General features: G+C 37.6%; 18 protein-coding genes and 1 long non-coding RNA gene across 29 annotated transcripts in view; 8 read left to right on the top strand and 11 right to left on the bottom strand.

The window, feature by feature from the left end:
• The window catches only part of kmt2bb (lysine (K)-specific methyltransferase 2Bb), a 29,901-nt gene extending 23,398 nt beyond the window's left edge, over positions 1 to 6,503 (bottom strand). The window contains exons 1-4 of one of the 2 annotated variants that reach the window (XM_084726395.1): positions 6,071 to 6,503; positions 4,437 to 4,515; positions 211 to 3,921; positions 1 to 110 (exon numbers count right to left, since the gene is read on the bottom strand). The exon at positions 1 to 110 is cut by the window's left edge and continues 66 nt beyond it. In XM_084726395.1, the coding sequence (XP_084582521.1) occupies positions 1 to 110; positions 211 to 3,921; positions 4,437 to 4,515; positions 6,071 to 6,400 (4,230 nt within the window). In that variant the 5' untranslated portion in view covers positions 6,401 to 6,503. The remainder of the gene's footprint in view (positions 111 to 210; positions 3,922 to 4,436; positions 4,516 to 6,070) is intronic. The other variant, XM_084726396.1, reaches the window with a different exon arrangement.
• Positions 6,504 to 9,517: 3,014 nt separating this feature from the next.
• On the top strand, positions 9,518 to 12,391 carry psenen (presenilin enhancer, gamma-secretase subunit). Of its 2 annotated transcripts, none has more exons than XM_084726442.1 (4): positions 9,518 to 9,674; positions 10,565 to 10,646; positions 10,956 to 11,060; positions 11,918 to 12,391. In XM_084726442.1, the coding sequence occupies exons 2-4, from the start codon at positions 10,586 to 10,588 to the stop codon at positions 12,055 to 12,057; spliced, it is 306 nt and encodes a 101-aa protein (XP_084582568.1). In that variant the 5' UTR covers positions 9,518 to 9,674; positions 10,565 to 10,585; the 3' UTR covers positions 12,058 to 12,391. The 2 variants fall into 2 exon arrangements, with proteins under 2 accessions (XP_084582568.1, XP_084582569.1); XM_084726443.1 differs by having other exon boundaries at positions 9,542 to 9,674; positions 10,568 to 10,646.
• A 2,133-nt stretch (positions 12,392 to 14,524) lies between these two features.
• Positions 14,525 to 16,759, top strand: hspb6 (heat shock protein family B (small) member 6). 2 transcript variants are annotated; one of them, XM_084726441.1, is made up of 4 exons: positions 14,525 to 14,691; positions 14,778 to 14,935; positions 15,946 to 16,068; positions 16,170 to 16,759. In XM_084726441.1, the coding sequence occupies exons 2-4, from the start codon at positions 14,780 to 14,782 to the stop codon at positions 16,323 to 16,325; spliced, it is 435 nt and encodes a 144-aa protein (XP_084582567.1). In that variant the 5' UTR covers positions 14,525 to 14,691; positions 14,778 to 14,779; the 3' UTR covers positions 16,326 to 16,759. The 2 variants fall into 2 exon arrangements, with proteins under 2 accessions (XP_084582567.1, XP_084582565.1); XM_084726439.1 differs by having other exon boundaries at positions 14,531 to 14,691; positions 16,167 to 16,759.
• On the bottom strand, positions 16,688 to 23,080 carry proser3 (proline and serine rich 3). Its single transcript, XM_084726445.1, has 13 exons — positions 22,944 to 23,080; positions 22,761 to 22,869; positions 22,397 to 22,653; positions 21,599 to 21,750; positions 21,386 to 21,480; positions 20,678 to 20,763; positions 20,468 to 20,598; positions 20,050 to 20,285; positions 18,862 to 19,367; positions 18,590 to 18,779; positions 17,393 to 17,564; positions 16,985 to 17,066; positions 16,688 to 16,841 (listed from the first exon to the last, which is right to left on the bottom strand). The coding sequence occupies exons 1-13, from the start codon at positions 22,952 to 22,954 to the stop codon at positions 16,769 to 16,771; spliced, it is 2,100 nt and encodes a 699-aa protein (XP_084582571.1). The 5' UTR covers positions 22,955 to 23,080; the 3' UTR covers positions 16,688 to 16,768.
• Positions 23,081 to 23,095: 15 nt separating this feature from the next.
• Positions 23,096 to 27,726, top strand: lin37 (lin-37 DREAM MuvB core complex component). Of its 2 annotated transcripts, none has more exons than XM_084726434.1 (9): positions 23,096 to 23,234; positions 24,249 to 24,324; positions 24,406 to 24,456; positions 24,624 to 24,653; positions 24,890 to 24,975; positions 25,137 to 25,297; positions 26,420 to 26,551; positions 26,683 to 26,756; positions 27,302 to 27,726. In XM_084726434.1, the coding sequence occupies exons 1-9, from the start codon at positions 23,201 to 23,203 to the stop codon at positions 27,387 to 27,389; spliced, it is 732 nt and encodes a 243-aa protein (XP_084582560.1). In that variant the 5' UTR covers positions 23,096 to 23,200; the 3' UTR covers positions 27,390 to 27,726. The 2 variants fall into 2 exon arrangements, with proteins under 2 accessions (XP_084582560.1, XP_084582559.1); XM_084726433.1 differs by lacking the exon at positions 23,096 to 23,234 and adding an exon at positions 23,527 to 24,011.
• A 2,334-nt stretch (positions 27,727 to 30,060) lies between these two features.
• Positions 30,061 to 32,178, bottom strand: LOC146321332 (chemerin-like receptor 1). Its single transcript, XM_084726423.1, has one exon. It carries the CDS (start codon positions 31,726 to 31,728, stop codon positions 30,604 to 30,606), a length of 1,125 nt encoding a protein of 374 aa, XP_084582549.1. The 5' UTR covers positions 31,729 to 32,178; the 3' UTR covers positions 30,061 to 30,603.
• An 800-nt stretch (positions 32,179 to 32,978) lies between these two features.
• Positions 32,979 to 37,700, bottom strand: LOC146321331 (chymotrypsin-like protease CTRL-1). Its single transcript, XM_084726431.1, has 7 exons — positions 37,576 to 37,700; positions 36,268 to 36,371; positions 36,075 to 36,154; positions 35,893 to 35,974; positions 34,905 to 35,085; positions 34,622 to 34,752; positions 32,979 to 33,317 (listed from the first exon to the last, which is right to left on the bottom strand). The coding sequence occupies exons 1-7, from the start codon at positions 37,655 to 37,657 to the stop codon at positions 33,156 to 33,158; spliced, it is 822 nt and encodes a 273-aa protein (XP_084582557.1). The 5' UTR covers positions 37,658 to 37,700; the 3' UTR covers positions 32,979 to 33,155.
• Positions 37,701 to 38,362: 662 nt separating this feature from the next.
• On the bottom strand, positions 38,363 to 44,239 carry hsc70 (heat shock cognate 70). Its single transcript, XM_084726403.1, has 9 exons — positions 44,086 to 44,239; positions 42,421 to 42,625; positions 41,864 to 42,069; positions 41,407 to 41,559; positions 40,778 to 41,333; positions 40,436 to 40,638; positions 40,123 to 40,321; positions 39,271 to 39,503; positions 38,363 to 38,919 (listed from the first exon to the last, which is right to left on the bottom strand). Exons 2-9 carry the CDS (start codon positions 42,623 to 42,625, stop codon positions 38,725 to 38,727), a joined length of 1,950 nt encoding a protein of 649 aa, XP_084582529.1. The 5' UTR covers positions 44,086 to 44,239; the 3' UTR covers positions 38,363 to 38,724.
• Positions 44,240 to 46,539: 2,300 nt separating this feature from the next.
• Positions 46,540 to 56,694, bottom strand: LOC146321329 (TBC1 domain family member 15). The gene is made up of 10 exons (XM_084726421.1): positions 56,134 to 56,694; positions 53,291 to 53,476; positions 53,041 to 53,159; positions 51,339 to 51,442; positions 49,296 to 49,363; positions 49,020 to 49,166; positions 48,447 to 48,537; positions 48,199 to 48,347; positions 47,180 to 47,321; positions 46,540 to 47,081 (listed from the first exon to the last, which is right to left on the bottom strand). Exons 1-10 carry the CDS (start codon positions 56,339 to 56,341, stop codon positions 46,913 to 46,915), a joined length of 1,383 nt encoding a protein of 460 aa, XP_084582547.1. The 5' UTR covers positions 56,342 to 56,694; the 3' UTR covers positions 46,540 to 46,912.
• A 5,123-nt stretch (positions 56,695 to 61,817) lies between these two features.
• Positions 61,818 to 66,963, top strand: LOC146321328 (uncharacterized). The gene is made up of 8 exons (XM_084726452.1): positions 61,818 to 62,217; positions 62,302 to 62,679; positions 62,785 to 62,805; positions 62,974 to 63,012; positions 63,107 to 63,206; positions 63,850 to 63,924; positions 64,380 to 64,458; positions 66,279 to 66,963. The coding sequence occupies exons 1-8, from the start codon at positions 62,157 to 62,159 to the stop codon at positions 66,354 to 66,356; spliced, it is 831 nt and encodes a 276-aa protein (XP_084582578.1). The 5' UTR covers positions 61,818 to 62,156; the 3' UTR covers positions 66,357 to 66,963.
• A 1,878-nt stretch (positions 66,964 to 68,841) lies between these two features.
• LOC146321327 (sialic acid-binding Ig-like lectin 14) lies at positions 68,842 to 72,526 on the top strand. The gene is made up of 3 exons (XM_084726450.1): positions 68,842 to 70,894; positions 70,983 to 71,360; positions 71,963 to 72,526. Exons 1-3 carry the CDS (start codon positions 70,786 to 70,788, stop codon positions 72,232 to 72,234), a joined length of 759 nt encoding a protein of 252 aa, XP_084582576.1. The 5' UTR covers positions 68,842 to 70,785; the 3' UTR covers positions 72,235 to 72,526.
• Positions 72,527 to 75,687: 3,161 nt separating this feature from the next.
• On the bottom strand, positions 75,688 to 84,543 carry LOC146321326 (sialic acid-binding Ig-like lectin 14). 4 transcript variants are annotated; one of them, XM_084726418.1, is made up of 9 exons: positions 84,031 to 84,543; positions 83,463 to 83,825; positions 80,557 to 80,847; positions 78,768 to 79,022; positions 78,069 to 78,329; positions 77,881 to 77,971; positions 76,421 to 76,495; positions 76,201 to 76,273; positions 75,688 to 75,787 (listed from the first exon to the last, which is right to left on the bottom strand). In XM_084726418.1, exons 1-9 carry the CDS (start codon positions 84,077 to 84,079, stop codon positions 75,752 to 75,754), a joined length of 1,494 nt encoding a protein of 497 aa, XP_084582544.1. In that variant the 5' UTR covers positions 84,080 to 84,543; the 3' UTR covers positions 75,688 to 75,751. The 4 variants fall into 4 exon arrangements, with proteins under 4 accessions (XP_084582544.1, XP_084582542.1, XP_084582541.1 ...); XM_084726416.1 differs by having other exon boundaries at positions 76,403 to 76,492; positions 84,031 to 84,540; XM_084726415.1 differs by having other exon boundaries at positions 76,403 to 76,495; positions 84,031 to 84,527.
• A 1,473-nt stretch (positions 84,544 to 86,016) lies between these two features.
• Positions 86,017 to 87,702, bottom strand: LOC146321325 (uncharacterized). The gene is made up of 2 exons (XR_014771395.1): positions 87,390 to 87,702; positions 86,017 to 86,936 (listed from the first exon to the last, which is right to left on the bottom strand). It is a non-coding gene; the product is annotated as an uncharacterized LOC146321325 (long non-coding RNA).
• Positions 87,703 to 88,616: 914 nt separating this feature from the next.
• On the bottom strand, positions 88,617 to 93,235 carry LOC146321324 (myeloid cell surface antigen CD33-like). Of its 2 annotated transcripts, XM_084726429.1 has the most exons (8): positions 93,163 to 93,235; positions 91,926 to 92,321; positions 91,528 to 91,827; positions 91,020 to 91,119; positions 90,551 to 90,586; positions 90,391 to 90,423; positions 90,022 to 90,036; positions 88,617 to 88,737 (listed from the first exon to the last, which is right to left on the bottom strand). In XM_084726429.1, exons 1-7 carry the CDS (start codon positions 93,206 to 93,208, stop codon positions 90,024 to 90,026), a joined length of 924 nt encoding a protein of 307 aa, XP_084582555.1. In that variant the 5' UTR covers positions 93,209 to 93,235; the 3' UTR covers positions 88,617 to 88,737; positions 90,022 to 90,023. The 2 variants fall into 2 exon arrangements, with proteins under 2 accessions (XP_084582555.1, XP_084582556.1); XM_084726430.1 differs by lacking the exons at positions 88,617 to 88,737; positions 90,022 to 90,036 and having other exon boundaries at positions 90,387 to 90,423.
• Positions 93,236 to 97,753: 4,518 nt separating this feature from the next.
• On the top strand, positions 97,754 to 103,432 carry LOC146321323 (myeloid cell surface antigen CD33). The gene is made up of 13 exons (XM_084726446.1): positions 97,754 to 97,829; positions 100,256 to 100,326; positions 100,455 to 100,850; positions 100,943 to 101,242; positions 101,322 to 101,421; positions 101,558 to 101,593; positions 102,199 to 102,231; positions 102,342 to 102,383; positions 102,556 to 102,582; positions 102,764 to 102,799; positions 102,881 to 102,952; positions 103,076 to 103,103; positions 103,200 to 103,432. The coding sequence occupies exons 2-13, from the start codon at positions 100,281 to 100,283 to the stop codon at positions 103,257 to 103,259; spliced, it is 1,176 nt and encodes a 391-aa protein (XP_084582572.1). The 5' UTR covers positions 97,754 to 97,829; positions 100,256 to 100,280; the 3' UTR covers positions 103,260 to 103,432.
• A 2,147-nt stretch (positions 103,433 to 105,579) lies between these two features.
• On the top strand, positions 105,580 to 115,125 carry LOC146321322 (uncharacterized). 3 transcript variants are annotated; one of them, XR_014771394.1, is made up of 14 exons: positions 105,580 to 105,615; positions 106,993 to 107,056; positions 107,161 to 107,544; positions 108,344 to 108,631; positions 108,715 to 109,011; positions 109,389 to 109,766; positions 109,852 to 110,139; positions 110,840 to 111,130; positions 112,474 to 112,518; positions 112,631 to 112,969; positions 113,070 to 113,366; positions 113,457 to 113,757; positions 114,446 to 114,472; positions 114,627 to 115,125. XR_014771394.1 is itself a non-coding variant. In XM_084726400.1 (10 exons), exons 1-10 carry the CDS (start codon positions 106,930 to 106,932, stop codon positions 113,369 to 113,371), a joined length of 2,739 nt encoding a protein of 912 aa, XP_084582526.1. In that variant the 5' UTR covers positions 106,902 to 106,929. The 3 variants fall into 3 exon arrangements, 1 of the variants encoding a protein (XP_084582526.1); XR_014771393.1 differs by lacking the exon at positions 105,580 to 105,615 and having other exon boundaries at positions 106,902 to 107,056; XM_084726400.1 differs by lacking the exons at positions 105,580 to 105,615; positions 113,457 to 113,757; positions 114,446 to 114,472; positions 114,627 to 115,125 and having other exon boundaries at positions 106,902 to 107,056; positions 113,070 to 113,371.
• LOC146321321 (uncharacterized) lies at positions 113,729 to 116,976 on the top strand. The gene is made up of 8 exons (XM_084725834.1): positions 113,729 to 113,765; positions 114,627 to 114,671; positions 114,814 to 114,898; positions 114,980 to 115,006; positions 115,087 to 115,125; positions 115,230 to 115,289; positions 115,400 to 115,433; positions 116,844 to 116,976. Exons 1-8 carry the CDS (start codon positions 113,729 to 113,731, stop codon positions 116,868 to 116,870), a joined length of 354 nt encoding a protein of 117 aa, XP_084581960.1. The 3' UTR covers positions 116,871 to 116,976.
• A 1,569-nt stretch (positions 116,977 to 118,545) lies between these two features.
• LOC146321320 (uncharacterized) lies at positions 118,546 to 122,450 on the bottom strand. The gene is made up of 5 exons (XM_084726435.1): positions 122,291 to 122,450; positions 121,070 to 121,183; positions 120,827 to 120,973; positions 120,493 to 120,603; positions 118,546 to 119,888 (listed from the first exon to the last, which is right to left on the bottom strand). Exons 1-5 carry the CDS (start codon positions 122,334 to 122,336, stop codon positions 119,686 to 119,688), a joined length of 621 nt encoding a protein of 206 aa, XP_084582561.1. The 5' UTR covers positions 122,337 to 122,450; the 3' UTR covers positions 118,546 to 119,685.
• Positions 122,451 to 125,411: 2,961 nt separating this feature from the next.
• Positions 125,412 to 127,787, bottom strand: LOC146321319 (uncharacterized). The gene is made up of 5 exons (XM_084726437.1): positions 127,552 to 127,787; positions 127,156 to 127,269; positions 126,927 to 127,067; positions 126,116 to 126,226; positions 125,412 to 125,985 (listed from the first exon to the last, which is right to left on the bottom strand). Exons 1-5 carry the CDS (start codon positions 127,595 to 127,597, stop codon positions 125,786 to 125,788), a joined length of 612 nt encoding a protein of 203 aa, XP_084582563.1. The 5' UTR covers positions 127,598 to 127,787; the 3' UTR covers positions 125,412 to 125,785.
• Between the last annotated feature and the right edge of the window lie 9,492 nt (positions 127,788 to 137,279).

Raw genomic sequence — 137,279 nt, 5'->3', positions numbered from 1 at the left:
ATTTAACATTCTTTTATTTGTACCAGAGAGACGTGCTCTTTGTGAAGCTCCCTTCTCCACAGATCCAAGATCTTCACCTGTGCCTGAGATCTGTTCTGACTGCAGCTCTCCTGTGAACATACAGTAACATGTGCCATTTTCTAGTCCAGAAAAAGTAGTAAAGCAAATATATCAAAGCAAATGTGTTGATTTTCTAATCATGTTTCTTACCTGAGTGAGGTTGGGCAGTATCTTTCCCTGCTAAATCCCCCTCTTTACTGTGCTGAAGTGCAATGGACTTGGAGTTCATAGTCCTAACGCACACAGAGACTTTTCTCACCACTCCAGGAGAATCAAGGTCTTCTATCTTGAGCTTGGCTTTGTCCTTCTCTGCGTTAGTATTCCGTTGCCTAAGGCTAATGCTCATGGCCTCATCATCGAGTCCTTCTGCTAAGTCAACAGGAGGCTGAGGAGGTTTACTCATATTGTCCATCTCTGTTGTGTTTTTGCTTTTTGGAAGTCCTGTGTGCACCCTCTTTATTTTTTGATAAATCTTGAGGTGATCTGTTTGTTTGTTGAACTTAGGGGAACTTTTCTTTTTCTGAGAATCCAGTAGGTCAGTAGATAGTTCTGTGGGCTTATCAACTGGTGTAGATAAAAACAGATCCTCACATTTGCTCTCTGGAGTTGTGTCCAGTGTATACAATTCTTCTCTAGGCTCTTCAGGCAAATTCCACTTGAAACTAGAGTTCTTTAGAAGAGACTTCTTCTTCTTCTCAATTTTGCCACTTTTTCTCTCAGAAAATAGGCTGTCAGCTAGATTAATCTCATCATCTACGTCCTGAGCTGAAAACAGATCAACATCCAATTGAGCTTCACTCAATATGTCCTCCTCATCAACTGGCAGAATAGGGGATATTGCTCTGACTGACCCATCATCTCGCCTCTTTGGCGGACGCATTTGCAAACCCAGCTGTAAACCCTTCTTTGGAGAGTTTCTTCGAGGCAATACTGACATTCCAGCATCATCCATGAACCTTTGTGGTGTCTTGATCACTCGTGAGGATCTAGCACTTACAACAGGCATAATGAAGTGCTTGATGTTTTTTACAAACTTTGATTTCCCAGGCTGGACATCTATAACATCTGCTTGCCCCCCATCAACTAATGTGTCTGTTTCTTCCTGCTTCAAACTATCTTTCTCAAGCCCCATTTCTATCAGCTTAGAAATTATTTTAGCTTGTGGTTTTGGTCTTTTGGATCCAAATAATTGAGGCCCCGACTGTTTCTTTTTGTACTTTTTTTGTATACCAATAAGTTTGGGGCTTGGGGCTTGTGTGGTAGATGCCAATGTGGTGGCAAGTGAACTATCCTCCTCAACAATTTTGTCACCATTTTCAGAGGATTTTAGTGGAGCAAACTTTCCATCTCTGCTCCTGTGCCTGTGTTTCTGACGCTGCCCAATCAAACTTTTACGCCTCTTTTTTACTTTTTTCAGAGATTTCTTTTTCAGGCACAGTGTTTTTGGATCACTTGCTTGACTTTCTGACACTAAAGATTGTTGACTTTCTGACACTACAGATTTCTGACTTTCTGACACTGACGAGTGTTGATTTTCTGAGACTAATGATTGTTGACTATCTATCAACTGAATATCAGTTTCCTCTTTTACCGGTGTCTGTATCTGCTCTTCTTGCACTGACATAGAGTCCTGTTTTGCCTCAGGCTGGGTGCAATCCCTTGTTTCTGACTGAGTTACCTCTTTTTCTAAAGGCTGAGTATCTTCCTTTAGCACAGACTCTGCGATAGTAGCTTCAACTGTAGCTTCAACTGTAGCTTCAATAGTTGCTTCAACAGTAGCTTCAATTGTAGCTTCAACAGTAGCTTCAACAGTAGCCAACTCTGTGCTGACGGCAGTTTGAGGGAGAACAGCTTTCTTCCTCTGAACAGACCTCTTTTTCCCTACTTTATTATTTCTACATCTTCTAGGTTTGGAAGGCACAGGCAATGGTTTGGCCTCTTTGATCTGTGGTTCCACTTCAATCTCCACCTTCTTATTCTCCACCTTCTGGGGAGAAACTGTATCTGGCATCTGTGGGGGATCACCAGCGATCTTTGAGGAATCCTTATCAGGAACTTCAGTGGAGTTTACACAGGCTAACTGTGAGGAGTCCTCAGCCAAAACCTGACAGGAGTTGTTAGGAAGACCATGTGAGCTAGAATCTTCAGCTGAAGCCTGAGAAGCATCTTCGACATGCACCTGCGGAGTATCTTCAACCTGCGGACTCGTTCTTAGCCTCCGTTTCGGTGTGGTCACTGGCTTATGACTGACAGACTTTGTCTGCGGTGACTCAATGCTTGATGTCCTCCTCCTTAGTCTCCTAGTGGGTGTGACCTCAGTATCCAAAGATGATGATTTATCCTCATTAGCTTCACTTAGATCTTTCAGAACATCCTCTTTCTTTTCAGGCACCGGACTAACTTGCTGAATTAAAAAGGACGGCTTTGAGCTTTTATGTTTACCAGGAGAGGATACCTTCTTGATCTGAAGAGGTGGCACAACTTTCCCACAATCCATTTTAGTCATTTCCTGTGGAGGTGTTTCATTTACGTTTTCCACTTCAGCTTCTACTGGTAAAGCTGACTTTTCCTCAATTGACAAGACAGCCTTGTTTTGAGAACACTTCTCATTATTGTCCAAGATTTTGCTCTCTTGTAGGACTAAGTTATCTGGTCTAGATTTTTTATCCCTCCCCTTCAAACTCTTGGTGACACTTGTGTCACAAAAAGTGGACTGATCCACTTCATTCACAGTCTGATCTTTTATTTTGACAGTGTTTTCTACACCCTGTTTTGGAGTTCCTACTTTCTCTAACGTTAAAGTCCAAACATATTTTTTCACCTTCTTCTTTCGAGTAGAGTTCTTCCCACTGGCCTGTGCATCATATTTTGGGTTTCTGATCTTTCTCAACTTTAAGCTTGGGACCTTTGCTTCCTCATTTTTCAAAGGTAAACTCTCACTGGATTTTACAGACAAATTCTCAATATCTGTGGATGATGGACCATGGTTTTCTGGCATCATAACATCTTTATTCAGCCTCTTGCTTTGCCTTCGTCCATCACTTTTCGCTGACTGCTTGGCTTCCATGTTTTTAGAAACTTCTGGCTTCTTTGACTCCACCAGAACAACATCACTTTTAGTCAGACTTACTGGTTCAGCTGCACTGTCTAAAGCTCTTTTAGAAAGTGGGTTTGTGACTCTGTTGCTCCTGCGAATCCCCAGTTGATTAACTTCAGAACTTTTCTCTGTCACAATTTCCGTATGCTTTAATTTCTTTGCATTTGTTTTTGGTTCTACAGTCCCACTTTCCTTTACAGTGTCTAATCGATCAGCTGATTTTCTCTCCTTTGATTTTTGGTCATCAACCACAACTTTGGCGCTAGTCTGGCAGACAGGCTCTGTCTTTGAAGCAGATCTTCCACGCCGTCTTGCAGGTACATGCCCCCCTCCTTTATCTTCTGTGCCATCTTTATCCTCATGTGGTTCAGTTTTTAATTTGACATGAGCACTTGAAATCTGGTTGCCCTGAATGTCCTTAGCTTTAGGCTGGGCCTGAATTCCTTTTATCTTCAACTTCTTTGCAGATTTTTTATTAGGCTCCTTTATGTTTTTCACTTTCTTTTTGGCCACCAACTTTATAGTAATCCTTGGTGCTGCTGATGAGGCTCCGCTTTTAGTGGACTGTCGATCCATAGTGTTTTTTCCTTTCGAACCTTTCCTGCAATCCCTTGCAGGTTCTGCTTCAGGAGATATGCTGTGTATTTCCTCCAAAGATTTTACATCTTTTACAGGATCAGGAGCGGTAATAGCTGCCTCCACTGCTGGCGTTTTAAGTGATAGCTTTTCACTTTGTCTTTTAGATTTTGTGTTGACAGCATCACCTGCAAAACAAACATAAAATAGTAAATAATACAAAACACAGTTCCTCCACTCAATACAGAACTAGGATATAAAATAGCCCTCTTTTATATTGGGCTGTATGCTTTAAGAAACACTGTGTAGGATTTAGTGGTATCTGGCAGTGAGCTTGTAGGTTGCAAACACCTTGTCTCACTCTTCCCACCCGAGCATGTTGGAGAAGCCACACTTGCTGCGAAACTCATGTAAAATGCAAAAGGTCATATCTAGAGCCAATGCTTGGTTTATCCATTTTGGGCTTCTGTAAAAAACATGGTGGCTTCCATTTACAAGAACCCCTGCTCTCTGCAAATATAAACAGCTCATTCTAAGTAATGAAAACAGAACAGCTTTTATTTTCACATGACGATACACTAATGAAAACACACTTAAGAATGCAACTTTAACTCTGTAACTCTATACACTGGACCATTAAACTTGTGTGTTGTTCATAAATTACACAAAATGTCATATAGCACAGTAATATATTTGTCTATACCTTTGGAAGCATTTTGTCGCAACCATACAGGTCCTTTAGCGCCTTTTCTGTCAGCTTCAAATCCTCTGAAGTCATCTCCCTTGAAAAAATGAAAACAGTTTATTAACACCCGAAACAACATAACAGCACTCTGCTGGAGGCTGCCAAACCATCAGCAAAAACAATGGATAAAATGTTAAGTTTACAGCATTAATTTTGAATTACAGTGAATGACATTTATTATATCCACTGCACAGACTAAGCAGATGGAGGAACACTGAAAAGTGTCTCTCTAATGTTCATAATGAAGAATGTATTCATGTGCAGCATAATTAATTAATTCATTTTATGCATACAGTCAACACAACAAAGTACGTGTATCTTGGCATATTGGCAAACAGCTATGTCAAATAATAGAAAGAAAAAATAAGTTATTAGGACAATAATATCAATGACAGACAATGGACAAGTGTTTTCATTTCTCCACATTCAAACCAAATATTTCCATTCGTCTCTTCTGAGTTGTAATAAATGTAACATTAACAATACCTGCATTAATAACAACCAAATACGCATTTAGCTGTCGGGGGTAACTATTCCTGAACTTTTCATGGTGCAGTAGATTCTTACCACCTCATGCAAACTCCGACCTCTACAACCTTTGTATGAACTGAATTAGAAGGAACACCTACACTACTACCTACAAAAAGACTGCAAGGATAGGTGGATGTGTAATTACGACTCCCTCCAAGTACAGTACTGTACATCTTCCTCATGCTTGCAGCTGCGACCAAACACCATACAAACGGCTAATTCTCTAGACAGTAACGCCTACATGTGTACTAGTAGTGAGGTTTGAGTTACAACAACACGGGTGCTGGTTTTGGCACACTTCTGCACCACCATTTAAACCTGTCGTGGTTGGTAACATTAGCAGTTAGCCGAAAGCATTTAAGCGTACTTCTGTCTGCAGCAAAGCTGCCTAGCTAAAATGAAAACTTAATTAAATGAGTGTTAACATCGCAGCCACCTTAGGCAGACAAGTAAGACCTTGGAAGATTTGTGTGCTCTGTTTTATTTTCACTAACGTTAGTTAAGCAGACAACTCTGCCCCCGCATCTGGACATAGCTTATGAAAACAGAACAGTTAGCAATTAGCCGCTGTGCAGGATACACAAGCGCTAGCCTTCCCGTTCTTTGTGTTCGCTACTATTAGCTAGCCGCTACTCTGGCCCGATAACGAGCGGGCCATACATGAAATAATTGCGATTCCTGTTTACAAATTGGCATACTCACTCCCTGGCTTTATTTTAAACTATCTTCTACTAATGTTTCGCCCTCTAATATTATAAGCTACACGAGAGCACAGAGGGAACAGTGTTAATGTAACTTAAACTGCTCTGCTGCTCTGCTGAAGTGGTATTTTGTGTTGCGACTGTTCATTAAATGTCATGGAAAGCTGCACTGTGCTAACATTAGCCAGTTAGCATGTAGTGTTAGCTTACCAAGCCTTGAAGCTAAAGTTAACGTTAGCCTAGCGAAAGGATGTTGACATTTCTCCATAGCACTAACCAGACACACTGTTGTGGACAGCACTCACTCTTGCACATTTAACGATCACATAAAATGTGAGAAGATGAAATAAAGATACTAACTCCTGGGTGGGTTTGGGGCCTCACCTCTTCACTCCCACTAGAGCTGTATCCAGCCTGGCCAAGGATCTTGTGGCTCGCCTCTATCCCAAGTAAGCGCAAGTGAGACTGGTCTTCGTTTAACGATAGAACCAGGTTTGCGGGCCTTGGCCCTCCGTTAGTCACATCATCAGCTTCTAAGCCTGATCGTCCAAGTTGCCATCGCTTCTCGGAACGCAAACGACTGCGTGACGACCAAGGCCGACCGGGGAAACGACCTCTGGCCGTAGCCGTACCACCTTGGCCTCCTACGGCAGCCGCGGTTGCTGATCCGCATCCCGCTGCCGCCATCATTGCTTCAACAACAACACACACCGACGGCTAGCAGTTCGAGGAGAGACAAGAGGGAAGGCGCGAGATGGGAGGGGGGAGCCGCAACGCTGCACGGGAAAGTGAGTTTTTTCGGTGAGGCTCCACAGGGGAGGATGGTACGACCTCTGGTGGCGATTGTACGTTAAATCTCCATTCATAAATTTGCACGATCTACAGTTTTAATTCATTTCATTTTACTCGAATACTTTTTTAATCTTTAACTTTATTTGTTTTTAGTGTTTTATCATAAATGTTATGATTATCCGTTTTAACTGTGCTATACACATATAGTTCTTCTTCTTCTTCTTCTTCTTCTTATTATTATTATTATTATTATTATTATTATTATTACTACTACTACTACTACTACTATTGTTGTTGTTGTTGTTAGAGATATTAATCCAGCTTTATTTTCTGCATGAATTCTGCCAAACCTCATTGATCATTTTTGTATATTTCTAGGTCAGAGGCCACATACAGCCCAATTTCATCTGGTGGCTGGACCAGTAAAACCATTGCAACAACCTATAACAACACATCCAAATGTTTACTTTTTTAGCGTAACGAAGAAATAGATTCTGAAATTTTTCACAATTAACAAACCATCCATGCACAAAAGAGATGATGAACACTGCGCTGTTTTAAGAAAAACAAGTGCAGTTTCAACAATGTCAGTTCAACAGTGCAGTTTTTTGTCATTCGGTCAATCTACTGTTATTACATGTGCATTACATCATACATAAAAAAATGTAAATAAAATGTTGGATCAACTTTTAAAAAAATGAAGTAACCAATCCCATGAAATATTTTACATTGGCTCAGTGTAAATAATTCATTCAGTTTAACCTGTATTTTAAATCTTCATGCAAACTATGGTCTGAGGGGCATTATTGTATTAATTTGAATTATATAAATTAATAACTGTAGAATAATTTCATACTGTACAATGAAGACATTTTTTAATCACAAAATTCTAATTTATTTCATCAATTCATTGAATTTTTAAATACTTAAGTAATTTTTTAAAAAACATTTAAAAAAATATAAAAAAAAAAACATTTTCAGTGTTTCCAACTGCAAGAGACACATGTTCTGGATTTGCTGTTTGCATGTCTGAGGAATGCTCTTAAAACCAGAATAATACCAGCATATCCCACATAACTTCACACATCAAAATACGCTCCATTCAGAATAAAGCCTAATTCAAAATATCCAACCAGAATATGCTGTATACATGAACTTTATCAAATTCAGAGTATTGCCCTATTCTGAATGTTAGTGGGAAACTAGTGTGCATGTAAACATTGCCACTGATCATTTAATGCAGTGGTCTTCAACAAGGGGTCTGTGACTGTTAGGGTGTCTTCAGTTACTGCAAGTAGCCTCCATTTTTTTTAGACTTTTTTTTTATTTTTCAGCAATTTAATTTTGGCTTATATACACTGATACCAATATAGACATGTAGTGGAAGTTTAATCTGTATGTTAATCATCCAGCTTTTGTACACATTGACTATAGTTCAAACTATTTAAATATTTAGATTTCCACATTTCTTTTTGTAAATTTTTTACAGATTTATATTTTTATGGCATTCCTATGACTCTTTATATGAACACACTGAGCCAGAGATCAGGAGAGAGAGTGAGAGAGGAGCTCAAACCGTTTACTTTTTTTTTTTAATTGCAGGAAAATTCCCATGACAGTAAACTGGAAAGAAAGGTGGCCCTGAAATTGAATGGCAATTCAATAATAATTAAGTGACATTGCTTATGCTAGGAAGGCTTAATTGTTAATCAAATTAGCCATATTTGAAATCTGGCAGAAGGAACAAAATGAAGCAGATGCAGATTATAAAGAGCAACAGTACAGTGTATTATTTACACCTCGTGTTGATGATCAAGTGCGTTACATCTTTGATTTACTGCCCTGGCTCTACACGTTGCAGTACAGCAGGTGGCAGTATGCATCTTAACGGTCACTTGAAAAAGCTAATGATGAAAAAGAGGAAGAAGCAGTATTTGACAACAACTGAATATTATTCACTTCTAGAGTATAGTGTGCAGAAAATGATGTTCAGCCATAATTTTTCTCCTCATGGATCTACTCTGTGAAATAACAGAGTAATCACAATTGGTAGCAAATCAATATTTAGAAAGGACTGGTATGAAAATGTATATGTTATATTTGTGAAAGATGTATTAGATTGTAATAGAAATCTTTTAAATTTATCAGCCTTTGTAGAGAAATATAATCTAAGGTGTTCCTAAAAGGATTTCAAGAAGGTTTTCAGAGTGATTCATCTATCTTTGGTTCAGTTAAACTCTGATGTGACTGCATTAATACCAGCTTTAAAAGTGAATGACTACAACTTAATGGACGTTAAGTGCAACAACAAGCTGATGATGCCATGAAACAAAAGATTTACCATTATTATAATAGAGCTTTATTTCAGAAACTGCCATATATAGACAATCAATCCATTATGACTAATGCTAATTCAAAATTCATAAAATGGCCTATTCCACCTAAAGTGAAAGAGACTCACTTTAAAATAATTAATAACATATATCCAGTAGCCCAGTTTCTTAAGAGAAGATTTAAGTTTGATGTTGATATGTACTGATAATTGTAATTCTGTAATTCTGATGATGAAACCCTGAAGCATTTGTTCTTTTCATGTCATTATACAATAACTTTTTTGCTTAAATATAAGAAACTGGTTATCTGTTAAACTTAATATTCCACACTGAGGAACTTATTCCTTCAACTGACTAAATTTACCATCAACACTGACTGAACATCCACATGAATAGAGCCGATTTCTCTTTAAGTTTGATTATTAAACTTGGTTAAAGGACTTGACCACCATTATTGCATGGTACAAAAAAGTATCAGTCTAGTGTGAGGTTTACTGTCAGGAAAACACTAATCACATTATTATTTCATCAACATTATTTTTTCAAAATGAGCGTAAGCTATATGAAAAGATAATATCTGTGATAGGAGGAGAGCTATGAATTAAAGATTAAAGATGGGAGGAGCACAACGGAGAAAGCACGACTTTATCGGCATGTCACACCCACTCCGGTACGGCAGGTGGCGGTATGTAGTGCAGATTGGCGTGTGCTCGCCATAACAAACAAAGCAGGGCGACGAAGAAGAACTCGATTTAGAAGAAGAAGGAGGAAGTGTTGTTTGATTTTTTCCCCCCCATTATTTGCGACCATTCCCTGACTTTGGAGCCTAAAAATATCAGGTAAATCATCACCTAAATGTACAGTATTGTAGTCCCATAGAAATGTTATAAAACGACTTTACCCAGAGTCTGCAAACCGATGTAAGTTACTGTTACTGTTACGGATGTTTGTAGTCGGACCAACCTAATGTTACATTGCTAAGCTATCGAAATGCTAACATTAGCCTGAGCTGAATTCAAGTCATCTGACAGTGCAAATCAGGTCAGCCAGCACCAGGAAGTTGTTTTATTGTATGGATTTTATAAAGTTTTATAAGATTACTTTGTTTAAGTAATGTCCAGGCCAGCAGACGGTCGTATTTAAAGTGTAGGCACAACCAGCATCACCTTTGTCTCAGAAGTCAGGGTGGCAACATGTCCTCAAAGAGTTTTCAAATGTCTTTAATGCACATTTATAAGTAAAAGCTCTCAAAGGTATTAAAGTCTTAAGCTGACTGCAAGTGGAAAAGTTTAATTCAGATGCCTCTGTCATCCTGTTAGTCTTTTATGTAATAAACGTAAGTCAACAAATGTTTTTTATTCTTTTAACTTAAACAGCCTGAATTTATATGTATTTACTAAGAGCAGTACTACTGTATTTTCAGAAAATAGTGAAAACTGTCCATTCCAGTTTCTCTAATAGCAAGATTTTCAATGTAATATGATAATAAACTAAGAAAGGTGGAAAGTCTTCATATTTGAGAGCCTCTTCTGTCACTTTGCATGAAAACGATTAATCAAGTATCAAAATTGTTCAATAGTTTTTTTTTTTAGTTGTAATTCTTTTTCATCACTTGCCCGGTCAAGCAAGTCAGTTGCCAGATTTCCTTGCTCAATATGGTATTTTACTTGCCCTGGGCAACCATGCAGTCCTTATTGTTGAGCCTTGGCTGTGTTTGTTTGTTTTGCAGTAGATCCACAAAAAAAACGCCATGAACCTGGAACGACTGCCCAATGAGGAGAAGCTCAGCCTATGTAGGAAATATTATTTAGGTGAGTGAGAGTACTTAAGAATTAGTCATGACAAGAACTGATACAATATTTATTATATTCAGTCTTGCCTCCTTTGGTTTATAAATTCTGGAAAGATGCAAGTAGTGTTAACACAAGCTTCCATAAGTTATACTTTATATTTAAGTTAATATATATATATATATATATATATATATATATATATATATATATATATATATATATATATATATACATATATATATATATATATATATATATATATATATATATATTCAGTAGTCCTGTCATTAATGATGTTTATTTATTTTATACATCTTTTTTTTGTAGGTGGCTTTGCTTTTCTTCCATTCCTGTGGCTTGTCAATGTTGTTTGGTTTTTCCGGGAGGCGTTTGTGAAGCCAGCCTACACAGAGCAGCTGCAGATAAAAACTTGTAAGTGTCAGAACTGTTACTTTAATAACAGAGATAAAGATACAAACCATGGCTGCACTTATTTAATTTTAATGTGTTCAGAAAAAGTATGTCTAGTTTATTTTGTATTTATTTAAATTCAGATGTTCTACATTCTGTAGAAGACATTGAACAGAATATGTGTGCTGTGTATTTTTGTTCTATCGTAGTCAAACTGCTGGGATGAGGATAGGACATCCTGTAATTTCTCATAAATCCTGGAGGAGATAGGATGACATTTTAGACAGTAGTTTTTTAATGTAATTTATTAGAATTTGAAGAGTCAGAACTGTTCTTTTTCTGTGGTAACTGTGATGTCAGTTAGATTTGCTTCATCTTAGCCTTTCTGACCCTCAGGTGTGCAGAAACTACAGGTTATATCAACTTCTTTTTAAAATTAAAAAATATGTTAAATATATTGTCTGTATCCTATTGGCATTAGCCTTGAGAGGCAGGTTATTAGTAATGGCTGAAAAAAAAAATCACATTGTCCATCCCCACAAATTATGCATCATACATTTTGGGCTAGCTGACATCAACATTTATGACATTACCCGAGAGCTTTGTTCAACTCAGCAACTAACAAAGTGAATATCCTTGTGTTTAGTATTTACTGTTTTATTACTTATATTATTTATATTTTCCCGTTAAGCTAAGTTCCCAATATTGATTTCAAACATATGTTATACTGTATGAAGCCCAATTAAGCAGCACATCTAAAATTTTATCGGGTGTTTTTTTTTTGTTTTTTTTAAGAAAGCTTTAGGCAAAGCTAGGGCATGATATGACATATAAATAATTAGATATAAATAATTATCTCTTGTGTGTTTTTCATCTAGATGTAAAGCGCTCAGCACTGGGGTTGCTGCTGTGGGTAGCGGTGCTCACGACGTGGATCACTATCTTTCAACACTTCAGGGCGGAGTGGGGGGAGGTGGGAGATTACCTCTCCTTTACTATTCCACTGGGAATTCCCTGAGATATTTGTGATATCAGGTCTTTTGCAAATAACTGTTGATCTACTATAATGGACCAAAGAATTTTCCTTCTTTAACTACAGTGAAAGACTTTGATGATTTGTCTTGTCTCTGGAGCTAAATTCAATGACTGATCACTTGTGTCTTCAAAGAAGAAATGCTGAAGGAATGCTGATTTGTGTTCTTACGTTTGCTAAGGCATTGCAGAAAATTCTTTGGCTTTAGAGTAGACTGATTAATCTTGTATAGCAGAAAGCGTTGATTGTTTGTGTGTGATGGTACACCCCAAAACTATTTTTACTTGTGTGTGAATGAAAAATAAAAACTAACATAATGCTTCAGAGTTACAATGTTTTTACTCCATGTACTGCTTTTTATATACCAAGTCACAATGTCATAATTATGTTGAAATATCATTAACCCTTTAGGATCTATGAATCATTGTGTACTTTATATATTGTGACTCATCTGTGAGCTATTTTGCTCATCTATACTCCCAGTGTTTTTGCATCACAGAAGTCTCAAAGTCTGGATGATCACTGGCGCCTGTTGTGAAACCCAATAGCTTAATCCCTCCAAATGTCCCCACTTCCCTATCGTCCTGTGTGAGTCATCACATAATCAGGGCCATTTTTAGTCACCCCTGTCAAAGCTTAAGTGACAGCTTCAACATTACTAACAGGGAGAGCATGTGCCCGCCCTGACTTCACTACACTGTGCCAAGAACAAGTGAGGAGTATCTGCACGATCAGAACATCCCACAATCCTCGGAGGGAGTCACTTAATAAAACAGATTTATGGGGAGTAAATTAAAAAGAATCTCTTTACAGACATCGTTTTCCATTTTAGGTTTGTGTGTACTGGATGAAGTGGTGGACAGTAAGTACGTTTAATAAAGTAACATAAATACAATTTAGTGGTACTTCCATTTCAGAGGTTAATAAACTTTTTACTTCTCTACAATTATTTGGCAGCTAGTTACTTTATTGAAAAAGATTTTATCCTCAAAATATTCAACCACATTATAAAAATGGATGCAATATTAAAGGTTAAACTAACCATAACTAAGAATATAAAGTAGTTAAATTGACACTACCTGGGTCAACTAATCAGTGTTTAGGTAATTAGAATATACAATAATACAGCACTCATGGGACCAAATTTCCAGCATTTTTTGATACTTTCAAAAACATTTAGCTGATGAGGGCATATAATACATGTATATTTCATTAGTTTTTAGTTTTATTTCATTTCAATTTAGTTTACTCTCAGTAACAAGAGTGGGTTTGCTCAGATAAGTTTATTTTTATCATTTTGTTTTATTTGAATAAAATTCAAGTTAATCATTTCGGTATTAATTTCAGCTCTTTATAACATGGGGGCTATTTGTCGGGTAGGATTGAAGAGGTCCATATTTGGTATTACAATACAAACAACATTTTGTGAATGCAGTCGACTTTTTTCTAAAGTCTATTTTTATTTTTATTTCAGTTAACTAAAATGCTTTTTCATATGCATCATATTGTTATTATTAATGTTTTTTACATTGACACACAAACTTGTCACCTTATAAAATGAGACTGATCTTATAACAATATAATATTTATCCTGTTATAACGAGATAACTTATTTGTAATGACACGTCTAACAATAGCTGTCAGTAGTTAGGAGTCATTATTATGTTATAACATGATAAATACTACATTGTTGTAACAAGAACAGTTTGCTGTTATCATAGCGTGAAATGTTTTACAACTGTTGTAACATTAAAACATTTTTATAACAATGAGCTTTTCATGTTATAAAGGGATACTGACTGGCTTGTCTTCTTCTGGAGTAGCAGTGATATGCTTCAGTTTTTTCACACTTAGTTTTAGTTAAATATAATTACCATGAATAAGGCTTCCTTAATTTTGCTCAGTGAAGGGAGGACTTGTAGCCAAATGGAGTATTTAAACATTGAGGTAGATGTACTGCTACTTGTACTTTTAACTAAATGATCTGCATACCTTCTCCTCCACAGTGAGAGTGAATGATGGGGGGACAGAGGCTTATTGGCAGCACACCACGTGTTCTGACATGTGTGCGGGACGTCCCTGCTGTCACTGTCTGTCCTCACGAGGGTCAACAACACCGTCTTTTGAACTTATTTTTGGACAGACCTTCCTTGACAACCGACCTTAGGCATATATGCTTCTTTAACAGGTCTGATAACTTGTACCCAGTCTGTTTCCACCAGTGCCACCATCCCTCATAATGAACTTTGGGCTACAATATTGGTAACAATAACTAATAATCATGTTAATTGCCAATAAGGCCGCAACAGCTGCATCACTCCCCAAACAATGCTCACTTATCCTATATGGCTGTGCCTGAACACCCAAGGGTACATTACAGAACATAACAGAAGCAAGGTGCCCCACTATGAATTCCCCTCTCATTATGCAACTCCAGTATAAAACCCACACACCATAACACACAGTCACGTCAGGCAGCCAGGAGGCAGACAGACTGGCGCACCAGTTCATCTCCAGTACTCACTGTACCTCATTTAGAACCAGTGGGAACACAAGCAGTTAAACAGGGGCTGTCCTTTCCCGTCTGCACGCCGATTTGGTCTGGGAATTTAAGAAGAGGTAAGATGTGTCCAGTCCTGTATGCTCTTTAGTTTCACTGTAGAACTGCTGTCAAGTCAACTCTCCTTTTCTATTCATTTTTTCAGAGATGGACTTCATCCTACCACCCACTCTGCCAGCTGGTGGTATCCCATGGGAGAAGGTTTTACCACCTCTTATTCCTCGGCTGAGTGGGACTTATGGACAATATAAGTGGTCCCCGAATTTGCTCATTCCAGAGACTGACAATACCAGCTCTGCAGAGGTAGGTAATTTCAAGTTACTATAACTATGTAATGCAAAAATGTGGAAAAAAGACAAATTTGTCCCAGAACTACATGAAAACATAACACTTAAAGTAATACCAAATAGCCATTTACAACAGCAACAGTGTAAACTAATAAGTTGAGAATCCACTGTCTACTAAATATATATTTCAGAGATGCAGAATATGGATGCTGAAATAATTACTTGCCTGTCTTGGTTAATACCGATAACTGTATTATAACCTGTAGTTTATGCACACCTGAACATAAGACAGGCTGAGATTTAGTGACCAATGTTGGAGGATTTATTACATGACTCTAAAATAACCAAATCTGGCATCACTACACTGTTAAAAAAAAGTTGAGAAAACTCGTTTTTGAGGTTTGAATCAAACTCTTTTTCTCAAAGTTTTGAAATAAACTAAAAAAAATCCAACATATAATGTTTTGAGATGATTTACTATTCTTCAATAAATAAATAAATAAAAATAACTTAACAATTAATACAAGTGAAAGTGACTAATGGTTGATAATTTAATATTTTATATCTCAACAGAAGATATTGGCCAGAAAAACTTGTTTTAGTTTATTTCAGAAGAAAAGAGTTTGCCTGACTTGAGCCACTTAACTTGAAACCCGTTTCCTCAACTTTTTCTAAATAGTGTATAACATTTTAACCCTTTTAATATTGATTTATTTTTTCTCATACATACTTTGACAATCTGATCAGATATTATCAGAATAACAAATAATAGAAATTTTCAGACCTTTGAACTACATCTTACAATCCTCAGTAGATGAAAAAATCTAAGATGCAGTTGAAAGCCAAATCTAGTCAGAAGAGCTTTTTTCTCCCTGCTGTTTCCAAGGTAAAGAATGAACTTTCACACTCAAATACTGTTCAGGATATTAAGTGCCTGGTGAGAAATGGGGATGTTTTTCGCTTGTTGCTTTGCTTAGAGGTATTTTATATCTATATAATAAACACTATATCTATTCATGTTGATAGGTGACCTGTGATGACAGCGGTTTTACAGTTCAAGTTGACGTAAAGGACTTCAACCCAGAGGACCTGATGGTCAAGGTGATTGGAGACTTTGTGGAAGTGCAAGGAAAGCATGAAGAGAAAAAGGTTGGTATTCTAGGAGGGGCATTGCTGTATCTTTGTTTATTTAACAGTTATGATTAGCGTTGTCCTCTAAATTTGTATTCATCTCTGCATCTTGTTAGAAGGATGGTCCAGGGTTTACAACACGACAGTTTAACCGCCGCTACAGAATCCCAAAAGGGGTGCACACCATGGCTTTGGAGTCGGCGGTCTCCCCGGATGGCATCCTCATCATATCTGCACCGATGCTGCAAACCACGAACTCCAGAACCTCTGCCTGATCACATTAATACCAAATACTCAAATCTCCTCCATCCTCACCACATATGAAAACAAATACAACAGAAGCCTTTTTGAACACACAGGCATAAACAGAAATAACTCCTGGCTCCTCCAGTCCACAGCAACACTCAGCATGTGCCAAAACACACATTTGTTCTGTTGTTCCTGGCACGGTTCTAATATTCCCTTCTCCTCGAGGTTTGTATATACTGCCCTGCTATTACTCATCAATCTTACATAATGTTTCAAGGAACCAGTCTTTGTAAATATTCTGTGTTCACAATTTAAACTGCTGCTTTTATTTGTGCAACTTTTGTAAAATGCACTGTATTGTGATTGTGATTAATGATGCACACAGACATATCTTCAGACTCTTTAATGTGGAAATATTTCTTCCAAAAAAATAAACTTTATTTCTGTATAAAATAAAAAAGTGACTACATCATGTGCCTCTTTCCACAGTGCAAGTAACTTGTTGCTCATCCAGGAGTTCATTCAACGTAGAGTCCACTTCACTAAAGGGGAAAATAGAGTAGATCACTGCTCAGGAATTTGGGCTATTATGTTTTGTAAGGTTTTAAGTGTAACATAATAAGAAAACAAAATAATTTTACACAAATGATGACAATCAATGTAGCTAGCTGGGTTATTATTTTACCTGATCTGCTCCTTCACCCAGGTTCTCTGTTTTCGAAGGACTTGTAATAAAGGGTCATCTTCAAACTCTTTTCCATCCGAGTCTGAGACAAAAGAAAAATACCACAATATTGTTGAATGTAATAAGCAGCCAAGGAGAGGCTTGATAAAGGGTTATCAGCATTTACATCAAGGACTGTAAGTCACTGTTTTATCTTCTAAACCCTGAAAGGCAGGATGTAGTTTTCACCACAATGAAATTTAACATGGATGACAAATGTTTGCAGCTCAACGTCCAAACAGCATGCAGGAAGATAAAAAAGATAGAAAGTTCGAGGGGCTTTGGAATGTTGGGAGTGGCAGCTATTCATAGGTCAGAATATATTCTCCACAATTAACTCCAGGGTAAAGGTTGGTGCTCTTTGCTCACCTTCAGCCTCTTGCAGCAGCTGTGAAATGACCTCCATTGAGTTGAGTGCATCGCATAGAGGAACTGAGGACTGTGGAGGTGCAGAGGCGGTGCAAGGAGGAGAAATCGGTAAGACAGGGGTCCTTTGTGCAGGAGGTGATTCTGCCGTAGGGAACAATACCTCTGAAACTACCTGTCAAGACCCAGTGAGAACATGCTGCTGGTTAATACAGCTTTTAAAGGGACAGTTCACCCCAAAATCAATAACTTTTTTTCCCTTCTGGCCTGTAGAGCTCTTTGTCCATCTAGATTGTTCTGGTTTGAGCTGCCAAGTTTCGGAGATATTGGCTGTAGGGATGCTGCCTTCTCTTTAATAGAAGAAGGATCTACTCATAGATAACAGACCTTATGCTTGTGACAGCGCAGAATGTAAATGCCATCCTCCACTGCTGTTTAAAAATAGTTCCTTCGTGAAAGTGCTCAGAACAAGGTCTGTTGATTATCTTGTGTGACCAGGTCGTGCTTTCTGTTAAGAGACATTACTGTTGCATTTTTCAACTGTATTTTTTTGGTGCTTTGAGCACCACAAGCAGAGTGCCAACTAATTCCCTTATACTCAAGAGAAGGCAGATATCACTACTCCAAATCTCCAATACTCAGCAGCTCACACCAAAATAATCTAGATGGATAATTAGCACAAGAGAAAAGAGGAAAAATATGTTGGGGTTTTTTTATTTTGTGGTGAACTGTCCCTTTAATTACCATACTGACATTGCACTTGAACATCAGATGATGGCGACATGACACCTAAAAAATACAAGTGATAGCAACAGCACTCAAGATCTGTGGTAACTGGAGTATTTTGAAATAATCTTTGCCATTCTGCAAAACAAAACCACGTTGCTGCTGCATCTGGGAGCCTGTTGCCAACTTTGGCTGATGCTGGGAAGTATTTACCGGACTGTTAATTAAAATAAGAAAAGCTCATACTATTCATCTGGAATTTTATCATGAAACTAATTGTTACATCTCTAAATCTAAGAATTATAAGTCCTTACAAACCACTGTGTTATGAGCAGCAAACTCTTTTAGTACATCAACATACTGCTAAGTTATTAAGTTATTATGACAGCAGGAAAAGCATACAGACAGGGCTTTATAAGGCACTTGTATTAATAAAACAACATAGAAACCTTTACAGCTCGTACGTTCACTGACCTGTCCTAAAGCACTGTGGATTGGAGAAGGTGGTGGTGCATAATCGCCAGTACATCTCTCACTGGAAAACTTCTGGCTTCCCTTCTGTGGCTGCTGCTCAGCCCACGGCATGACCTTTTTGGGAACTCTTTGTGAAGAACTCCTGTTTGTTGAGTTTGAGAGATCAGCATGTTCCCTATCCAATGTATGCCTGCAAAAAAAACATATGTTAAGCATTCACATTAAGCAGACTTGATTTTTGTACACTGAGTGCATGTTTCAATAATCAATACCTTGATTTCCTTTGCTTTCTGGTGGACACCACTGTTTTCCTCTCTGACTCTTTTGTCTCTTTCTTGTTCCTCTCAGTTCTTTTGTGGTGACTAGGTCCCTCTCCTTCTATGTCTCCAGAGGAAGCAGCTGGTGAGGACGGTATATGTTCACGAATAGGCTCATCAGTGAAGGTATTTACCGAGTGTCCGTGGACTTTGGTCTTTTTATGGACAACTTCAGTGTGAGACTCATGAATACTTTGTGAACTGTTCTGTTGCTTGCTAGCATGAGATGAACGGACGGGACAGGGCAAGACATCGCAGAGTAAATGCATATGGGCAGGAACATGGGCAATAGCCTGGGGTTGAGAAACTGAAGAGCCAGAAACCACAAAGGCAGGGAAGGAAGGAGGACCTGAAGCTGAAGGACATGATGCATGGTCTTCACTGGTTCCTGGCTGGGGAGCAACAATGTGTGGATGTGGAGCTCTTTGTGAGAATTCAGGAGGTTGAGTATTCCCCTGAGGCTATAGATGGTGCAAGAAAAAGGAAACTTAAATTATTCTCTACATCTGGAATAAATATTCAACTCCAAATATGGAGCAAATATCATACACTATGACTGGGTTGCAACAACAAATATTAATTTAATCTAGGATTAGTTCTAATCAAAGTTTAGCTAAAGTGGTTATATAATGAGTTAACAGATTGTTATTATTATTATTTATTACATAAAAACAAACAAAATGTTATATTGCTAGCTTTCTAAAAAGTCAGTTAGCGTAGTTAGCCTACGCCTTCATAATGGATTGGCAGAGAAGCTCTCATTGGCTGAATATATGGAGCTATATGACCAAATAATAGATTGAAAAATGGACAACAACACAGTAAGGAAAAAACAGACTGCCTGGCAGCAACTGGCAGACTGTTTTAACAGACAGGCAGCTATTTTAAAAGGTAAATCTCCTCAAGTGTAAATTTTAAGTTGATATTAAATCAAATTTTAAATTGGAGTTTAATGCTTTGGTGTAAGAGAATTAAATTTAATCTAGGTTTAGAGTAAAGACTAAACTAAGGTTGAAAAAGAGGTTTAATTTTAATCCTTCAAGATAAGATAGTTTTAAGGTTTAGTGCAACATAATTTAAAGTTAAACCATGATTTAATCTGGTTTAAAAATTAATCGTTGTTAGTGTAACTATGACTCCAACCTTGTAAGCCTGTGCACCGGCTGAGGAGTGGTTTAAGCTGGGGCCCTGCCAGCTAAATGTGGGCCCATGAAGACTGGAGTGTTGCAGGGGCTGGGGCCACTCCTGCGCCTGCTCCATCTTTCTCCTTAAACGCCACTGGTACAAGATGTCCTCTTCCAGGCGTGCGGGTGGCAGAAGAGAAGGAATGACAGAAGATTTTTGGGAGGACGCAGCAACTGAATCTGAGGTGACCTTCGCTGTAAATGTTAACAAACATGTGCACAATAACTGACACTGCAGTTTAAAGAACCCAGCATATAAAAGAGGAATCATCCTACATATGTTGCATAAGGAGAATCATATTGAGCAAGTTGAATTTAGCAGAGAACTAGAAAAAATTCATCTCAAAAATGAATATTACTCCACACTCTTGCCTTACCAGTAGTGGATTTTATTATACTGGGAATAAAAGGTCTTTGCAGAGGCTCATCTATGGTGACTGGAGAAGAGAAATCTGAGCATCCCAGGCCCTCTGAGCTGACATGTATAGATCCATCACTCATACATTCTCTGTCAGAAAGACAAAAAGTTACTTAGTGTTGAAGGAATTCATTCATTTATCATTATTGCCACTTGCTGGTCATCATACTCTCTCAGCAGAAGTCTGTTGGCCCTCTCTTGAAGGTGTAATATCTCTGTGTCCTCAAATTCACCGTGTGAGGTGTCTGACATAATCTGAGGAAAAAAAAGAGAACAGAAATAATACTCAATAAGCCACAATTTTGCTTCTAATATTTCCAAATGGAGAAAACACTCTCTATACTGTGCAAGTGAATAAATCCAGATAATTAAATTTGCAGCATTTGAGTAAAAAACTTAATCAGGCACATTATCTGGCCTGATTTTGCTAACAAATATACTGATGTTTATAATATACTGATTTATAAGTTTGTGAGGGGGATACATTTGATAATGCAGGCTGAGGCCATAAATGTATCAAACATGGCTGTAAAAACGATGGCCTCCCAGGCATTTAGTAAGCAGAGAAGTTTCCAAATGGACATGTGGTGTGGTGTTGAAATGTAAATATTTATATGCGCACTTCATTGGAATAAGGTGTCTCTCCTGCTTCCCGGGCATTCAGACAAACCTAGCATGAATTACGGCAGGGCACAGACCCAATATTCCATCATAACAACATGTAACAGGGATTAAAAAAAAAATAATAATAATAACTGTGCATTTGTAGCAAAGTTTATCCTAAAAGCAATACATCTACATACATTTCCATTTAGTGGAGAAAACTACATCAGTTTATATTGTGGCTCATTTCCAGTAAACTCATAAATGCACTCACACTAAGAGATCCTCTGCATGGAGAAAGGGATCTGTCACGTTGACGCTGTGCAGCTTGACTGAAAATGGCATGTCCATGGTCTTGTTTCAGAGGCTCTGTTCAGAGGAAGGGATTTATCACTAAAGCTACTTTCTACACTGAAACTGAAGAGCAGGTAACCCATAATAACCCCTATATTCAAAAACAATAGGTCTGCTATAAGTGACAATGTACCGTTGTCTGTTGCTTTAGTTGGTGTTGAACTGAGGGGTGAAGATGAGGGTGACATCCACCAAAAGGGCAACTGCTTCTCTCCAGTGGCAGATTCATTTTGCTGGCGCTCCTCTCGACTCTGCGGTCGACCATGGCGAAAGCGTTCAATGTACCTGGGAGAGCAAAGGTCACTGCAGGATGTAAGTAATTCATCAGTTACAATGTCATGTTTAGTCATGCCATACACATTACAATTTATCATTGCAAAAACAGGGTTAATTCTGTTTAAGAGGATAACTCAGAGCAGAGGGTTTCAAAGTGGGATGTGGACCACCCCTGGGGGGCTCCAAACAGTTCAGAGGTTCAGTGACTGAAAATGAAAAAATACTACATTAGTTATTAAAAAACAATCAAATAGAATAGCCTAAATGTGCGTCATTTGTTTAAAGAAATCGTTCAGAGATATAATGTTAATAATTTTACTGTTTTCCCCACTTTCCCAGCATCAGAAACTGTTAAATTCCTTCATTTTCATATCATTTGTATACATGTTGTGTAGTCTGAAGTTATGTCAAACAGCAAAATCTGGCTATCCTGGCTCACTTCTTGAGTTTCTGTGGGATCAAGTAACATAATCATGATCCCATACACATAACAGGTCATGAATGGAACTAAGCAAGTCAACTAAGAGGGGGCACATTTTTCCAAGCTTTGTCTGAAGGGAGGCCCACAGCCTCAGACTTTGAAAACACCTGGCTTAGACCATAGGTCCTGCTAGTTGTGTAGGGTACGGTTTGCCTCTATGAGACTAAGACATACTTTGCCAGCACTGAATCCTGATGATCTTCTGGCTCTGCAGGATCTGTGGATTTTCCTGCTCTTAATGACTGCCTGGGCATTTCCATGTCAGATGAGGTTGTAGTGTTGGCAGGTGAGGATCCACAGTCAGTGGATGGCCAGGACTCTGAAAAAAAAGGTTGTCCATCTGGGGCGGCAAAACAGGGGTCAGGTTTCTCTGGGCTCTGAGTGTGTAACTGTGGGCTGGATCTCTGGTTTGAATGAACAGGACTCAAAGTCTGCAAAAGAACAAAAAAGGTGATAATGTTCGCATTGGAATGACTTGGGCAGGGGGAAAAAAAGGGATGTGTCTTGCAGTATCTGTAAAGTTTACTTTGAAACATACTGTTTTTTTGTCTTTCTTTGACAAGGGCTGGTTGCGGGATGGATGGTAGTGTGACCTCCCCACCCTGGATGTTGACTGGAAAGGATTCTGCCTCGTGAACACAGGTCCACTGTAAAAACAACACTCATGACCAACTGTAACCTTTGTTTAGGGTACAGTACATATGTGATCTTTGGATCTTACCTGGATTTCATCACAGCTTTCAGAAGTCACAGGTGATTACTAGCACACAAGATAAGATGCACAGTAAAGGTTGCTCCAGTGTGGGTCTGACCGATGCCTGGACTTGGCTCAGTTCTTCAACAGTAAATTACGGGTGGATCGGCAAGTCTGACTGAATGGGTTACTTACACGTACTGTAATATAACTAGTTCACTTAGAAAGACGAAGAACTTCCGGCCTGAAGAAGTGACTTGGCGTGTCCACAAAATAAAGTTACTATGGAATCAAACACGAGTACAACACAACTTGTCGGTAAGAAAGCACATTAAGCTGCTACAGCTTAATTTTGAAGATATACTCATTCAACAAGCCCATTTTTTTACGTAAACCTAATTGCATTGCTCTTTCGGGAGATATAACATTATCGATGAAACCAGAAGAAAGCGTCACTGTTTAAGCCGATCGTTATTTACTAGAAATCATGCAGCCAATAGGCACCGAGTTTAATATGATTGACATCCAGTCTACCCAATCATGTAGAATTTCTCTGCTGCACAACAGCCAATCAGTAAAGAGGAAACTGGCAGCGCGCGGAAGAGGAAAGTCTGCGAGGGCTATTCGTTGGTCAAAACAAGCTAAGTTAGCAACGGTAATCTAAGCTAGTTCAGGCTACGGTCCGACACTACAACAATAAAACGACCAGTCTACATTATATTTCCAGTGAATATATGTAAACGTCCTGGATTAACAGTTAGTCAGCTAAACTTAGATGAAATCGGGTTTGCCAGCTAGCTTTAACGTTAAACAGTGGTGACTGCTAACGGTGAAGATGCCTAGCTGATTGTAAACGGTCTTAAATTAACCGCAGCTAGCAAGCTAACGTTAACGTTAGCAAGCAAACGCCTCGTAACAGATCTAACGTAACGTTAATATTGTTAAATAACGTAATTTACAAGTAAGCTAGTTGTCAACTTTAAGAAACTGTACATTCGGTTACCGACTGTGGACGCATCTCGTTTTTTCCTCAATTATAATTCATATATAAAAAGTGGAGAATGCATCACGTCAAGATCAAGACAGAAAGGCCAGGTGAGAGGCTGCTTCCGTAAGACGTTGACTAACACATCCTGTAGTATTGATTTTTCTCCCCACACCAAAAATAATTGGATTTCAGTGTCCTCCAGACTCAGCCCATTGCATTTGGCATTAAAGTCACTACGGAAATTCATTAATGAAGAATGATAATGTCACTTACAGTCACAATGAACTACATAATGTGGGTGTAAAACACCCACTGTTTTACAATTTTTGTTATTACTTCTGCAGATTTAGAGGGAACTGGTGCACGCAGCCGATTGGATGCAGTGTTAAAGGGACTGGTAGAGAGGAGTGAGAATGAAAGGCCAGTAAAATTATTATTTTTATTTGAAACTTAATATTGTGACCATTTACCAGTCAAACTAATATAATTGTATTTTGACAGGGAGCAAAATGAGGGTGATACTGGAAAAATATCAGCAGACTCTTTGAGCAAGTATGTGTCATTGCTTTGGATTTCAAATATATATGTAAAATGTTTGGGAATGTATGTTCTACTGTAGCTGGTGATGTGAACTTAGTGAATATTTATTATATTATTCAACAATAAATATTAAATGTAAAAGCTTGTTTTAGATTTCATGTTCCAATTGCTATTTCTAGGGATTTGTCTCCATCGTCTGCTGGAAAAAGGCAAGTGTCTGTTTTTCAATAGTAATTAAAAAACATCTAGTATATTCATCATCATTTGTTTGTGTAAAGTTCTGGCTGGCGTTAAAACATATCACTATGGTCCTGCCCTGTCAGTGATTTTATAATTTCATATTCACAAGTTGCATATCTGCTCACCATAATAGATTTTTAAAAACACTTTTGTAAATTTTCCCTACATGCTATAAGGTCCCTAGCTTTGTTTTGATTTTTCCTAGGCCGTCAGCTCGATTTCCGCAACACCGGAGGAAGAAGCGAAAAGAGATGGATGAAGGCATACCAGAGAGCAATCAGCATAAACAAAGTAAACTTATTGCAAACTAAAATCATTCAGCAAGAAACTGCCTCATAGAAATAGCCCTTTTTGTCCCTCGATTACTGTGTGATCACTTTGTCTTTTAATTCTTTGTACAACTTGTTACCATTTATTTATCTTGCCATTTTCTATCTTTCTCCATTTGGTAGATTCTTACATTATTAAGTTGTTTGATCGAAGTGTGGATCTAGCTCAGTTCAACACCAGCACCCCACTGTATCCTATCTGTCGGGCTTGGATGAGAAACAATCCTTCTGTTCGAGAGCCAGCTGCTTCCCCAAGCCCCTCACACAGCATGGTAGAGGAAGAGGTGAGGCCACACAGCTATATTTGATAACTTCAACATTATTCAAAATAGGCAAACATCACCAGAAAATGCTGAAATAAATCCTGTGCAGTAGATTTTATCACAAATACAAATCGATGAACCATATCATACATAAGCATTGATATTACATACACTTCTAAAGGATTTTTAAATTGTATGACAAAACCTGTCATTGATGGACTGTGGCAAAGTTTTATTGGGCTTTTGGGTTTTATTGAGCCACTAGCATCACTCTGCCTCTGTTCGACCAGCACAAGGGCACTCCCTTGTGGCTAAGCAAAATAAAACTGCCAATGAAGACGAGAATTTTGTTGTGTCCACACTAAATTATGGCAGTCACAGTAATGATAATGGACATTGTTGGCAGTGGTCTCATTATCAGTATGTTTTCACCCCAGTTTAAAGTAAAACTGGTGTACGGTAGTACCCCTTTTGCTGAGTGCAATGACTGTAGTCAAGTTGGCATATGTGCATGACTAAACACCACCAGTTGTAAATGAAAAAAAAAAAGTTTCCAATTTTAATTTGTCGTAACTGACTATTTAAAACACTACACTTAAAAGTATGGTTGTCAGAAATATCCATTACTGATACTTTTTCATCCACATGTTTAAAATGATATAGTATATGTTGATTATAGTATTGATATTGTCCTGCTTGAAATTTGGCTTGTTGCATAGCAAAACCAGGCAGTGTTCATTGACTTTTTCTATAACAGCACTGTGTGCAAGTTGTTAAAAAGAAATCTATTTTGTGTGTCTAGGACACTTTTCTATTTTGTTATTATATCGAAAGAGTTTTTTTTTTGTTTGTTTTGTTTTGTAATAGTAGTGTCGCAACAAAGTTTAAAAATCTGGTATTGTGACAGTATATTGTGTAACTCAACCTTATCTTTGGTATGATCAGTAATATTGCAAAAATTTTCTTTGAAAAAGTGAGCGAACTGTTAAAGTATTTGCAAGAGTATGTGTAGTTCTTACGAAATTAGTCATTTCTTAGCCCTAAAGGTGGCATTATTCAACAGGCTGGCATAATCACGGGAATGATTTTGTGTAAATGATTGTTCCACTGCATTTGCTTTTCTAAATTTGTTTCTTTTGCCAGGTAACAGACATGATCAATGGTAAAGGTCAGAATGTGTACAGACTCCCTCCTCCAACCTCCTGTCCAGTCAGCCCATCGGGTGAACCCATCAATCTCAGGATCCCACAGACTGAAAAACCCACTGTTACCAAGGTTCTGTATAATATGTGCAGAATGTGTTTTACTTGCATAGTGATATTAAATGACATTACATCAGATGCATTCATTATAAAGTTAACTAAGAAATATAACTAACTAATTCTCAACATTTGCTCTTTCCACAGTTAACAGATTCCACTCCTGTATCAAGTTCTCTCATATTTGACCACATGGAACGTTGGAAAAAGATAAGGCAGAAGTATGCTCTTCATGAAAAGAACAGAAACCAACTTTATAGTTCTTGGATGCATTATAGCACCGTCACATAACCATGAATAAACTTTATGTCAGTTAGTATTCCATCCATCAAAGCTAGGCTTGCCGATTGGTACAAATATAACATTTAATATTGCTTGTTTTTCTTCTTTAACTTACGATATGCCGGTATACTGTACTGGGCTCCTTAGAAGTTGCAGAATTTAATTTGATTTCTGCATGCCCAAGAAATAATTAAATTACTGTTGTATCATACATACACAAGATGCATGCTATCAGCTGGGCCTTGTGGAAAATGTAATTTTACTAATTCCTTAGCTTGCATAAAGAGAGAGAGAGCAAAATTCAAAATATTTGTCACACAAAAGAAAACAGTTGTGAAATTGTCACATGTTGTAAGTCTATATTCCACAGACCTGTGAAGCTGGGATAAGTGGTTTCGACATGAGATTTTGGTATAAAAGGATTTACAAAATACTTGTGATTGTGTTTGCTAACCCATATTTTATTTGTGCTTTTTTCTTTCAGATGGAAGGAGTGCTCTAACAAGAACCAGTTAAGATACAGCGAGAGCATCAAGGTCCTTAAGGAGATGAAGGAGCTCTATGATCGCTGACTGGCTTGCTCTCCACCACAGAATGGACTCTATGCAGCTTCAAAGGAGCCATGGCATAGCAGTCAATGTCTGAATACACCTGCAATCTACTCAATCAGACTCATCAGAAAGCATGAAGACAACCTTGAGCCTTAAGTAGACCATGTCCTATGCATTGCAGGAAAAGATTCTGATGTACATTTTAGTTGGTTACATTTTTTTTGGGCTTGATGTGGGACTTTTTATTCATAGAAATTCTTTGTAGACATTTGAATGAATTAAATCACTCTTTAGTAGTCTTTTTCCAGACACACTGTGACTTGTGCATCTTCAACATTAAACAAGACTGATATATGTCCATTGTGGTCTCTTCCACTTTCAGATTTGCTTCCTTGACATCACCACTTAAGTATCAGTAAACATAGCAACTGAGATAAACAAAAATAAGTTTGATTGTAATAGTTGCCTATCAGTGCCATTTGATATTCATCATGGCTCATTCTTTTTATATGCAACTGGTAGCTTGTCGTTCATCAGCTATCCAAGCCAGAGGTGAAGACCAAATAACTGCAGAGTTTACATTGTCAGTTAATGAAAAAATCCTTAAACATGTCTTCTCTGTTACACTGGGAGAATGTTACATGTAGTAAAGTGCTGTACTGAAATGTGGAATATGTAACATTGTAAAAGCACAATTCAAAGTTGTATCGTGCCTTTAAATACAACTTTACTTGTTCTTTACTTGAGTATTTCCATTTCACGCAACTTCATCCTGTACTCAAACACTCATTCTTAACTACTGTTCAGAGGCAAAAATATGCTATTGAAATTTGTCTGACAGCTTTGGTTACTCTTTAGTTATGCATTAGTTCCTCAGGTTAATTTTTTTCACACCCTTCCTGTCAAATGACAACCATGTATCTCCAAATTTGATGATTCTGAATTTGATTTTTTTATTTCGATAAACTGAAGGATTGTTTGTTGATTTATGAGTTAAGAAAATTCTCCTATTTGCTCAGGCTAAACATATTTAAAAATATATATAAAAAAAATAATATAAAATCCCCTTTGAATTGACCTGAAATGCTTTGTCACAAAGCTGGAAACCAAGATTATTGGTTCTCACAGGATAACGATACTACTAATGATGTATTTGATTATCTTAAAGACTATAATGTATTGCTAAAGCAGTGAAAATTAGCACAACCATTAACATCTAAAGCAGTAAAATGCAATTCACCATACACATGAATGCTGCAGTGATATCAAGCCAAAAACAACAGATAGTAAAACATTGGCAGAACATTTTTATGTGTAATGAAGACTTACTTTTGTATCTTTGAGTGGTGTGTATTTTGCTGAAAGCATGCTACTTACATAATCAAATTTTGAATGTAGGACCTGGTGGTTCCACCATTTTGTAATGTTGCTAACTTGATAATAGTTACAGGAAATAAAGTGCAGTGAGCAACTGTTAGAATATGAGAAATTATGCATTGCACCTTTATACTACAAGTGCTGAGTATAGTCTGCTTGATATGACATCTCCACCAGATGGACAGGAGTTGTAGCATGGTTTGGTTAGTGATTAATGTTCCATATTTGTGTATAAAAAACATTTGTTTCTATCCTGCTACATTGTTCTTTATGCATTTAAATTAAATGTTATGGAGCACAGTGATGAAAACCATGTAACTGTCCTAATAACTAGACTCTAGTATGTGCTCTATTTGTTTACAAAAAATCAGGAACGTGAAATTGGAAATTTGCAAAGGGCTGTATTAGGACTTCACTATTTCCTCTCTGCCTTGTATCTCATTCCACGTTTGAAATGCATAAAGGAGGAAATCTGTTGTTGTGTTACCAAGGCCTTTAATGTCGTAAGAAAGAGGAAAGCATGTAAACTTGCTGTCCTAAGTGTAACAACATAGTAAATGAATACCAGGGGAGACCTTGTACAATATAACTTCACACATAAAAAAGGCTGAAGTTAGTGTTTTATGAGCTAGATTAAGAACTTATCTGCTTTGAATAAGAGCTACAAACAAGTTGTATTTTCATTTTCTCATTTTATACACATTCTTTCATCTGCAGTGTGCTTTAATGATCCGAGGGGTTTCACTAACAGGGCCTACGTGTTGCAAACACCACAAGTCAGTCATGAACAATTGTGGTATTCCATAAGATAAAACCCTGTCTGGAGAGTAGTGTGTTCCAGTGTCAGAAAGAAGTAAGATAACAGTTCATTAACAACATGCTTTTATTATTATTCAGTGTATTAACATATCAATTACCACAAGCTGGAGCATCAAAAGTTTATAAACATAAAACTGGTGTCTTTATGAAATGAATTATAAGCAATTCCATATCAGAAATCTTGAAAGTAGCAGTTAGATGGTACAAAATAATTTTGTAATGCTTTACATCAATTGTCACACACACAAAATAATATATATAATATTTACATCTTAAAGCAGCAGCACACCCACACAGGTGTTTTCAGTTATTCTGGCTGCTTGCTACCAAGAAAAAGGTGGAAGTCAAAACAGATGCAAGCAGCATCAGGAGGGATGTCTTTTCAGCCATAAGTGAAAACACCTGTTTGTGAGTCGGCACTTAAACTTAAAAACATGAAAGGACAAATGTGTAATATATTTACTGTACTACAGAGACATGAGAGAGACACAACATGCTGACTTCTCCAACAACACTTCAGCAAGCATAATATTTTTTGAAATTTCCATTCTTGACCAGACAATGTATTTTTGTTTCCCTATTTCATGTGTATTAGATTTAAAAATTAATGCTGAATGTTCGATGAAAGTAAGTGTTTGTTTATGAGTCGTAAGAAATCATTAATAAGGTTTTAGAAGAAGTAGATGTCATAGCAGTTAAACTGAACAGCATGTTAATGGAGTTTGGCAGACAGTAAGTTACTGTCACTGAGCTCAAACTCCAAAGTATGTACTTGTAAAGGCAGTTGGCTTTTGTTTTATGGAAAATTTTCTCAGCTTTACATTACTCATTTTTGAACACGCAACATATTTCTCCTTTAAAATGTCACACACAACAAATATTCTACTCGTTTTTCTTTCTATGTTTAGATGTGCTGTCCAAATCAATTCAGCAAGTCATTTTCAGCTGGTACTGTTATTTGCTCAACAAATCTGGTTTTAAAAAGCATGGATTCATCATATTTACACTGGCTGTCAGATGTGGTGATCTTAATCAGTACTCATTCTCTCTCAGTGAAGACCACCTTGCATTCTGTGAAGTTTAAGGAAGTGGCTGTGCCTTTCCTCTCCGAAGAGTCAGACTTCCGAGAGATCCGGGATAAGTGTGACGACAAGGAGCGAGAGGACATAAATGACATGTGGTCCTCTGCCAGGGCACTCTCCAGGACATGGCATATGGACTGCTTGAACTTCTTCTGGAACTCATCACACATGAAAACGTAGAGAATGGGGTTCAGGCAGCTGTTCAGAAAAGCTAGACACACAGTCAGAGTACCTCCAATTCTCACGATGTTTTTGAGCTCTGAGTTACCCTTTAATTCTATAAACTGCATCACATGGAAGGGCAACCAGCAGATGAAGAAAGCCAGAATGACAGATACAATGATTTTGCAAGGCCTCTGTTTCCTTGTCCTGTGTAGGCGCCCTGCACGAACACCTATAGCCACATAAGAGACACATATTACCAGGAACGGGATGAGGAAGCCAATAACAAAGCGAAAAGTCGTGAGAATCATTCTTCTTTCAGCCGTGTAGAATTCAGAATAATGACAGTACATCTTGTCCATTACCTTAAGTTTACGAACGGTGGCATAGGGGATGCTGCAGACAATAGCAGTCACCCAGATTGCAACACATATGAGCTGAGCTTTGCGGACGGTGCGCTTGTTTTGTGCCCACACCACGACCCAGATTGACAGGCAACGGTCCAAACTTATGGCTGTCAGCAGAAAGATACTGGCAAACATGTTGACAGCAACCACTAAGCTGTTGAGCTTGCACATTAAATGTCCAAAAGGCCATTGATGCTCACGAGAGACAGAAATGATTGTGAAAATCAGGAAGGCCGTAAAGAGGAAGTCAGCCAGAGCCAAGTTGAGAAACCAAACTGAATTCACTGTTCTCTTCATCCTGAAAGTTGTCACGTAGATGACCAGACCGTTTCCCAGGAGCCCAACAATGAATATCACACAGAAGAGGATCAGGGAGGCTAAACGCACTTTACTGACAACCTCTTCCATCTTAGCTGGTTGATCTGCAATGGAGTTGTTATCTAATAAAAAAAAGAAATGTGTCATTTCACATTCTGTAATATCTGAGAAAACAGGGAATCTGATTATTTGCATTATGGAAATGATCAGACTTTAATTAAAATGTTGTAGTTTTTAGCATAGTATGTCACAGGACACAATTTCAAGTTAACATTTCCATCCATTTCACTCAATTTCTGTCAGGATCAGATACCAAATATAAAGTTTATCCATACTTTGCATGCATATTTATGCACATTTTAGACCAGTTTACTAAGAAATTATGGTGCATTAATGCAGGGGCTTTCAGAGTCTGAGACTCTGGGCATCAAAATTTAATGAGAGGATAAACCCCCTGAGATGCACCGTATCATTTTTAAGGGGGTCCTCAGGCACAAAACATGGGAATTAACAAACATTAAACAAATAAATATATAAAAGATAGTAGTAATAAATAATCCAACTGCGCTTAAAAAAGCAACATAGTGACAACCGTATAAGGGCTCTCTCATCATCCCAAACCACACCTACAACATCTGTTACAAATGTAATTTGAACAATATATATAAAAAAAACTGAACAAGAAAAAAAAACAAAATTACCAGACCATATAACATTATGCCCAAACCTGTCTACCTACAAGCTAAAAATGACAGTAAATACAATCAAAAACAAAAACAGGTGGATTTAAGATAAAACAATGTAACTAATGTAATAATAAGTAATGTAACATTTTTTCATTTCCATTTGCTGGACTCCTGGGGAGCTCTGCCTCCCACTTTGAGAATCCCTGCATTAATACAGTTGCAAAGAAATGCAATGGCATGTATAAAAGGTCTTACCAGCGCTCATTTTTCTGGTGTGGTGAGAGTCTAAGCTGATCTCCCTTTGGTTCTGCCTTTTCTATTTCTCTCTCACTGATTACTCCACCTTCTCAGTTCATGCAGCCGCATGCACAGACAAACAGAAAACAGTTATCTGATGCAAATACCATAGTGTTAGCTTGCAAATTTACAGCATCCATCCTTGGAAGGGCTTTTATAAAAACTGTTTAAAAAATAGTATACTGAATTCAGCAGCAATGGAAATCCACTCAGACTTCATAATTGTTTCTCATTTGCATTTTAATTTTTATCTTGAAATGCTTGTGGTATGTGGAACAGTTCACCTCTTACCCGGGACCACACTCCACACACACACTCCACACACACACACACACACACACACACACACACACACACACACACACACACACACACACACACACACACACACACACACTGGATGGGTCGATCTCTGGCCGATCAGGCTGACATGATTGTAAAACATGAAAACCAACACTGGTGTTCTCATAGGTTGTATTTAATGCATGATTTGTCACAAATGCATAAACCCCAGCAGTACATTGAGTGGTTGCTACCATATCACTCAATCACTCATTGTGCACAGCGAGGAGCAGTATGATGAATTTTGGGAAGACATGTAAACACATGCCTATTGCAGATTTAGTGTGTGTTTGCACATTAGTTGGAAGCAACAGTCTGGTCGATCCAGTTGCGCAGGTAGGACACACGGGCATACACAGCAGGGGCGCGCACGTTGCAGTTAGAGGTGCCCCAGGACACAATACCCACGAGGTTCCACACTCCACTCTTCTCACAGACCAGAGGGCCACCAGAGTCACCCTAAAATTAGGCAAATATGTTTTTTTTAATTGACTTTTAAGAGCATGCATGTAGTCATATAAGAGAGTAAAAGCTCTTGGTAATGATGCACTGAAGGGACTTTGTATGCTGTACAGCTTTAACAGGATATGGGCCAACCTGTCATTTGAAAAAACAGGAAAACCACTTTCAGTAACACTTTCACATTGAGGTCAGGTACAGACCATTAGTTAATGATGAGATGATGACATACATTACTAGTTGTCTTTTGTAACATCTATAAAAGGAAAGGACTCTTTTTATATATTCTACAATTATCAATTCTGATTTTATTCGTATATTAATTGGTTCTGTTTGGTTCTGCTTTTTAACTGGTTATGAAACAATCTCAGTTTGTTACTGATGCTCAACATGACCTGTATAACTTAACATGTTTACATCTTCCAAGGCAAAGTTACAGTTAGTAGCATGTTAGATTTTTATTTTAATAATTTTATTTTTGATCATAAATATTGTGGTCATTGCGGTGGAAACTGTACAACTTCTGTCCCAGAGGCCTCCAAAATCAAGAAAATATCAAAGTACATTGTAATAGCTTTTATGATGAAATGATCACAGTCATTACTTGTTTGCAAAATCCTTAAATGCCTACAGCTGCTTTCAGGTATTCTGCAAATATTGAACTATCTATTATGAATTTGGATATTATGTGTATATAATTTAAAAATATTCAAATCTAAACAAGGAACTTTCATTTTGTGTTGATTTTGGAGACCCCGGTAGACAAAAGTGATTGTGCTTCCACCGTTATAACCACAAAATATAACCTCAAAAATAAAGTTATTCAAGGAAAAATCTCCTCCTCCTGGCAATTTTTAACTGGTGTACTACTCACAGTAAATTTCTCTGAAAAAATGTAAACACAGACTTGTTTCATCTGAATTCATGGAGAAACAGACCTGTGGCAGGCATTAAGAATAATTATAGAAATAGCAGATTAATATAGCTTTCCACTGATGGTCTTGTTTGCTTATGCGAGTTTCATAACCAGTTAAAAACTTCTTGTAGAAGCATTAAGTAATTATTCATTTACAGATAAATCATTAACATGCACCTCATTAATATTTAATGATCAATTGTTATATATACACATTCTAATTTACAAACTTTTAATTGATTAGTTAATTATTAATTCTTATATATCAACAAATAATTTGTCATTTCCAAATGTAGAAGAATGAATTATCAGTTCATCATGAAGAACTGGTTCTAACTTACTTATTTTCCCTATGAATCTGTATTTCAGGCTTTGAAATGGTTGTTACCTGACAGGAGGACACTCCAGAAGCACCAGCACAGATCATGGCATCAGTGATTCTGTTATAACCCCAGTACTGCTTGCACTGGTTAGGGCTGAGCAGAGGCAGGGCAGTCTGCTGGAGGTAGCGGGGGCTCGCTGAGTTTGGAGAAAATATGGAGATGAGGCGTGGTTGATATGGTAAATATCTACCAAGCACATTCATATTTTATCTTTGTGAAACTGTTCATACCCATGTGATTTGTAATTTTACCCTGCATGTGAGACTTAGAAAGCAGACGCTTACTCACAGGTTTGGCCGGTCCTGCCCCACCCAGTGGTGACACATTTGGTTCCAGAGGGGACGCTGGTGCTGGAGGAGGCCAGGCACACAGGAGACACACGGGAGGTCATCTGTACTGGGGACGACAGCTTCAGAAGGGTGATGTCATTGTTGAAGTTCTGGGAGTTGTAGTAGGGGTGAGTGATGGCCTGGATGGAGAGGTGAGCATAAATAATAAGCAATATAATCAGTGGTAGAAGTATTTGCATCCTTTACTTAAGTAAAATGCTTTAAAAAATAATCCACTCCCAGTAAAAGTATTGCTTTCAAAATGCTACTTAAGTAGAAGTATGTAAGTATTATCAACAAAATGTACTTAAAGTAAAAGTGCTAACTCTGCATTGATATTAATGTATATTTCTACTGCTTTAGATGTTTGAGGTTGAGCTAATATTCTGCTGAATAATTTAATCCTCAGCTATGCATCGTTTTCTATAAGGTCATCATAGGTTTGTCCTGTCCTGTGAGAACCAGGCATCTCTAAGAAGTCAACTTTTCAAGAGGTCAGGAAAACAGCTTTGTTTTTTGCTTGTGATGATGCATTTTCTAGCTAATCCAATTAGGTTGTTTACCTCTTAAAATTTCTCAACCCATGAAAGAATATTTCATCTTTCAGTTTATCATCAATATTCAAAACCAGTGCAATTCAAGATACATGGTCTTCACTGGACAGCAGGAAATTGTAATCTGAAAAGTAACTGGTAACTAAAACTGTCAGACAAATATAGGTGACTAAAAAAATACAATATCTGGGTGCATAAGAAGTATAAAATAAAAACAGAAATCAATATAATAAATTATAATAAATTGCTTGTGTTGAAGCAACTACATTTTGTAAAGTGTTATCATGTGTATCCGAGTAGTTTTATGAGTACGAGTACATGAGTGCAGTATCAGACTGATAGCCAACACTGGTATCGGTATTGATACAGTCCCAGTGTTTCGGTGTTGCTTACCCTGGAAATGGACTTGACCTGAATTTGCTCACTGTTGTACTGACGATCATGTTCCCCCAGAATAACACGGTGGTTTCTTGGACTGGAGAGAATAAAACAGACAAAGAGTGATTACATGATGATGATGACCGCAGTGTTGTGGTTTTTCTCGTGTAGATATGGGATATGTCAAAATGACTTACGACACACGGCAGTGAGCAGCAGTGACAACCCAGTACGGGCTGATCAGGGATCCTCCACAGAAGTGGAATCCTCTACCATCCTAGGAGTGAGAAGATATAATAGTGTTGTTGTTTTTTTTAATTGTGAATTACACAAGTTGTTGAGATTGTAGCACAACTACAGTGGGTGTGGAGAATGCATTAGTTAGCCTACCTGAAGTGAAACCTGCCAGGGCCAGGAACCAGACAAAGCAGTCTCCCCATTCACAATTTTGTTGTATCCGCTCACTTGTGGCTTGATGGCAGGTGCTCCGCACCCTGAGGCCCAAGTACATAAATTAAGTTGCTTATATGAAGATATGGCATACTGTATATACCAGGGAAAGTAAACAAGAAGGAACACTGTATGCTTTGCTTGACTTTGGTGCCAGTTCTCTTGAAGCTAATGGGAGAAGCACACTAAAACCCTAACACATCTATGTCATATGGCCTTTGATGAAGAAACGCCTTTAACAAATGACAAAGCACACCTCAGAGAATAGTATATTGACTGACTGACAAATGACAAATGGGCACATTTGTTTATTTGCTGTTGGTCCCCAAATAGAATTACTAAGAAAGCTAAAAATAGCTAATATTACTTGAATATCGCATACTCAAATGAAACATTTACAAGCCTCCTATGATTAATAATTGTGCATTGGTGGGCTAGGATCACAAAGTTTTTTGTGCTTTTGTACAAAATGGTTCTTTTCCATTTGTTAAAACTAATGAAGTGAAAAAAATGAAAAGATGCATTTTTTAAAAATACATTTAAACTCCTAACTTTATTGGTCGGACATAGGAAATGTAAATGTCTATCCCCTTGGCACTTTACTGTTTTCGGATCTGGCCATTCTAAAATAAATAGTTGAACAGATTTGTTGTATATTGTATATAACATCAACTATTATTAGCTCTGTCAATCATAGTAACACAACCTCCAGATCATAAGAGAGAAGGAATTATACAGATTTTAACCTTGTTTATTTATCTGAAAGTCAATATTTTCAAAGACTCTTTACTTGCAAGTTAAAAAAATGCCATGGTGAGTGTTTAATTTGACTGGCCACGAGCCCTGCAATCATCTTTGGATACTATTTGAAGACCAACAGCAAGTAAACAAATGCGCACACTGGGAAAAATCGGTCAATATGCTATTCTCGTCTGGAGAGTGTTCTTTCATCTTTTAGAAGCATTTCTTCATCAACTGTCATATAACATAGATATGTTAGGTTTTAATGTGCTTCTCCGTGCATCTCCCACAAGCTTCTATATAACCGACACCAAGGTCTGGCACTGAGCAGAGCGCACCATGTTGGTTTGTGTAATGTGTAAGGACCCTCCTTCTTTTTTAGTTCTCTTCAAGGAAACGACAAAAGAAGGATGATTAAGAATGATACATTCAGATGCTACTACACTGTCAGAGAAAGATTTTCTATAAATAAATGCATGGTCTGCAAGTAAACCACCAGTCACTCACCCAATGCAGAGGCCACAAGAGCAAAACAACTGACAAGCAAGAACATGGCTGTGTCTTGTTCGTGATTCACCTCACTGTGCATAGCTGTGTGCAGTGCAGACTTTTATATGTGTAACCCACAGACTTGACCCTGAATCCCATGTGCCATGGTACTGCAGGTACCCCCCACCACACACACACAGACACACACACAAGCACACCAATGGCTGTGATAGGTGTGGGAAGAGAACATCTGGCGATAAGCACCTAGATTACTTATTATGGAAACAGTCAACCAGTGTTATGCTTGTGTTTGTTCCAGTCTTGTGCCCATAAGTCATGGCTTTTAGCAAACAAATTGTTGCATAATTATTTCATTGGTAAGTAGATCACTGGTCCTTGTTATTATTCTGAAAAAACAAAAACTGCATCGAGCAAACAATATGTTAAGCTGTGCAAGCCCTTGTTGCAAACACTTTTTCACACCTTACACATAAACAGATACAAGAATCAGCAAAAAAATTATTGTAGATGAAAAGATTTCTAACAGATAATCTTTGATACCCCGGCAGCACCCTTTTTTTTTAATATGACGCATTTTCCTGTGCACACGACTAGTGCAGGAAACAGATATAAATCAAAACCTGATCTGCTAACAGGAAATTGTTTTATCTATAAGTTTCAACTGCTGCATGTTTAGTGACCTATTTTCATACTAATGCAAGAATGAATATAATGTATATGACTTATTCAGAAGTATATTGTTATAAAATGGTATTTACAAGAAACACACTGTACATATTACAAATCAGAATCCCATTGGCAATCTTTATTGGTTTAATGCTTAGAAATCACAAATAAAAAGAGATCATCTTTCATCCCTCATGCAAATTATTACTGGAGAGATAAATAATGAAGATAACAAACAGACTTAGATTGTCTTATGTGATAAAATACTGTAACTGTGTAAAAGTGTCAGATTTAGTTGCATGGATTTGTTAAATATTGAAATCTTAAAGTTTATAAGCAATTATAGCACAAATTTAAATAAAAATATATGATTAAATAGAATATGATCTATTTTTTTATTGAGTGTGTATTCTGGCTAAATAAATAGTGTTAAGACAGTAAGTGTATGTTGGGATCTGAGATAAACTGTCAGCAGAGAGTTTAGTCAACCTCCTCGATAGTTGGACCAGAGGAGGAGCTGCCTGCAGCTCCACCAGGGAAGCCACCAGGCATTCCTCCAGGCGTTCCTCCAGGCATCCCTCCTGGCATGCCTCCTTGGTACAGCTTGGAGATAATGGGGTTGCACACCTTCTCCAGTTCCTTCTGCTGGTGATCGTACTCGTCCTTCTCTGCCGTCTGAGTAACAGAAGGAACAAACAAGTAAGGGAAGTAGTACAATTGCTCCACATTGTTTACATGAACCAAACATACAGAGTTAACTCTCGGCTTTCACAATTTAAGCCAAAGAGGAACTTCTGTCTTGTGTCAAGACTCATAGTTCCCTCACGGCCTATTTCCATCAAATTAGCCCCAGTTCTTGAACCGGTTCTGTTCAAGATCTTTGGAACCTTGGTGCTAGCTAGTGAATCAGAAAACCAACTTTGGGTCCAAAACAATTTATGTTTGGTTGAAAGGCTCAGAAAGTCTCAAAGTTAGGTGCCGAAACAAGACTGGTTCCATGTAAAAGGCCTATCAATGGATTTTTACCTGGTTCCTGTCCAGCCAGGCAATGACTTCGTTGCACTTGTCTACGATGGTCTTTTTGTCCTCAGGACTCATCTTGTCTTGGAGCTTCTCATCCTCAACAGTGCTCTTCATGTTGAAGGCCAGAGACTCAAGGGAGTTCTTGGCAGTGACCTTATCTCTCTGGGCCTCGTCCTCAGTCCTGAACTGCTCTGCCTCCTGCACCATTTGCTCAATTTCCTCTTTGCTCAGCCGGCCTGTGAGAGAATGAAATACAAAGCTTTATTTTCATTTATTCTTTCTGTTCATGTACATGAGCAGAAACAATAAGAAGTAATGTTCATTGCTTTTGGAAATTTTGGCACATTTCAGTTGGTTTGGTTCTTTTTTTCGAACAGGAAGCTTTTTATTTTGCATTCTAATAGGCAAAAGCTGCTTGTCCTATGTAAACTGACTTTTTGTCAATATAACATACAGTTATGATAACCCATGAATTGTTTTAGTGAAAATTAATTAAAAAGACAATTTGCAAATGTCTCATGCTCATAACTGTTGTGATCATAATGAGAGCAGGTTGCAAAAACACATATAAATGTTTAAAATTTCCCTTCTAATTCACCTTAAGATGACATTTCATTCTCAAATTAAATTGTTTTAGAGTGTATTTGTGATTGTGGTAGGAATAATGCGGATTCCATCATGAAATTCAATAGAATAATGATTGAGGGACTATCAAATAAATTATCTTTTGCACCTGCTGTATAATATTTGTGTCAACCGGCATCTACTGCAGATAATAAACTGACTATACTCATAAAACCCTACATCAAATAATCTGAACTATCCATTTAAGAAGTATTTAATGTGATCATCTACCTTTGTCATTGGTGATGGTGATCTTGTTCTCCTTTCCGGTGCTTTTGTCCACAGCAGTTACATTGAGAATGCCATTGGCATCAATGTCAAATGTCACCTCAATCTGAGGGACTCCTCTGGGAGCAGGTGGAATACCAGTCAGCTCAAATTTGCCCAGGATGTTATTATCCTTGGTCATGGCTCTCTCACCTTCATAAACCTGAAAACAGTTACTCAAATCAAATTCTGGTGCAAGAGGAGTACATGCAATGCACAGGGAGTGATGGGGTGTGAACTGCTATTTGTCTAGAACTTTGTTTCAAGGTTGGTCTACCTGAATGAGCACACCAGGCTGGTTGTCTGAATAGGTGGTAAAAGTCTGGGTCTGCTTGGTGGGGATGGTGGTGTTCCTCTTGATAAGGACAGTCATTACTCCTCCAGCGGTCTCAATTCCCAGGGACAGGGGTGTGACGTCCAGCAGGAGCAGGTCCTGGACATTCTCAGACTTATCACCAGCCAAGATGGCTGCCTGCACAGCTGTGAAGAGTTTCCAAAGGTTGAAACTAATGCCATAATGACAAGACAGCTCTTCTATAAGCCACTTTATTGTTTTTGAATTGTTTTTGAATGTTTATAGATAGTAATATGACTAGAAAAGTTCTGTAGAGATACACACCTGCACCATAGGCCACAGCCTCATCAGGGTTGATGCTCTTGTTGAGGTCACGGCCATTGAAGAAGTCCTGCAGCAGCTTCTGAATCTTGGGGATACGTGTGGAACCACCGACCAGAACAATGTCATGGATCTGGGACTTGTCCATCTTGGCATCCCTCAGGGCTTTCTCCACAGGCTCAAGGGTTCCACGGAACAGGTCTGCATTGAGCTCTTCAAAACGGGCCCTGGTGATGGAGGTGTAGAAATCAGCTCCCTCGTAGAGTGAGTCAATTTCAATGCTGGCCTGGGTGCTGCTGGAGAGGGTGCGCTTGGCACGCTCACAGGCTGTGCGCAGACGACGCACAGCACGCTTGTTGTTGCTGATTTCCTTTTTGAACTTGCGCTTGAACTCAGCAATGAAGTGGTTAACCATTCGGTTATCAAAGTCTTCACCACCCAAGTGAGTGTCACCGGCTGTGGATTTGACCTCAAAAATACCATCTTCAATTGTCAGGATTGACACATCAAAAGTACCACCTCCAAGGTCAAAGATAAGGACATTACGTTCACCACCAACCTGAAAAAAATGGTAAGAATTACTCCCAGGAACATTAAAATTGGTTAAGGTTTGCATTTTATTAGCTAGTAACCTTTTTGTCTAGGCCATAAGCAATGGCTGCAGCAGTGGGCTCATTGATGATGCGCAGCACATTAAGCCCAGCGATGGTTCCAGCATCTTTGGTGGCTTGACGCTGGGAGTCATTGAAGTAGGCAGGGACTGTGACAACTGCATTGGTCACAGGCTATAAGGACAATGAAACTTTCAGTTAAGAAACAGCATTTGTGTGTTGTAACAAACATGAAAACAAACATGAAAACCTTGTGGTTAGAGGCTGCAGGGTGTTAATCCACATAGAGGGAAGTACGTGCTCTGATTCTGAGGTGTTGCATTTTCGATGAGGTTTTCTGTTTATAGTCTAACAAGTGCAGATACTAGTCACCGTTTCCTGACAATTGCAGCTTGTCACTGCTATTGTTTTATCTGCATAAAACCAGAACTACACGATGTCATTTCGAGCATTGTGTTATACACTTATTGTCATCTACCTTGCCAAGATAAGCCTCAGAGATCTCCTTCATCTTGGTGAGGACCATTGAGGAGATCTCCTCAGCGTAGAAGGTCTTCAGCTCACCCTTGTATTCAACTTCCACCTTGGGTTTGGATGCATCATTCACGACCTTGAATGGCCAGTGCTTCATGTCTGACTGCACTACAGCATCATCAAACTTACGACCAATCAGGCGCTTAGCATCTGGAGGAGATTTAAGAGAAACAGTGCACCCAGTTAAATGAATATTGTTGAATTTTCTTGTTCAAAAATATAGACTAAATACTGTAACGTTTAAAGATACATAATTAAACACGGTGGTCCAATCTATCTGATGCTTCTGATGTGCTTTGCCAGCATCTTTGATAAACACTTAACGCTGCCTGTCAGAATTGAATTAACTGTATTATGTGACATAGGGTTTTTCTACCTGGAAGTTATTGAAACCAGCATTGTGACTGTTATAGTAGTCGGCAACAGAGTGTGGAGAATGAGAATAATAATTTTGGATCACTGTTTTTGACCCTTTTGTCTTTTGGGTGTTGCAGTCCTCACCAAATACGGTGTTGGCTGGGTTCATGGCCACCTGGTTCTTGGCAGCATCTCCAATCAGTCTTTCAGTGTCTGTAAAGGCCACATAGCTGGGGGTGGTCCTGTTTCCTTGGTCATTGGCGATGATCTCCACTTTGCCATGCTGGAAGATGCCCACACAGGAATATGTGGTGCCCAAATCAATGCCTACTGCTGGTCCTTTAGACATCTTAGATGAAAGAAAAATGTAATGTGTTAGTAATTGTTGCCATTCATATTTTGAACAGTAATCCCACATTAGTGCATGCATATGATTTATATTAAATCTTGAGTTTATAATTGGAATAGTTTTGTGCTTGTATACTGTGTATGCACCTGCATATTACGCACACATAGCTGTTCCTACTGTCTGTGTACCTACAAAGGTGTGCCTGTCCCTATTATTTACATAAATCCAGATGCACGGCCATGTGAGCCTCGACTTGTAGTGGAATGGTGTAGTGGCTTAAATCAAACCAAAGGAAACCAAAGGACTGGACTGTACGTATGGCACAGTACTCTTTAGTTAGTCTCTACCCTGCTTCTCTCTCCACTGCTCCCTCGGCAACATACCACTGAAGTGTCTCACTCAGTCAGGCTGATGAAATGTGATGTACTGATCCTGGAGCACTGATCGCTGTGTGTCTATTTTCCGACAGCTGGCTCCAAATAGTTTACAGTTACTATAATAAGTATCAGCGTATCAACATGGCAATGAATGGAAGGTGGCTAAAAATTAACAGATCAGACTAGTCGGCAAGACCTGTCTATTCATATTAAAACAGAGAGCTTAAAAAACAGAAATACACACAGAACGCTACAGTGTTGACGTAACAAACATATTTGATTAGTGAAGAGCAAAAGCCTGTTGTTGCATTGGGCTGTGACCTGACAAAACCAGCAGACTGAGGCAGGAAATGCATTTTTTGAGAGGCAGAGAAAATCACAAACACACAGTTGAATATTACACAAAATGACAGAGTACAGAACTTCTTTGATTAAAGATGCTTAGTTGATGTTTTTTCACCCTCTTTTTTGGTGAACATATGTCACCGAACGGCCTGAGCTACACACTATTGAATTAACAGTTGTTATCCAATTATGTAACACAGAGCAGCAGAGTGGAAAACGCTGACACGGTGCTGTTGCTTCACACACACACACACCCATGTGCATTACCAAAGAAAAACATTAGAACAAAGTGATAGTGACTGATGGTGACACACACGCACATATATATGCATACATACATATATGTATATATATTAAATATTTATATAATTATATATATTTATATAGCAAATTTATATGTTTTATGTATATATATATATATATATATATATATATATATATATATATATATATATATATATATATATATATATATATATATATATCCTATATATATATATATATATGGGCAAGATAACATCATATGAAGCTTTGAGTCATTTTGTTTGCTGGACAGCAGTCACTTAACTGTGTGGTTTTTCATAGGGATTCGGCCTCAGCTTGTCATGCCATTATCTGACTGAAACCATGCAAACCTTTGGGAATATCTCTCACAATTGGCTGTTAGGCTTTTAAAACAGCAAGCAAGACAGACCATGAAGCCAGGCTGAGTGCAATGCTTCTTATAGAAGGGTTTACCTTGCGCCGTCAGATGTTCAAGACTTGAGAGTTTACTGAGTTAAAGAGGTGCTTTCGCCTAGCACACAACACTCCTCTCCAGCACTCCTTCTCCTGGCGGGCAGACTAAGAGGACGAGTGTCTCTGCTCCCCAGTGTATATAGAGCACTATGCAGGGAGAGCCCAGCAGGGTGTCAGGTGACTCCACCAAGGAAAGTTCTAGGGCCACGTGTCTGCTCACTGACTGAATTTACTTGGAAGACAGCTTGCTATTCAAAATGTCAACTGATTAGGTCTTGATTTGGCATCTAAACTGATGTTTTCATTAGTATGTTAGGACATGAACGTGGATAATGTTGTTCACATGGTCCATCTATTAAAATGCAGGCACAAACTGTGTCTGGAAAAAGATTTTAGACTCAGAGTCACTTGTGTTGAGTATTTCAAAGTTTCAAGTGGATTTTATATATTGCTTGTATATGTATGAATATGTTTAGGCTACTTACAAAACAAATCAGAGAAATCTCTAGATATAAGGGGCAAGGCTGAAAACAACATTGATTGCCTGTGACCTTTGACCCCTGAGGCTGCAATGCATGAAAACCTGCATTAAAAACTCACCTAATTCTAAAAAACATACCACATGGGCTAAGGAACAATATCCTTTGCTGATAAACACAGTTTATTACTGCATCTACAAATGCAAGTTAAGAATCTGCAATGGAAAGCAAAAGTCATATTTCAACAACATCCAGAAACACTGTGACTTCTCTGGGTCCTGAGCTCATCTGAGATGGACCGATGTAAAGTGAAGAAGTGTTCTGTGGCCTGAGAGGTCCATGTTTCAGTGTTTCAGAAATGACAGACCTCGTGACCTCCAGGCTAAAGAAGAGAAGGACCATCCAGATTGTTACCAGCGCTAACTTCAAAACCCAGCACCTGCGATGATATAGGGGTGTGTTAGTGTGTCAACATGGCATGGCATGGCTAACTGTCACATCTGATGACCCCAATAATGGTGAAAAGGTGATGTAAACATGTATACATGCAACTATCGCAACTTTTTTGGAACATGTTGCAGACCTCTTATTCAGAATTAGTGTATATTTACAAAAAAAAAAACGGTAATCAGTTTTAGCATTAAATATCTTATCTTTGTACTGTATTCAATTAAATGTAGGTTGAAAAGCTTTTGCAAATCATTGCATTTTGTTTTATGTATGGTTTACACAACAGTAGAAATTTCTAGTAAATTAGTTGGCCTTTATGCTCCTCTAAATAGTTAACAGGTCCCTGTGTGTTCTTATCACAGAGGTCTGGTAGTTCCTGTATTTTCAGTCACATAATAAACCGATTAGAATTAGATTAGATTAGATTTTAATCTAAACCAGGGATCAGAGCTGTGTCATTATAAATGAATCATGACTTGTCCTGCTGGTGCCACACAGCATACAGCTGGTGGCCTTTAAAAATTTTCCACCCCTGCCCCTCAGACAGCCACCACTGGTCAATGTTGACCTTGTGTATTATGTGAGGTACATAAGAAAACTGGAACATGAATATTGCCAACACCGCATAGTAAACAATCTTCAATAGTTTTATTCAGGTTTCATTCTCTTTTTAAGGCACAGCTGTGCAGCAAGTGTTTCTTCCCCTTACTGCATGGTCCCTCTGCCAGCCCTCAAAACACTACACGTCTATTCCTGTTACATAGGCCCCTCTGACACATAGGCCATCTGGCATTAAATATAACTGCACTTCATTTCAGACACCACCTGTTGCGACACACCAGAACTTAGTGTTCACACACGCCTGTCGAGTAGCTGTCTTCCTCTAACCGTTGAATATTGCATAACCCGGAAAAAAACAAGTCTTTAAAGCTTATCTGAGGTATTACGATATTACTATTATAATTTCATATGCATAGAGGTTTAGGAGAGCAACCATAATAACTCACAGTCTATGTTGGTCGACATTCATACAATAAATACTGTAAATTAATAATAAATATCAGTAACTCATCAAACTTTAAGGTATGGTTTGGATTATTTGAAGTGGAGTTAGATACTTATCAATAGTGTATTAGCTACAGTACATGTTGATCAGCACACCCCCAGCAAGGAGAAGCAGATAAGAGTATCAGCATGGAAGTTAAGCAATGTATTGCTGTGGGCAGGGTCATCTAAAAAGTATTTTAGGCAATTACAAAAAGGTCTATCTAAAAAAAAAAATCCTTATCATTTAGGTGTATGCTATATTTAGAATATTTTCACTGCTTTACCTTGCTGTTAGACAGCCATTTCTGATGGGAAATCTTTGTTATATAAGTCAAATATTATTCTCCTAAAACCAACCAAACTCCATAAGCGAGTCAGTCAAAAATTAGTCATTTTACAATGCAGAACATATACTGGACGTTTCCTGTCAGAGAAGGCTGTCTGACAGCAACATAAAGCAGTGAAAATATTCTAAATATAGTATACACTTAAACTGATATTAATTCCTTTTTGGTGGATCATTTGTTAAGTCTCTAAATATCTTTGTTGTTAACTGTCCCTGTGCACAGCTGCTTATCTTCTCTGTTCCTCTCTGCTGCTCCAAGCTGGGGACGTCCCGACCAGCGTCTACTGGGGTTAATATATTGACCATCGATAAGTACCTCATACAACCCCACTTCAAATAATCCGAACTATCACCTCAAGGTAAGCAGCCATCATTACATCAGTGGGTTTCCCTCAAAAATTAAAACTAAGATAAAGAATATGTGCCTTTTAAAACCCCAAATAGAGATTTTATGTCCCAAATAATAGTTTCATTAGTCTTTAAAAAATTATTTAAATAGTAGCTATCACTTTAACACAAGTAAACTACGGAGCTGATATAGAAAGTCCTCTTCTTTGTTCTTGTGTGCTCTGCAGTGTCCATTCATGTAGTCCCACGCACAGCGCTTGCAGTAGTTGTACAAATGGTGCTCTGCTTTCTTCAGTGTGCTGTTCAGGTCCAGTGTTCCCTGAAGGCTGCACCAAAAAGGCAAACATTGAACAAACACATTTATTAAATCATCATACATACACAATCCGTGATGAGATTTTCATGTCTCAGCATACAGACGAACCTGCTCGCAAACTGGATGAGCTGCACATCATCTCGGCACTGCAGCAGAGACTCTCTGTTCTCTAACAGGATGGCCGCACAGATGAAGAGCTCAAAGGTGAAGTCCGTGTTGATGGCCTGCAGCTCTGATTTTGAACTGTCCTCTGCAAACATATGCAAGGCAAAGACATATCACTATATTAAAGGTGCAATACACAACATTCAGCCTCACTAGATTGAGCAAACAACCATTTGTTATGTAAAGACATAGTGAAGTAATAGCGTCCTGAGCAGAAAATGGGAGTCATACTCCCTCTGTGTGTTGTCATCTGAGCTTCTCTGTTTATCTGGCAGCCCCACATGCAGGTGAGCCCCTCTTTGTCTTCTTTGTGTCTGTTAACATGCTCTTCTGGTGAGTAACTTTCTCATATTACATATTACAGCTAAACAGTACACTGAAGTATGCAAACACGTTAGGTGAAAAACAGGCAATACAGAATCTCAATCCATATTTAATCAACACTGCCAGGTTTGACAGTGTGATCTAAGTTTCGAAAAAAATAAACATTGGAAACCAGAGCCAAAATGGCAGCCACCAGATCACAATATATCTTGTAGTACACTGAAATATGTTTCTATAGCTGTAATAACATAACAATATATTGATCCATATTTGATTAACAGTTCGTGTTTCATCTCAGTTTCAGGAGGCTCCATTTCTAAGCACGGCAGAAAATGAAGGCTATCAGGTTACAATATTTCTCTCAGTACAGCTAAAGAGTACACTAAACTATGCTTTTGAAACTACTTTAGGGGAGAAATAGACAATGTAGTAACATAATCTTGATCCACGTTTGATCAGCACTGCCTGCTTTGACAGTTTTATGAGCATAGTGTATATTCAGATGCTGCTTTCTTTTTGATCTGTGATGCAGTAGATGTTGTTTCCAGCACCTTCAAAGTCAGACGTTTAACAGAGGTAACAACTAGCTCTCCACAATCAGTCTGATTTGCTCTTCAGCCTTGAGTTCTGGGTTTTACCTGCGCTGTGTTTCCGTGTCAGCCTCTCCTGATAACGAGCACGGTCTACTTGCTGGGAGATGAGCTCCAGGTGGTCGCAACTCAAGATCTCAAACAAACGTAATGCGTCGCTGTGTTCAAACTCCCTCTGGAAGCCCAGCAGCAGCCACCTTAAAAGGATCCACATCCACACACACAAACAAAATGTGAATGTGGAATATAAACTCATATTCAGACAAAGAATGAAAACACATGTACAAAGGATCTACCTGTGGCAGAATGTGAAGCTCTCCATGCTGTCTGTAACCAAATGAGAATAAAGCTGGGGGTCCAGTTCCCTCAACAGGGCTGCCTCCAACTCTAAAAGACATTAAAAGCAACTCTTTTATATGCTTATACAGCAGAATCTAAACAAATCAACTTTAACTTAATTAACTTTTAAACCTTGTTTTCTTGCAGTGTAATCTGTAGTGGAACAGTTTTATTCCTAATGAGTTCAGGGACTAGTTTTATTTGGGTGATTTTGGTTGAGGATTATCTCATTTTGTTCACATTTTATATGTCTTTTTGTCTGAATGCATGACCTACATCAAACTTAGCATTTCTGAATGAGCTAATCAGTCCAATACATAGCATGAGACTTTAATATAATGTGTAATCTTGCAGTTGATTGAATTATTGTTCTAGAGATACACTTTCAATATCCTTGTTTTTCCACTAGAGGTCGCAAATCTATTCTGTAACCACATACAGGAATACATATAATCTTACAGCATGTAGTATATCTTAGAAACATAACATATATTACACATAAAGTTGCATTTATTTTTTGGTAATCCCACCTATTTTTCTGTGCAGACCGTCTGCTCTGAAGTCCTTGGAGAATTTGTCCATGTAGCAGGAGAAACTCCAGAAAGTGTCGACCTCGGAATCAAGAACCTCCAGGAACCGGCTGCACAGGTCATTCATTCCCTGGGCATAACTGACCTCTGGATCAACAATAAAGACAATTGACGCAAAAAACAAACACTTCTTTAACAGCACAACACAGAGCCTCTAGTGTTGTCTTATCTATTCAGTGTCAATTAACCTGAGGAGGGGTTATTCTTGTTGTTTACCTGGATGAAAAGCAGCATAAGTGATGAGGATGTCTCTCAACACCAACAGATTTCCCGAACCTTCCCCCCTGCAGGCACATAGATAGTATGACAATGGTATGACATTAATTAGCAGAGTTAATAAAACATCTCTGCAGAAACTTGCAATACACTGATATAAAGCCTCTGTAGTTACCCTATAGTTATGAAGGAGCTATAAACGCTTTAGTTACTGCACTCATATTAAAAAAGTATAGGTAAAAATGAAATGTATTTTTTTTCTGTTTGGAAAATAAGCCTAATTCATTTTAACACTAAATTTGTTTAAATAAATGCACTTAAAGCCTAATTCATTTTAACACTAAATTTGTTTAAATAAATGCACTTAAATGTCTTTTATTTTTTAAAATAAACACACAGCAGCATGAATATTTCTGATAGTTGGTGATACAAATTTGCAGATGTTACCCAAGCTTTCAAACAACAATTTCAAATTAATTAATTCCAATTAATTGAAGCAACATGTTGCAACATATATTTAGGAAAGGCAGTCTGGTCGACTGGTTCTGGAGCCCTGAGGGGGACAAGAAAAATCACCTTGGTGGCTCTAAATCAGGTATCAATCGGGTCTGTTTTTCCTTTAATGTTTATCGGAGCACATACTTAAAATTTTGTTTTTCTTGAGCAACTCACAGCTAGACTTTCTGTTAAAGGGATAGTTCAGCCCAAATCAAAAATACACATCCTTCCTCTGACCTGTCGTGCTATTTATCCATCTGTACTGTTTTGGTGCCTCTTACTGACTTTTGGAGATTTCAGCCTTTTCTTGAACATAATGGAACTAGATGGCACTCACCTTGTGTTGCTCAAAGCACCATAAATACATTTGAAATTTGACATTTGAAGCAGTTTCATGTAACAACTATTTTTGTTTCTACTACACCCACCAACTGCATCACCATGCAAAAGTCTACTAATGGCTGAGAGGTTATAACTCAGCTGAGGAGGACGGCGATAATGTTTACATCCTGTGTGGTCACAAACCTCTTGTCCATGAGTAGCTGCATGCTTCCTTCTAAGCAATGATACAATTGCCAGTTGTAGTTTGGCAGACAGAAATTAGTTCCTGCATTATCTTAAAGGGATAGTCCACCCAAAAAATGAAAATTCAGTCATTATCTACTCACCCTCATGCTGATTGAGGGTCAGATTTATTGTGTTAGTTTGCAAGACACTGCTGGAGTTCCACTGGAAAAAAACATAAAATTCCTCCATACTGCTCATCTGGCATAATCCAAGTCTGACAAGCTGACAAGCTGTTTGCACACAGTCACACTACACACACCCAGTTCAGACAGTGTGCATGTGCATATGAATGTAGCTCAATCATGGTGTAAATAACATTTTTTTAGTCAACTTGACATGTCAGGGCTTTAGGAGACTTGGACTATACCAGCGCTTTGAGCACCACAAGCTGAGTGCCATTTAATTTTCATTTTATTTGAGAGAAGGCACACATTTCTACCAAAACTATATCTGCAAAACTTGGCAAGTCGCACCAAAATAATCTAGATTGATGAATAGCACTACAGGTAAGAGGGGAAATGGGTAGTTTTGATTTTGGGATGGACTATCCCAACAAGTAGAAAATTGTTTTAATCGTTTAAAATAGAAATTACAAACTACACAATTTTAAGATTTAAGTTTTACAGCCTAATCTAAGATAAAACAAAGTGTGAACAACCTGTTTAACTACAAAAAGTTCACTCCCCGTGCAACAATATGGCAGAATTTCTTGTTTTTTGTGATTAATAGGTTCATGTGGCCTTAAGACTTGACTGTGTTAGAGGTAATAACAATAAATTAAACCAGACTGTTACCACAGTCCATTTCTTTTGTTTTCCTTTCTAGGTCAACTGAGGTGAGCAGAAAGTCAATGACTCCTTTTAGCTCCTTAAACAAAATATCTAGATCTTTAGTCCCATAAACCCCATGCCAAGGGTCAGCGACTGAATTTTCAAACCCCGTGTGTTGACACATATCTTTTATTTCACAATCACTCACTGGTAATAGCTCAGGTCTCTGTTAGTTCTCGGCACATCCTTGTCAATGATTCTGATGGCCTCCCGCAGCTCCCTTTGGTCAAACGTCATGCGCTCAAACAGTATCTGGTGACAGGAAGGATATGTAGAGAGACAATATATTTGACCGTTATTGATTGTGACATCAGTGTCTGCATACATAAATCTATCAGCTGTTCCACAAACTCAGACTCTCCAGACAGAAGAAGGTAAACACTTCAACTAGTACAAAGAAAATTTGTACTACTAACAGTGTTACTTAACATAATTAGATCCTGTTGGCTACTTTCCCTGAACACACTTCACTCCTCCCAACAGCTGACCTTTTCTCTTCTACCAAGCAAAGCAAAAGATAATATATTTAATAGAACTACAGAAATGTAACGGAAAATAGAAAAGGCAGCAATGAAATATATACATTAGAATTACAGTTTTTCTTAGATGCTTTGTTACATTTCTGGAATCATCCTTAACATTTGCAAAACAGTGAGCTTGTGGAGACAGACCACACAATGGATTAATCCTTATTTTGTCTCTCAAAAGTAAATACTCGTGTCAATAAACATGTCAGAAACAAGATAAAAAAAATGGAAAAAGTCAATATAATAGTGTGCTCTGACAGTGTTTTCTGACGTCAAAGGCACAAAGTTACATGTTACTGAATGTGGGAGATTGATTGCAAGAGACTGGACAGGATTCACATTTACACCTTATCTGTTTGTCCTGTGATTTGTTGACAGACCATGTCCACGTGATACAGAAAACAAAGAATACAAGGAAGTGTAGAAACACCGCACTGTAATCCCCCATACAGTGCTGCATGTTTGTCTAAGGGGTGTTCCCTATGTTTACATTTCTTTTTTTTTCCTTTATGCAATGCAGTGCTCTTTTGTGTATCACAATGACGTCAGGATGGTCATCCTGACACAGGACAGCAGTGTCATCAGTGTTGATGATAAATATAGTCAAATTAAGCAATAAATTCCTCAGTGTGTGCTATATTGACTACAAAGAGTTTTGCTGCTCACAGAGTCATGCAGCCTACATGCACCAGGATGCATTATGGGCAAGCTATCACCACCCTAGCCCAAAGCCATTACTTTGTTGACCACAGCAGTGTCACTTGACAAAATATTCATGTAGTACACCCCTGGCTACCCAGAGGCAAAAACTAGAAATTCCAGCTGAAAAACCCTATTGTTCTTCCTTACATCCAGTGACATCACTAGTTGCAGGAAGAACAGCAGAAGAACTCTCTCTCTGTAAATAAAGCACAAACATAGCAATTTATTTCTTTAATTGACAACATTTACTATCAACACTGGCTGTATATCTACTTGAAAAGTACAGAATCGTGTCTTTAATGTTACAGCATCATGTGGACCGTGGCTGAAATGAAATGCTGTTAGTGCTCCACCAAATCAGAAATATTCAACACCACAAGCCCCACTCTCAAAGTTCCCTTTCCTCCCCCGAAGCTGGGACTTTTTCCAGGGTAAAATAATATCCACAGAACTTAATTCAGACCCTGGCCCCTGCAGTGGAAACACTGAGTTCACCCAAAGGTTCCTAGTCCCTGGGGAACGTTCCTGTGGTGGAAACGCAGTTTTATACAATGAATTAATGCCTAGATGTTTTGAGGGGTAAGAACCAGTATACAGTCATATATATTCAACTCATTTAACCTGTGCCTGAAGCTCCAAGAAAGCCAGTCTGTCCCCGACATCCTCTGATTGGTCCTGGGTTTGCTGCTGGGCCTGTGCCTGCCTCTGGTCAAAGTACCTGACTGCTGACACCAACTCAGCTGAAACGGAGACAGAATCACATGGTCATAGAGGTTTGAAATAAAAAAAGACAAAGCAGAGCAGTGAAACCCGTGAAATACGACTTCTTTCATTGTGACAGAGGGCTACTGGTGCATGTTTGGGCTTTTACCATCAGTGCCATTGAGGTGCATCTGAACAGCTGATGGAAGAAACTGCTGCCACTTTCTCTTCATGACCCGGTAACGTACGACCAACTGCTCCTGCAGCAGAGAGCGCTCTAAAGCTGTGGAGCTGCATGGGTACATCCCGAACAGGAAACGCCACACCAGGCCTCGCTCAGAAGGACACACGCCACCTGGACAGGGATCGAAAACCCTTTGATCATTTACAGTGGTCAAAATCACTGACTCAACAGTCTTTTCACAGTAAGAGGTTATTTCAACTGTTACTCAAATCAGTCTCCACCAGATCACAAAAAAGAAACTGAATGGGCTGCACACAAGAACATGAGCTTTGCAGGAAGGAAGCAATTACTGATCCAAAACTTGCTGAACTTTACCCCGCTTTCAACAGGATCTGAGATGAGGATCTGAGACGAGGATTTGAGACGTCTTATATAATGTTTTGCTCTGCAGTTTCTTTAATCTTTGGTTTGTGAGAATGGAATGTGCATGAAGGTCAAAGGGCCACAGAAAAGAAGGGTGAGTTTCAACATTCATGTGAAGTTTAACCCCAGTGAGAGCTCCTGTGTAGATTGTCCTGTACTGTCAACCATACACAAAAGCCAATCAGCATGTCAGGATAGTACCTGGAACAGCTGAGTGACGACCTCAGAACTGTGTTTAACGCATCGGAGCTAGCTTCAAAACACTAATCCAGAGGTATTCTTATTACTGAGGTTCACACACTTCAATGAATGTTATTGTCTGACTGCTGAATCTCATGTGATTTTGTTCTGCTTCTTATCAACTTTCTAGATAGTGTGTGTTGTTTTATCACAATAGTCACGCTGGAGTTCTTTGCTTAAGGGTGGTCCATCATGTGCAAGGAAATGATAGATTTTAAAGAATGGTTTGACTGTGGTTCTTGTGCTGAAGCAAAGCATCACTTGACTTCCTCTTGTTCTGTAGGAATGGTCATACATCTCTCTTCAATTATTATAAATGGCAGAAAATGGTGAAGAATGTTGATCACACCCAAGGTGATGTCCTCAAATGAAAAAAAAAACATAACCCAAAACAATTAATCGATAATCAAAATAGTTGACAACTAACCAATTAATTGGTTAAACATCTGCAACCATTTGGGATCCTTTCAGCCTTTTATATTCAGAATAATATTAAACTTCATCAAGACAGTCTTCAGTGTGTAGAATATAAGATGTGCTGCATGGCAGTCATTCCCATGTAGTACTATACTGTATTGCAGTTTTTGCTCATGCACTTTGGCTAGGTTCTTGGATGACTCTTAAAAACCCCCAAAAAACAATAAGTTCAAGTCTATGAACAGTTACAAAGATTTGAATTTCTCATTCAGTCAAGCAAATTCCATGGGTTTTAGCAGATGTCTGCTAAAAAGTAAGTACAACTGTCTACAATTTTCACATTAATAACTTGATTGTAGCTTGCTGATCAAAACGGAGGGGTTGAGTCACGGTGAAATTGTTTTCTTTTTAGCATGGATTTGCATACATACAAATGTGCATACCCCTTTTCTGTGTAGCACAGTATTGACTTTTACCTCTTGTGGGAACATGAATCTAAAAAGCTCAGTGTGATACAAAATAACATTTAGCAAGACAAAACTGACATTCTTGTTTAGTACAGTAAACAATCAAACAAAAACATAGATTTGTTTAGCAGAAACATTTCCAGGGTTAACTGCCATGGTGAAAAAAAACATTCAAACATTTTGATCAGTACAGCTCACACGATGATGAAGCAACGTTTTGTTTTGGTTGCTTTTGCCAGTGTACTGGCACACTGAGGCATGAATGAAATGTTTTGGGTGAGTTATTGACTTTTGCAGACATGCAATAGAGTTGTGATGTCCCATGAAGCCAGTGTGACTACAGTTTAGAGAATGCTGAAGAGACTGTTCCAAAAAATGAGCCAAAGCGGTAGAGAAAAACTTATAATAGCCTACTGAAAGGTACAAATAATCTTTAAAATATGAATTTCACTGGATTAGCAAAGACTTTATATTTGTAAATGGGCATTATGGGATCATTTAAGGTTTGTACTTGGCCTGTTCTGATTACATTAATTTAAAACTGAGCCAATGACACTTATGTTGCATGCTAAACAATTATTGCATATGAATGACAATAGCATCTAGGCTATTTAAATTGTGTGTGTATGTGTATAAGCATGCAAGTGTGCATACACACACACGCTCACATCATGTGTATAACAATGATGGATAATTCTGGACTATTGCCAAGGACATGAACTCACTGCATCATCTTTAATATTTTGTAATTGACAAAAATGCTAAAATGTCTGTAATATGACAGAGTGGAACACAATAGCTTAATAACTCAAGATTTTATGGCACCTTATAGCCTAGAAACATACTTGTTTTACTTCAGAAAAACATCCCATTTTATCTTAATTTTTTGTCTCACTTTACCTGAAGGCATCAGATACTAGAGTCAGAGTGATTATACCAATCAGACAATATTATCGGGCTGATACTGACCTACCACAGCTATACAGGTCTACATATGTGTGTGTGTGTGTGTGTGTGTGTGTGTGCGTGCGTGCGTGCGTGCGTGCGTGTGTGTGTGTGTGTGTAAAAGTATTGGCCAAAAAGTCAAATATAAGTTGAGCCCTATTTGGCACTTACTCAAATTCCTTTCCCATGAAATGTAACGTGTACTTTATTGCTGCTAATATCTTAAGGGCCCAAGATGTTGTCCCATTTCTCCTGATGTCCCAAATTACCCGATTTCACCCTAACAGCCAGTGCGCATTATTATTTAGTTTTAGACAGACAGATAAATAGATGTACCGTTTTTGAAAATATGCATCCTCAGTCTTGACTCGTCCACCCTGCCCTCGGTGTCCATGACTCCAGGTAAGGTGAGGCGTGCGGCGGCCAGAGCAGGAGAGCTGACCGCTGCTACTCTCCTCTGCAGGACATCTGACTGTTGACGGTCCGATGAGCTCGTCTCCTCTCCCGCTGCCTGCCGTGGACTGCTGTTATTCAGATCCTCCATGTCTACATGCAGTCTTGGCGATCACACCAACGCACAGGTGAAGAAGAGTTTGCGTGACGCGCCAGCACAGAGGCTCACCATATAACCAACTGTCATCCTCCCATCATAAACTACTGTTCCCGTCGCTTCCCATCCCCTTGTGCGAGCTGCATGGGACTGAAAGCAGCCATGAGTGAGGACAGACTCCGTCGTTCAAGATCACAAAAGTTTCCTTAAAGCTTTCAGAGAAAACATTTCAAGCCCTGCTGACTCTCTTTCAGCCATCTGGGAGTCATATGACTGCACCTACCGATCCTAGTTTGGCCCACATTCCAGGTGGAGTCCGGAGCTAAGTTCACTCATTGTATTTGTGAGCATGTCTCACTCCACCTAGTGGTTTTTTGTAAAAGCATCAAGAGCTAAAAGTTTCCAAACACGGGTTGAACTCCATCAATGACAGTACTCATATTTCTTCTTAGTAGAATCAAGTACTTAGATGTTTCCTTTCCAGTCTGCCTTCACCTGTCTTATTCAACAGAGACAAAAGCCCCCAAAACAATATAAAAATTCTTTAAATAGGATCCTTAATTATTAATTATTTTTCATAATCTGAGCAGAGAGGGATAGAGCGACTCTTTTTACAGGAATTTAATGGAACTTGGGATCTTAGTGTCATTTTGTATCTGTACAAAACATCGGTTGTGTGCTTTTGGCTCATGACCCAACAGTAAGTTTCAGTTTTGGCTCTTGAAGGGAAAAAGTTTGTCCACCCCTGATTTAGATATTACAAACAGTCAGGGCCGTGCAGAGACCTTTGGAGGGGCAGGCGCTCAAAGTTAAAAGGGGGCCACGAAATTGCTCCATGGTGCTGATCCATAATCTGCCCTTTATTATTTGTAGTGCTAATAATAAAGTAAAAAATAATTCAATGATATAGAAATCATGTATTTTAATGTATTTGTGCTTTTATTCAGTTTGACTGTCCACTCTGCACAAGACAGCAAGGTTATAAAAGTTATATATTTTATATTTATGCATATTATATTGAATTTGTGTGTATATATACAAATGTTAGAAACACATACTGATATGTTTAAATGAGAGGTTGAGAAAATCACGATTCAAATTCCTCTATAATAATCATTGTTATTGTTGTTGTATTTATACTGTAATAGTCCAAAATTATGTGAATGTGCATGTAGATTGCATAGTTTTAGTGAAACAACATAGCCAAAGCCTCATTGCCCCTAGAAACATAGGAAAAACACTGCAACTCACTTGACAGTAAAATGATACAGATCTCTAATGCACTTTGCCCATGACAAAAGAAACATACAGAAACAAAAAGAAGCCTGACATCCTTTTTCCCCTCAGCACGCTGTATGTGGTTAACTAGCTATAACTTATGAGAAGTGTGTGCAGAGTCAGATGCACACACACAGGATGCTCACTTCACTTCGTCAGTCATCTTGCAAAGAATACACCGTGCACAAACAGATACCGCTGCAAAACATATTCACCGCACCATCAGTTGTTTAAGTGCTCTCTCGGGTAGGGGTTCAACAGATCAAAAAACTCATGGTTCGGATTGTATCACGGTTTTGAGTCACAGATCGGATAATTTTTCGGATCAGCAAAAAGGAAAAAAGTGGTGGGATTAGGGTTAAATTATTTAAAAAAATGCACTTGTCTTTGATCTTTGTCTGTAATTATCAATATAGTTTTTGTAATGTAATGATGTAATAATGTAATAATAATGATCATAGTAATGACAATGGTAATATATTGAACACTTCAAACTTATGCAGTGCTGTACTATGTATATACTATACATATATTAGATCATTATACACTGTACAGTATAATACACAACTACGCTCTGTAGTCTGGCTCAATGTCCCGCCTACAGCACAGCACATCTGATTGGTTAGAAGTCATGATCAATCAATCAATCAGCAGACACACTGTGTCACAGACGGGGCGAGACAGAGCTCCACCGGTGAGCAGAGAGGAGCTGTGTAGAAGTTAAGACAGCTGATATCACCACAGTTTTAATGAACATCACAGTTTTATGATCTGTTTCTTTGGTGATAGTTACATCAGTGAAAAAAGTTATGGTCTGGATTTCACTCAAGGCGATGTGACGGATTTTAAATCAGTCGCTCTCCACAGAGATGCGCTGCACACAGGAGCATCTGTCCTGTCTGCAACTCTGCATTGAGATTTCAGGTATTATAACTTATACAAAAGTAACAGTGACAGTAAAACTATGATGCTCACATGTGGTCCGTGGATCACATGCGTGCTGAACCGTAGAGGGCGATCTGTACGGGACACGGGTCAACTGTGATCCGTTGCACCCCTACCCTTGGGTCTTTGGTTCCTAGACTAGCAGTGACCCCTCTCTGGCAGCTCTAGCAGCGCTTAGCTACAGGGCACATCTGGGCACGTCAGGGCAGTGAGGGCAGTGAAGGCACGTCTATTTGGATCATGTGACCGACCGAGGGTAGATCTGAATTATTATTATTTTGTTTTATTTATTATTTTGGGCCACACAGACAGACTTTCACACACACACTTACAAAAAACAAACAAACAAACAAACAAACAAACAAACAAAAACCCACTTTGACAAAAGGGCGCTTTGGGCATCAAGGCGCAAATGGGCAGGTGCTCCAGCTTGGCATGTGACGCAAAGGCCTTTTTAAGCAGCGTCCACATTTCACAGGGACCTGTCCAAGATTATCAGGCAGATTTCTAGGTTGCCAACTTTACATCTGGTCAATCAAAACTAGCCTATGGCTAATTCTGGTATATTTATAGTAATGTTTAATAATATGTCCCCGGAAAATTAATTAATTTTAATTAATGAAGCTCACACCTCTGTCACCTGTCCATCCTGACAACAATCACTGACCGGCCCACGTCTCTTTCTTTATAATGGAATTAAAAAGGAAATGATGGTCTCTGAAGGACGGCGTGGGAAAAACGCCACGTGAGTCCTCTGAGAAGACCAAGTATCTCAAGAACCAGCCGATCAATAATCTCCCTTCACTACAGGTGAGTTGGCAAACGCTAGGTCATTTCCTCTTCTTTTTTTTTTTTTGTTTATTTTCTTCCTTCACAAACCTTTGGTGTTTGATTTTCTGTTTGAGCATGGACCAAATAACTGATACCTGTCCACAGGTCTCTAATAAACTTTGTTGGCGAGTTGACTAAACTGAACCATTAAAAGTTCTTTTTGCTGTTTATTGCTGAAGACCTGAAAAGTTGTGTTTTTATAGTGAACTCTGAAGAATTTCAGGGAATATTTATTTTGGACTTGATTGAAAATGACTTTCTCTGAGTTAAATGTGTTTTTTCCATTGTCCCACCAATACACTGATTTATACTGAACTGACTTATGCTGCATTGTAACCCTGATTATTTGTGTGCTGTTGTTCTGGTGGTTCATTTTTTTTATTTTTTTTTGAAAAGTATTTATGACAGAGGGTATTCATGCATCCATGTGGGGGAATAACCTTTTAAAATTTAAAACAGGAAATTGTGAGTTGAATTCTGGCTGGCACCATAACAATAATGAAATATTTTGCTGACAATCAGTGCATCATAGTGATTTTTACAAAATGTTGAGCAGGAGGAGGTAATGAATAACAACTACTCAGACTACCATGATCGAAACCTCTTTTCATAGATTAGGCCTCATTCGCCAGAGTTTTTCCCACAGTTTTAAATGTAGTTACCCACATCCATCTTTTTAGACATGTTTTCTTATCGACCTACATTTTCTATTCTTTCGGATGATCTGTGCTGCAGACTGTCGTCACTAACATGGAATCGAACGGCTCACTCCAGAATCTTTCAGGCCTCTTGACTCTTTCAGCAGCTGTCACAGGTAGGATATTGTTAATACAATGAAACACAAGGTTATGAGACATTTCTAAAAAAAATATTGTGGTTGGCATTATTTTCAAACCCTTATGTGCAGTCGGTGTATAGTCGATCCTTATTTCTTAATTCAGGTTTATTATATACATATTTAGCACTATTTCCATGTATAGTTATTAAAAACACTGGTTAAAGTTTATGGTTTCATCACCTTTGCATTTGGGACAATAAAGTAAAATATAATGCCTGCATTACTTGTCACAAATGTTAACCACTTTTGTGTGTGCATACATGCCTACACACACGCAGTACTGTGCGAAAGTTTTGGGCAGGTGTGAAGAAATGCTGTAAAGTAAGAATGCTTTCAAAAATACAAAATGCAATGGTTTACTTTATTTATTTTTTTTTTAACAATTTACAAAATACAAAGTGAGCCAACAGAAGAAAAATCTAAATCTGGCACCTCCTGTGTCCTGCTTGTGTCTGATGGGTGCCCGACCTCACTGCAATGTTTTTTGGAGGTTGTGGCCTGGGGTGTAATTTTGATGTCTCGCCACGAAGCACGAGGCAGCTCAGCCAGCTCCTCTTGTGTCCGGCTAACGTCTGACGGGCGCTCGACCTCGCTGCAACCTTTTTTGGAGGGCAAGGCGTGTGGATGTCGTTTCAACAGCAGTGGCCATTCTTGTTATCATTACTGTAATTTTGTGTTTGCTACAGTAATTTGATGAGTAAATAATTTTATGCTGTCTTGTAGAAATTCAGTGGCAGGTTTATGTGCTTGTTAGTTAGGGATAACTTAGCTTATCTGATATATCACCAACAACATGTGGTCATACTGCTGCAACGTGACTAACAAGGATAAAAATGTACAACCCAGGACTTTAAACACTTTATTTAAATTCCTCACCTTTTGGCAAACTTGACATTCTTAGTTCAAAATGAGAAAAAATAGTTGGTGACTACATTGGTGTGGATCTGATGAGAAAGTGGGTGGGGGTTGGAGATGAAGGGTGTTCAGTTCACAGTGTTACCTTATGTAGCTGCTTATCTGGCCAGTACCGTCAACAAAGAGTACAGTGTCTAAGCAGTGTGGACTCAAAATAAGTTATTTTAGCTTTAAAATCTCAACTTCACTTAGTTCTTTTTTTGAGACAATGAGTTTTAGATTTTACAGTGTGTAAACAGTGAACTACAATCCTTTGAGGTATGCTAATAGTACATCCTTTGTTCTATATGACAGAGTGCAGTGTCAGACTAACCCTGTATACTGGTGCAATATGCAGTCTATGTGGAAAGGTAACTCTCAAATGCAACAGCGTTTCAACATGTAGTTCACTTCATGTATACGGCAGATGGACAACATCTCTATCTGTGTGAAATGTCACACATTAGGTGACTATGCCAATGCAACAATTATATCTGTTAACTTACAAAGACTTCCTCAGGCTCTTCACACTTCGTGTGTAAAGACCTGTCAGAGTGGTGTAAAAGCTTTACGTGCAAGTGGGCCTTGACAGTATATCCAGCACTACTTCACAGTATTTATATTTTTCAATTGAGGAGGAACAGTTCCAGAGTTCCCCATCATGATGAATACTGGTTTAACATTTGCCCTCAAAGTGCAATAAGAAAGTTATTCTGTGGTCAGTGTTCATATTTTTGGCCCAACTTCCTTTTTTTTTCTCAGTTCTCAGCTGCTGAGCAACAGGAAACACACCCAAGAGTTGCACATCAGGGTTAAGTTCTAATTCATACTGACTAAGTGCAACACAGCTCCAGAACCTCTCCTGGCTCCCTCTCACAGTGAGTATTTATTTAATTCAGTAAATGGCAAAATACAGGTAGAACTGTGTCTTATGTAAGCTACATGGTGTGACAGATGCTGCTGTAAAACTTAATTCACTCAAAGATTTCATGATTTTGTCTGTTAAATGCTTCTCGTGGACAGATGAAGCTGCCAGGCCTCATTGAGCTTAGTCTCATACTGATCCTGGCCTCTACTGCAAAAGGTGGGTGGCATGTCGACTTTTGAATTTTATCTCACAAAGTATGAACTTAAATTAATCTAAACTCTGTTATTGTATTTAACACAGGTGGAAACTGGACTGTTCATATCCCTGACAAAAATATTACTGTAACAAGTGGCGAGGATGTGACCATACCATGTAATTTCAGCTATCCGTCTATTCAAAACACCAGTGAAGTTAAAGTTTACTGGAAAAAGAATTATGTACTAAGTGGATTTGATATAGAAGACAATGACAAAAAAGCGTTCATTTATCACCATAACAACACTTTTGTGCTTAAGAAGTACAGAAATAGGACCATGCTCCTTGGAGATAAATTTGCTGGAAACTGCTCCCTCATGATCAAAAACGTCACTGAGAATGAGCAACATATGTATGTGAGAGTCATTGGAAAGAGTGACCAGTACAGTTTTGTAGAAACCGAGGTCTCAATTTCTCTGTCTGGTAAGAATTTCTAGTAAAACATTTCAATTATAATTTTACTTAAATGTATATGCTTAAGTAAAGGAAATTAAAATAACACTTCACATGTTTCTTCTGCATGGACAGGTGTTAAGCAACCCACTCCAGGTATGACTTTTCATTTTTCACGTTTACTGTGTATAATTTGTTCCTGTACTTCTAAATTTGCTATAATAGGCTGTGTATTATTTTCCCAGGAGTTATAACAAAAAAGTACCACAGGATAAACCACAATATGGAACCCCAATAACTGTCACAAACTATACATTTTTTTAGGCACAATGGTAGATTTTACCACTCCATTACCCACCTCTGGTACGAGTAAATTTAACAGTTACAGTTTGTTTCTCAGTAAATTTCATACAATTAAAAAGGTTGCTGCTTATAACTGTGGTAATTTTGTTCACAGTGAGTTCAACAACAAACTATATGGCCATCTTTGTACCTGTTGCTGCACTTCTGATCATTATTGTCATCGTTGGAATTGTCTTTTGCATAAAACACAAAAGGTAACTTCACAAAGGGCTCATTTGTAAATTGAGTGTGGCACTTGCAAGCAGCAAAAGTATTTTTGTTGCTTGACTCACCTTTGTGTTTTTCTTAAGCCATGTGTAGACATTTTGAAGTCCCATTCCACTCAAATATGTTTTTGCATTCCTGTGGTGATGAAAAAAGCTTCTCTGTCCTAAATCTCAGTTTAAGACATGTATGTATTGATATGCTTTTGGAGGGCAGTTATGTGATGTGGAAGAAATACCCCAGAATCTGAAGATATCTTTTTTAAATTCTTGCAAAAATATTGATCATATCTGGAGATTTTTTTTATATGCTTTATACCAGGTCAGGTTGTGGCATATTGTCACTCTTTGTCATCAAACCATGTGTGGCCTTCAAAATACAGCATCACTCAAATCAGGAAAATATCTTAACTTCATATTCTTATAGTGTCAAAGTGGTCCCAATGCAGAGATAAAATATACTCCAAATTTGATGTCTTATAATGTCACAATCGAAAGGTATCTAACAGATTTCATCATATATGGGTCACATTTTGATTTTAAACCATCTCTGGATTCTGGGGGTTCGTTTGCACAGCATTTGCTTCATAATCACTTCAGTGACACATCTCATAGCAATAATCTATTTTCACAGGTCAAAATCTTTTATCAGGCAGGACTCTGGATACTATGCTAATTTTCGAAGACCATCGTCACACCAAGCCAACAGGTTTGTTTCGCGATACAATAGTTAAAGGACCAGTATGCAGGATTTAGTGGCATTTAGCGGTAGGTGCAGATTGAAACTAAGTGAATTCCCCTTGTCTTAACCTTCCCTTCCAAGCATGTAAGAGAAGGCAGCAACAATGGCAGTAAAAGTAAAAAAAAAAATGTGAAAGGCCCTCTTTAGAGGACTGGCTCCCTCTGTAGCTATAAACGGCTTATTGTAAACTATAGATGACACAATAATTTTTATTTTCAGGCAATTATACATGATTGAATCATCGCCCTAAAATCCCCCCTAAATCTTACACACTGGTCCTTTAAATCAATTTGGAATTACAATATTCTAATATTCTTTTTTTTTTATCACTGTATATATGTATGAGCAATACAAGTTTAACAAAGTTATAACTAATAGTTTAATCAAATTAGAATCTAAACAGGTGTCTTTTGTCTCCTAAGCGAAGCACACTGTAAAAACCAAGACAAGGACCTTCCTGAACCAAAGGCCATCAATGAACCTGTCTACATCAACATGGAGGTAAAATACCCCCCGCTCTGTTAGGTCTAAACTGTTATGACAACTGAAGCTATAACATTAAAGGAGCACAGTGGAGTGTTGTTGTAAAGCAAATGTTATGGCCAGTGGTGCTTGACAAAAAGCCTGAGCACTGTGTTGTTTACATTCATGTTTACTAGAAATAAGTCCTTTTCTTTACTGCCTTCGTTAATTGTGTTTTTTTTTGCATTATTGCCACCTGTAGATCAGAGGAATACTCTGACACTATTGACAGGAAAATCTATTGCATGATTTAATGCAAACCCTAACAGCTTAAAGCGAACATGAAACATAAGGCAGATACCTGAAGGTACAAACAGTGATGCAGGAGACAAACAAAAGTTTCAGTTAGAAGCTACAAACGCACTGACAGCTGAACACTCAGAGGCTTTTAAAAACACTTTTCTCTGCTCTCCTGCACAGACATGTTTTCCGTCACACATCAGAATAAAACAGACAGGTAAACTTGTCTTATGGCTGTGGGAAAAGGCTCAATCACCTATTTTTTAGAAGATTTAGCTGTGTTTTTTTTTAAAAAACCCTGCATATATGTGCTAACTTTGGTGTAAAAACAGTATATGACACTGGAGGGAAACCCTCTAGCATCATTTTATGGGGCACCCCTTTTGCATAATGTTATTATGTGCTGTTGAAAGGTAATGTAACTTAAAGAGCAAACAAATCCCATGTGTGGAGGAGGTGGGATGGATAGATGGGTCAAACAAACACAGGAGTTTCACCTAAAGACTGCTTTTCGCACCCAGTATGAAACTAATAGTCAACAATGATATCTTTTTAACTCATGTCACCCAAACCATGTGCCTCATTTGTAAAGCTGCTCTTAAATTCTACTTTAACTTAGTCTCTGTGCTTACATTTGATTCACTAAAGATACTGAGCATTAAAAACCTTGATTATGCAAGTTTTGTGTAGCTCATTTGTGACTTACACACCTGTGATCTAGAAATCTCAAACAAATTTAAAGTTGACAGCATCTGGCCTCCAATCAACAGTTACTATATAATGCAGTACAAAGTAGGGTTTAGTCAGGAATAGCTATGGATCTAAAGAGAAAAGCTAACTCCTCGGAGGACAGGATTATAGCGACAGTAGAGAGTTTTATACCAGACAACACATATTATTTGGTTGACTAAATAGTGGGTTGACAATAAAGCCAAACATGTAATTCCAATCACATTGTTTACAAATTAACCAAACTGCAATACCCCAACATAGCAAAAAAATAAAAATTTAAAATCTAGACTTTGCATAGACACACAACAAAGAAACTAAACTATGTTCTTTCTAAATCACACTAATATCTAAATTTATTTAGAAATTAAATTTTGAGTTTTCAGAGTTTCAGAATTTTCTAATTGCCTTAACCTAACCACACTGCAACCATTTCACATTTACTGTGTTTATTATTATTACCATATCAAGAAAGGTCACCTGACTATGACAATAAAAGTCATCCAACTTTGTCCTTTCCTGCATGTCCACAAGTTATAAAATGTGAAATGTTTCTTAGGAAGTTTTATTTTGAAAGTCCAACTGGCTGTTGCATATTTATGGTTGCTAACTTGACTGCACATGCAATACTAATGCTAGAGGGGCACTTTCAGTGTTATAGATTGAGGCGTGGGGTCATTGACCAAGAGTTTTGAGAGTGAGAACTTGTTGGAATGAGACAATCAAAAAAAGAAAAAGAAACCCATTCATAGAAAATCTGCTCCATTGTGCTACAAGAGATCTAAAACACCACAGATACCTTTAATGTAATCCATCTCCTGTCTTTGCAGGCCCCTGCAGATCAAATGGATCAAAGCACGGATCACACAGACAGTGTATATGCAAATGTGGATTATTCAAAAGAGTAGAAAAGCTGCATCTCAAGTCCAATCTATTTAGATTCAGCATCGTGTTGTGCACATGTTCAGGTTAATGCGTAAACATGTGTTATGGTGTTTAGGATGCTTGACAACAGGGTTATCTTATCATGAGGAAGATAGGATGCACTCCCTCTGATTTTAAGACTAAATGAAGTCTGTGAGGAACAGCACAGTTTTCTTTATTTACTGGCTCATTGTTGGAGAAATTATGAAGCCAGTTATGAATGGCTTGGTTCATATTCATTATGTCTTGTTTTCTAAGAGATGTTGTTTCAAACAAAAGTCATGTCTGTCATCAGTCTGTTACAAGACACCTCAACATTTTAAACACTGTACAGATCTTTTCATTTTAAAACTGTAAATTTGTATTTTATATTTATCATCCTTGACTTTTGCTGTACTTCTTTTTCCTTTTCTTTTCTCTCACTATGTTAAATTTGACCAAAATGCACCACATGGTAAGGCAAATTTCATGTATGTGAAACCTTGGAAATAAGCCTATATTTATAATACTGATTTAAAATCAAAAGCAAGGACCTAGAATTGGGTAGGGGCTGTAGGGACAATTGTCCCTGACAATTATTTGATTTAAAAATATATATATATATTTTTTTTTGACAAAGCACTTGAAAACTTATATGATTGCATTAATAATTAGCACACGTTTTTAAAGTATGCATCCCCCGCTGCATGATTATTGTCCCTACCAGCCATGACAAGAAAAATTCACCCTTGGGCAAAAGTTTCTCAAGTATAGCAATGTAGAGACTAATTGCAGGTTTTGCGTCATGTTCACACCTAATTTAAATTTAATCTGTTATTTTAAAAAAAATCTAGGTTGTGTTAAATTTGTCCTGTTTAAAGGATAGGACCAGATATTTTCTAGTCATATCTAGTAGGTCTTAATATATTAATCACATGGCTATACATGCTTTGAAATAGTTATTTGTCGCACTTCTTCTGGTCCATCCTGAGACAGACAGTGTTAAGTAGTGGTCTTATTAGTATCATGGATGGATTACTGAACGGGCCTACCAGGTGCAGGCCAGAACCCCCCTTTTGTGTAACTACGAAAGACAAAAAATGACCAAAACGACCACAAATAAATGCAAAAATACCACAAAGAGAGAAAAATGTATCACAATGAGGTGCAAAACTTCAAAGACATCATGGCTGTATTGTTTTGTCAGTGGTTGTCGTTCTCCTACACTGTATGTAGGAGGGATGGGGGACCTTTAGCATGTCTGTGTCCAGGGGCCCGTTTTCTCATCATCTCATCATCCATGGTTTTAGGTTGTTTGGAAAGAACAATATTTCCATAAATATATTAATATACCATTAATAGTGTACAGTTTATTATTGCCAAAAGCCAGGGTTGTTAATGTAAATTAATGTTCACCTTTAACTTAACCATAATTATAATCTTTCCCTAGCTTAATATTTCAGTTGGCTAACAATAATCATACCCTAATCCCAGTTTATTTGCCATAACCAAGATCTTTCCCTAACTTTACTGTGGTTGCCAGATATTGTATATATTGTGGAAAGTGAGACTTTTTAAAAACACTGGCTTTGAACATTAAAACAAATGTAACACTTTTATCTGGGGTTTTGCAGAATTGCCCCGTATCGGTGCATTTTCTCTGGGCCAGCATTTTGGCAGTGTCTCCATGTAGCTGGTGAGCATGACAATGTCATAACCAATAATAAGCACAATTTCCAGTTAAGTCTACTGTCTTACATGACATAAGATTATCTGATTGCTTTTAATGGTTGTTTTTTACTGTTCATATGATGCAGTGCAGTGAGGCATTAAGGTGTTGCCTGCTAATGCAAGTGCGTTAATGTATTGCACCACTGAGTGACATAGGAAATTATACAGAATATTTATCAGTTTCGTAAGCTGTTTGTAACATCTCATGACTGAAGTTTTCTGTGAAATTAATTTTTTGATATCTCCTAAAGTTGTCAAAAGACTGGGGAGGTGCCTCACTGTATAACTTCACTGGGCACATTTTGAGTTTAGGGAAATAATGCGTTATGTTTTTTCTAGTCTTTCTCAATGCGTTTGCCAATTCATTTCCTGTGTCATCTGTGGGGCTGAAACTTCTGTTTTCTCTTCTGATTCAGTCTCCTGTTTAAAAGTTACATTAAAGGATGAATGTTAAAGAGGATTTGTTGGCAGAATGTAATATTTAAAAGTATATTTTTATGTTATAATCCTCTTGTGTTTTTGTTACCTTAGAATGGGCCATTACGATCTGCAGAGTGCAATGGTCCTTGTTGCACTGCCATGTTTTTATGCACATGGGAGAAGTTACCCTTCAGAACAAAAAAACATTGCAGAAAAAACATTAGGAAATCAGGTGACATAGAATAATACATAGTCCACAACAGTAGTACGCTGTGGTTTATAAAGACTGGGGTTTGACTCAGTGGTGAAACGTTATTATCTTTATTTATTTAATTAAACAAAATCTGTTACAGTCTCATTCAGTTTAAGCAACAAAACTGGTTAGGTTTAGGCAAAGACCTTGGTATGGGTTCAAACCTAATGTTAACCACGTGTTAGGTTTTTTTGTCAGAGGTATTTCTGCCAGTCAGAAAGCCTTGAAGGCTAACATCTCCCATGTGCTTTTGTGTAGTAGCCCAGACCGTACAAACCAAAACATGGGTCTGGAGAAGGACCTCTTGCATTTTTTGTGAATTTGTGAGGGGAGGGTTAGGTGAGCAATATTCTGTTAGTTTCATCCTGCAACCTCACCCCTGGTTGCTGCCAAATCCTACACACTGGTCCTTTTAAGTTATTGTTTGATGTGACATTTAATTCAAAGAATGTACCAAAAATAAAGGTTTATAAGTGGATGTCATTGCTTGTCCTCAGTGATCTTGAGTAGTGGTTCTCAACCTTTTTTGAGTCGCGACCTCTAGAAAAATCAAGTTGTTGTTGTTTGCGACCCCTTTTGTGCTGGTTTATTGTTTAAACCAGTTGTGTTATGCATATTTCTGAATGATTGTCTCTTATTTAGAATGTCTTTAAGGTGATGGTCATCATTGAGAGATGCCTCCTGGCAATAAAAAGAAAAAAAAAAAGGAAAAAAAAAACAAACACCAGTGATGGTGACAGATATAAACATTTTCTCTCTCCATTTAAGGCAGATTCATAAGTTCTTAGTTATAATTGAATGCTGTACTGCTAAACAAACAGGGTGATTTTTAACAAGAAATAGCGTTACATTTTCAGTTTCACATCATAACCTTGTCATAATAGAAATGAGTCCATACACTGATATGTCTGAGCACTGGAAGCTAATTCATACCAAACAAAGGAGTCTGAGGAATAAGATTTTCTGGACCTTTGTTGTATCAGTGTCCTGCATACTTGGCACTGACTTATCATCATAGCTGAGAGACTGTTGGCTTCTCGGGGTTTGTTTCTCAGACTATTTCTATGTGTGGAGTTAGTTTACAGCTGCATCACAGTCTGCTAGAAACTCCATTTACATTTTTACCTGAATGTTACCTGCAAACTTAGACAGGTGATTTTCATGAATTCTATAATTATATCAAGTTCTGTTTTTTGTTAACAAACTTTAAATCAAAATACCAGAAGTACAGTCAATAGCTATTAAAATACTGTATGTGCAACTACTTCTTTGAAATGTTTTATGATTTCGTCATTTGAGAATCACATGATTGTTTGAAGTAAGACAAAATGCCTGAACAGCAAAGCCACAAAATTTATAAAAAGAATTTTTTCTCAATCTTGATTTCCTGAAAAGGAAATGTGGTTAACCATGGTAGTCCACTTCGAAATGACAAAATCAAACAACCCAAATAAAAACCAAAAACTCTGAATGTGGTAATGTTATAAATACACATCTTTAATGTCATCACAGATGTTCAATATGAAGGACCCTGCTGGCCCTCATTGCAGACTTGAGGCAGTTTAGTTTAAAATAAAAAGGTACTGACATCATGTAAATATATTGTTTATTGACTCAACCTTTTCATTTATCTCATGTTTTTTTCAGCTGCTGTGAGACAAACTGTAGCTTCTGTGCATTACACAGTGTTCTGGGAATTTCTTTCTGTATTCATTTGTTTGTGAGAAAAGTAACAGAAGTAACATGTTAAACAGAGGACAGTCAGCAAGAAAGTACTCATATGTTGCAACACCTGTCCCCTTCAGCTTTTCAGCTTCTGCTGTAGCTAATAGAGGTCAACTCACAGTATGAGTTCAGCGCTTTGGCAAACATTTGATAGTATTTGCAACTTTAAAGGTCAAAGCACGACTAGAAATATGCCAGAGACATCGCACAAATCTCACAAGCACTGCAAGGGAGGGCATATTCATTCAGCCATTAACAGGATTCAGGGGTGAGTGAATTACTAATGCAAAAATACAACATCAGATATGCAGTTTCATATGTTTTTTATTACCTTTGCGCTTTTTTACACTTTAAATTTCTTTTCCCCATCAGTCATGCAGCTGAAGTTGGGGCTTCTCTTTCTGTTGTTACATGGTGAGTCTCATATTAAAATGCTGTTGAATGAAAGACTTCATGTTCATCTTACACTCATAGATAAATCGATGTTCTTTCTTATTTCTAGTGGTCCATGATGTGCAGTCTTCTCGTGGCCAATGGACAGCAAACGTGCCAGCAAGGATTCCAGTCCTGCAGGGATCCTGTGTGGTCATTCCCTGCACGTACACATACCCCAGGCCCACCTCAAACAAGATCCTGAACAGGTGGAGGGGATTCTGGAAGAAAGGGAAGAAAATCGTCTCAACGAACCTCCCCGAGTGGAAGCTGCCTCCGGAGTACAAAAGACGAACAGAGTTTTTGGGAAATCTGCAATCATTCAACTGCACCATGCTGCTGCTTGGTGTCCGGCAGACTGATGTCGGTCCCTTCTACTTCAGGATTGAAATGCCCCAATACAAGAGTTTCTCCTTCACAAAAAACGCAGTGTCCATTGATGTTAAACGTGAGTATTGTGGAGATTATTATGAGGCAGATGCTATTTGCACCCGGGGACGAATAGCCAATGTGGTTATTTGCACCCGTGTACATACGGCCTAGCATGGCAGAGACAAGCACCCAGGTGTCTGTAGCCAACAATTGTATTCATACCTAAGCACTGACAGCATAAATTTACACCCACATGGCAGAGAAACAATTTTCTTTTCCTAAACCAAACTAAGTGTTTTTGTAGTCTAAACTTAACTAAGTGGTTTTGGTGCCTAAACCTAACCAAGTGGCTTTGTTTCCTAAACTTAATCAAATGGTGACTAGGAACTGTAATTAAAAATAATTGAATAAAAATAATAATTAATGAATAAAAATAATTAAACATGATGATTTCACACTAGACTGAAATGCTGCTCTGCCAAGACTCACTCCCCACTCTCTCACAGCAGAGTCCTGTGGTTAACCCATTCACCCACTACAGCTTGTTTAGGGTTGGGTGTGAATAGCCAGACACCCTCACCTGGGTGCAAATAGACACTTCCTTATTTGTAAGGCAATCTATCAGTATTCTATGAACTGCATTATGAGTTATGTTGGTGTCAAATTTCCCCTCTGCAGGAAATCCTCAGTCTCCATCTCTATCTGTGAGGATGAGTGATAAAGTAACCGCCACTTGCTCTGTGTCTCACACCTGCCCATTGATGCCCCCTCGGTTCTCCTGGAGTCGCTCTGGAGTCATCACACGCCGATCAAAGAGGCTGAATGCGTGGACGTGGAACACGGTGTCCACCCTGGTGTTTAACCCTCAACCTGCCGACTTCAAACAGCCTTTAAACTGCACTGTGCAGTACAACACAGGCAAGCAGGCGATGAGCTCCACGATTCTCTGAATATGACGTGATCCCAGTGCCTGACCTAAATATCATTTGTCAGTCTGCATAGTGAACAAATTCATGTCTCAAATCAGTAGTTTAATGTCTGCTACATTTTTACCAGTGTTTATATACACTGTTAGTTAAGAAACACATTTTACTGCACGCCATATATCATTTGAACCCTGTAATCAGTATCACTTTCTTTATTGACAGTTAATATCTGGTGTGTTATTAAAGATCAGAACAGATCTACTTTAAAAAAGCTTCAATGTGTAAGGTTTATTTCAAGGTCCTCAGTCTATATGATGTGTCTGATTAACATTAAATACAATTTAAATGTAACTGAATTTGTGTGTTTATTTGTGTGCTTCACTAGTCCTTCCTAATGAATGCTAAATTAGCAGTTAACAAAAATGCTGTATGCATTTTTTTCCCCCCAGATTTCATAGTTGTTCATCATTTCAATCATTTTACACAGCAATTCAAATTATTGGCATAAAAAATGTGTAATTTGTCCAAGGAGCGCTTTGTCTTGGACTACTACTACTATGTCTCAAAGTTGTCTTGCCCCAGGTTGAAAAATAATCTGAGCAGAACATGAAAAAAAAAAAAAATTTGTGGTATTTTGTCTGTTTATTTTCTTACTGTGATATAATATCACATAATAATGGTTATAAGTAATACACTGCTCATTTTAGTCATTTAGTCAAATGATCAAGAATGCCATGGCCATGGATCTGTGTTTCTATTACTAGTGAAGCATATTTTTTTACAATCAGTTTATTAGGAACATGCACAGCAGTCCTGCATTAAATTGCACCATCATGGAGGTTATAATGTTAAGTCTGTTTTAAAATACGATTGAACTTTGTGGTTATTTTGGTGGAATGGATGTAGTTTGACATGCTCCTGAACTGAACTCGAGGGGCACTTCATTGAAATAAATGAGTTACAAAACACACAAGGTATGTTAAATCTAATCAAAAAGAAATACAGACAACTTTTTTGGTCAATATGCTTTATATTCTTGTGCATAACATGGGCTGACTGAGGCAGACATGCTGTATTTCCCAAAGTGAATTTCAATTCACTGTCTAATCGTATGAGGGTCTGGGGTTGGTGCTGAGGTTAGAATAATTTAGTAGTGTCGTGTGGTACATATTACTTCAACGCTCTTATTAACAAAGACGGTGACCAGCTTCCCCTTTGACTTCCTGCCAAGTTCCCAGTAACACACTCTCAAGCCACACAAAGGTTTTTCAACATTGATCCAAAGTATACACACACACACACACACACACAGAAAATACTTATTTTTCTTTTTTTTAGTTGATTAGTCATTGATTAGTCATTTTAATGCCTGACAGTCTGTTGGATTCTCTTTTAAATAAGATTAAACAGTTTACAGCATTCATACAAGAGGAGTATACTTTACATTTTTCCAAAGTCATATAGTCTGAAATAGTTTGAGAGCTTTTGCTGTTATATGTCCAGGTGAAACAAAGTTGACCTCCCTGACCACAAATGACCACCTATTCTCTCTGGAGGAGCCAAACAAACTCAAAGTAATCACAATGTGTCCAGCTGTGGAAAGTGTGCCTCCCTTCCTCTCCCTCATCCTCCATCCTTCATTTAGCTTTTCCCTGACCTGTTGCATGTACACATCATCATAAGATAAAAAGAGCAAAAACAGGACAAAAAGTAAGTTACTTGAATTAGTAACTGTAATATTATTACTATTTTGGAAATTGTAATCCCTCACACCACTCATTATTGGAAAAAGTAATACTATTACAAACATACACAGAAAAAGCTGTCGGAGGCAACTGGACTTGGTGGAGTTCTTGAAAATGTTTCGTCTCTCATCCAAGAGGCTTCTTCAGTTCTGACTAACTACCTGGGAGTTCCAGGTATTTGACCTCTGTGGGGTCATTAACACCTTGAGAGGCATGTGACTCAGGTACCCACCCTTCCATTGAGTGAACTGTTACTTGAATGAAGGTGTGAATGAAAGTCGTTGAGTTGTTACAGTTGTATGTTACTCAGTAATCTGTATTGTAATGCTGTAATGGGACAGAGCACAGTAATCGCATTGCTCAAGCAGTTCAAGCCAAGGTCAACAATTTAGCTGCAATTTGTTATTCAGTAGGAAGTATGCACAACAACTGTGTTCTTGTGACTTGTCACTGAGAAAGAGGAAGCTCAAAAGGTGCAATTATGTTTTCACAAACTGTGGGTCAAGACCCCTCTGATAGTACACAGAACTACTGCAGCCTGGGTGGACGTAGAACATCAGGGGGAAAATATAGAGTGAAATTAAGGTGAATAATACAAATTTATTTGAGGAAATAAACAAACGAGTTTGCTGATGTTATCACTGAAAAAGCAACGGATATGACTGGGTCACAAAAATACCTCAGTAGAGAGAGACATCGGCAAACCATAAGCTCCCATTTAAAGTATGTACATTTGTGTGATTTCAAGCTCCAGCAGAGGCAGTTTTATCCAACTGGGGCCAGTTGTTTTTTTCAGATAGTACACAAGTAATAGTACTGTAATTGTACACAAACTAAAAAACAAGAATTAAAAATGCCACCATTGGTATTTGTTTCAATAACTTACAGTTTCTGTAATTTGTTTCAGTAACATGGTGTCAGCGCCATACCATTAGAAGAAAATGATAATTATTATTCTAGACTCTTGAGGAGGTGGTGGTGGTGGTGGTGTGTGTGTGTGTGTGTGTGTGTGTGTGTGTGTGTGTGTGTGTGTGTGTGTGTGTGTTGAGGGGTCACCATCTTAAATACCCATAATTAATCATTCATCACCCATGTCACATAACAAACTAGTTGTGGCAAATCCTACAGAGTTCATGTTACGTATTACACATATACACCAATCTTTTAAAAAATATATAGCTCTAAGATAACTAGTTTCATCCAGAATTCATGCTGTATGTACACCGATCTTTCAACAAATATAGGTCTAGTACACTGAAATATAGAAGCCTCATACTGAATTCATATATACCATTCTTTTCAAAAGTATGGATCTATAATAATAGGACTTAGATAGAAGTCAAATACAAATATATAATACAATACAACTCCAAATGGTTTAGAACTCAGACTGGATTGTTGTTATATGTTCTAACTATTAGAGGTGCCTCTGTCTATTTGTTATATTTAATATAAAGATATAACACCATATCTAAAGACTCCAAAAAGACACAATACTCCAAAACACTAAATCACTTCAGGAAGACTATTACAGGATGTGTATTCACAGAAATGGTCGAAGCGTCTGAAGGGAGCCATGTTAAAAACATTTTGAGAACCACTGCTTAATGGTACTTGAGCATTATGTGTTGTTATTGGACAACTGAAACTGCATGAAAAGTTGTATTTACACATGAACAACATATATGTGAATTACAGGCAGCTTATCAGTAATTCTTTTCCCAACTTTCTCGACCCACTTAAATTAGGCGACACACAGATGGACTGCAGCTGTTCCTCCAGTGAATTCAGTGATGTTACATATTGGCGTATATTGCATCATCCCAGTCATTCTGTATGGGAAACAAGATTTATTTATTTATTTATTTATTTAACAGGGGCACACATGATATAAATATGCCGGAGTTAGCAAAAATGCTGATTACATCTGTAGTCCCTAGGAGGGTAACAAATAAATAAATAGAATAAATAAAGAAAAAGAAAGAAAAAACAAAACAAATGACTAATACACTATAAAACATTTTACAATATCACATTCAGTCTGGACATGATAGAATTTGATGCCAAGTGCTGGATATGATACAATAACATGCTACACTAAAGTGCAGGACCATACAACTGGGTGCACCACACAAGTGCACATCATACACCCAAGTGCTATGTTGATGTGCAGACTCATACTCATAAACTCATTCTGTTCTTTCAATAAGCAAAATGATGAATGAATAGAGAAAACTTTACATACCCCCATGTTGCCATATACAGGGTCATTGGTATAAATGCCCGGGCCGTGTACATCATCGTAGTCCATCACTTTTCTGAGGAGAAAAGGCAGAAAACAAACATTGTTTTGACTACTTTCACCACATAAGCACACACAAACCAGTCCTTGTGTCATTTTATATTATGGGTAAACCTAAGTGTAAACTGAGGTGAATTACTACAACCTTTTTGTTACAGCATACTTAGGGAGCTCCACATCCTTGTCTGCCTTTGTGGTTCTCATGTCAGATGTTGGTGCGTCTTCAGATCTCCCCCTACTGGCAGAATGGTAATTTTTAATTTTGGACCCTGAAAAAAATACCAGCACTTTGCACAACCACTGAAACCCAATAATGCAGACTGCAACACCTATTACACCCTATAAAATTTTGCAAGCTGACTTTCTGGTCCCATAGTGGTAAAAGTGATGATATTTTACTGTTATAAGACACTGTTAGGGCTGGGTATCGGTACTCAATACCTGTAGGATACCGAGTGAAATAACTCAGCACCAAGCCACCATTCTATCCTTCTGGTACTAAGATCTAGAAAAAAATGACTATTTATATGCATTGACTCCCAGCCAATAACTGCAAGCATTCTTCATAATGAAGACCTGTATCTGTATCACTTTAAGGTCACTGGTAGTGGAACTGGTAGCATAATTTTTTTAAACTATACCCAACCCTAAACACTGAAGAAGCCAATAATGTAATAACTATCATGAATGTAATAGCTGCCAATAATCTAGTATTTTCTTCCATTCTTGATATAATAAAATTCATTTATGTATCTGGTCAATAATGCAATAAAATCTCTGAACCAAAACAAACAAAATCATTAAAAATCTAATAAGTGGGGCTGACAGTGTAACAATATAATATATCACTAAGTTTCAGTTTCATTTATTATCAAGTGTCAGACCATTACACTGACCCTTACTGTTGCTTCTTTCAAATAACTGCTGAATCCCTGAACTGTAGTTCTAACTCCGAGTAACTTGTCAGTGTCAAAAGTGACTCAGGTTTAATCATCATCATCATAAGATAAGAAAAGATATAATTTATTGTTCCCAAGGAGAAAATTTAACTTGGGCATATGCTACTCACAGCTGCAATTATCATAATACAATAATGCATAATGAGCAGACATTTGGAAGCAATTTTCATGGAAATGTGACACTTTAAATAAAACTTAAGTAAAGTGATGTAAGTACGGTATATCAATAAATTATTAGCTCAAATTATTACATTTTAACCCAGCTACTATCTAATAACCAGTCAATAATGTAATAACTTATTATATTGTAAAAAGTTATTTCGTTATTTGTTCAGATATTGTATTACATTATTAGCCACTTATTACATTATCAACTTTAATTACAAACAACAGAAAAAATTTGCATTATTGACAGTTATTTCATTTAGGCAGTTATTAAATTATTGGCTACTACAGAACATATTTCCACTCAAATATCTCTTCATGTATAACTTAAATGTATATATTTTGTTCTGGTGTCTGTTAACCACTGTATCTTTTCAAAAAATGTACACACTTAAAATGTCTTATAGCACCCAGATTTAAATGTTATGGTTCAAAAAAAGTAACTAAAAAGAGAAACACTTATTTTCAATGACAGAAAACATTCACAATACCAACTTACCATTTTTTAACAACTCCCACTGCTATTAAAGCTATCAAGAAAATCACGCCTGCTCCGATGCCGATGATGATATAAAGACTCTGCATCTTACCTGTCCAAACAGTAAACAATTCAGTCATTGCCAGTCTTTAGGCATACATTATGTCATTAACATGTCATTATTGTGGAAATCTGAAAATCTTCCTTACTGTTAACAGGTAAAAATAGTGTGAAGTTGGCATTGCCCTGCGTGTTGTTAGCCAGGCAGATGACATACTCATAAGATCCCAACACAGCCTTCAGGGTCCCGATGGTAACGGAGCCATGTTTCTCTACTGTGGTGCTTGGCAGGACTATGTCGGAAAGCACAAAATAGATGGTGCTGGGAGGCCTGGAGTCTGCAATGCATGCACACTTTACCATATCTACCTCTGAGGAGCAGGAAGACATGGACTTAACCTCAGGGGCATCTGTAAGGACCATAAATGGAGATATGATTAAGCCATACTTTTATTTTGTATGTTTAAACAAAGATTCTCTCCTTAATCATCATCATCATAAGATAAGAAAAGATATAAGTTATTGTTCCCAAGGAGAAAATTTAACTTGGGCGTATGCTACTCACAGCTGCAATCATCATAATACAAGGTAGAACACAGTAACTTTGCAGTACAAAGCATAGTATGATACAAAGTGGTGCCTTAAAGTGGTACACCAACTTACAATCATAAATATGTACAGCCATAAGGAAAACATGTAAAATTCAATAAAAAGATGTGTAAAATATTGTACATTTCCTGTGAGAAAAATTTATAAGAACATAGACATTTAAAAAATGAGGAATGACATAGACATTAGAAAGACTGCCTGACTGACTGGAAGCGGTTGCTTGTCTATATTGTACTTACATAACACATTGAGCTCCACAGGGTGTGAGTTGCCTTGTCCTATTTTATTAATGGCAGTGCAGTACAGGCCTCGTGTGTGGTGTCTGGAGACATTCGGCAGCATGAAGATGTTTCCCCGATACAGCTGAGCTCCAGCTTCATTATGCCACTCATAACTGCTGGCAGGAGGGTGAGCATCACTGGAGCATTTCAGCTGCACAGCTTCTCCCTCCTTCACATCTGACTTGTATTCGACTCTCACATTCACCGGGGCATCTGCATGGTAACATACAATTCATAATACCACGGTGGTCGTTACAGTATGTTCACAGTCTTTTACAAAACACAAAGCTGAGCTGATCTCGCTGCACATAAATTCCATTTGAATTGGGAAGTGGGAATTTCCAAGTGCCCTGTTGGAAACTGCAACTGAAATGCCTTCTGAGGTGGGATGTCTGACTCAGAAAGTCAGTGGAACTCCAATCCAAGGTGGCTGCTCCTCGGCATTAACAGTGAAAGCCGTTTATTAGCACTTGTGTTTTGTGTCAAAACTTCTATCTGGTAATATGCTGCTATGATTTGTATGTGCAAAAGCTTTGTAATGTGTTCTTATCAAGCTCAAAAAAGTGTTGTTTTTTTTCAACTTGTACTTGTACTGGAATGTGGTCAACTGTGATGTGATGTCATTCCCAGCTCTGACTTCCGACATCTGAGTTTACCTGGAATGCTGGCAGGCTCTGTATAGTAATACTTCCTGTCAAATGCTAGTGCTAACATTGCAACATGCTCTTAATGACAATGCTAACATGCTGAAGTAGCAGATATAATGTTGATCGCCATGTTTAACATCTTAGTGTGTTAGTATCATTGCCATATCTGAAGATAACACGGCAGCTCCCCAAATTCAAAGCATAAGCATCTCGATCACCCCCTGGTGGCTGGCCGCAGTATGATTCTGCCCCCTCTATGTTAGCAGAGAGGACAGAGGGAGAAAATGGAGATGCAATGTCCATATTTATTTTACAGTCAGTGGTTAGCTTGCTAGCTTGTTCTTATTTCATATGGGACATAAAACCCTGCCACCTGGGTGAAAGTCCTGTGTTTGTTTGAAACATCTATCCATCTACTCCACCTCCTCCATGAGCTGACTTCCTCGTACTACATTAAGGGGTGTCTTATACAGCAGTGGATGAGTTTATATTGAAGTGAACTGAAAACCCTAGGGCATTAGTTACAGCTGCACAAGAGTACGTTCCACGTCTGTATGAGTCTGTTGAGGAACAGTGACTTTTCATCAGTATCTGACGAGTTCGAAGTGAGACTGACTTGTATCTTTTATAGAATCATGTCAGTTTTTAAGGCAGTCCTGTCTAAGGGGTCGAATGTCACAGGCAGTCAATGCTGGTATATGCTTTGCCCCATACATCCTGATATTTCTCTGGATTCTCTGAGACCTTCAGTGATATTATGTAATGTAGAAATCCTTGAATTCCTTGCAGTTTAACTGTTAGACTACTTGCCCGCTCAGTTTTTCACAAAGTGGTGAATCTGGCCCCACCCTTGCTTGTGAATGACTGAGCTTTTGGAGGATGCCCCTTTCATACTCATACTAATCATACATTTACCTGTTAACCAATTTACCCATTTAGCTGTGGAACGTTCCAAACAGGTGTTTTGAGCATTCCACAACTTTCACAGTCTGAATACTGAGACAAATAATTTTGTTGGTTGAACAGATACAGGTAATGATGCCATAATGATGAAGTCTGAAGCATCAGTTTATATTATTACCACCACCATGTATACTCACATTTAACTCTGAGGACCTTGGATGTACTGTGTTGCTGTCCTCCCTTTAACTTTATGTTGCATTGTAAAGCCTTCTCGTGATCAGCACTGGTGGGGCGAAAGGTCAAAGTAGATACTGCTTTCCACTGGCCATCTTCATGTTGCTGTAGTTGGAGCTGTTCTTCTCCAGCATGACTCCAGGTGAAGACAGGAGGAGAGGCGGGGCAGGAGTGAGACACAGAGCAGGATGCAGACACAGGTTGACCCTCCACTACCTCGTCTTTCACGGAGATACCGATGGCATTTTTCTCACCTGTAACAAGAAGAAGAAAGGTCATGATAGGCAACAGCAATCATCACAAGTACTGTACTGTAAGTAAGGGAGGGCTCTTAGTCAACTGGGCTGGTCAAAAAATGTAATATATTTTAAAACCTTGTGTTCTGGTCTGACTTAGTTCAATATTAAATAATTTTGGAAACATTTTAGTTGAATGTAAAATACAAAAAAGCATTGTGAACATCCCAAATCAAGAGACTGCTGAAAGATGAATATGGGGTAACAGTATAGAAAGAAAGATACTTAACTTTTAATCGGCTGGTGTGGTTTTGATGTGTTATATTTGACTTAATGCCTCATTATCCTCATTGCCCTCACTGCCCTCTGGTTAGGGATATATAGCAATGCCAGAATGGTAACTTAATTTTAGTACAACAGCTTAACTTCCTTCAATCTAATTCACATCATGGCCACATCACAAATTCAAAGGGTTTCAGTCTGGTTTCAAGTTTTATGACAAATAAAAAATGTTGTCTGACCTGTTCCTTAACATATGGAGCTTTACTTTCTGACAGATGCAAAGAAGTGAACGGGGCAGATCAGTTGTCATTTCTAATTTCTGATCAATGATGATGTCATTTTCCTGTCCAGCACCCACAATGCATAAGTAGCAAGTGAACTTGTGCTCCTCTTTGCACCCGTGGGTGTGTTAGTCTTAAAATATTGTTGATGCATTGCTATTTTGAGTTAGCAGAAACTGTTTCCGGCCAAAAGACACTTTTGACCAACAAAAACCTGGTTTAAAGTAAAAGGCTCAGTATTTTCCTACTATTTAAAGTACACATACATGCTTCTAGGGAATTGCAGTTAATCCACATAAAAAATCATAAAAAAAAAATCATGTGTGCATAAAAGAGAGACACTGTGTCAATTTATACACTGATCTATAACTTCACTGATTGTTTTAGTCATACAGGATCGTCAGTATCTGGTGTTAATTGATGTCATATGTCCTACACATCCAAAAGGTGTCATACACAGTCACAGATTATTCAGTGAAATTGTCTTGAGTAGAACCACATATAGATCCTGACTTCCATCAGAGCTTTCGAAAAAAAAAGATTTCCTCTGGAGAGTTTCCTCTGTTCCCTGTTTAAAATCATTTGGCATACTGTGTATATGGAAATGAAACTGAAACCTCAGTAACCTCCATTCAAATGATGTCAGTATGATTTCTTTATTGTGTGTTGTATTGTCTCTAACAATTTAATGATCGGAGAAACCTTTCTTGCCAAATAAACTTGACAACTCAGTTATTCTTGAGAGAACACATTCAGTAAACTTAATATAATAAGCCGAAGCTGTTCCCAGTGACGCTATTTAACTATATGTGTAAGCAGGTATTGAATTCAATACTCTCATAATACTCATCATTTATGTTTTCCTGCCTCAGAAGAGTTTTAACCCTCAAACAATGCATGCTGGGAAGTCTCCAAATTTCTTTAGAAGAGGTTAGCCCATTCCACTGAATTCTTGTATGTTTTTGTACACTGCTTTCATTTTACTTATATTTTGTATTTTATCTTCGTTTTTTACTAGTCAGTGTCTTAGTTGTGTCAGTCAGTGTCTTAGTTGTGTCAGTCAGTGTCTTAGTTGAGTTAGTTTGTTGGTCATTTGGTCATTTAAAGATCCTTTTTTTTTTTTTTTTTTACATGTGTTTATGTGTATGTGTCTTTGTAAAATTCAATACAATGCCAATAATAAAAACTGAGTTGCACATGTCTTTCTAGAGAAATGAAACTGTTGTCATTAAAGCTATTTAAAGAGGAGATCAGCAGATACAAAAGCAAAACTGAGGAAGTGGGAATAGTTGTTGATAACAATTGTTGAACCCTAAATGATGGTTACAGCTGCTGCACTGAGTAAACAGGCTTTGTTTCAAGTTTTAAATACCAATTCAACTTTTAAAGACAGAGGTAGGACCAATTCACAAGTAAGTCTCAAGTCTTTGCAGTCAAGTCATAAGTCCAAAACTCTGAGTTTCAAGTCCAGAACAAGTTATAATGTGCTCTTTACCAAATGTAACGCAACACGTAACAACAGAGGCTCGACTTACTGTTATTTGTGCAACTTCAAATGTTGAATGATTTTATGCTAATTTGTTTTGTTTTTTTTAAATCTGTCAAGTTGAATCTAAAGTAAGCAAATTTATTACTCAAGTCTGAGTTGAGTCCAAGTCATATGACTCATGTCCATACCTCTGTCCAAATTAAAACAACTGAAATAAATCATTTGGTTAACACAGCTGTGAAGTTAAAAGCGTGTCTCATTTATCATTTACTTGGCTCTTTATACAAATGTAATAAAATAGAATGACTTTTCTGAGAGCAAAAAAGTAAATCAACAATTTTGAGGAAGGAAAACAAATTAATGATTTTTCTGTCTCCAAGTGCTGATCAGCACTGGTCAGGACTGCAACAGATCAGCTTCATGCTCTGTAGGATGGTGAAATTACATCATTCCTATCAGAAAAATAATGCATTTCTAAGTATGAATATTCATAATGTTAAAGGAAAAACATCATGGGAATAACACTGCAGACATCAACTGTGTTAAAAGATTTTTTGTTGAAAGCTATTAATATTACTTACTGAGCATTGTGATGGAGACCGTGTTCGATTTGTAAGAATAGCTGTCATAGTTTGTCATTTCAATCCTGAAATGAAAAGGCCCCAGGTCCTCTGGCCGAAGGGGGTCAATCTTCAGGGAACAGTTCTTCTGACTGACATCTCCCAGCAGCTCCGTCCGATTATGATACCGCTGCATCACTTTAGACTCATCTGGGTGACAGATAACCTGATTTGTCTGATCGGTCCACATCCCAGTGAATTTGGTGATAGTCTTGCCTGGATCTGGGTAGTTGTATGAGCATGGGATCACCACACAAGACCCAGGGAAACCTTTCACTGAGGTGGGCACCTTGATGGTCCAAGATGAGGCTTCAGTTTGAGTAACTTTAAGTAAATGCAGAGGAAAAGGAAACAGAGAATGCAGAGGCTGATTGCAAAACACACAGCAAGAAGGAGAGTCTACTTGCCGAAAAAATAAAATCTAAATTAACCTGAAAATTATTTTTTTTTACAACACAGCAAACAGACAAAAATCTGACTATTTAATTGTATTTCTAGTTGATGATACAATGTAGAAAATGCAACATACTTTTGAAGCAAAGGCACACAAAAACCAGAGGCCACTTCAAAGAATCCATGTCATCTTCTCAGGGTCAGACCTGCAAATAATAAAAAAAATGTTTCCAGGCTTGTGCTGCACCACTGTCATTTCCTCCTGGTGTGAAATGACTTGTATAGTTTCCATTCCACTTTTGATAAACACACAAAATCTGACTTCTGTCTCGTCAGACTTGTACTGGGGAAGTATATGGTATTAATCATCATTTATTATTCTTATTTATTATTTTTAGACATTTTAAACACGTGTTGTGCCCTGTCTACTTAGCTCTTTAAAATCTTATCTGAAAATCATTTTTTATATCGAAGTCTTCCTTTAGATACTTTTGTTTTATTTGACTGTTTCTATTTGTATTTTTTATCTTATTGCACAAGTCTAAACAAGTAAGTTTACGTAAGTTATTATTGTATATTGTTATTTATCTTGTTTTCTTTATAATGTCATCTCTGTTGTGCATCTCTTGACTTTATCACATGTGCCATCCTGCTGCTGTCACTTCCTTCTTCAGATATTCAGGAAGTTGATGTATTTTAGTAATCAGAACTTCTCCAATTTTATTTTTGTGAGGCATGTTAACCACTCCATCAATTTTAGACTTGAACTCATTTCCACTAACCAAGAAGCCCCTACCACATTTTTTTCATACGGGGAACAAAACACCTCTATTAATTCATGCAACACACTAAATATTCCTTTGATTTTTTGGATCATATAAATCATTATAGCCTCATTGATTTATAAGTAGTTTAAACACTGCAAATGGGCAATTCATTATCATTGTTAGAGTTCAATGAAAGAAGTTATCTTTACGATGACTTGAACACAATAAATCGTCTGGATTATGCACGACAGTAATTTGCAAAACAGTGGCAATATAACTTTTTTAAATTATTTGTTAATGCTAGGTCATCTTAGTCTGAACATATTCTAGTTGATCCTTTGCACAGGCTGTGAGGCAAAGTTGTTCTTCTTTCTGCTAAACTGAGATACCAAACAGGAAACTGATGTGACCAAATGTTAGAGAAGACCACAAACATTTTAATTTTAAAAGATGAGAACTGACACCTTTTTGCAGTGAAAATAAATAAAGTGGCCACAACAGAATCAGTTGGAATGCTCACTGTATTTATCCACACCCACATGTTAGTTACAAACTGCATTTGCTTCAAAGAAAGAACTTTAAAACGTCTTTACAACAACGTGTGAGAACAACGCAACGAAAAAAGATCCGAGATGAAACATTTTTCTGCTGATTGAAAACAATGACATTGAAACTCACTGAAAAGTCCAAATTGCTGCAAGAATGTTTGCAGTTTGTAGCTGCTGTGCTTTTATATTGTTTTTGTTTCAATGAACAAAGGTTTTGTACAGTAGTTTGCAGAGCAGTTGTGTCTGTTTAGACTCATAATAAAGTTTGGGAAGAAGCTCAGGATGTTATCACTGATGGCTTTACGGCTGATGAACTGAGAGACTTGTATGCACTTAAATAATAAACTTTTAAACTCCAAATTAAAGCTACTATAGGGAACTTTCATGTTTTGTTGATTTTGAAGGCCTCTATGGACAAAAGTAGTGTCTCCATCATAACGACCACACAACATAAAGTCAGAAACAAAAACCTCTAAATAAAAAATTATATCAATAAATTCATATAATATTTGGTATTCAATTTTTTTTCAGTTCCTGTTAGAAATGGTTAATGCAGATTACAACACTGTGCATATATTACAAAACTGTAGATATACAGTATATTACTGACATGGCTCGCTACAGTATTACACTGTAAACTGCATATTCTACTGTACAGTTCTGAAAAAACTTTACATATTACTGGTAATACACTCTGAAGGTAACTTACAGTAGTGAAACTGTAGAAATAACAGTACAATTATGGCACACCAGCTGCCAATAATTGTATTGTAGTGTCACGGAAAAAAACATCTAATAAAATGCAAATGATCATTCTTTGAGATTTATTCTGGTCAATTGTTTATGCAAATACATTGATCACAACTAACTCTTATTTGATCAATACATTTCATAGGTACATGTACATGTACCTATGAACTGTACATGTTTTTAGATCTTAACATTATTTTTTACAAGGAAAGTTACATTTACATTACCTTAAACTGAACCCAGGTGCAGAGACATGAAGACAGCAATTTCTTGATCCACTTGATGCCTACAGCTAATCAAGTCACATGATGGGGTGTATCATATGTGATTTCCGCTCATGTTGTTCATATCTAAAAACTAGAAGTTTTTTTTATTTATGTCTATGTATCTCTCGACTAGAATGGAAATACAGTGTACAGTACACACAAAAAAGGACCTTTGGTCTCTTGAATGTTCAATGAGGCTTCACTTCCTGTTAATAAGTTCACACCTACAGTGTTGTGGTGGGCAAGAAAATTTGTCTCAAAGTGCAGAGGCCTCTGTGAACAACCCCCGATGCTGCAGTGGCAGTACAGGTTTTCAGTTTCCCCTCTAAACATCACCTCTGAGGGCATCTTTTAACCGAGTTGCTGAGTAGATTTAATTGTCCACAGTGAAGTCGGTCCTTCATGGACCCTGATCTCCCACAAAAGCAGGGTTCAGCATTTCACCCCTGTTTGGATAAAAAACGTTGTTCTCTTGGGCAGCCAGGTCGATGTAGCGGATGCTGCGGGTGAGCTGGACGTTTTTCACAGATAAACGTTGCTTTCTTTTAACTCTCCAGAGATCCTCTTCGTACTGTGTTAAGATGTCTTCCAGCTTGACTGTGTCCTCCTTCTGGCGTCCCCAGGACAGTTTCTTAGGAGTGGAAGTGATGAAGCCGGTGGATGCTGAGTTACCCATGACAGCAAATGTGCCAGAATATTTAGTTTGCAAATCTGTCGATTAAAAAAGAGAATCTCTGTTAGTAATTACACATTATCTGTGCTAAGACTGCAACTATTGTTATATTGATTATTTTCATTATTGATTCATCTGTAGCTAATTTTCTCGATTAATCAATTAGTTGTTTGGTCCATAAAATGTTAGAAAAAAGTGAGAAAATGGTGAGAAATGTTGAATATTGTTTCCCCAAGCCCAAGCTGACATCCTAATGTCTTCATTTGTCCACAACTCATAGATATTCAGTTTACTAAAGGACTAAAGAAACCAGAAATTATTCAGATTTGAGAAGCTGAAATCAAAGAATTTGAATATTTTGTTATTTCAAAAAAGACTCATAACAATTATTCGATTACCAAACCATTGGTGATTAATTAAATAATCGATGCAGCTCTAAATTGTGTACATAAACTATACAATCCATACAAAAGTTTTTTTGTTTTTTTTACCTGGTTACTGAAACAGGTCACGATGACGTCCCTTCTCACCGCTGATTTATCCGCTGAAGTCCCAGTGTTGAATGAGAGGTGTTCAGACTCCTCCATTTTAAAGACAGTCCTGTACGGCCAACTGAAGGCCTGACCTCGTCTGCCATCAAAGGAACAATTAACCGTTTTATCTCTCTGGATTAGATTAAACACAGTGTGAACAATACAAGTTAATCACTGCTGATTAATGGATCTTACAATCAGTTTGTGTTCATCAGTCAGTGAATCAATCAGTGCAGGGGAACCTCCTTCAGTCACAAACACACAATCAAAGAATTGTACTCTCATCATGTTAAAAGTCATAAAAGAAGGACTTTATTACTGTCATTGTATTTCCACTCTTGTTTCCGTCCCACCCTTCAATGACTACAGCTACTCTTAAATGATGTTAAAGCGCCATCACCTGGCTGACATGACTCAATGAGCACTGAGAGCACCAGTTTACAAAAAACACCCTTGGCAGAAATTCTTCATTATCCAAAAAGGGTTTCTGTAACAGGCCTGATGGAGTCGGAGCTCCAGGTTTCGCTCCAGCTGAAGGTAGAGGAACAAAAGTAAGATTTCTCAGGTGATTGAATATTTATGAAACTTTATCTGTCACTCAACGTATACAAAAAGAAGGTTTGTCCATTACCAATCAAGCAATGATGAAGCAATCACAACACAGTGAGCACAAGTTAAAATTTAATCTTGAAAGAATGTTGACATTACTGATACATCTGTTCAGACAACAGGAAGTGATGAGTGATGGTACATTTGAATTATATATATATTTTTTTTTTTACATGGAAATAACGATTTTAACATTTCTGTAGATTAAAACACTTTCAGATTTGGTGCTAAAGTTTCAAAAGTCAGACATTCATACAAGACAGCAGACCATGTCATAATTATCAGCTGAGAAAACAAACAGTGAATTCATTTTTCCTCTAAGATGAATTTAACATGTAAAAGGTTTATTTTCTCCTCATGACCTAAACAAACCAAAGCGAACACAAAAGACTGATAACTGAAAACTTCTACATTGCCATTAAAATAAGATTACAGCACACAATATCATTTTTTTTAAGAGAACAAGGCTGCTACAAGAGCCAAGCTACATTAAAAGTATTTCATATGTGTTCTATGTTTATGTTGCTATTAAGGTAACAGCATTTCTGTGAAGCTCAAATGTGGAAAAACATGAAAGCAAGCTTGTCAAACTAATAAATTCAACCCCTAGCAAATGATTTGCCTCTTGACAATTTAAGTAAAAAAAAGAAAAGAAAAATGCATTTTTTATGCCTTTGGCTTATTTTGGTCTCATTATCTGAAAAAGAAAGAAAATACACATTGTGATTTAATTGTATGTTTGCATCTCTGCAGCTGAAGCTTTTAGACCAAGACGGTTAAGCATTAAGCCATTAAAGACAATCTTTTTTTTTTTTCAGGACTAAATGAAGAATGACACACAATTTACACGTGGCATTAAGATGTAACCTACATCTGCATATCTTTTTCTGGATGAGATTTAAAAAAAAAAAAAAAGAAGAAGAAGAAGGTGAATGAACACAGGACTTACTGCAAACACAGTGCAATACAGTCTGATCGGTGTGACCACATTCTTAAAGGGATAGTTCACTCAAAATTGAAAATTCAGTCATTACCTACTACTCACCCTCATGAAAACTGAAGGTTGGGTTTAGTATTCTAGTTCACAAACAATGTAAGCGAACAGTGACTAGTTTTCAAATGAAAAAAAAAACAACCAAAAAAACACACACACAGAAAATACTGCTCATCTGGTATAATTCAAGTCTCCTACAGCTCCAACATGCAGTTCACTTACATGTACACAAGCACACAGTTCAGACGACGTGCTTGCACATGTGAACGTGACTCCAAGCTAAGGATCTACACAGAAGATTTAACCTAAAAACATGGTGTAAATGACGACTTTCAAGTCAGTTTAGCATGGTGGGGGTTTAGGAGGCCTGGATTACGGCATAAGAGCTATATGAAGGCATTTTATTTATTTATTTATTTATTTATTTATTTATTTATTTTTACAGTTTTTTTTTTATGTTTGAAAACTGGTCACCATTCACTTATTTGATTCCACAATGCTGTTTTTTTTCCATGAGACTCCAGTGCTGTTTTGTGGACTAAACCTGACCTTCAATCATCATGATTGAGAAAAAAAAAAAAAAAAAAAATCCCAAACGAACATGTTATTCCACTACTTTCAGCTACGTAAGTAAACCAGGTGAAAAACTACAGACATGTCCTCCCTCTGCAACAAAAGATATATAGCCCATACGGTAGCATTGTTAACTTTGTTTGGCACTGTTTGTTGAGAAGATGTTTGAGATTTGATCACAAAGTGGGCAGACTAGAAAAACACGATACTTAGTAACACCAGGTGTAAATGCAAAGGTCTGTCATCAGATGTTATCCAGTTAAAATATATCCAGACATCACGTTTGAATTGGGTGCAAAACAAGCTGAGTTATTTTTGACGTAACTGTCAGAGAAAACAAGGTGCCAACCCAAGTTTTAAAAAAAAAGCAAGCAAGAAAAAACTGTTAGTCAACTTCTTTTTTTCACTTCTCACCTTCAGGTTCTGCTTCTGCTTCTGAGAAGGTCATAGAAAAAGGAGAACAGAAAATAAGATATCATTTTATATATAAATATAAACACAGATCTGATCAAAAACAGTGAGAAAAATAACGGTGTGACTTCTGCTGAGATATGTGAGATGACTGTGAAGCCACCGATACACTGGTATATGACAGTTTACAGTTTAGACCTGTCACTAAATTATCTGTAAACATAAAAACTATTTTGTCTTTAATCATATTAATTAAGATGTTTATTACTGTATGAAAATGTAATCTTTGACAACTTGCACACCCTTTACATTTTTGAGCCAATTTGTAATATCTCATGCTCCCCATCTCCAGAAAATCACTAGTTTTCTCACCTGCGAGACAGTCTGGAGAGTCGGTTGAACAAACTGAATGTGACAAATGAATAAACAATTAAATACATACATAAACCACATTCTAAGACTGAACCAATTGAAAATTCATAGCAGTGTAGCACTATAAAGCAAATCTAATCAAAAATATTTTTCTACTCACCTGCCCTCCTGACTTTGGAGCTCTGTGATGCGTTTTCTTAAACAGACAGAAAATAAAAAGTCTGTTTACTGAGGTGCACACAACAAACTCTAAAATAAGACAGGATGAGAGGAAATGCATTTCTCTTTGTTAAAGCTACTACAAGGAGTTTCAGTGTAATACTGCTACCTTTTATATGACCAACAAAAGCATTTAAGACCATAAGCAAGAACATAGGCTTTTTCTGAATCGTTATTCTTTATGTCTGCCAAATCCAATGGAGCAAGTGTGTAAACATGTTTACAAGGAGATTTTTCTTTAGATAATTTTATCTTTCACACTAGACTTATTTTGTGGTTATAGCAGAGGAACTACAAACAATTTTGTCCACAAGGATCTTCAAAATCAGCACAATATTAATTACCTTGCAGTAGCTTTAATGTTATTAACTGATATCCTTTCCTCTGTAATATGTCTGTAAAGAACTCACTTGTATTTTTTCACCATGAAAATGCAGAAAACTGCAAAGATCAAAGCAGTGCCAAGGCCCACCGCTGCAGGAATGATGATGTGGTTGTAGTTTTCTGTACCTGCAAACAGACACAAAGACACACATGAGAACCATTTTTTAAAAAATATTGTAGCAGTAAATAAACATCAAAACACAAGTTTTTCTGGCTTGTAAAGAAAAGTTAGTTCATATGTATAAAGCTACAAAATCATATACATAAATACATAAAAACGCATGACTTCTTACAAAAATACTTAAATATGGTGTCACATCTTTTAACAACACATCCTATGTCCTTCCATGCCAGTGTTTCTATCTGATCATCCATTTTTCATATTTTGTTTAGTAGGTTTAAATGAACTTTTGTTTAAATCTACTTCATGTCTTAAATGTTTTCAGTTCTTCACTGCAGCTTTTCCATAAATTGACTCCTTTGACTAAGATGGATTTAATGTAATTTTTCATTGGTCTTCACTAATGATCTCACGTTTTACATAGAGTGGCACTTTTGTGAAGGACGTCCTCTGGCCATTAAACTCTGCAGTGCAGGTGATCTCACTGTGGTCGTCCGTCTCTTGAGGAGTGATCGTCAGGATGGACTGCACTTCCCAGTAACCAGAATGAACTTCTCTGTGGGTCACGATGACATCAGTGTCTGTGGAACTCGTACTCCATGTGAGTGTAGGTGCATGGGTAGGGCAGGTGTGCATGACTGAACAGGTGAGAGTGTGGGGATGACCTTGAATGGCTGTCTTTGGGTTTGGCACTGTAGGTTTTGGAGTATCAGCTATAAATGAAAAAAGAAAGAGGTTAAGTGAGGGGCAAATCATTGTTAAATGGAAAATTGGTATAGATTTATGACATTTTGGAAAGTTGGTAACATACGGAGCATTTTAAACTCAACACAATCCTCAACAAAGGAGAACTTGTCCTTGGTGGTTGTATCCTTCTCGTTTTCTGCCAGTTCAACCCGGAAACAATAAGGGCCGTTGTCATGATCTTTAATGTCAGTGATTTCCAAGGTGCAGTTTCCAAGACCCAGATGTCCCAACAACCGAGTGCGACCCCTAAAGCTTTCTAAGACCTGTGTGTTGTCCTCATAATAAATGCGTTCATTTCTCTCATTTATACGATGCCAGATCGCTCTGAGCTTGGAGGTGGGCACATTTCCTTTAGGATGGGTGAATGTACAGGGCACCACAACACAGGATTTGACCAGGGCATCAAGGCTTCTTACAACTTTGGCTTTCCATTCTTCAGTAGACACAGGGCTGCTAACAGCTGAAAGAGAATTATGGAAGTGATAAAGAAAGAAATTATTTCTAGGAGGTCTCCTTGATTGTTTTCTTTCATTAATTAGGGTGTATGTAAGAACGAGACTGGAAACAAATACATTATCTAGACATCCTTTTTGACTTCTGTTCAGTTCAAACAGTGCAAAGACAAGATATTTAATGTTCAAACTCATAAACCTACTTTTTTTTGTAAAAACAAAAAAAATAAAAAATACACTCGTTCTCAATTTGATGCATACAACACATTTCAAAAAAAGTTGGAACAGGGGCGACTTAAGACTGGCAAACTTATGAAATGCTTACAAAACACCTGTTTGGAACATTCAACAGGTTACAGGTTACAATGTTATTTTCAGAGATGTCCCTGCTTATTTCAGCAAGACAATGCGAGGACACATTCTGCACGTAGTACAACAGTGTGACTTCACAGTGGAAGAGTGTATGTATTAGACTGGCCTTCCTGCAGTATAATCTTGTCTCCCATTCAAAATGTGTAGTGCATTATGAAGTGCAAAATATGACAGACCCCAGACTGTTGAGCACCTGAAGTTGAATGTCAAGCAATAGTCAATTAGTGTCCTCAGTTCCCAAAAGCTTACTGAGTTGTTAAAAGTAAAGGTGATGTATCACAGTGGTGAAAATGACCCCATCTCAACTTGGAATGTGCTGAAGGCATCAATACAAAACAAGTGTATATTTATTAAAAAAGACAACAGAGTTAATCAGTTTGAACATTAGATATCTTGTCTTGGATTTGCATTCTGTTTTTATTTAGATTTTACATAGTTATACTGTACTATTGTAGGTTTTATTTAAGTTGTTGTTACCTGCCAAGAGCAGACAGAGTATCATCATCTTTCTCTCTTTGTCCATACTTCTCAGAGGATTTCTTACTGTAAAACAATGTGGGATGTTTAAAGTATATGAAACAAAATTAAAAATCAAATCATAAGCAAAAACAGCTTGAAAAGCACTGATCTTCACACCACCCATGGTGTAAAACCAATGTCACCATGCAAATAGTGACACTGTTAATCTGAAACATCATTTAACATATAAGCCATATATATAAAAATTCCACCTTAAGTAAACAGTTAGTTAGTTAGTTAGTTAGTTATTTTTATATATTATATATTATGTGAATTTCTTGCACTGTCTTTTTTCCTTTTCTGTTTATTCAATGACTGGAAGTAAGGCAAAGTAAAGTAAATGTAAATAAGCTGACAAAAAATTAGGGTACAGCATACAACAGAGAAAAATATATACCCTGAGGCAGAGCCTTTATCAGACCAAAGTATCAAGACTAGCCAATAAGCAATAGCCTCCATCAGAAACTCGCAAACTAAAATATTCAAAATTAACCAGTAAACATATTGGATATTCTATTGTATTTACTGTATATTTTATACTGTATACTTTACATTTATTATTAGATTTAATATTAATATATGAATCATACCTGAATCTTGTGCTGATCAGAGCTGCTTGTGTCTGCTATCCTGGAGGTAACCATAGGGGCAACAGAGGGCTGCTCACATTTGTTTTGTTTGTGTGTGTGTGCGTGGGTGTGCTGGCTGAGACCTCTCCCTTGGTAGGGTGATTGTTTTCTTTTTCACTTCCCAAAAAGGTTAAGTGTGAATTTACAAAAACAGATTTTTGTTTGTTTGTTTCTTGACAAAAGTCTGTGAGTCAAATATAGACCTATTGTTTTGGTTCTATTCCAGCACACTTGATATAAAATGAACCATCTAGTGAGTTTAATTTCTCACTTCATATTTTAATGACTATTCTTTATGGGGGCTGCCAGAGAGGGAGGAAAGCAAAAAAAGAACGAAAGAAAAAATCTAATTTTACTGTTGTGAATTATTATAAACTCTAATTTATAATACATCATTAGTTTGTACTCTTGTTATTATTATTGCATTAATAAAAATAAAGGAATAAGTTTATGTTGTCAAGCAAATACTATTTGTGGGCCATGGGATGGAAAAGTTTGTCACCCCGACCCAAGAACTTTATTTTGAAAGTGTAACTGGATGTTGCATATTTATTATTAGTAACTTGATTGTGGAATGAAAACAATGGTGGATAATAAATACATGTTAGAGTTGTACTGAATGTCATGAAAAATGGAAAATTCATGTCCATATACACAGATCTAAGGCCAGCCAGTGTCCTCACCTCAGTTAAATGTTAAGATGTGCTTAGCTGGCCTTATGAAAGTAATGGTGCAGCAGAAATAGCATATTTCTCTGCTTTAAATTGTGCAACTAAATAACAGGCCATGTGAAAATGGGACAAAGGTTGGAGACAGTTTCAAACTGGACTAGTCATGTCCTCTCCTGTATTTGTAACATATTAAAACCATTTACCAGATTGGGAAAGTAAGTATATATCCCTTGCAATAATTTTCAGCAAAAAATTTAAAAACAACCTACCAATTGTCTGTCAGTGTCCCACCCTCCTAACCCAATGTGACTAATAGGATTGTCTTGTTTCTTGCTAACATGTGACAGATGTTAAGAAGCAGCAGTGCTCTGTCAACTAAAAGTGCACAAAGACTAAGTGGGGAAGACACCATCCTTATACTAGTAGTTTATGTGTTTCAACATTTGAGTTTGTTCTTTTAGTAAGGATGCAGTATTCCTGCTTTTGTCTGCATTTGGGTCCTATCCATGTGGCCTATATTCAGTTTTGTTTAAGTTTCAAGAAGACACAACGTACAGAAGGTAATGCAAATTATTTTTTTACACTGTATTTTATGATTTGCCACAGTGTAGTTGCTACATCAACTCAAATGCATGACACAGAGGTGAAGTGAAGTTAATACGAAGATTGTTTGCTGTGTTTGAAACCATTACATACTGCCTACTACATACTGAGTCAGTCTGTCCTGCTAACGCCCCACTGAATGAAGAATTAAGGATCCTGCAGACTGTTCACACTGACACGTACTCAAGCAATAGATCTTCTCTGCATCACATGACTGATCTTTTAAGATCAAATACTGGGCAATATTAGCAGCTACAGTTAATATACTTTACTGAAAAGTGGAAGAGGAGGATGAAGTAATATACACTAAAAATGGATTTCCATCAGCTTTAAAGCGACAGTTCACCCCAAAATCAAAAATACTATTTTCCCTCTGGCCTTTCGTGCTGTTTGTACACCTGTGTGAGTTGAAGATATTTTGAGATATCAGACATAGAAATGTCTGCCTTTTCTCCATTATAATGGAGAGAATTGAAAACTATAATTGAAAACTTCATACCAGTGTTTTTTCTAGGAATCATGAGTCAAGATATTTTACAGCCGTCTTTGTGAGCAGTTTCATGTAGGAACTAGAGATTAGCCATTTTTCTCATTTTCTATAGAAAGAAATTCGTTCCCATACAAATTAGTTCCCCCTTGAAACTGCTCACAACAGGATCTGTGGATTATTTTGAGTATTCTGACCCATTCGTATAAACTCCAAGGTGTTGTGAAAGCAGTCAAATACCTTGAGCCCTTGGCATTGAAGCCTTAGCCTTGGTGGTAGGCTTTGCCCTGGTCTAAGATGGAAAACCAGCTGTAGCCTCCAAGTGAGTCGATCAAGTCCTGTATAATGGGAGGGGATGTCTGTCAGGCACTGTCTTTTTGTTGAGCAGTCAACAGTCGATACAATAGGTGTGGTATATGGGGACTGAGACTTCACAGTCCATCCTTTTACTAGCAACTGGATGTATTCTTTTACTTCCTGGTACAGTGGCTTTGGAATGAAAGTAGAAGCCTTCTGGACAGGGATGTCATCTTTGAGTCTGATTGACATCTGGAGAGAGGGGATGCACCCAATGTCACTGCTGTCATGGGCGAATGCCGCCGATTCCTCATAAAGCATTTCCTCAACTAGCTGTTGTTGTTCTGGGTTAAGGTGACAAAGGTCAACAGGTGGCCGCCAAAGCTCAGGTTGGGGGGGGTTACAGGAATGGTGACGTTGCTGACTTCCGCCCTGACAGTTGGAGCTTGTGGCATCTCACGCTGTTATGTCTATGTCTCTCTCATTTCAATGACTTTGACTACGTGCTGGATGGAGCCCAACTGGGTTCTCTTTAGGAGAATTATTTCATGCTTAGTGTGGTTAGAAATGGGCACATTGACAAGTGGCCACCTGTTCTTTTTAACCTTTTTAAGAGGCCCTCCCCAATGGTCAGCTGTTCTAAGGTTGTACATCCTCTCTGCCAACTCTGATTGTGGAAATACTGTCATTTGGTGTCTTTTGGACCTGAATGAAGTTAACAATGGCTTTTGCTTGGTCTTCTTCCATGCCGAGTGCTTTTCGCAGGAGAACAGTAACCATGGCAACTGTATCATCAGATGACTGTGGCCCATTGATTATCTCACAGAGAACATTAGACCCTAATAGGGGCTGAGGGAGGGGAAGCTGGATGACCAGGAAGGGGACTTGTATTGCAAGGTCCAGATTGTCATTCCCTGGTAGGTTGACTGTCAGCTCCACCCATCCATCATATGGGATTGTGTGTCCATTTGCAGCGTACGGGTTGAGTGGGTTGCCTGTACGATTGCCGCTTGCTGGTCCATTACAGCTGCAACCATGTTTGTTAAAAAGTGGTTGCACAGTTTTGGGTGTACCTCATTAGCACCGTAACACCCAAAACGTTTTTCACATTTTCAATTCCCCATAAGTTTCCTGCCACTATTCAAACTCTGCCATTGATTTCTCACCCCTTTGACTGCCACATAATTTAGCACTCTGACACTTGCTGTGAGAGGGGCATTGGAGCATTAGTCTGAGCTGGCACCTCGTTCTGGTGTTTTTTTCCTACATATTGTGAATTGCAGTGCTGATCTGAACGCAGTATGAGAGAGACACCTGGCTTTCCTAAGGTAAACTCCCTATGGTTGTCTCAACTGGAGTACCATGCTATCAAAAAGCCCACAAAAGAGCAAGAAGTAAAGATGTCTGCAGTATCTGGCATGTCCATACGCTCTGTTCCCTTTTCTGTTTACTGCTTAAATTTAACTCAAAGTCTGCACTTCATAATCATAGTCACCGTTTCCTTATAAAGTGTCGCAGTTCTGATACTTTCTGACCGCACTGTAAAGTCACTCATACTCTATTATGCAGGTGAATGCTCATCATAGTTATCTAATTTAAGTTTTGTGTTTATAACTTTTTATAGCTTTTTACTTTATTTTTTGAAATCTTCATTTCATAGTATCACACAACAGGAATTAATCTTCCGTGGAAATATGGAGATCTGTAATTCTCATTTCACAGAATTACTTTAGACCACTCCCTGCTTTCTACACCATCAACTCAACCGCTGCCTCTGCTACATCTGTTTTCATCTCACCCACACACATTACACTTTTTCTCTAACAGTGCCTGCAGTTCTTTTTTTGCTGCCTGTGGAGTTCATATCTTTATCTCCACCACGAGTCATTCTTCAGGAGGTGTTGTTAACAGAAACAGACAGCTCTGATCAGCCATCAGGTAAGACTGGTTTACTATATTTTCTTTTAATATTTAATTTAGGAAGTTTACAGTAAATACAGTGAGTGTTACTTTGCTAAATAGACATGAGAGGGAATAGAAAAGAGAACACAGGTAATTCATATGAGAAAGGAATTGACTTACTTTTGGTGAGACAGTTTAAATTATGCTTAATATATTGTGTGTTGTTTCAGATGTGTTTATCCTGTATGTGTACATTAACAATGTCAGCATTTGTTGTATAAATAAACTTATCTTGCATGTGTAGATTAGTGTTGTTTGAAGAAGTTCCACTTCATTTGCATGAACAACGGTTATAGCTGGGCACGGGACTCTGTACTTTAAAGGGTATCGACTGAATTAGGTCGATACCACAGAGTACCGATCAAATTAAATCAATAGGTGCTAAATTTCAGTACCTGAGAGTCCATCTGGATGAGAGAGTAACTTAGAGTATAGAGAGAAAACATGTATAAATAATAGAGGGTCGACAATGGCTAGCCAAAAGTGGTCACAAGTGTGTTTCAAAACTTGATGCAGACAACACTCACACGAGTCTTTGTGATGTGAAATGCAAAACTGGCCAGGGCTACACTGTGAAACAACGGTGTTCACACATGCTCTGGTGACAGAATGACAGGTCGGATGTTTAGGGGGGAAGAGGAAGAAAGGGAGGGACTTTTTCTTGTGTGGTGTGTAAATTCGTCTAAATTAGGGGGTTTCAACCTTTTGGACAGTTCACCCCAAAATAAAAAACAAAACAAAACCAAAAATACATATTTTCCCCCTGGCCTGCAGTGCCATTTATCCATCTAGCTTGTTATGGTGCAAGTTGCAAAGTTTTGGAGATATTGGCCGTAGAGATTAGGGATGTCCCGATACAACTTTTTCACTTCCAATACGATACCGATATTGTAGGCTTGAGTATTGGCCGATATGATTCGTGCTGATATCGTATCGGATATCAGCACGAATCATACATACTTTTATTACTTATTTTGTAGTGTGGAATGTTAGAAAAGGCTTGATCGAGTGATGTTACTCAAACAGAGAAAAATAGTCAGCAGCCAGAGTCACCTATGGATAGAAATGCTGGAGCGGAAAATGGACTGCTTATCGAAGCGCTTATATCGGAGATTTTAAATGCAGTCCAATAAAATCCGATACTCGTTTTTTAGCTGATATTGGACCGATATCCGATATCAATATCAGATCGGGACACCCCTAGTAGAGATATCTGCTTTCTCATAAATATTAATATAGCTAAATGGTACTCGGCTTGTGGTGCTCAAAGTACAAAAAATTCCATTTGAAAAAATCAAAACTAGTGTCTCTTTCTAAAAAAAAAAAGCCTGGTAGATTGTAAAGTAGTCCCTGTAGATTCTACTGCAGAAAAAAGTAGCACCTCCACAAAGCTGCTCACAACATGGTCTATAGATCATCTTGAGTAACTGGTTATGATTTTGGGAAAAAACAGGCTTTGAATTTTTCAGATGTATTATTTTTGTCACCTCAAGCACCTCAAATCATGGGCCATGTGGTCTAATTATACTGGAGAGAAGACAGACATCTCTACAGCTGAAATACCTAAAAATCTGCAACCACTCATTCCTCCTCTGATTGTTAAAAGATTTCTGAGGGCAACCTTCCCAAATAAATGAGAAGAAACATAACATGGCACCTAAACTGCACAGTGACAAGATTTCATCACATTCATCACACCATGCTTTTGGCTCAGCCACTCTGCCTGCCAATATGAATCCAAATTTAATATATTGAGAGTCACATTTCCTCCCTACATGCTTTGGAGCATTTACTGACGCAGGGTCATCACTTTCACAAAACAGTTCATTTTGTGTTACCAATGCTAGCTAACAGTTGCAAAACACATTTGCCTCTATCCAATGATTCAGTTCAATTAAATTTTATTTGTGCCATATCATAACAAAGTTATCTCAGGACACTAAGGGCAGAACAGGTCTAGACAGTACTCTATAAACCCAGTACTTCCCACTAAGAGCAAACACTGAAGCTACTGTGGTGAGGAGAAACCTTTCTTTAACAGGCAGAAACCTCAAGCACAACCAGGTTCTTTATGCGTTGTGATTGGCATGGTGGTATTTCAACCTAAGTGGTCATCACTTATGCATTTTAATTTGATGTTTATTATTTATGCTAATTGTTGAGCACATTTAGATATAGAGATGACTAGCTTTGCAAACTACCCCCTACACCTACCCCCACAAAAAAAGAAGTGAGAAATGAGAAGTAGAAGAACGCTTCTTACTTATTTTACAACTGAATTTATACTTTTGTTACATAGAGAAGAAAGTACCAGAAAAATTACCTTGGGTACTGATACCCAACTGCTTGCAATTTCATTTTTTCCATTTCATTTAGTTTCTTTTCATTCAAACATCCCACAGAATATTACCAAAACAACCTCAGAGAATGGACAAAGAGAGCAAGATGATGATATTCTGTCTGCTCCTGGCAGGTAACACAATAAATCACCTTTTTGTTTCTAGTATCATTCCTACGTACTCCTCTTAAACAAAAATAAGCAATAAAGGAGACCTCCTAGAAATAATTTCTTTCTTTGTCACTTCCATAATTCTCTTTCAGCTGTTAGCAGCCCCGTGTCTACTGAAGAATGGAAAGCCAAAGTTGTAAAAAACCTTGATGCCCTGGTCAAATCCTGTGTTGTGGTGCCCTGTACATTCACCCATCCTAAAGGAAATGTGCCCACCTCCAAGCTCAGAGCGATCTGGCATCGTTTAAATGACAGAAATGAACGCATTTATTATGAGGACAACACACAGGTCATGGAAAACTTTAGGGGTCGCACTCGGTTGTTGGGACATCTGGGTCTTGGAAACTGCACCTTGGAAATCACTGACATTAAAGATCATGACAACGGCCCTTATTGTTTCCGGGTTGAACTGGCAGAAAACGAGAAGGATACAACCACCAAGGACAAGTTCTCCTTTGTTGAGGATTGTGTTGAGTTTAAAATGCTCCGTATGTTACCAACTTTCCAAAATGTCATAAATCTATACCAATCTATACAATGATTTGCCCCTCACTTAACCTCTTTCTTTTTTCATTTATAGCTGATGCTCCAAAACCTATAATGCCAAACCCAAAGACAGCCATTCAAGGTCATCCCCACACTCTCACCTGTTCAGTCATGCACACCTGCCCTACCCATGCACCTACACTCACATGGAGTAGGAGTTCCAAAGACACTGATGCCACCGTGACCCACAGAGAAGTTTTTCCTGGTTACTGGGAAATGCAGTCCATCCTGACGATCATTCCTCAAGTGACGGACGACCACAGTGAGATCACCTGCACTGCAGAGTTTAATGGCCAGAGGACGTCCGCTACAACACTGAAACTCTATGTAAAACGTGAGATCTTTTTTATGCTGGATATATTTGTGCGGCATAAAGGAAGAATGGCTGTTGTAAACATTCTGTCTGTTTGCAGGTACAGAAAACTATAACCACATAATCATTCCAGCAGTAGTGGGAATTGGTACTGCAGTGATCTTTGGAGTCCTCTGCATCTTCATGGTAAAAAAATACAAGTAAGTAATGTGATACACTGACATAACCGATAGATAGAGCTCATCACATAACTAATAAAGACTTTGAACTTTTGAATACATTTATATACTACTATGTGCTCCTCGCTAAAATGAAATTGTTTTCTGTGTGCTCAAGGAGACGGATTGCAGAGCTCCAAAGTCAGGATGGCAGGTAAAAATGTTGTAAAGGAAATTGTAAATTGTTGTAAATATCTCAAAATCACAAATTAATTATCTCATTGTCTCTACTTTGTTACAGACAATGAGATGAGATGTTGTTTTCTCATGATAACTGATTGTTTTATTTTGTTATCTCAAGAAAACAAGAGGGTGTTTTCTCTCTTTTTTTCTACAGATCACAAAAGCCATGCCAGCATGCATAGATGGCATTTTGACACCTGTAGCAACTGATTTAAGCTGAAAATGTCAGATCAAGGAGTACCCATCACTGATCAACACATCAGACTGAACTCCATGAAAGTCCCAATCTGTTTTTCTGATAGAGAAAAAAAATCAGCTCAGTCTGCATCTGGCCTGGCTATAACCTCAAAGGCGAGTTTGGGTGGCACTTTAGAGGTGTTATCTCTTGAGACAGCAAGATAAATTAACCCATTATCACAAGGAAACAAGCTTTGTTATATTGAAATACCAATATTTGCTAAATTACAGCACTGAAAAAATATTTGCATGCACATCTGTTCTCTTCTTGTGTGAGTGCTACACTGATGTCACATTCTTTATTTTCTCTATCATAATGGAATATTCTGTTATATTTAGCATGTGGAACCGGATTTCCAGGTTGTCTCGCAGGTGAGAAAAAACTCTGTGACTCTTTTTCATTTTTGATGGCTGGCAAGAATACTGTTATCTTAGTAGTTTTCCATTGTTCTGTTGTATCATTTAAACTATGAAATTTTCAGGATTCATTCTGATGGCCCAGGACCATCTCGTTCTGATCAAAGGCAAGAGGCATTTTAATGTCTTTTAAATCTCTAAATGTTACATGTAATTTTAGTGACTATTTCTATGTCTGTGCAGAAGTAGAGATTTTTTGTTGGTTGTGTCAAGGGCTTAGTTTTTATTTATATTCTAGCCAACATTTGCATAGTTTCTGTTCTTCTTTTTATTTTGCAGAAGGTCTATTTGGAGCAGATTTTCTAGGTAGGATGTGAAAAACATTGACACCAGCGTCTTCTGAGAAGTTTGACTCTTTTTTTTAAAAAAAAAAAAAAATCATTCGGTTGTTTCTGCAGTACAAGCATGCTGGTTTTGACAGTTAAATCAAACTTTAAATCTCTGTCTTACATTATCTACTTTTTGTTTGTTTTTTTTTAAACAACAGAAGACCTAAAGGGGACATGGTGGATTTGAGTCATATGTAAGTGTGTTAAATGTATGAAAGTTAAGTGGCAAATTGTTGTTTTCTTAACTGTGTAGTGACATAAATTTTAATCCACAGGCCCAATAATGTGAATCCATACTCCTGTGCCGACCAGAAAATCTCGAAACCTCGTTTCCCATCCCCCAAAAGGTACTTGGCTTACTCCTCTTGAACCTCGCCAGTCAACAGATATAATAATACAGTACGGAAATATCTCATGTTGTTCTCTGTCTCTGTCCTCTTGTTCATGCTGTTGTTGTTAATGGACCTCAGTCAGCCAAAGTCCTGCAATTACAAAGAGGTATTATTTTCGCCAATCATTTGCTCACAATAATTATATACAGTTCACTGGTACAATCTATATCTATGACAATAATGGGCTGTGAATCTCTCACAGGACCTTGACGATGGTGACGATTATGTTAACACTGCGGACCTTGTCTATGGAAACATCTGAAAAGTGGCCTTCCAAAGAGAGTTGGTGATTGAAGCATCTGATGATTGCAGTTACGCATGACAACTGTCTCCTATCATGCAAAATATATATTGTCATGTGTTGTTCATTGTCATGTTGATGATTTGATCATATTATTTAAGGAAAGAACAAAGCATTTTCAATATGATTTTGATATTCATAAAATGTATTTTTGAAGTCTACCATTATGATGACCTATGCATAGCAATACGTATGAAGCTTTTTTAAACCATTGTATTTGTATGTTTGCTCATCTCATTGTTAGGAGGTCAGTTTTTAATTTTGTGTGTGCAAACAATATTTTCGGAAACCATATTACCCTTTATATTTAACCTATTTTGAAAGTGTCTAACATGGAAACCTGGTTTCAAACACTTCTGAACGTGGAAGACAGCTTATTTGATTAAGTGCTTTAAATCAGCTCATCTTTCTGTTAAAGGTAAATTTAAAATATTGTGTGTGCAGACCATATTTGAAAAAAAAAAAAATTGAAATCAAACCATGTTAGCCTATATTATGTATCTTTATCTGAGCGTGTCTAGCATTGAAACTTGGTTTCAAACACTTTGGGAAGTGAAAGACAGCTTAAACAATAAAGATCTTTAAATCAGCTCATTTGTATTTTGAAGTGAATTTTAAATTTTGTGTGAAGAACTTGGTTTTAAACATTTCTGGAAATGAAAGAAAGCCTACTTTATCAAAGTGCTTTAAGCATGATGCTGCCATTGTTGGGATAGAAATAACCAGAATCCTATAATTGGACTGAATTAGATAGATTGAATAAGTTCATACCAAAGGCAATACATTAAGAAAAGATTCAATAAAATAGTTTGACAGTTTTGGGGAATAATTATTATATTTGCTGTAAGTAGATGAGAAGACACCTTATCTTATCTTTTCTTATCTTATCTTGGCTTAACCCTCATGATGTCCTCCCGACAGAATAACATTCATTGTCCTCTGGGGTCCATTTGGACCCCAACTGTTTTGACTTTTAAAAAGCACAAAACATAACATTGTCACACAAATTTGTGTTTCATCTTTTTATTCAACTTCAGACCAACCTATTAATACAAATTTTACACTTTTTTTTTGTAATTCATACCTTATTTATATGAAATAATAGCTATTGTTTGATTTTCACAAAACTGAAATTCTGAATAATTTCAAATATAGTAAAAAACAAAGGCAAATAAATTGATGGATTATCAGACCCTGGTATAAGTCAAACTTCCATCAGGATTTTGGCATGACAATTTGCCCCTTTGCACCCCTTTTGCTGTGGGGTATTTTTGGACCCCAGAGGTCAACGAACGTTACTAAATATAAAAAAAAAAAAACACTCATAATTCAATCAAATTACTTCAAATTTATTTTAGTTGTGAAGATCATAGTATTAAACAACCCCCGTTATTTTCAGACCATTTGATGAAAAAACATATAAAAAGCATATTATGACAGAAAAAGTTTTCGTTTGGGGTCCAAAATGACCCCAGGACATCATAAGGGTTAAATTAAAATAGTAAATTTTAAGATAATAAAATTATCTTATCTTAGTTTAGCTTAGATTGACCTCGTGTAAAGACTGGAAACAGGAGGAAACAGCAGCCTGGCTCCTTTCAAAGGCAACAAAACCCTCCTGCCAGCACCTCACTAATTATGAACAAACAATAAAACCTAAAACATTTATTAGCAAGCATTAGAGGTTTTAGATTTTGTTACCTAAAGTTGGAGACAGGCTGACTGTTTCCCCTCATTTCCAGTCCTTATGTTAAGCTAACATCTGCTAGCTCACAACTGGGAGAGCTGTCAGTCTTCTCATCTCACTCAGGGCAAAAAGGCAAGTAAGTATATCTCCCAAAATGTCAAACAATTTCTTTCAAGTATTTACATGTGTATTTATGCCCAAACCATATATATTTGATATTTCGCAGTCATTAGGACGACTAAACAGATATAGGACACCAGTATTGGTCACAGAAAGAGACAATGTGGCTTTATAACGAAAGGAAAAAACTTGATTACATTATTTCCTATAAATACAACCAACCTATCTGCCAGGGGTTTTGTCTTTTTTTGTTGGTCTTTGTTTGTTTGTTTGTTTGAACCAAGTGTGATGACGTCCATTGATGTGCTGTTGATTTTAAGTATTTTAAGTTGGTTTTATACAAGAGTCTGATTTTTAATATTCTTCACAGCAAGCACAATCTGCTTATCTTTTGTGGTTGGTAAATTGTCACCTCCGCCCACTTTGTGGGGGAAGTTTCATAAAATCTAGTGTGATCAGGGACTTTTTCTTAACGGTGGTGAGTCTCTCCTTTAATACTGAACTCTGGAGGTAAGTTATTCTAAACTTAAAATTAAAAAGTATATTGAAGAACCTTTTTTCCTGCATTAAAGTTATCTTTGGATTATATGCTAAAATACTTAATTTTAAAATGAGTTATCAAAAATTATTAATGTCTGTATTGTAAAATTATTGCTTTTTCAAAATGTAGCTGGTGATCAAAAGAAATTAGCACAGGTTTTGACTTTTATTAGAAATTTGAGACCATTTCAACTTTATTTAAGTATGAGAAACAGCTTTTGCATGTTGCTAAAATATCTGTCTCTGTTTTACCATTTAGAATCAAATAATTTGAATTAAATCTATCCTGATTTCTGTGGGGATGGGATCCAAAATATGACAACAGCAACACAGAAATGTACTTATTTTGGCTGAGATAATTTTGCACTTTACAATTAGTTTCTCTTGGGAACTTTCAGGAATCAAGGATGTTTTTTCCTTGAAGGCAAAGTCTACCAAATTTAGCTAAGCAGTTTGCCTGCTTCAGAAGCAATTATCTCAGTTATTAACAAAAAAATTATACATTTCTTGTAGAAAAAAACATTAAGTTTGGTTTCTTTTGGTTGAGTTGGCATTATTGTGTTTCAAAATGTAGATCTCATTATATAATCTCTATGTTTCTTATGCTTTCTTTGTCTGCATTATTTGCTGCCTATTTTTTGTGTTTGTGCGTATAATTAAAATGACAGAAAAAAATCAGAAAACCTTCAATCTCACATTTTTTCATAGTACGAGCAAGATCAGACAGACATTTTGTAATTATGTCATTACCATTTTTCAGTCATCACACAAAATCACATTATGTTTGGGCTGTTTATTTACTGGTAGGTTTTATTATGTGTGTACGCTCTTCCTTTTTTTGCATGGGACTACAAAAGTAAAGTGAAGTGAAAGCTTAAAATGAACTAGACAGAAAATTGTTGCCCCTGCTGCTTTGATTTTGATGTTTCTTTTGTGACTCTGTGAGTCTGTCCCATGAGAGTCCTCAAATTTTATGGAAATTCAGTTCTAAACTGCTTGAGTGTCCCTTTAACATTGGAGCACAGTTTGCTAAGTATAAATTCTTTAATTAATATTTTTATTTTTCTGGAGAAGGTAATTTTGATAAATATGAGAAAATAATCACAAACATGTTATTTTTCTTTATTTATTATTATTTCTGGGTGTAAGTTTTAATGCACCTCATTTGAAGATTGAATGTTTCCTGCACGCACTTTGTTGTATTATTCATTCTTTGTTTTGCACTAGGGACTGGGAAAACACAACTTGTTCCTCTGTGTATTGTACTGCATTGTAAACAGATGGATGTCAGTAAAGTCTCTTGTATCTCTTATAATACAAAGTTGTTCATTTCACATATATTTTAAGGTATGTGGTACCATCCTCAAGATGTCTGGATTTAGCCATTTTCTCCTGAGCTTCTGTATTCTAGGTACTGCAGTTTCACGTCACTCAATTTTTGTTAGTCAAACATATCGATCTTCACTATTTATTCATTCATTTTCATTTTTATTTTGCATATTGGTCCTCTTACAGGATTTATGTTCTGCTGCTCCAGGGCATGGCAGGTTAAGATGCCAAGCAATATCAAAGGATTGGTGGGTTCCTGCCTTGTTATCCCTTGCAGTTTTGACTACTATCGGTATCCACCTCACAACCCAAATCGTGTGGTTTGGTACCAGTATCAGAGCCATGGATATCCTCTGGTTTATGACAACTGGTACACAGGTGATGTCATTGACATATTTAGATGGAAAACATCTAGAGTGTATTCTAGATACAGCAAGGAATGCAGTCTTAAGATCTTCCCGTTGGGTTGGTCCCACCACAGACAGAGGATTTACCCCTGGGTAGATCCAGAAAATGTTGGGAGAGGCACTTATCGATTCTTTGATACAACTGTAACAATTGAAGTGGCGGGTAAGTTATCATGGTGAGTTTAGAAAAAGATACATTGTAGATGGATGAAAAATATAAACAGGACATGCTCCCAATTTTCATGAGCTGAAGTCTGAGGTTTCTTCTGTGTATACAAAATATTTGTTTCTGTTTTGTTACAAAATTTGTTGAAATCTGTGTTAGTGAGCACTTCCCCTTTGCTGAGATAATGCATCCACCTGACAGATGAGGCATATAGATGTTGATTGAACAGCATGAGTATTGCACAGGTGTGCCTTGGACTGGTCACGATAAAAGGCAACTCTAAAATGTGCAGTTTTATCTTGAAAAAAGACATTTGTGAGGCACTCAACTATGGCTATTTCACATAGAGCTACAGCAGCCTATATTGACTAGAGTGGCCCATGTGGAGCACTGACTTATGACTCACACACGTCAGAATAGCACTGATTTACCATTTCTCATATCTAATTACTAACATTACAGTATTGTAAAGTTTCTTAAATAACACACACATGCAGGTATGATGTAAAGCTTCCTTACTTTATTCTGTAAGTCCTCTCTGTCCTCAGGCTGTGAGACTTCTAAATCTATCCTCATCATTCTACCATGAAAATTAGTTAAAATTTATGATTTATAATGCTTATTTACTATTTACTTGCCCTATAAGTTTTTTTTATGTATGGTTATTGTTTCTGTGTGTAGCACAAAGAGACTAACATAACTACCACAAATTAAAATTTAAAAAATACTTGTCAAATAGTAACAAGGTAAGGTTCCTCTCACTCATACTCATATTCTTCACATTTCCTTTGTAAAGGCAGGGCAGACCCACCGGACATCATGATCTCTGGGAACATGAAAGTTGGACAGTCAGTGACAGTGCAATGCACTGTTTATCACACCTGTCCCAGTAGTCCACCCACCCTGAGTCTCAACATCCCACTGCAAAATCATGGTCTAACTCATCGCTCATTGTCTGATGGCACACAAAAAACTACCTTGACAACCACATTCACCATAGCGAGAGATCTCCAAACTGTGGAGTGCCATGTCAAACACACTGGTGGTCTCACCGCAGGAGCCTCTAAAACCTTCAATGCAGAATGTATGTGAAGATCATGCAACAATAAAACCAGTTTTTCTTTTATGATGACGTTAAAATTTTAATCTTTACCATTTGTATCTCAGGTTCTTTTTCACCATTGACTATCCGATCTGCAACAGACGAATTTCTTGAGGGACAGGCAAGCAAAGTAACCTGCACTGCCTCATACACATGCTCGAGACACCAACCAACCCTCACATGGAACTATCCTAATATGCAGGTCTCTAATGATATCAGCATGCATGGAAGTGCTCAGTGGAGGCATGTTTCTACTCTGACATTCACAGCATCAGCTAACGACAATGGAAGATCTCTGACATGCTATGCACGATTCACTGGGGGTGAGAGGCAGGAAGCAAGCATCACCCTGCGGGTAAAGAGTGAGTAAACAATAATTATAATCTTCATTTAACAACTAAACCTAACCTGTGGCCTTTATTTTTACCTGCCCTGCATCTCACCTGTGTCACCATCAGATTCTGTAGGAGAACCTTTTGCCAACACTCTGTGCTGTAGTGTTTATTTTTGTTTCTGATTGTGTACATTCTTAAAGCACTTATAAAATAAAATGTCACATGACTTGACCATAAAATTATTTCACTGCTGGCTTGGGGGGTGGGGTGTCAAATGACAAATGAATGTAAGACATGTAACAACTGTTTGCTAAAATATTGAGATATATCAACCAAAATGTTGATAATACGGCAGTGTTGGCAGTGATCTTTAACTTTGTTTCAAATGTTATTACTCTTTACAGGAAATATGCTCTCTCGCGGTTGGTTCTTCACCACCCCAGACAGCATCACTGGCATGAGAGGCTCGTGTATCATCATTCCTTGCAGATTCACCTACACTGCCTCCCAGCCTGCTGACCTCCAAGTTATATGGTACTTGTTTCAGACCAGTGGATATCCACCTGTATTTGACGAAGGACAGAATGTTATTAGTGAGTTTAACGGGTTAACCAGCTTGATTGGATCTGTGAGGGAAGGAAATTGTAGTCTTAAGATTGAGAGACTGGAGATGTCACATAACCAGGACAAACTTTACCCATGGGTGGACAAGAACCCTATAACCTCCTACTACAACCCAGGGTTCATGTCTTCTGACAAAACCACTCAACTAATTGTTTCAGGTAAGTAAGTCATTTCAACACTAATTCCAAAATATACAAGTCGCCAAATGACTGTCCTCACTTTCATTTATCCTTGATTTCATAGACCATGCACAGGGACCGCAGCTTAGCATCATTGGTATTCCCACGGTTGGAGAGAAGAGTCAAGTGTACTGCAGTGTGCACCATACATGTATCCATGCTCCCCCCACCCTGACCCTAACCGGTATACCTGGAGAAGATCGCACTGTGGACACTCTGGTATCTGATGGGATTTGGGAAAGGAAAGTAGAGCGAATATGGACAGCAGAAGAGGAGCACCAGAAAGTCATGTGTAATGTTGGGTACCGTGGTGGTCAGAAAGCCACAAGTGAGCTCATACTGAATGTTGAATGTGAGTAAAATTTGAGACCATGTGTTATTTGAATAAAAGGGATTGTTCTGACTGTTTGATGTTGGGTTGTATGAGGTACATGATAGTCAGTGTACTAGCTACCATAGATGGCAGTTTGGATGCCCCCAGTTTGGAGAAGCAGAGAGGGGCTAAGCAGTGTACTGCTGTGTACAGGGTCAGCAACGAAAAGTATTTTAGTCATCTAAGACCAAAGTAAAAAACTCTTTATCATCTGAAGTATATCACACAATAACACAAACAAACTAATGGATTGAGTCAGCGGTAGACCATCAACTAAAATGACTGATTGAATAATTTCACCCATTGAGTCTGGTTGGTTTGAAGAGAGCAGTATTTTGCCAGTATAATGGCTGTTTTTCAGCACAGGCTGTAAGTAAAGTGAGGAAAAAAATCTTAAAATAGTGTACTCTTAATTTTTTTTTGTGAATCTGTTTTTTAAGTGGCTAAAATATAATTTGTTGCTGACCCTGCCCACAGGGGTACATTGCTTAGCTTCTACGTTGGGGCCCCTCTGTGCTTCTCCAGGCTGGGGTTGTGTGCTGATCTCCATCTGCTGTAGGTAGTACACTGACTATCGAGAAGTACCTCGAACAACCCCACATGAAATAATCCAAACTATCTCTTCGAAATGAAATTTTTCCCGTTGACATTTAAGCCTCACTGTCACATTTCTGCTTAGGTCCGTATGAAGAAATCAGAATGATTGAGCCGCCGGGCGAGGTAACAGAGGGTGTGGCAAAAAGTGTAATTTGTTCTGTTTCCTACAAGTGCAAGAAAAATGCACCAACCATCGTGTGGAACTACAAAGACATGCAGAGTTCGATACAGACCGAAAAGTTACCCAAGAATACATATAACACAGTGTCAAATCTAACCTTCATTGGCTCTCTTGGGGATGACGGTGATTTGATTTGCACCGCTCAGTTTATCACAGGGGAGACCTCAGCCTCTGCAGCCATTCATGTAAAAAGTGAGTTCCTACAGGTCACTTTTTTCAGGAATTGTTTTTGGAAACATTATTGTTTTATTTCTTGCAAAGTTAGATGAGAATAATATCACCATCATATCTGTCCATTGAATATGAAGCTACAGCCGGTGGTTAGCTCAGTTTATCACAAAGAATCTGTCACATCTACAGTTCACTCATTAACATGTTACGTCCAATCTTTATTCTGTACAAAAACAGGGGAAAAGGGCAGAATTATGGTTCTTTCTAGAAGGGCACCTAAGATTTGTAAAACTCACACATGCACGCTGGATTCAGTACAGAAGAGCTCAATGTCACTTTTTTAAAGAGTTTGTTGACTTATTATATTCAGTATTTTTTTTTTTTATTGTCCGTTTTCAGTCACAGTTTGATAAGGTTTAAGCATAAGAACAACCTGATTAGTTTTAGGCATAAAAACTACTTAGGGAGGATTAAGAAAGGATGATGGTTTATGGTTCAAATAATACCTTTCACAATGTTTGAAAAGCTTTATGGCAATCATAAGGATGCACTGTTGAGGACATGAGAAGTAGCCAATCACAGTACAGTAGAGAGGGACTTGTAGAAATCTCACATATTTGGATTCCCTTTTAGATATGACCCTGAACTGCTTTGTATCTATCTACACGTATTATCTATTATTTATCTTTTATCTGTGTAGCTTTAGATTTAGATTTGGCTGAATTTATTACCATCTGACAAGGCTAGCTGTTTTCTCCATTTTCAGTGCTAACCTCATCTAAACTAACAGGCTGCTGTACACCAACATTTAAAGCTATAAAATGTAACATTTATGCATTAAAATACCTAAAACCTTTATATTTTGTTGAACTGTGCACTTACATTATCCCAAAATGATTTTAACAATGTTCAACCCCAGAGAAATCTGTAATTTATTTTATGCATTTCCTGCTAGCTGCTAGTTGCTATGACTTCCAAGAAAACACAGAATACACTGGATATGTCAGAGTGGGGAGGAAAGTTGGAGAATGTAACATAATGTAAACATAACATAAATAAAACACAATACATTACTTCATCCATGAGTCATGTGAGATCATCTGCAATGGTGGCTGTTTGACGCTGTGGATGCTACTGCTGATGTCAACAAACTGCATCTTTTCAAATTGTAAGTTTTAATGTAAGGGAGACCTGTAGTGGCAGAAATGACTGCATTTAACAGACAAATATAATAATGGTATCAATCTTCTCATGTAACTCTCTGCCAGAGAGCAGATGAGCATATGTCCCAAAATGCTGAACTTTTGCTCTATGATGCATTTTGAAGGATATCTAATTGCTAATTGCTTTCTGTCATTTTACAGAATACGTGAAACCAGTTGAAGAAATAGATCCACATGAGTATGACAGTGGGTGTTACTCTCAGTCCTCTCAAAACTCATTTTACTGTCATGTTATGTCACAACTATGTAGACTGATTTCTGCAGGGCATCCCATTATGACTTGTTTGTCCCTCTACAGTGTTCCACGTTCTGGCTGCTGACGTTCCTTTCAGATTGAGTGCCCTCACCCGCTCCTGTGTGGTGATTCCCTGCAGCTTTCAGTACCAGGAGGATGTGCCTCTCACACGTGGCATCTGGTCCAAAAAAACCGGAGGCGTTATCTACCATAATGGCCGGACCCATGTGCTTGACCACTTCAAGGACCGCACCAGAATATTAGGAGATCTGAATGAGGGAAACTGCTCGTTAGAGATTGATGACATCAAGCCCTTTGACAATGGACCCTTCTGTTTCCATGCAGAGAAAGGAAACGATAAATACAGATTCAACAATAGCTGTGTATTTATAGTCATGAAAGGTCTGAAATGAGTACAGATCATTCAGCTAATTTAAAGTGCCAAGCTACATACCTGTTTGCTCTCTCATCAGTGAATGTGCTCTGTGTTTTACATGCTCAGCTTCCCCAGAAAAACCAGTGATGACCCAAGTCCCAACTGAAGTCGATGCTGGCTCAACAATAACTGTCTCATGTTCTGTGACGCACACATGTCCATCCCATCCTCCAGTGTTCTCATGGAGCGTCCCTAGCATCACTAGTGAGGTCTCACACACCTGGACACCGAAGGGCATCTGGGAGACAACCTCCACCATCACTTTCATGGCTGCTGCAGGAGACGGGGTCAAAAGCCTGACCTGTACGGCCGTCTCCTGGCGTGACAAGCAACAAGCCAGCACGGTCAAACTGACTGTAAAGGGTTAGAGCACAAAGTTAATTTTTATGTCTTGTTGTATCAAACATTGAGTTGTGTTTTTCCATTTGCCTAAAACTGCTCATACATTACTAGGATCACTGATGTACCAGATAAGAAGTTCTCTCCCAGTAGCCATACCAGTCTCAGCTCTGGTCCTGATTGTGATCATCCTAGCTGCAGTGTTTGGAGTGGTCATCTGGAGGAAAAGGTAGAGTAAATTCAAAGCATCAATTTGAAAATGTGCCAGTACTTTAAACGGGTTAAATAAATGCCATTGATGTATGTTGTAGAATGTAAAAGTCAACATTTATTTTTGAATGTTTTTATGTTTTTTTCTGTTTAACAGAAAGTGCTCTGACGACTCAATGAGACCACCACCTCGACCAGAGAAAAGGTATGTAGGTAAAGCTTAAATGTGTAATGCATGATGATGACATTATTGATGACTAGGTTTCAATCAGGAACACTTATGTCAACAAAAATGATGTTTATAACAAATGGTTACCATATATAGTTAGATGGATGGTCAAGTCTCTGCTCTTTGAAAGTTATGAAAGAATCATGAAGGACTATCCTCTGAGAAATTATTCCCCCTTAACAAATATATATGAACTTTAGACATTAGTTAAATCAATAATAGAAGAAATGACATATAAGGAGCTTCAGTGTATCAGCAGAATTATAGTAAAAAAAAAAAAAATTAGAGGTTTTATAAGACTATGATGTTTATGCTGTACTCTTGTATGGATACGACAGATTTTTCTTTCTTTATTATTTTTTTTAAGAAAAATAAAAGTAATGTAGCAAGTGTGTGCACAGAGTGTTGCACATTGTATATGTATCAGTCGTGGTGATATGCAGCTTGGAGTACTGGGTTAGGTTGAAAAACCTGATGGCCTGGTAAAAACTGCTTAAGAAAAAGAGGAAGAAGAAGAAAAAGAAAAAGAAGAAGAAAGAAAGCATACTTTACGCAAAGGGGAAGTTACATTTCTCGCTCTGTCGCCTGTAGGTCAATGTTATTTAAACACATACAGCACATCCTGTGTAAATTTCTTTCTGTTTCTGTATTCAAACAATCACAGGAGATCACTCTGGGACAGATTATCTAGGTAAACTTTATTTAAAAAATATTCATTTAAAATCATTTATTCATTAAAAATCAGGACCAATTGTATTGGTTGGTCTCATATCACACAATAATCAGTGCAAAGCCTTTTTAACCTTGTCTTACTTGAAATAATTTCTCATCCTCATAATTTCCAGGCGACATCCTGGAGGCGGGGAGAAACCTCCAAGGCCGGAAAAGAGGTTTGTCAGCAGATAAAATGGACAAATACAGTAGACCTGCACTGACAAATACTAACACGTTGCTTTCCAAACAGGAGGTCCTTTTGGAGCCGATTCTCCCGGTAAGAACACCCACAGGTAAACATTCACTTTTAATCTGCAGATGTAGTGCCTCATGTTTGCATTGCTGATCTTTTCAGTAGAGCAGAGGATGGGCGTGTTGGGTGGCAAGACGGGGGCAAACCCAGGTAGGGGTTCTTCACTACTGCTGGCTTTAGATTTGACCTTTTAGAGTTTCTGTCCGTATTTATTTGGTGCTTTTCTTATAGGAGGTCCTTCTGGAGCAGATTTTCAAGGTAACATTATCAGGGAGGAAATACCACATATCAACTGAAAATATCAATTACTTTAAATAAAATATTTATTTCCTCTGCAGACACCAAGACTACACTGCAAACCTCAGTGTTGGCTATTTGTAAGTGTTTCTCAATGTTCCTCTGCTACATAACATAGCCCTAATTGTTTATCACAAAAACTGATATTCTGAGATTATACTGAGATTCTCTCCTCCTCCAATAGAAACAACACCACAACTGAAAAGTGTCAGATTTCCAAACCGCGCTTTCCATCCCCAAAGGAGTGAGTTTAACTGACACAGCTGCCCTTCACTCTTTTAAATAACACACCATTGGGTTTCATTTAGCTATGTGTTAATTATCTGCTTTCTTCTTTGTGTCTGTTAAATCTAGTAACCGGAGAGCCCCTCGCTCTGCCAGGCCTGAGGTTAGTAGCGTTGTGGTCTGTGATAATGCCCAAATCTGGTGTTATGTTTCTCAGCTAACCATGATGTTATAAGTGCTAAGTCTGAGGCAACTAGATTATTGAAGACATTTCGCCTCTCATCCAAAACACTTCTTCAGTTCTGAATGAAAGCGTCAGTATGATTCTGTTGGAGTATTGCTGGATACTTATTGGATAGTAAGTAAGTAGTAGGGAGTAATTAGTAACTATTCAGTGTGATGTATCTCATCACTTGAAGGGACGGAAAATAAGTAAGTAATTATAAGATAATAATGAAGTGATGAGGGAGTAACTACACAGTATGATGTATCACTTAGTTTGAAGGGACACTGAGGGAAACTGAGTAAGTAATCACAAGATAACTGCAGAAATGAGGGGGTAATGAACAACTATTCAGTATGATGTATCATTTTATTTGAAGGGTAAAAATGAGTAATCACAAGATAATGATGAAGTACTCATCTGATTGGTGAGTTTACAGTTAAGCACCTGAGTGTCTGTATGATTGTCAATTGATTATAGATGTGGTATTTTGAAAGGAAGTGCTTTGAAAGGTCAGAGAAGTAACATCATGTCCGATTTATGTGTCTAATATAGTGAAATATGTATAGTGTTTTGCATAACACTGTATTTTGCAAAAATTTGCATACAGTTGTGCAGATCAGGATTAAAGTTTTGCTCCTTTAGTGTCAGATTTCACTGACTGTCTTATTTTTTATTTTAATCTGTAAGCAAGTAAGTGTCTCCCTGTCGTTCCCTAGTAACTCATCATTATCTACTTTATAGTCCCTGACAATTATTCATGAACTATTCATTAACAAATCACTTATCATTTGGTCGTTCCTCACTTGTTCCTGTGTAACTACTCACAATTTTGTATACTGTATTGTAAAGTGTTACCATTGTTTCCTTGTCCCAAGCCCTTCTCCTCCAATCCATTTAATAAGTTAGCACACACTCCTTATGGCAGACCAGTTTTTGGTTCATGGGCCAGAGGGTGGAGAAGAGAGGATGTGAGGAAGTGTAATTTAATGCAAAGCACCTGGGATTCACCACATTAACATCCAATGTAGTTGCCTCACCAGAAAGAAAGTTAAAGATGCTTTAAGGTGTTGCACATCAAATCGTAAATTCAGAAATTTTCATGTTTACCTCCACTAACTTGACCTCTAACAAACCAAGTTGCTATAAGAAAATACATGTGCCTGGAGTGAGTGCCCACTGAATACACTGTGGTCACATGATGTTTCCTTTTCTTATAGTTTTAGGAGGACTGACTCAGTGTCTTGCAGTAAAACGTGTTTTCTGTAGTTTTGTGACACATACTCTAGAAAAGTGCAGAGATCAATTTGACATTGTAATAAATTCCAATTTTCCCCATTTTTTTTGCAGGATTACCATGTGTATGGCAACATTTGAGTTCCTCAAGACATCTTGGACACAACATTTGCTTCTAGGATAGTACTGCTGTTATTATTTTACATTCATATGCATACTGCACAGAAAGCTACATATATGTTTATGTGTGTGGGGGTGGGTGATGTTTGCCTTGCTTTGAAACTTCATATTTACTTCATTTAAATAAGGTACATCAGCTGTGACTTAACTGAATTTGTGCACCTGCTAATAAACATAATAAACATAATAATAACTGTTTGGGTTTGGTTTGATGCATAACACTAAAATCATTTGATAATTTTTTTTTACAAATACTAGAAAAGGAGATAAAGGGTCTATAATTATTGTCTTAGAGTCAGTATAAAGACGAAGAACATCACAAACATCAAGACTTCAGCAATTCAAGAAACATTATGAGTTAAGATTATAGGCGTTTTACTATAAGATTGTCCTCTTAAAGAAAATCTCTGTTGTTCTTAATTGTGATGTATCCATACATAGAACTAGTCATAGGACATCTGCTACTGAAAACAAAACATACATGCACTGAAATAAAACATCATCATGTGTGAATAATGATTGTTGCCTAATAACTTTTAAACCTCCCTTCAACACTTTGAAAATTAGTCCTCCAAACATGGATATTATTCTCACAAAATTGTTTTTAAATTCTTGTATTCAGCTACAATCAAAGAATCTCCAGACACAAGTCCTCGTTTTCCAGTTACATTCATGCTTTTCACTGCTGTCAAAGATTGGCAAACAGGAAGCTGTAAAAAGCTCTGGAGTGCATAAACTGCCTGTTATATGATGTTTGTCCACTAGATGCTGGTAAAATGCTGATAGTTGTTTCCCTCTGCTCTCCCCACGTCTCCTGCCTGTTACACAACAAAACACACCGTTAGGCGGAGCAGTTCAGGGTGATCTGAACTCTGGGGACAGGCAGCAACTCCAAATAACTTTTAGTTATAATTAGTGATTAATGGATAAATGATATGATCGTCATCAAATGTTGTTGATATGAGTTGATATTATTGATATGAGCCATCAGTGGTTTAGTTCAGTGTTTCCCAAACTTTTTTCTGGTAACCCACTTTTTAAAAATGAAAAACCACTGTGAGTTCATTTGAACATAAATGAACTTTCCTAACCATTTTTACTGCCACACACGATATATTATCTTGACACGTGTTATTGAAAACGTATCGAGACGTTAAGTCCTTTATAAATTAGAAATAAATGCATTTAGACTGAGTTAACCGGCCATCTCATTGTTTTCATTTCCTCTCATCAGGAAGACACATTTTAACCTCCCTCATAAATGAGACAACAGACAAAAGGTGCATTTAGGTGGAATAAATAGGGTCTCTTTATTTCATCTCATCAGTAAAACAATATACACACTTTAAATGCTTTATAACAGGTGCACTGCAGATATAAATCTTAAATTTGCATTTAATTATTTATTTGATGACCCAGATAAAATCTCCTGATTGAAATGTTTTAGTCCACCCACAATTTTATTCATTTATTTGTCTTATCACTTTGATGTCAGTGTAAAAATTCATAATAGATGATGACTAACTCAACTCAACTTTCTAGTTAAAAGTCTTAAATTGTTCCTGGATTAAAATAAATGAACAATGCTTCCACATTTTGAGACTAAGAAAGGAAACACTCAAAGAAAACATAGAAATACACTCTAGCAGAAAGGTCTTTATTTTGCTTTTCATCAGTAATATAAAAATAGGCTTCAGGTTGATAAAAGGACTCAGAACCAAGGGTGGAAAAATACTCATGAGTTGACAGCAGAAATACATCTATATGCTGTATATGTATTGTCTGGAAAATCCCCCAAATTATAATATTTTAACTCAAAAACATTACATTATTGTGGCATATGAGCAAAGCAAAGAGAAATATGGTGGCATTGAAATTCAGTACATTAATATAAGCATTAATGCATGTTTTTTTTAACACGCTTCAAAATCACTCAAAATTAAATATACACTACATAAATTAGGCTATATATATTTATTACATGATTCCTATAAGATTCAGAGCTACTACTATGTTTTTCCCTGAAAAGTTATGATGAATGTTGTGGAAGGTTTGAGTGAATGTGTGTTATTTTTCACTTACTGTCTGTTTCAACCTCCAGCATGCCCCTCAGTGTTTCCTAACAGATTTCTGAAATAAGATTCAAGGTGACTGATCAGTACTTGTTCCAATGCAAGCTTTCTTTAAGGGTTTAATCCTACAGACCTACATATAAAGACGATATTAACCCATTGTGTCACTTATAAACTCTATGAAGCCGCACATTTAGTGATGTCAACATCCACAATATCCAGTGTTTATCCAGCAATGGGCCTGTTTGACTGATTAAATGTACAAATCCTTTTCTCTGAGCTTTAATGCTAAGATGCGTTGAAAGAGCAAACTCTCAGGTAGACTGCTGAGCTCTGAATGAACTGTCACTGCATTGCTGTCTAATGGGGCTTTTTGTTTGTTGCTTGGAGCTGGAGGTAGCAACGATTTTTTTTTTTTCAGTTGTGCATCAACATGTTTTTACATCCTCTTTGATTTACTTCAGAGAAAAAACACAATGACAACAATTGTTGACAAGAATTCTATGCATTAGAGGAAACATCCAAATGAGGACATGAGGCAGGAGACAAAGGGGACATTAATGTTACTAAAACTCCACACTAACACTAAATTTTCTACTTTCTCACTCATTGGTTGAAACGATAAGGAAACGATAAGGAAGGGGGTGTGAACGCTATGTGGCCATGTGAAGATAAGAAGAAGAAGCAGTCTGTAATACCACCAGTTAAGAGAACATGACCAAAGAGACCAGTGGAGCCACCAGGAGCAGGAGGCCAGCTCGTGTGCTGCTGGCGCTGTTGCAGAAGTCTCCCTCACAGCAACTAATTTCTTCTTCGACGACTCCTTGAAGCTGTGCATGTTTTGTACTTGAGCACATGTGGTTGGAGGCACAGCCCTTCATGACCTTTGTTTTCCCTCCCGAAGTCACTGAGAGAATAACAGTAATGTTAGTGTATTAGCTGGAAGTTTTAATACTAAAATTGCTAAAAAAAAAATATATATAAATAAATAAATAAATAATCCCTCTGAGCTGAGGCAATATGTGAAAAGAGTCATATGTTCTCTGTAAAAAACAAAACAAAAGTAACAGGATGTTACTTTGTCCGACACTGACACAAAATTTTCTTCTTATAAAAACATGAATTTTTGAAACAAAAAAGGTGTATTTGAAAAATTGTTGAGTAAACTGAAAATGAAATCAATTAATGTTTAATCATTTAATATTTTCTATTGCAAACATTTAATTTTGAAGAACCCAAAGAATGACAAATCCAATTCACAACTTACTGTAATTTCTGAAATTCTGAACTTTGGGGGTTTCTAAAAGTCAAAGATTCAAGTTTATCTCAAGGAGAAAATTATCTGAACATGATTATAGATTTGCAAAACCTGTTGTAGTCTATTTCCAAACTTAAGAGTTAGACTTAAAACTCAAAAGTTTGTTTTTTTTGTTTTGTGAGGGCAGTTGCCTTGAAATGAGTAGTTTTCTCAAATTCTCTCTTTGCAGCGTTTAATGCTGTAGGCCTGTTACCTGTTTTTGAGATGCAGTGGTCCTCATTCCCCTCACAGTGGAGAGTTGCAGTGCACTTCAGTCCATCACAGAAGTAGCACTTTCTACCATTTGGAGCAGCTCTTCTGTGCTCTGTAACATAAACATAACATTGTTTGTGTTGTTTGAGGAGCTAGAGACAGATGGAGCACTTACTCCAATGTAGTTTTCTTCTTCAGGGCCTTTTTACAATTTAATGATTTTGAAATACAGGAAAATTAATGAGAACATGATAAGCCTATGGACAGCTCGGCGCAAACAAACGTTTAAATAAAAAAAAAAAAAAAATCCAAAAGACAACATAAGTTATATTTACCAGGGGCATCTTCGGTGTTGCAGAGCTCGGTGGCGCAGCACTTGCTGGTTATTACGTTTCTGGTGATTCCAAAGTTGAGTGAGTCCTCAATACACTGCTCACTCAAAACACAAGTTTTCATGAGGTGATCACCAAGTTTTGTATCACCTGCAAAAAAATAAAAAAATAAATAAATGACCTTTGTAAACTGGGCCATTGCAAAGCCATTTCACAATAAAAACAATGCACCATAAAATACCATACCTACATATGTAGCTATTCTCATTGAAGCACACAGATGAGCCCGTGAAGGGCACTCTGAGGTTAAGCAGGTTGCTGAGCCTCCTGGTAAGCACTTGTGACATTTCAGGGTGTAGGCTGATAAAACACAGATAAGTTAAAAAACAAACAAACAAACAACAAAAAACTTGTAATATTAGATGATGGATCATATTAAATAAAATATAAACTCTGAAACAAATTAATTAAAAGTATTAATTATTGTTACATTCAATTACATGCACAGTTACAAAAATGGGTATACAGTATGAGGCCAGTTGTTCTGTGTAGTTCTTACATTTGTGTGTTTATTCTTGTTGGTTTAAAATAGAATAGAAAAGAGACCTGATCAGCTGTGCAAAAACTGCAGGCAAGGAACAAAGAGGAAGTGACAAGTAAAAGTAACCAGCAGCAAAATAACATGTAGGCATACTGTTATCTAACATGTGACCTTAACTGACCCATGTCTGCAAATGTGGAAACTAAAAGTTACAATCTCTGTTTTTTAAATATAAAACGGTAAAAGGAAAACAATACCTCTTACGTTGTTTTTATGATTACACATATGCACAGCTTGACAAGTGACCTTACACGACCCATGTCTGCAGCATTTTTAAAGGCAGCTATGATAACTGAAAATTACAATCCCTTTTTTCTTAAAAATTAAATAGATAGCTTCTGTACTGTTATCATGTTTAATTATATGCACAGCTAAAAATGTGTTATACAGTATGACTATGAACAAACAGGAAAATAATATGCACATATTTGACCTGTGACCCCAAATGCCCCATGTCTGCAGTGTTTGTAAGGGCAAATGAGGTAATGTAAAATTACAATCCCCCTTTTCTAAAATATTAAGCATTTAACAATAATATTAACATTAAACATTCAGCAATGACACTGACCAATTAAAAAAGCAGCTGCTGAATTGTTATTATTATTAATTATAGCTACAAAAATTAAAATTACAATCCTTTTTTCTTGAAGATTTTAAAGTAAAAATAAAACAGATAACTGATGTATTGTTATTATGATTAATTACATGTACAGTTACAAAAATGGGTTTTCCAGTATGAGTATGAACCAACCGTAAAATAAAATGCTGATCAACACTATTTGACATGTAACCTCAAGTGACCCCATGCAGCTTTTGTAACAGCAGTCCCTTATAAGATTATAAAGTTTAAAGAAAGAAAAACTTGCCTTTTGGAAGAAGCACAATCCCAAAGATCAGAAGAAAGAGATGCATTTTGTGATGCCGGGACACAACTGAATTTCAGTTTGATCTGTTTTGGCCAATATATAATTCTCCTGAGAGGGCGTAGTCTTCGTCTTTAGACCACTCCTTCATTCCTCCTGTGACAAAATGTGACTTTAGGTAGATCTTCTCTTAACCAACTGGCAATCTAAACGTAAATGTTGGCCTATCAGTTGATTGCAGCTTATTACCATTTTTGGAGCATTTTCAATTTACTTATCACGTGACTGCACGATGGCAGATACTGACTGTTTGCCACTCACTTGACTGTGGCTCGGCATGCCCTTTATTTCGGAGTAAATAAGGCAATTTTAAATAAACTAATGAGAATTTTTACCAGCATATTTATTGTTATAAAGTGGTGGCTGCATTTTGACCATTTGTTTCTTGTACATAACAGTTTTAAATACCAGCTTTAGCTCATGTTGAAAGACTGTAATTGGTTTTTAAACTGCTTTGGTTTTAATATTTATGTATGTAATGTTATTTTGTATTCATGCAGCAAAAGTGCCATAATCAGAGGCATCAGCATCTGGTTCAATTTTCCTGACCTGTAGTAGCAGATTTTCTTTGTTATAATTGCTCCATATGATATTTCTGACGGTGTGTGTGTGTGTTATGAGTGCTGCATCACTCCATCATGCAGTATTGATAACACACAAACACGCCATCAAGATGTTTCTGAATGATAAAATAATTTCTGCAAGCTGTGGCACTCACTGCCCCTGCAGCAGATATACAGATACTTTTTGGCCAGTGCCTAATATTTACGTTCTTACAGTTAAATTGATTTAATTATATTAAATTAAATACAAATCAATTAAATTTTGTTGATTTGTTGATTGTTCTTTGTATTTCTAATTCTAAAATACATTTTTGAGTCTTGCTGGAGTTCTTGCAGGTCTTGTGTCACACTATGGATCTGAAGAAATACAATCAATCCACTCAGTCAGCCTAATAAAAGCTGCTAAAAAGTTGTGAAAAATCCTTAAAATTAATTACTAGATGTGAGATCAGCACAAATTTGTCTTTGCTTTAGACTCTTGAAGACATTTTGCCTGTCATCCAAAACCTTCTTGGTGTCACTCTTCTGTTGAAGTGCTTGTTGAATGGTTGAACATCTAGACATCCTCCCCCCAACACATTTCAAGTGTCTGAATGGGGGACTGCATGTGAGATTTTTTTAACTTTCCAAAACCAGCAATCCAACAAGCACAGCCTTTGAATAAGAGGCAAATCTTTAAGAATCTCATGGAAATCCATTTGCTTGACTTTAAAGGACCAGTGTGTAATAATTACAGGAATTTATGTACATAAATGAGATATATTATATATATGTATGTTTTTTATTATTATCAATCAACGTAAACTCATAATCTATATGTTCCTGTTACTTTAGAAATAGCCATTTATAGTTACATACTGTTGGGTCGACTTACGGAGATCATCATCCTGCGCCGTCTACGGCAGCACAGAGCGGACAAACTGCACTAACAGTGAGTCTTGGGAAGCCCATGGTGACCTTACGTAGACGCTGCATCGTAAACACGGAAGTAGACGGGGAGGATAGACGCGGGTGATTGCTGGCAGACCATTTAGCATTATGAACCTTGACTGGCACAGTTTTGACAAATGGAGGATCATACATACACTGTACCAGAACAAAAAGCAGCGGACAGTGAATCCCCGTCATCCAAGAAGCGGAGACGCGAAGAAAGTAAATGCAAGCATGACAGGAAATGGCAAAAACACGAACCAACATTGGCATAGTGTTTACATGATGGAAATTGCTGATGGAGGACAAACGTTTTCACAGTGACGCCGAGGTTGCCTGTTTTCTGCTGGACAGGTAATTCATCCTACACACATAATTGTAGTTTGTTGTGAGATAGCTTTCACTCGCCATTTTGTCTGCTGACGGCCACCGTACTCTTGGTGAAAGAGGGGCGGTGTCGGGGTAAATCCTATTAGTTGCAATCTAAGGTTTGAAAGCTAGATGCCACTGGAAATCACACACTTCTCCTTTAAGCTCCTGTGGGTATTTTGTCCACTCCACAATATCAACTGCCAGTCATGTGAAAGTTGTCCACTAGATGGAGCTACACTGTTAATCATGTCTCACAAAGTGTCTCTCTGCTCTCTTCTCATTTCCTGCCATAACTTATATAACGTTTTCTTTTCCACATAACCTACAAATACACAGTTATAGTTGGGGACAGGCTGAACAGTTAAGACCTAATAAGCATTAATGGGGTCATCATCTTTTACAAAAATTGTTAAAGCAAACACTTCGTAACAGGCCAAATTCCTGTGCACACTAAATCTAAAAATATTTAGAATGCATCTTCTCAATGATGAAATTAATTTAGGTGAGCGATCAGGGAGTTAGTCCATCCACAAATTTACACATGTATTTGTGTCATCACTTTGATTTCAACATAGTTGTCATATAAACAGACACTGAATCTTTGATTCAGTGTGTTTTATCACTTGTTCATATCATATTTGGGTATTGCCCAGTATCTCTGCCATTCAAAACAGATATTTAGAAACCGCCATCATATCTTGTCCTTGTTTGATGATATAAAATACAATAACTATCACTAATTAAAAGCCTTGAATTGTTACTGGGTTAAAATAAATAAACAAAATGTCGGGTGGCTCTTGTTGTCTGGCAAGTCTCACAGGTACCACAACTTTTACTTGTGAAATGTTGGCCTGTTGGACATGCATATTTCCACAACTGGCACTGGCATTAACACTGACTTGGTCGCATGATTTCTGATTTGTACAAATTTGGTGGCTCCCTGTGTGCACTTCAGAAGCAAAAGGTAAAGAGCTTGCAAGTAGGATCACACTTGCATTACAGCAAGAAGTGGTTATTCATATTCTCTGTGACTCATGAATCATGAACCATTATCCTTTCCTGTACTTACTGTAAACTACATGTACAAACTTGACTTAGTATACTCAATGCTTTCATGACACAATGTCAAAAGTATGTTTTCAAAGCTTAAATGAGATGGAGAAAGGATTAAAACAATCAAAGAAAACAGAAAAACAATCTTGCAGAAATGTATTTATTTTCCATTTCATCAGTAGCATCAAACATTTCTAATAATTCCAATTAAATGTGCATTTGGGGTTAATAATGGCACTTAGGAAAAAAAGAAAGCTGTTGTGGATACTTCTATGCAAGACAGTTTTATTTTCTTTAGAGGCAACATGCAAAAATGGAAATAAGCCGGTCAGAAACTGCATGAAGCAGACAAAGGAAAGGATACAAAGGAAAATCATAGCTAAATCACATTTAATACTCTGCTTGCTAAACTGTATTCTCTCACTCATCAGTTGACAGAAAAAGGAAAGCATAATGAGCACTATGAGGCCATGTGAAGATAAGAATAAAAACTGGGCGGTGACACTGCCGTCTTCACCGGTTAAGACAACATGATTAAAGAGACCAGCGGTGTCACCAGGAGCAGGAGGCCAGCACTTGTGCTGCTGGCGCTGTTGCAGAAGTCTCCCTTACAGCAGCTGATATCTCCTCCAATGATTTGTTTGATCTGTGCATTTGTTGTTGAGCACATCACCTTGGAGGCACAGCCCTTCTTCACCGCATTTCCTCCTCCTGCATTAACTGAAAGAATGAAAATATTGTTGTTGTATGTGAACTGAAAGTTCTAATACATCTACTGGAATCGCTAACATCACTCTGAGCTGAGGAAGACTGTGGAACATTTAGATGTTAAACGCCATAGGCCTGTTACCTTTTACTGTGATGCAGTGGTCCTCATTCCCCTCACAGTTTAGAGATGCCGTGCACGTTTTTCCATTGCAGTGATAGCACTTTCTACCATTGGGACTGGATTGGCTGGGCTCTGTAATGCAGAACATACATTGTTCATATTGAATGAGGGAAAGGGTAGGGGGGAAGTGAAGGAGTGTGGGTGTGTTTCCCTGCTGATGGACATACAAGTTGAACTAATAGCTGTCAAATTAATGGATACACATAATGTTAAGATGTATGGGATTTGTTCATTTCCTGATTAGCCCATAATTTGATGATGTTGAGATACAGGAAAATCAGTCAGAACATGATTTGACTAAATTGGCAATAAAACAATATGTTCTCTCTCACATGCACACACACACACACACACACACACACACACACACACACAGGCAGTTGCATACTGGATCATCTTGGAATTTGAGTCTTGTTTTTCTAACAATATCTGTTCCAAACATATTGTTCTGATACATGGACTGGCAGCCTCAACCCATGACACTTACATTCACAATGTCGACATGACACAAGACGTGAATATATGACCTATATTGTATTTATGTGTTAAAATGGATTGTATAATTTAGCCAGTAATTCAGACATGTTTTTGACATTATTTTGACATGACACAAATACAACATTGACTTTTAAGACAGTCAAGAAGGAAAGTAGTTTTCAAATCAGTTGTTTTGGCTGATGTAACTACATGCCTATTTCCAAAAAGAAAGGCTCCCAGTGCAAACAAGCATTTAAATATCAAAATTCCAATAGACAATATAAGTTATAGTTACCAGGGGCAAGTTGGGTGTTGCAGAGCTCGGTGGCGCAGCACTTGCTGATGAGGCTGTCCTCAACTCCAAAGTTGATTGAGCCTTGATCACACTCCTCAGCCAGAGTGCAACGTTTAATGTTAAGATCAATTTTTGCTCCAGCTGCAATAAAAGAACATCCTTTGTAATCTGGGCCAGTGCAAAGCTGATTTGTAATAAAAACAACAAACGAAAAAGAAAAATACCATACCTGCATGTGAAACCACTTTCATTGCATGACACTGATAACCAGCTGCAGGACATTCTTTTTCTGTGTCTGTGCAGCCACTTGTGCTGAAACACTCGTAACATTTCAGGGTGTTGGCTGATAAAAAATAATACTAAGATTAGAAGAAAGAAAAACTTTTCTACAAGTGATGGGAAAACTATATTGACTCCTTAATACTGAAGTAATCAACCTTTTAACTATTGTTATTGTGTTCAATTATATACACAGCTACAAAATGGGTTATACAGTATGAATATGAACCAACAGCAAAATAACATGTGGATGTGAACAACCTCAAACAACCAATGAAGCATGTGTAAAGGCAATCCCTCTCAAGATTAAAAAAAAAAAAAAACAGATTACAGAAAAGAAACTTGCCTTCCGGGAGAAGCACAATCCCAAAGACCAGAGTAAGGAGAAGCATTTTGTGATGGTGGAGCACAACTGAGTTTCAGTTTGATCTGCTTCAGCTTTAAATACTTTCCCTGGAAAGGAGTTGCCTTCATCCTTAGACCACCCCTTCATTCAAAATAAGAAGCCTTGTAAATTTATTCAGAGAGATCTAGATTTTGAGAGACTGTATTGGTTGTTAAACTGCTATGGTTTAAATAATAACGTGATTTATATTAATGCAGCAGAAAAAACAGCCATAATCAGAATTACTTTTATCGCCTCAGTAGCAGATTTCCTTGCTGAGGTTGCTCCATTATGTACCACAGATACGTACAGTATTTCTTTGTACACCTCCATGATACAACACTCCAAATTACATGTGTAAAAGTCATGAACATGTAGCAGCAGCACACAGACAAACAAGATGTTAATGAATTATGCAATAATGTAAGTTGGGGCAACTTTCTGCATTGTTGAAACAAGGACAACTTTGTGTACTGTGTTATACATTCAAAATACTGCAGATTGTAGGTTAAGGAGGTGCACAAAAACACAAATACTTGACAGAATACATGTAATGCAGCAATTTTCACTTTAGGCTTATATGAAGTTGACTGTTCTTTGTATTTTGCATTCTAAGATATTTCTGAGCCATACTGTAAAAAGTTGCACAAATGAGTACCAGAGAATTCAACAACACAAGTTTGCCTTTGAGGAGAAGCACACCTCCAGAGATTGGTGTAAAGGCTTTGTAAGGGCTTACGTTATGGCTCTCAGGTCAGCAGACAACATTTGACTGTTAAAAGATCTTTGATTCTACTGAATATGTAAATTACATTCATTTGAGACAGGTCAACATGAAGGGTACTCATCCTGGCAAACATTTCCATTACAGATAGTTGAGTAAGTAGTGTGTTCAGCTTTTACAACAGCCAAACGAAATTTGTTTACCAGGTCATGAATACAGACATATTAGTGTATGGTATGGAGCAGATGAGGGAGTGAGTGAGAAGAAGAAAGTTATGGTTGGAGGAAAGTTGGAGTCAGGAGAGGCCACACAAAAAGGTACATATTCTTTTTTTCCTTTTTCTTTCGTTCTGGTTTTGCTCTTCAATAATACTGTAAAAGATTAAGACCACATGAAAGACAGGAAAGAGAGAGAGAGAGAAAGAAAAAGAAAAATAAGGATATGTGGATATATTGATATGCAGCGTTTTCCTTTTGCGTTTGTTTTCCTATATGCAGCGTGCTTCTGTATTTGCAGCATGTTTTTGTATATGCAGTGCCTTTTTTGTATATGCCATGCGTTTGCCCCTGTCGGCTACATGAAAGCCTCATGCAACATCTGTACCAAGTGCAGTGATGGAAAGTAACTAAGAACTGTACATCAAGTACTCAAGTACAATTTTTACTTTAGTTGAGTATTTTCATTTTCTGCTACCTTTTACTTTTAGTCTACTGCAAATATTGTGCTCATTTCTCCACTACTCTTAGTAACTGGTGACTTTGCAGATTGAAATCAACAGCACAAAATCCCAGAAAATTAAGAATGATGAATTATTATAGGTTAAAGGGACAGTTCACCCCAAGATCAAAAACACATATGTCTCCCCTGGCTTATAGTGCTATTTTTTTTTCCAACATTATCTTTATTAGGTTTTCAAAAATGCTTCCAATGATATACAGAAGTAAAAGTGCTCTGACATCGAAGGAAACATCAAGGGCAACTAAATTGTTGTCCAACATTCAACTTGTCTTTCATTGCAAGTCAGGTATTTATAAGATAACTTAGAGCAGCACTTAGTTGAAAGTACAGAGTATATGAAAAAAAGAAAGAAAAAAGAAAAGAAAAAACCCAAAACAAAACAAAAAAAGCAACAACAATCAAAAAATAGTTTCTCTATTTTTCCAAGAGCTAGCCCAAATTATTTCACTAACGTGCGTGGTTCAACAATACAAGCTCGAATGTACAATTCACGCAAAATAAGGAAGTATCCAAAGAAAGGAGATTGTTTTAGGATACTGCAGAGAATCACTGATAACTACGCCTCATCCGCCCCAATCCCCACACCCTCTATATATTCTATAAAACAACTGAGTTTCAGTTTGATCTGCTTCAGCTTTAAATACTTTCGCTGGGAAGGAGTTGCCTTCATCCTTAGACCACCCCTTCATTCAAAATAAGAAGCCTTGTAAATTTAGTCAGAGAGATCTAGATTTTGAGAGACTGAATTGGTTGTTAAACTGCTATAATTTAAATAATAACGTGATTTATATTAATGCAGCAGAAAAAACAGCCATAATCAGAATTACGTTTATTGCCAATAGCCTCAGTAGCAGATTTCCTTGCTGAGGTTGCTCCATTATGTACCACAGATACGTACAGTATTTCTTCGTACGCCTCCATGATATAACACTCCAAATTACATGTGTAAAAAAGTCATGAACATGTAGCAGCAGCACACAGACAAACAAGATGTTAATGAATTATGCAATAATGTAAGTTGGGGCAACTTTCTGCATTGTTGAAACAAGAACAACTTTGTGTACTGTGTTATACATTCAAAATACTGCAGATTGTAGGTTAAGGAGGTGCACAAAAACACAAATACTTGACAGAATACATGTAACGCAGCAATTTTCACTTTAGGCGTATATGAAAGCCTCATGCAACATCTGTACCAAGTGCAGTGGTGGAAAGTAACTAAGAACTGTACATCAAGTACTCAAGTACAATTTTTACTTTAGTTGAGTATTTTCATTTTCTGCTACCTTTTACTTTTAGTCTACTGCAAATATTGTGCTCATTTCTCCACTACTCTTAGTAACTGGTGACTTTGCAGATTGAAATCAACAGCACAAAATCCCAGAAAATTAAGTATGATGAATTATTATAGGTTAAAGGGACAGTTCACCCCAAGATCAAAAACACATATGTCTCCCCTGGCCTAAAGTGCTATTTTTTTTTCCAACATTATCTTTATTAGGTTTTCAAAAATGCTTCCAATGACATATACAGAAGTAAAAGTGCTCTCACATCGAAGGAAACATCAAGGGCAACTAAATTGTTGTCCAACATTTAACTTGTCTTTCATTGCAAGTCAGGTATTTATAAGATAACTTAGAGCAGCACTTAGTTGAAAGTACAGAGTATATGAAAAAAAAGAGAGAAAAAAGAAAAGAAAAAACCCCAAAACAAAACAAGAAAAGCAACAACAATCAAAACAACAAAGGTTTCTCTTTTTTTCCAAGAGTTAGCCCAAATTATTTCACTAACGTGCGTGCTTCAACAATACAAACTCGAATGTACAATTCACGCAAAATATGGAAGTATCCAAAGAAAGGAGATTGTTTTAGGATACTGCAGAGAATCACTGATAACTACGCCTCATCCGCCCCAATCCCCACACCCTCTATATATTCTATAAAAGGACCCCAAATATTTTGAAATAGTGATAGTTTCCCTTTTATAATGTAAGTAATCTTCTCCATAGGTAAAGTTGTGGACATTTCATTAATCCAGTTAATGAATTTTGGTTTGCTGGTGCTCTTCCATGAGAGTGCTATGATTCTTTTTGCAAGCAGTAAACATAAATCCATGGCAGTGATTATTTTTCTAGACATATGATGTCTATCAGGATATAAACCTAGAATGAACAGTTTAGGGTCAAGAACTAATTTTATACCTAGTATAGTCTCTAAAGCTTGTTTAATCTCCAAACCAGAATTGTTGAACTTTATTGCATTTCCAGACACAGTGGAAGAACGTCCCCTTCTCCTCTCCACACCTGATACACAAGTCTGGGATGGCACCATTATACTTATTGAGCTTTTCTGGCGTCACATATGTCCTCATTAGCCAGTTATATTGCAGTCTATAGTGCTAAAGAAAGTAATTGTGGTATATTCTACTGTCGAAAGAAACAGAAACTATTCTCACAGAAAGGTCTGCTGATTATCTTGAGTAACTGGGTCATGATTTTTGGGAAGATACATTAGTTCAAATGTATGTTTTTTGGTGTGTTGAGCACCACAAACCAAGTGCCTTTGAGTCCCATGATACTGTAGAGAAGGTAGACATCTTTATTAGGTTGATATGTCCAAAACTTTGCAACTCGCACCAAAAAAGTGTAGATGGATAGATAGTCCTACAAGCCAGGGGAAAATATGTATTTTTGAATTTGAGGTGAGCTATCCCTTTAAGATTAAACTTTATCAACTCGCCTTAATTAAAATTAAGCCCATCTTCACCAGCTACTGGATTAAAGTAATGTTCACATTAATGTCTCAGTTATCCAACCATAATATTTAGGTAACACTTCATTTGAAAGAGTGTCCATCAGACTGTCATCACACTGTCATGTCATGAAGGAGTCTTTATGAATTTTAATGACTGTTGTCATTAGTTTCACTCAGTCAATTTGGTCATTTTTAATGAATAAAGTTGACATTTAAATGTCTTTGTTTTGACAACTTGACATTAACAAAGACAACATAACCTGTCTAGGTCTTTGTCAACTTGACTTCAGACTTAAAGAAAACATTTTAAAACATTACACTGTCATATATGGTTGTTTTGACACTGGCTGTCACAAGACCATTACAAGAGTGTCATGAATATTTTCCTTCACCTCAAGTAAAGTGTTACATTTCGGACTTTAAGTCATTAAAATGGCATTAAATGTCATAATGCAATTTGTATGTTAATACATTAGTTGAATAGTTGTTTAAGTTTGATAATGTCAGGTAGTCATATCATAAACATCTCAAACAATGTCAACGTTGCATTTACAATGACCAAATGACCCGTAATTAGTAGAGTCATCAGGACTCTTATGTTCATAACAGGCATCCTGACATAGTTACAAGTGTAATGACACTCTCATGCAAACACCTTCAAATTAAGTATTACCGATTTTCAATACTACTACATAATTTGGTACTTTTGATGATCAGATTTTGAATATGTATGAACTTTTACTTAAGTAAATTGTGTGTGAATTTAGGACTTTTACCTTAGTACTGCAATTTTTACTTCAGTAAAAGATCCTAATAGCTGTAGTTTTTCATCTGTTGGCTGTTCTAAGAAGAGCTTGCAAAACATGTTTTTCCATAAGCACCAACACATAATTTTTATTTCTTACTCTGCCATCACAAAAGAGGAAGTTAAGCTCGAGCATGTTTAAACAGTGAGAGAAATGTGTTCTTCACGGAAAACCTAAGTCACACGGGTTTCACAGTTGTGGTTTAGCTGTTGCAGTGTTTTTCAGGCTGCAACAACACCCAACAAGAAGAGAGCAGATAAATAAATAAAAATTACGTGTTGGTGCTTATTCAAAAACATGTTTAGCAACCTCTTCTTAGAACAGCCAACAGATGGAAAACTTCATTTACATTTTTATTTATAGTCGATATTATTTTCTTAACCTTCCTCTTGTGTTAGCTTTCCGTTACTATCTCTTATGTTAACAAGTCGGTTTTGACCCGTGTCTTGAATCAGCCATAAAATACCTTAAAAACAATTATTTATCATCCAATTTGTTTCTTATCTCTTGGTTACCTTTTTAGGCTATCCTATCCATGAAAAGTTTGGTTTTAATATTTTTGTTGTGGCCCCCTGGGCCTCTCTTTTGACATCATACCCCTCGTTTTCAATATAAGAAAAATGTCAAATGAACCTCAAGAGAATTATATAAATAAATAAAAGATTGTTATGTTACCTGACTGTTACTGAGGAGTTTTAGAACATCTCTCTTAAATGTTCAAAAAAAAAAATTTTTAATTTAAATATTATTGACTATAGTAACATCTATGGTGTTACAGGTCAATTTTGACCCATATATATTTACTTCAAGAAAAAGGCAAAAAACAAGTCTTTTTCTTTACAAAAATAGAACTTAGTACAAATACAAAATGAAAAGCAGAACTAGTGTCCACCCATCCATTTTCTGCAACCGCTTATTCCTGAAGGGTCGCAGGGGGCTGGAGCCTATCCCAGCTGACATTGGGCGAGAGGCAGGGTTCACCCTGGACAAGTCATCAGTTCTTCACAGGGCTGACACATAGACAAACACTCACACCTACGGGCAATTTAGAGTCACCAATTAACATAGCATGCATGTCTTTGGACTGTGGGAGGAAGCTGGAGAACCTGGAGAGAACCCACGCAGACACGGGGAGAACATGCAAACTCAGAAAACAGAAAGGCCCTGCCCCAGCCAGCTGGGGGATTCAAACTCAGGACCTTCTTGCTGTTAGGTGGCAGTGCTAACCACTGCACCACCACGCCGCCCTGCAGAACTAGTAATAATACAAAATGTAGATTTGCAAGGTCAAACAAACAACAACCAATCAAGCAAATCAAACCAACAGAAATCAAGTACTAGTTCCATAAAAACCATGTGCAAGAACATGCATGTGTACTTGTGTATTTTTAGATGTGTCACGGGTAAGGGGTGTGACTTTTAAAGGGAGATTTTAATAATTGCCACTGGGGAATATTTCTGACCCAAATCAGCATGCAGACAACGACTTTTACCGTGAATCATAAAATAATTTATTAAAAACAAGTTAAAAGCAGTTTCCCTAAAAGAAGGGGTAAAAAGAGTCTTCAAGCAAGAATAAAATGTCACCAAGTCCCAGTCTCTCTCTAAAAGGGTCCATGCAGGGCCTAGCCCAGGTAAAAGCAGTCCTTTTCTAGCCTCCTGCTGCAGCTAACGCCCGTCTCCAGTCCTTTGCTGTTCAGAGGCTCCCTCCACTAGTGGGAATCAGAGGAAGACAGACGTCAGCAGATTTGTCTCTTGGTACATCAAGAGTCCATCAAATCAAAGTTCATGAAATCATAAAAGCTACAAGGGGAGCCGAATTATTCCTTAAAACACTACAATCAAATAAATCACACGTTGAGCAAGCAAATAAAAGCAAGCAGGAAATAATTTAAAAGGCTCTCCCCCTATTCAGCTTATAGCCGCTTTAAATCCTGACGTCTCCGAGCCACTGCATAAATTAGCGGTGCTTCTCAGATTCAAGGGGGTAAAGTATATTAGTGAGACTTAACTGAAGGAGGGGTGAAGCGCACGTTCACCTCTCCGCTTCCCCACGAAGCGTGTCTCACTCTTCCCTGCACTGCGGCGGCATGTGGGCACAGCGTGTGCGCCGGATCCTTCTTCCCCCGCCGTCTTGCGGGTGACCCTCGCGGCGGTGGGCTGTCCTCTCAACTGTAGCACTCGTTCGGACCGGGCCGTAGGCTGGAGGTTCTTCTCCGTGCACGTCTTCATCCTGCACATCGGTATCCTTCACGCCGCTCTGCTCCGCGTCCCTGTGAGCCCCGCTCTCCTCCACTTCCCGCACACCTGCACTGCATCACCTAATCAGCCCTGTCGGGCCAGGTAGGAGACGCCCACCGGAAGCCCAGCCCACCAATCACTGTACGTTCACTCACAGTGTCTTCCCAGGTCATGTAAAGAAATCAGAAGAAACCAAAGCAGAGAGAGCTTCACCTGAAGATAGTGCCGCCACCAGGACCAGCCACACACACACACACACACACACACACCATCAACCCGTGACAGATGCATGTGTGGCAAAAAGTGACACTGGTGTGTTCTTTGCAGAGCTATTTTTTGCAGAAGAGGCACAATTCATTTGTACTAGGTCCATAAAAAATCTCTCTGTGCAACAACATGCATGTGTATGTGTGTGTGTTTAGATGCATGTGTGGCAAAAAGTGACACTGTGTTCTTTGCAGAGGTATTTTTTTGCAGGTGAAGCACAATGTGTTTGTCTTTCTGTCCTTAAAGTAAATCTTCTTCTCACTGTTACATGCTGTAAACTGGAGATATGTACTCTGCAAGTCACCAACCCTAAACTGAATTGGCCTTACGTACCTGGACATGTCCGTCTTTGTTTGTTCGGTCAAACAGGCAAAGAGAGAAGCCCCTAACTGAAGCTCAAGTGGTTGGAGGATAGCTGGCTGTGGGCTGTTGGCTGATAGTGTGTTTATGATTTCAGTTTTGGCACTTATTATTGTCTTATAATCTTATATTATAACTGGGTCGAAACCAACCCTAACAACACAAAGGTCATAATTTTAACCAGAGCATTTTATAATTTAGTAAAATTATATATTTTTTATTTTATTTTGTTTAAATAGAAGTTCCTGACAAAGTCAAAAAGTCTTGATGCAGTAAACAAAATTTATGTAGTACTTTTATGCACTTAAAATCAAAAACGGGTCGGTGCCAACCCTAACACTAGAGGAAGGTTAAAATGGCTCAATTTGTAGGGTGGTGGCCCATTTACAGAGGCTGTCAGTCCTCTGCAGTAGTTGTGGGTTTGATTCCAGCCCGCAGCCCTTTTCTGTGTGTCCTCCCCTCTCTCTCCCCTATTTCCGCCATCTACAAGCAATTCTGAGAAAGATTAGAACATTAATCTTGGAAAAAAATGTAAGAATTGAACACCAATCAAAGACAAGGCATTTAAAAACAGTGCCCTTATTAGTTGAAAATGTAACATTAGTTATTGCCTGCAGTCCAGACCTGTCTCCCACTGAAAATGAGTGGTGCATTATGAAGCACAAAATGTGACAACAGAGACCCCAGGCTGTTGAGTACCTGTACCTTGTTTATCAAGCAAAAATGAGAAAGAACTTAACTTTAAAAACTTAAACAGTTGGTGTCCTCAGTTCCCAAATGCTAACTAATTGTTGTTAAAAGAATAAATGATGTATCACAGTGGTAAACATGCCCCGTCCCAACTTCTGTGGAACATGTTGCAGATCCTTAAATAGAAGAGTCATAAACATTCATCAAGACTCTTTTATGTTCATAACAGGCATCCTGACATAGTTACAAGTGTAATGACACTCTCATGCAAACACCTTCAAATTAAGTGTTACCAGTTTTCAATATTACTGCATAGTATATTTAGAGTATATTTTGATGCTTTTGATGATCAGATTTTGAATATGTATGAACTTTTACTGAAGTAACTTGTGTGTGTGAATTTAGGACTTTTACCTTAGTACTGCAATTTTTACTTCAGTAAAAGATCCTAATAGCTGCAGTTTTTCATCTGTTGGCTGTTCTAAGAAGAGCTTGCTAAACATGTTTTTCCATAAGCACCAACGCATAATTTTTATTTCTTACTCTGCCATCACAAAAGAGGAAGTCAAGTTCGAGCATGTTTAAAAACAGTGAGAGAAATGTGCTCTTCACGGAAAACAAAAGTCACACAGGTTTCACAGTTGTGGTTTAGCTGTTGCAGTGTTTTTCGGGCTGCAACAACACCCAACAAGAAGAGAGCAGACAAATAAATAAAAATTACGCATTGGTGCTTATTGGAAAGCATGTTTAGCAAGCTCTTCTTAGAACAGCCAACAGATGAAAAACTTCATTTGCATTTTTATTTATAGTCAATATTATTTCCTTAAAATGGCAAGAATCGTGTTCTCAATTTGTAGGGTGGTGGCCCATTTACAGAGGCAGTCAGTCCTCTGCAGTAGTTGTGGGTTTGATTCCAGCCCGCAGCCCTTTTCCTGTGTGTTTTTCGGGCTGCAACAACATCCAACAAGAAGAGAGCAGGCCAGTCTAGTAGCTGAACTCGTTTACTAAAAAGCTACACTCTTGTAAGACATGCAGAATATGTCTTGACATTGTCTTGCAGAAATAAGCAGGGATGTCTCTGAAAAAGATGTAGTCTGGATGGCAGCACAT

This window comes from Lutjanus erythropterus, chromosome 9, assembly GCF_056507025.1.
Source record: "Lutjanus erythropterus isolate fLutEry1 chromosome 9, fLutEry1.hap2, whole genome shotgun sequence".
NCBI classification, from domain to species: domain Eukaryota; kingdom Metazoa; phylum Chordata; class Actinopteri; order Lutjaniformes; family Lutjanidae; genus Lutjanus; species Lutjanus erythropterus.
This window is presented reverse-complemented; position numbering and strand designations above follow the sequence as displayed.

What these genes read in the sequence shown, in the direction of transcription:
- psenen (XM_084726442.1), top strand. Translation starts at nt 10,586, where the DNA reads ATGAACCTGGAACGACTGCCCAATGAGGAGAAGCTCAGCCTATGTAGG. An exon ending in ATGTAGGAAATATTATTTAG is followed by an intron (nt 10,647 to 10,955) that starts GTGAGTGAGAGT and finishes TTTTTTTTGTAG; the next exon opens with GTGGCTTTGCTTTTCTTCCA. An exon ending in GCAGCTGCAGATAAAAACTT is followed by an intron (nt 11,061 to 11,917) that starts GTAAGTGTCAGA and finishes TTTTTCATCTAG; the next exon opens with ATGTAAAGCGCTCAGCACTG.
- hspb6 (XM_084726439.1), top strand. Translation starts at nt 14,780, where the DNA reads ATGGACTTCATCCTACCACCCACTCTGCCAGCTGGTGGTATCCCATGG. An exon ending in ACAATACCAGCTCTGCAGAG is followed by an intron (nt 14,936 to 15,945) that starts GTAGGTAATTTC and finishes TCATGTTGATAG; the next exon opens with GTGACCTGTGATGACAGCGG. An exon ending in GAAAGCATGAAGAGAAAAAG is followed by an intron (nt 16,069 to 16,166) that starts GTTGGTATTCTA and finishes GCATCTTGTTAG; the next exon opens with AAGGATGGTCCAGGGTTTAC.
- proser3 (XM_084726445.1), bottom strand. An exon ending in TCCACAGTGCTTTAGGACAG is followed by an intron (nt 17,565 to 18,589) that starts GTCAGTGAACGT and finishes GGGTCTTGACAG; the next exon opens with GTAGTTTCAGAGGTATTGTT. An exon ending in GCTGCTGCAAGAGGCTGAAG is followed by an intron (nt 17,067 to 17,392) that starts GTGAGCAAAGAG and finishes CTTTTGTCTCAG; the next exon opens with ACTCGGATGGAAAAGAGTTT.
- lin37 (XM_084726434.1), top strand. Translation starts at nt 23,201, where the DNA reads ATGGAATCAAACACGAGTACAACACAACTTGTCG. An exon ending in GAGAGGAGTGAGAATGAAAG is followed by an intron (nt 24,325 to 24,405) that starts GCCAGTAAAATT and finishes GTATTTTGACAG; the next exon opens with GGAGCAAAATGAGGGTGATA. An exon ending in TGGAAAAAGATAAGGCAGAA is followed by an intron (nt 26,757 to 27,301) that starts GTATGCTCTTCA and finishes TTTTTCTTTCAG; the next exon opens with ATGGAAGGAGTGCTCTAACA.
- LOC146321332 (XM_084726423.1), bottom strand. Translation starts at nt 31,728, where the DNA reads ATGCAAATAATCAGATTCCCTGTTTTCTCAGATATTACAGAATGTGAA.
- LOC146321331 (XM_084726431.1), bottom strand. Translation starts at nt 37,657, where the DNA reads ATGCACAGTGAGGTGAATCACGAACAAGACACAGCCATGTTCTTGCTT. An exon ending in CCTGGCAGGTTTCACTTCAG is followed by an intron (nt 36,155 to 36,267) that starts GTAGGCTAACTA and finishes TCTCACTCCTAG; the next exon opens with GATGGTAGAGGATTCCACTT. An exon ending in AGGTCAAGTCCATTTCCAGG is followed by an intron (nt 35,086 to 35,892) that starts GTAAGCAACACC and finishes CTCTCCATCCAG; the next exon opens with GCCATCACTCACCCCTACTA.
- hsc70 (XM_084726403.1), bottom strand. Translation starts at nt 42,625, where the DNA reads ATGTCTAAAGGACCAGCAGTAGGCATTGATTTGGGCACCACATATTCC. An exon ending in CTTATGGCCTAGACAAAAAG is followed by an intron (nt 41,334 to 41,406) that starts GTTACTAGCTAA and finishes CATTTTTTTCAG; the next exon opens with GTTGGTGGTGAACGTAATGT. An exon ending in CCTGGCTGGACAGGAACCAG is followed by an intron (nt 38,920 to 39,270) that starts GTAAAAATCCAT and finishes TCTGTTACTCAG; the next exon opens with ACGGCAGAGAAGGACGAGTA.
- LOC146321329 (XM_084726421.1), bottom strand. Translation starts at nt 56,341, where the DNA reads ATGGAGGATCTGAATAACAGCAGTCCACGGCAGGCAGCGGGAGAGGAG. An exon ending in AGAGACCTGAGCTATTACCA is followed by an intron (nt 49,364 to 51,338) that starts GTGAGTGATTGT and finishes ATGTGCCTGCAG; the next exon opens with GGGGGAAGGTTCGGGAAATC. An exon ending in GACACGGAAACACAGCGCAG is followed by an intron (nt 47,322 to 48,198) that starts GTAAAACCCAGA and finishes ATATGTTTGCAG; the next exon opens with AGGACAGTTCAAAATCAGAG.
- LOC146321328 (XM_084726452.1), top strand. Translation starts at nt 62,157, where the DNA reads ATGAAGCTGCCAGGCCTCATTGAGCTTAGTCTCATACTGATCCTGGCC. An exon ending in GGTCTCAATTTCTCTGTCTG is followed by an intron (nt 62,680 to 62,784) that starts GTAAGAATTTCT and finishes CTGCATGGACAG; the next exon opens with GTGTTAAGCAACCCACTCCA. An exon ending in TCGTCACACCAAGCCAACAG is followed by an intron (nt 63,925 to 64,379) that starts GTTTGTTTCGCG and finishes TTGTCTCCTAAG; the next exon opens with CGAAGCACACTGTAAAAACC.
- LOC146321327 (XM_084726450.1), top strand. Translation starts at nt 70,786, where the DNA reads ATGCAGTTTCATATGTTTTTTATTACCTTTGCGCTTTTTTACACTTTA. An exon ending in TCTCTTTCTGTTGTTACATG is followed by an intron (nt 70,895 to 70,982) that starts GTGAGTCTCATA and finishes TCTTATTTCTAG; the next exon opens with TGGTCCATGATGTGCAGTCT. An exon ending in AGTGTCCATTGATGTTAAAC is followed by an intron (nt 71,361 to 71,962) that starts GTGAGTATTGTG and finishes TCCCCTCTGCAG; the next exon opens with GAAATCCTCAGTCTCCATCT.
- LOC146321326 (XM_084726415.1), bottom strand. Translation starts at nt 84,079, where the DNA reads ATGGATTCTTTGAAGTGGCCTCTGGTTTTTGTGTGCCTTTGCTTCAAA. An exon ending in TGTGGAGCTCAATGTGTTAT is followed by an intron (nt 78,330 to 78,767) that starts GTAAGTACAATA and finishes TGGTCCTTACAG; the next exon opens with ATGCCCCTGAGGTTAAGTCC. An exon ending in GTGGGAGTTGTTAAAAAATG is followed by an intron (nt 76,496 to 77,880) that starts GTAAGTTGGTAT and finishes CCATTCTGCCAG; the next exon opens with TAGGGGGAGATCTGAAGACG.
- LOC146321324 (XM_084726429.1), bottom strand. Translation starts at nt 93,208, where the DNA reads ATGGACAAAGAGAGAAAGATGATGATACTCTGTCTGCTCTTGGCAG. An exon ending in ACTCTGTCTGCTCTTGGCAG is followed by an intron (nt 92,322 to 93,162) that starts GTAACAACAACT and finishes ATTCTCTTTCAG; the next exon opens with CTGTTAGCAGCCCTGTGTCT. An exon ending in TGTTGAGTTTAAAATGCTCC is followed by an intron (nt 91,828 to 91,925) that starts GTATGTTACCAA and finishes TTTCATTTATAG; the next exon opens with CTGATACTCCAAAACCTACA.
- LOC146321323 (XM_084726446.1), top strand. Translation starts at nt 100,281, where the DNA reads ATGGACAAAGAGAGCAAGATGATGATATTCTGTCTGCTCCTGGCAG. An exon ending in CTCCAAAGTCAGGATGGCAG is followed by an intron (nt 101,594 to 102,198) that starts GTAAAAATGTTG and finishes TGTTATATTTAG; the next exon opens with CATGTGGAACCGGATTTCCA. An exon ending in ATGGTGGATTTGAGTCATAT is followed by an intron (nt 102,800 to 102,880) that starts GTAAGTGTGTTA and finishes TTTAATCCACAG; the next exon opens with GCCCAATAATGTGAATCCAT.
- LOC146321322 (XM_084726400.1), top strand. Translation starts at nt 106,930, where the DNA reads ATGTCAGTAAAGTCTCTTGTATCTCTTATAATACAAAGTTGTTCATTT. An exon ending in TAAAACCTTCAATGCAGAAT is followed by an intron (nt 108,632 to 108,714) that starts GTATGTGAAGAT and finishes TTTGTATCTCAG; the next exon opens with GTTCTTTTTCACCATTGACT. An exon ending in CACTCAACTAATTGTTTCAG is followed by an intron (nt 109,767 to 109,851) that starts GTAAGTAAGTCA and finishes TTGATTTCATAG; the next exon opens with ACCATGCACAGGGACCGCAG.
- LOC146321321 (XM_084725834.1), top strand. Translation starts at nt 113,729, where the DNA reads ATGAGACCACCACCTCGACCAGAGAAAAGGTATGTAG. An exon ending in CCTCCAAGGCCGGAAAAGAG is followed by an intron (nt 114,672 to 114,813) that starts GTTTGTCAGCAG and finishes TTTAATCTGCAG; the next exon opens with ATGTAGTGCCTCATGTTTGC. An exon ending in CGCTTTCCATCCCCAAAGGA is followed by an intron (nt 115,290 to 115,399) that starts GTGAGTTTAACT and finishes TGTTAAATCTAG; the next exon opens with TAACCGGAGAGCCCCTCGCT.
- LOC146321320 (XM_084726435.1), bottom strand. Translation starts at nt 122,336, where the DNA reads ATGCATCTCTTTCTTCTGATCTTTGGGATTGTGCTTCTTCCAAAAG. An exon ending in GATTGTGCTTCTTCCAAAAG is followed by an intron (nt 121,184 to 122,290) that starts GCAAGTTTTTCT and finishes GTGTTTTATCAG; the next exon opens with CCTACACCCTGAAATGTCAC. An exon ending in CCACTGCATCTCAAAAACAG is followed by an intron (nt 119,889 to 120,492) that starts GTAACAGGCCTA and finishes TTATTCTCTCAG; the next exon opens with TGACTTCGGGAGGGAAAACA.
- LOC146321319 (XM_084726437.1), bottom strand. Translation starts at nt 127,597, where the DNA reads ATGCTTCTCCTTACTCTGGTCTTTGGGATTGTGCTTCTCCCGGAAG. An exon ending in GAAAGTGGTTTCACATGCAG is followed by an intron (nt 127,068 to 127,155) that starts GTATGGTATTTT and finishes CTTTTATTGCAG; the next exon opens with CTGGAGCAAAAATTGATCTT. An exon ending in CCACTGCATCACAGTAAAAG is followed by an intron (nt 125,986 to 126,115) that starts GTAACAGGCCTA and finishes TCATTCTTTCAG; the next exon opens with TTAATGCAGGAGGAGGAAAT.